The sequence below is a fragment of the Atractosteus spatula genome (genome assembly GCF_055471065.1).
Source record: "Atractosteus spatula isolate fAtrSpa1 chromosome 10 unlocalized genomic scaffold, fAtrSpa1.hap1 SUPER_10_unloc_2, whole genome shotgun sequence".
NCBI classification, from domain to species: Eukaryota; Metazoa; Chordata; class Actinopteri; order Semionotiformes; family Lepisosteidae; genus Atractosteus; species Atractosteus spatula.
In genome coordinates this window covers 1703191-1825086 of record NW_028296622.1, presented here as the reverse complement: position 1 = coordinate 1825086, position 121896 = coordinate 1703191, and the positions used below count along the sequence as shown (strand labels likewise).

At 49.3% G+C, this 121896-nt stretch overlaps 2 protein-coding genes, 1 non-coding gene and 5 pseudogenes across 6 annotated transcripts in view; 5 read left to right on the top strand and 3 right to left on the bottom strand.

The window, feature by feature from the left end:
• Positions 1 to 210: 210 nt before the first annotated feature.
• On the top strand, positions 211 to 9382 carry LOC148812621 (uncharacterized; annotated as a pseudogene). The gene is made up of 3 exons (XR_016086315.1): positions 211 to 276; positions 1870 to 3724; positions 6367 to 9382. The product of XR_016086315.1 is annotated as an uncharacterized LOC148812621 (transcript).
• A 9217-nt stretch (positions 9383 to 18599) lies between these two features.
• On the bottom strand, positions 18600 to 25842 carry LOC148812619 (uncharacterized; annotated as a pseudogene).
• trnae-cuc (transfer RNA glutamic acid (anticodon CUC)) lies at positions 22434 to 22505 on the top strand. Its single transcript has one exon. It is a non-coding gene; the product is annotated as a tRNA-Glu (tRNA).
• Positions 25843 to 26466: 624 nt separating the features above from the next.
• LOC148812618 (epithelial discoidin domain-containing receptor 1-like) lies at positions 26467 to 27070 on the bottom strand. Its single transcript, XM_088908525.1, has 2 exons — positions 26975 to 27070; positions 26467 to 26727 (listed from the first exon to the last, which is right to left on the bottom strand). The coding sequence occupies exons 1-2, from the start codon at positions 27068 to 27070 to the stop codon at positions 26467 to 26469; spliced, it is 357 nt and encodes a 118-aa protein (XP_088764651.1).
• Positions 27071 to 45978: 18908 nt separating this feature from the next.
• Positions 45979 to 74039, top strand: LOC148812617 (uncharacterized). The gene is made up of 16 exons (XM_088908599.1): positions 45979 to 46653; positions 47108 to 47240; positions 48460 to 49371; positions 52463 to 54484; positions 54965 to 55702; positions 58249 to 59160; positions 62162 to 64183; positions 64664 to 65425; positions 66556 to 66677; positions 66964 to 67028; positions 68521 to 68735; positions 69563 to 69810; positions 70068 to 70190; positions 70697 to 70850; positions 71355 to 71399; positions 71492 to 74039. Exons 2-16 carry the CDS (start codon positions 47210 to 47212, stop codon positions 71773 to 71775), a joined length of 8655 nt encoding a protein of 2884 aa, XP_088764725.1. The 5' UTR covers positions 45979 to 46653; positions 47108 to 47209; the 3' UTR covers positions 71776 to 74039.
• LOC148812616 (uncharacterized) lies at positions 72350 to 75360 on the top strand (annotated as a pseudogene). Its single transcript, XR_016086313.1, has 2 exons — positions 72350 to 72353; positions 72490 to 75360. The product of XR_016086313.1 is annotated as an uncharacterized LOC148812616 (transcript).
• A 10568-nt stretch (positions 75361 to 85928) lies between these two features.
• Positions 85929 to 92287, bottom strand: LOC148812615 (uncharacterized; annotated as a pseudogene).
• Positions 92288 to 118984: 26697 nt separating this feature from the next.
• Positions 118985 to 121896, top strand: part of LOC148812614 (GTPase IMAP family member 8-like) — a 7467-nt pseudogene continuing 4555 nt past the window's right edge. Inside the window, exons 1-3 of the transcript XR_016086316.1 lie at positions 118985 to 119138; positions 120142 to 120274; positions 121787 to 121896. The exon at positions 121787 to 121896 is cut by the window's right edge and continues 1026 nt beyond it. The product of XR_016086316.1 is annotated as a GTPase IMAP family member 8-like (transcript). The remainder of the gene's footprint in view (positions 119139 to 120141; positions 120275 to 121786) is intronic.

Genomic DNA, 121896 nt, shown 5'->3' with positions numbered 1-121896 from the left:
GACCCCAGTGTCCCGACTGCTGGTCAGTACAGATTCAGGACACTGTGTGTGAGAGTAGGGGTGTGGACCCCAGTGTCCAAGGATGCTGGCAAGAGTTGATCTGGGTATTCTGGTGTTTTATTTTGCTCTTACTGATGAACCTGTTCAGTTGGTGATTAACTTTATGAATCCACACTAGGTGGCGCCAGAGCAGTGTCACAGCGAGGACAGGAAACCCGCCACCTCACATCAGCAGGAAGAGAAGGAGAGAGAGAGAGATGGCAGCGCTCAGCCCTGGTGAGTTTTCTCTTGTTCTGCCTGTCAGAGTATCGGTAAGGGAGTCACTGAGGGTCTCTTCTCTGTCACAGAGCACAGCAGCAGCTGGAGAAGTGTCTTCCTGTCTGCTGAGAGTGTGTTCTGTCTGTCAGACACACAGGCTCTGAACTAGGAGAGAGACAGGAGCTGATGTACTTTCACTTTCTCTTGTTGGGGATCAGAGATCGGTACTGTCAACTCAAGCTGTTTGGAATTCACTAAATATTTTAATAAGGTGTTTATTTAAGGTAGAATGATTGATGTAAAACCTGACTGTGTGCTGATGGTATTGGATTCACAGTGTTAGTATTCATGATCCTCAGACACGCTCAGATATGAACATTTCCTGTTTGTTGCTCAGGGGCCGTGTTTATTGTACAGCTGATAATACCAGAGAGGAATCAGTACAGATGAACAACAGAGGAATTTATTTGGCCCATAATTAGTAGTGATTCCAGGGTCTCATGCAGCTGTTTCTCCTGTCTTGACTTGGCAGCTTGTTCCCCTCTCCCACCCTTCTCTGTGTACAGTAGAGCCTCCTGTCCTGACTGGGCAGCTTGTTCCCCCCCCTCCCACCCCCCTCTGTGTACAGTAGAGCCTCCCACTCCTGATTTTAAGTCTTAGTGTTGCTTTGAGTTTCAGTGTTAAATTCTGAGGAACTCTGAGGTGTCAATATCTAACTGGTCTTTAATGGTGACTGACTGTCACTGAGGATGTTGAATATTTTTTATATATATATGGTTCACTATCTTCACCCTGTCAGTGTGGGACACTCCCTTCAGACTAAAGGGACTCAGTTCCTCCACCCTGTCAGTTTCACTGTTTTTAAACTAACATCACGCTAGTTCTCTTCAGTGTGGATCACAGTAGATCCACACTGTAGTAGTTTCTAAGCGGTTTGAAACTATACAACACAGAGATTTCCCAGCCAGGTGGCTGAGTCCCAAATATTTTTTATGAAATGTGACATTTTAGACTCACTACTGAAGAATCAGGATGGACTGAATGATTTTACAGTTTTTTACATTTATCTAAAAATAAGGTGGTATAAAGGTTCATTCTGAACACAGGAGTCCCATATATGTCTGAACTGCCATTGGACACTCAGAGTGTTAGTAGGACTCTACAGGGCCCTCTTGAAGTATTGGCACCCTTGGTAAAGATGAGCAAGGAAGACATTGGAAAAATGTCTGTGTTGTTTATCAGATGAGAGAAATCTAACCTTTCAGTGAGGTTAAATTATTCTAAGAAAAAAAATCCTGATGAAAAATAAACATGTGCTATTGAGAGAACAGTTAAAAATAAAACAAATATTTATATATAGATGGTAAGAATACAGAATAAGAATATTTTAAGAATACAGTCTGATTAACATTAACAGAACATTTTTGTATACCACAGAGAATACACAGAAAAATAATCTCAATAATCTGTGATTTTCCTCTCTTACAGGGCAGGGACAATAGGAAAGATATAGAAAAGTTTTTATCGTGAATTTTAAATGGGATGAAGAGTGAAGATATCTGTGATGAGAACTTTATAATGTAAATAATCTGTGATCTTTCTCTCTGACAGGGAGGAGACGGGCTGATTCCCATGCGGCACCACAGCGTCTCTCAGAGATCAGGATCGTGCTGCTGGGGAAGAGATGGTCTGAGAAGAGCTCAGCAGGAAACACCATCCTGGGCAGAGAGGAGTTTGAGACTGAGGGAGAACCTCAGGAGTGTGAGAAGAGACAGGGTGAAGTAGCTGGGAAGCAGATCACTGTGGTCAACACTCCAGGCTGGAATGTGTGGCTGATGAGGAATGATCCTCAGCAGATCAGACAGGAGGTTGTGTGCAGTGTGTCTCTGTGTCCCCCAGGACCCCACGCTCTCCTCCTGGTGATTAATCTCGACTCAAACACAGACTGGAGATCAGTGAAGGAATATCTGGAGCTTCTCAATGAGAGAGTGTGGAGATACACAATAGTGCTGTTCACCTGGGGGGACACACTGACACACACAACCATTGAGCAGCACATTGAGGAAGGAGGAGAGGAGCTCCAGTGGCTGGTGGAGAAGTGTGGGAACAGGTATCATGTTCTCAACAACAAGGATAGGGGCGGCACTCAGGTCACAGAGCTGCTAGAGAAGATAGAGGACATGGTGGCAGGAAACTATGGGCTGTACTTCACCACTGACATAGACCAAGTATACACTGAACTGGAGACATACAATAGAGAGATAGAGGAGCTGAGACAGAGGTTGGAGGAGAGACAGAGAGAGACGGAGGAGCTGAGACAGAGGGAGAAGGAGAGACAGAGACAGACGGAGGAGCTGAGACAGAGGGAGGAGGAGAGACAGAGAGAGACGGAGGAGCTGAGACAGAGGTTGGAGGAGAGACAGAGAGAGACGGAGGAGCTGAGACAGAGGGAGGAGGAGAGCCAGAGAGAGACGGAGGAGCTGAGACAGAGGGAGGAGGAGAGACAGAGAGAGATGGAGGAGCTGAGACAGAGAGAGACGGAGGAGCTGAGACAGAGGGAGGAGGAGAGACAGAGAGAGACGGAGGAGCTGAGACAGAGGGAGGAGGAGAGCCAGAGAGAGACGGAGGAGCTGAGACAGAGGGAGGAGGAGAGACAGAGAGAGATGGAGGAGCTGAGACAGAGAGAGACGGAGGAGCTGAGACAGAGGGAGGAGGAGAGACAGAGAGAGACGGAGGAGCTGAGACAGAGGGAGGAGGAGAGACAGAGAGAGACGGAGGAGCTGAGACAGAGGTTGGAGGAGAGACAGAGAGAGACGGAGGAGCTGAGACAGAGGGAGGAGGAGAGACAGAGAGAGACGGAGGAGCTGAGACAGAGGTTGGAGGAGAGACAGAGAGAGACGGAGGAGCTGAGACAGAGGTTGGAGGAGAGACAGAGAGAGACGGAGGAGCTGAGACAGAGGGAGGAGGAGAGCCAGAGAGAGACGGAGGAGCTGAGACAGAGGGAGGAGAAGAGACAGAGAGAGATGGAGGAGCTGAGACAGAGAGAGACGGAGGAGCTGAGACAGAGGGAGGAAGAGAGACAGAGAGACGGAGGAGCTGAGACAGAGGGAGGAGGAGAGACAGAGAGAGACGGAGGAGCTGAGACAGAGGATTGAGGAGAGACAGAGAGAGACGGAGGAGCTGAGACAGAGGTTGGAGGAGAGACAGAGAGAGACGGAGGAGCTGAGACAGAGGGAGGAGGAGAGACAGAGAGAGACGGAGGAGCTGAGACAGAAGTATGAAAGAAGGGAGAGAGAGAGAGAAGAGGAGCTCAGACAGAGGTTGGAGGAGGAGTGGAGCAGGAGAGAAGAGGAGCTGAAGGAGAAGATGAGAAAGACACTGGAGGAAGAGGAGCTGGAGAAAGAGACAGAGGAGCCCAGACTGCCTGTCAAGAGGAGGAACAGTAAAGATTTTGACCCTCCTGCCAGTGAGTGTGATTGATGTTGTATTACTGAGTCACTGATCTTACTGCTCATCAGACTGAGAGATTCAACCATCTTGTGTCCTGTTAGGAATTAAAATCATACTGTGCTCCGCTCTGTAGTGCGTTACTAACACAATGGCACACAGATCTGTGTCTGTTTAAATCCTCTGTGCTGTAATTGAACTGTTTTCTCTCAGGGAGATTAGATTTAATCCATCACACAACAGCTCAGTCTCTGTAATCTGTTCCTCAAGACTGTCGGACCAACACTCAATCAATCAAGGTTTATTGATCGATGCATGAACAGTACAGCACACAGCGGTGTTGTCAGCATTGAAATCTGCGAGCTCGTTAAAGGCTCGTTAAGAGGGATAGAAGAGTTGGAGGACAGGAATTTATAGGGGTTAACATTGGGATACAACAGATTACACAACTGCAATTCACAGATTGTGTGGAACTAACACAAGGATAGGAGGTATTTAGGTGTCCTGACAGTAGTGGGGTACAGGGTAGGAGGTATTGAGGTGCCCTGACAGTAGTAGGGTACAGGGTAGGAGGTATTTAGGTGTCCTGACAGTGGTAGGGTACAGGGTAGGAGGTATTGAGGTGTCCTGACAGTGGTAGGGTACAGGGTAGGAGGTATTGAGGTGTCCTGACAGTAGTAGGGTACAGGGTAGGAGGTATTGAGGTGTCCTGACAGTAGTAGAGTACAGGGTAGGAGGTGTTTAGCTGTCCTGACAGTAGTAGGGTACAGGGTAGGAGGTATTGAGGTGTCCTGACAGTAGTAGGGTACAGGGTAGGAGGTATTTAGGTGTCCCGACAGTAGTAGGGTACAGGGTAGGAGGTATTGAGGTGTCCTGACAGTAGTAGGGTACAGGGTAGGAGGTATTGAGGTGTCCTGACAGTAGTAGGGTACAGGGCAGGAGGTATTGAGGTGTCCTGACAGTAGTAGGTTACAGGGTAGGAGGTATTGAGTTTTCCTGACAGTGGTAGGGTACAGGGTAGGAGGTATTGAGGTATTTAGGTGTCTTGACAGTAGTAGGGTTCAGGGTAGGAGGTATTGAGGTGTCCTGACAGTAGTAGGGTACAGGGTAGGAGGTATTGAGGTGTCCTGACAGTAGTAGGGTACAGGGTAGGAGGTATTGAGGTGTCCTGACAGTAGTAGGGTACAGGGAAGGAGGTATTTAGTGCTCTTCGTAGGTGTCCTGAGAGTGCCAGTGCCCCCTGTCAGTTCAAGGAGGTAACTGCAGGTGTCTACTGTGGTTGGCTGTTCAGCAGTCTTACTGCCTGGGGGAAGAAGCTGTTCTGACACCTGGTGGTCTTGGTCTGATACTTCAGTACCGTTTTCCAGATGGTAGTAGAGAGAGCAAGTTGTGTTTAGGGTGACTGGGGTCCCTGAGGATGGACCTGGCCTTCTTGAGGCATTAACACAGTAGATATCCTCTGTGTTCAGTAGCGCAGCCGGTAGTGTTCTGAGCCAGTGTCACCACCCTCTGGAGGACCCTGAGCTCGTGGGCGGAGCAGTTACCACACCAGGCAGTGGTGCAGCCAGTTAGGATGCTCTCAGTGGTGCAGCTGTAGAAGCTGTTCAGGATGTGTGAAGGCAGGCTGAACTTCTTCAGTCTGTGGAGAGAGAACAGGCGCTGTCTTGTCTACGGGGTTGGTGTGGTGAGTCCAGGTCAGGTCGTCTGTGATGTTGACACCTAGGAATTTGAGAATCTGGACCACTGTGGACCCACTGATGTGAATGGGTGTTCAGGGTCAGGGTGGAAGATGTATTTGTGTCGACTCTCACTACCTGCGGTCGGCCTGTCAAAGTCCAGGATCCAGTTGCAGAGAGGGGAGCTCAGTCCTGGGTCCCGGAGCTTGGTGATGAGCCTTGAGGGTACGATGGTGTTGAATGCTGAGCTGTTATCAACAACAACATTCTCACATACGTTTCTCTCTCGTCCAGGTGTGAGAGGGCAGTGTGTAGACCAGGGGCGATGGCCTCCTCAGTTGATCTGTTAGTGTCAAAGGCAGCTCTGAAGTCCAGCAGGACAGGAGGGGGTGAAAGAGCCCATCAGCAGATCATTAGAACCCCAGACAAGAGCTGTTTCTGTACATCAGTCTGAAGGACTCGTCACAGCTTGTCTACAGATCAGCGAGTCTGTGACTGAACAGCAGCAGCCTGTTGTAGAATCTGTGTCAAACAGGGTGAGATGGAGAATTACTGAACAGAGTGAAATACCAGCAGGATGATTGCACTGGACTGCACACTCTCCTAGAGTGCTGTTCTTCACTGGGGTGAAGAGATTATCTCTCCTTCTTCAATTAATGTCCTTCTACACTCTGCCCCTGTAACAGTACAGTACTGCAGCATGACTGTTGTTGCTTGAGGCCGGTATATAAACACAGACTTTTCAGATGAAACTTGAGTCACTTTGAAAAAATAGATCTGACACAAGTGAAAATCATGAACATCAGGTAAAACTGTAGTTAGCTGATACTCAAGGTTAATTCCCAGATGTTCATTCTGTAAGATTCCTTCATAATGACTTTTAAGTTTTGTCTCTTGAGCAAACTGAACCCTTCTTATCTGTGGAGAGGTTGGTCTCCTCTCATGTGTCACCTCCCTGATGCTCCTGTCTCTCCTCCTGTTGCAGTGAGTGAAGTCGAACCCAGACTCCAGCCCCACCCCTCTGAGCTGAGACTGGTGCTGCTGGGCAGGACTGGTGCTGGGAAGAGCGCAGCAGGAAACACCATCCTGGGCTCAGAGGAGTTTCCCTCTGAAGCCAGCAGCTCGGCGGTCACTCAGGAGAGCCGGAAGAGGACAGGACAAGTGTCCGGGAGACGGGTGACTGTGGTGGACACTCCAGACTGGCTCCACGACGGACTGTCTGAGGGGGACAGGAGACGGGATGTGGGGCTCTGTGTTAACCTGTCTGCCCCGGGACCCCACGCCTTCCTCCTGGTGACCCCGCTGGGCCGATCCTCAGGGGAGGAGAGGAGGACACTGGAGACAGTCCTGGAGATATTCGGGGAGAGGGCCCTGGGACACACCATGGTCCTGCTCACCCACGCTGATGAGCTGACCAGCAGGACGCTGGAGGAGTCTGTGCACACAGGCAGCAGGGAGCTCCAGTGGCTGCTGGAGAAGTGTGGGAACAGGTATCACGCCCTCAACAACAAGGACAGGGGCGGCACTCAGGTCACAGAGCTGCTGGAGAAGATAGAGGAGCTGGTAGCAGGAAACAAGGGCAGCTACTACAGCACTGAGACGTACCAGGAGGCCGAGTCCCAGATCAGACAGAGGCAACTGCAGATCCTGAGGGACAGAGAGGAGAGCAAACAGAGGGAGGAGGAGAGACTGAGGGAGAAGCACCAGAAGGAGCTGCAGAACCACCTCCGCAGGATGGAGGAGGAGATCCAGACACGAGAGGAGAGGATCAGTGCGCTGGAGGAGCAGATAGCAGAGCTGGAGGAGAGGCTGAGGGAGGAGAGGGATGAGGGGAGGAGGAGAGAGCTGGAGGAGGAGCTGAGGAGAGAGAGAGGGGAGAGAGAGAGGCTGCAGAGAGAGATGGGGGAGTTGAGAGAGGAGCAGGAGAGGGAGAGGAGAGAGAGAGAGGAGACACACAGGAGGGAGATGGAGAAGCTCAGGCAGCACTATGAGGAAAAGGCCAGAGAGGAGGCAGAGAGACACAGAGAGACTCTCCAGCAGGTCAGTGTGTCGACAACACAGTTCACTCCAGCAGGACAGGAGCACAGGAGCTGCAGGAGGGAGATCGAGGAGCTGAGAGAGACAGTAGAGAGATACAGAGAGACAATAGAGAGACAAAACACAGTGATAGACAGACTCACTGTGTGGCATCAGAGACACACAGGAGACACAGGAGAGTGATTGAGGACCACAAGCAGCACATCGAGAAGAAGGTCACAGAAGATGACTGAGACAAGAGCACATACAGCCCGCAGACATACAAAAGCACACACAGCCCACAGACAGGAGAGAGAAACAGAGAGGAGATCGAGGAGCTGAGAGAGAGCTGAAGACACTGAGACAGGAGCGGGAGAGGGAGAGGAGGAGCTCAGGCAGTGTTATCCGAGTGACAGAGAGACACAGAGACACTGCCGCAGGTCAGTCACTGATCCACACAGTCTTTCCCAGCGGGAGAGGAAGACCGGATACTTCCTGGACACAGAGTGAGGACTCTCCACTGAAACACTGATCTCTTGCTCGTAAGAGATCCGACTCACTGAAAACCAGCCCTTAGTGTCCCATGTGAAGAAAACTCATTTTAAATAATGTTCTATTTTGATCATGTTTGTATTTTGGTATTCTTTGTGTATATATATATAAATGTCATGAATACTTTTGGATAAAATTCTGACATTGTATGTGTGTGTAACAGAATATATGTATGTAGCGGCAATGCTTGTTAATAAGACAGAATTAAGTGTTGCTGTGCTTTCCCAAATGAGGCCTCATCTCTCTCTTCATCTCTGTGGTGCAGCCACAGAGAAATTATTCATGCAGGCTGATTTAAGGTTTCCTTTGATATGGTTTCCTAGGACAGCTCCCAAAGGGGGATGCACTTAGCTAAGCCTGGCTATCATGATCAATGGTCATCCATTGGCGCCTATCTGTCTAGGGAGTGCCAGATGGACATCTGGACTGCATTACTAAGTGTCAGGAGTAAGTGACTCATATCTCACCTTGATCAACCAATCAGGGACTGGTAGGGCCGTGTAACCCACGTGGGACTCTGATGCCCATGAAACTTTCAGTCAATGAACGAGCTGAAGTTCCTCCAGGTAAAAACAGGCAACACAGAGGGCCTGAGAGATTCTGTGGACTATTCTAAAGAGAATTCCAAAAGGAGAATTCCAGGGCAGGACGGCCCAGGAGCAGGAGGCTCCCAAGGGCAGGACATTCTCGCAGCGCGCCTCCTGACCATCCTGAGACTCAGCCCGGACAACCACGGAACAGCCAGTGTGTCCGAGTGCCAGAACTTTCCTCTGTTCTAAGAGTCTAGAGCGGAGGTTGCCAGAGAGTAACTAGAGGATCCACCCGAGGTTAGCACCAGCAGCAAGCCTCGTGAACAGGTCAGAACTGTGGACAGCTGAATCATTATTCAGAACTAGCTCTTCATCAGGAACGAACCGGTCCTCTTCCTGACTTGCTGGGATCCACAGTCATCTTTTCTCCTGTGCACAAACTTTGCTAGATAAAGCCAACACTAACTAGCCGGTCAGTGAGCATCAGCAGCGCACCATCGCAAGCTGCACAGCACAGCCTGGCACGGAGCCAGAGAGCGCGGATTGGACAGCAACAGGCTGAAACTGTTTCTTTGTGCCCGCAGGAGATCTGAATCCCCAGAGATTGGATGAGTATTCAACTTCACTGCATTACAGCTCGAGAATTCAATTGTTATCCCAACCAGTTGATATCAATTTAATTCCTAAGAGTTATGTACTTGTTTTGAGTATCTAATGTAGAAGTTATAACCAAGTTCAGTTACGAAACGGTCTAAATGAATGATATACTGAACGTATGTCCTCTTGATATGTGTAACACTTTGTAACTGATTGAATATATATCTTTTGTATTCTGATAACCCTCTCGATAAGATCTGTTAGGTTTATATGCATATTCTATGTATTAATAAATGTATCCTCGTGTATATAGTACCTGTGTGTGTGTGCGTTGTTTGAGTTATATCGCATGATTGGATTCTAAGGCCATCAAAAGAATCATTTTGTGATTTACTGCTACAATTAATAATTGCCCCAGTAAATGCCCAAACCCTACAGAACTGGTGCCTTCAGAGAGCACACTACATGTGTATAATTGTAACAGTGGAACAGTGAGTTTGTATCCAGCTGTGGGTCTGGCGGTGTCCCACCCGGTATAAGAGCACAGTGTCGCTGACCGGGACTCCGAGGTGGGAAAGTGGCCGGTTGTGGCCGAGATGGCGAGCAGCTGTTTCCGGCGGGCGCCAGGCAGGGTGGGCCAGGACAGGCGTGAGGCGGCCGGGCTGTGTCTGCGATCCCAGCGGGGGCGTGTGCCTCCTTCTCACAGCGTGTCTGGTGTGGGTGTTCGAGGGGCTGCTCATGAGGGGTCTTGAGGAAGAGACAGAGGCGCTTCAGCGCGACGGTCAGCCACACTGCGCGCATCAGGCCGGCCGCTCGCTCGGACACACAGACCTTTCTGGAAGAGAAGCGCGTTTTCACCTCCTTCAGCCGGAGTGCAGCTGCAGAAACACACCGCTCGCTTGTGCAGAAGGACGTTGAAGCGCCGCTGGAAAACCGACGTGATGATGAAAGACGTCGTTTCATTATGGCGCCCAGACCCGCTGCCGGCTCGTCCGGCAACTGGGACTTTATATCTCGCAACGGCGACTTACAGTCTCAGAATCACGACTTTATTTGTCTGTTATTCTCCCCAATATAATCCTCTCAGTCTGGTATGAAATACCAGCTCCTGTTAGTCAGCTCTGTTACAACAGACAGGATCCCTTTAGTCCTGCAGGGCTTGATTCTGATTTTTATTCAACTACTTCTCTCATAATCACCTTTGTTTTCCAACAGCGTTTCTGTATCATTCTAAAGAAGCGAACAATAGGTTTCTACTGCTGTACTTCAGCTGGAAGGAGGTAAAAACACACGTTCCTGTTTCTCTTCAATACCTGGTCCTCTAGGCTGGTCCTCTGTCACATCAGCTAAAAAGTCACTTTTTAGGTTGAGTCCTGAAACTGCTGGACGAATCTCTGTTCTCATCACATCGCAGACTGGAACCACAGCACCTCCAGCGAGCATGTCGAAGCCAATACCGCCCTGCTCCTCAGAGAAAGAGTCTCTCTTTTCCCCAGTGACTCACTGTCGGTGCTGCTCTTTCCCTGAATCTGCCTCACTCGTCCCCTGAGCCGAGCGGCGAGGACAAACGACTGAAACTGTGTCACAAGAGTGAGTGTGGAGTCTGCGTGTTCCTGCTGTGGGTCGCTGGTGCTGGTGTCTGTGTGTGTGGAGTCTGCGTGTTCCTGCTGGGGGTCGCTGGTGTCTGTGTGTGTGGAGTCTGGGTGTTCCTGCTGGGAACCCTGGGTCAGTGCCCCGCCGCGGTTTCCCAAGCTTGACCTTATTTTATCATTAATAATTGGTTTTAGTCAGCTTTTTATTAGATTATACAAGCTTTCTTCTTTCCCGCCCTCATGGACGCTGTGTCTCTGCTTCGCCGAGCTGAAGCCACAGGTCAACCGCGGTTTGAACACGTTTCAATCACTCAGTTTGTGTGTTTTAAATATAATGTCGTCTAGAGCAGCAGTTTGTTCTTCACGGACGTAGATATCGGCGTCAAAGGAGTGGAAAAGTGTGCGTTTGCGTCAGTGTCATCAATATCATATGCTATCAGTGTTGTAACGCTAATGTAATATAATACTGCGTCAGTATAATCGGTCTGACAGAGTTTTCGCCAGTCTGGGGCTCTTCAGCACGTTTATACACCTGTTAAACTTGACTGAGTCCAAAGTCGACGCGTTTCTGGACGTTTCTGCGCACCGAGAGGACGTTTGCTGTTCGTGTTGGAGACGGAAGATGTTTCCCGGGCTGTGGCGGTGAGTGGCGACTTGTCCCTCCGTTTCTTCATTGAAATCGTTCAGTCCTCAGGCTGATGAGAAAACAGTCATAGGAGTGAGAACATGTCTGTGGTGAAATTGTGTAAAAGTGTGTCTTTATCATTGAGCTCGACGGGTTTGATTTAAAATTGTGTCAAAAGTGTCGGTTTATCATTGAGCTCGACGGGTTTGAGGTAAAATTGTGTCAAAAGTGTCGGTTTATCATTGAGCTCGACGGGTTTGAGGTAAAATTGTGTCCAAAGTGTCGGGTTATCATTGAGCTCGACGGGTTTGAGGTAACATTGTGTCAAAAGTGTCTGTTTATCATTGAGCTCGACGGGTTTGAGGTAAAATTGTGTAAAAGTGTTTTTTTATCATTGTGCTGGGAGGGTTTGAGGTAAAATTGTCGAAAGTGTCTTTTTATCATTGAGCTCGACGGGTTTGAGGTATAATTGTGTAGAATGTCGGTTTATCATTGTAAAATTGTGTAAACGTGTCTTTATCGTTGAGCTCAGGGGGTTTGAGGTAAAATTGTCAAAAGTGTCTTTTTATCAATTTGCTGGGAGGGTTTGAGGTAAAATTGTCAAGTGTCGGTTTATCATTGTGCTCGACGGGTTTGAGGTAAAATTGTGTCCAAAGTGTCTTTTTATCATTGAGCTCGACGGGTTTGAGGTAAAATTGTGTAAAAGTGTCTTTTTATCATTGAGCTCGACGGGTTTGAGGTAAAATTGTGTCAAAAGTGTATTTTTATCATTGTGCTCGACGGGTTTGAGGTAAAATTGTGTTATATTAATAATTGCTTACACTCATAGTGCTTTTCTGGACACTCCACTCTACACTACACGCTTTACAGAATGAGGACTCCCCTCCACCAACACCGAGGTAATTTATCATTGAGGTTAAAATTGTGTAACAGTGTCTTTTTATCATTGAGGTGAAATTGTGTAAAATTCTTTTATCATTATTTGATAGAGGGTGTTTGAGGTAAAATTGTCTGTTTGATGCGGCGGGGGGGCCGGGCACGGCGAGGTGTGCCGGCGGCCGTGTGGCGTGGCGTGACGCAGTGGGGGTGTGTGTGTAGGTGGGGCTGTGGGGGAGTGTGTGGGGGGGTGTGTGAGGATGGGGGAGTGGGGGTGTGTGTGCAGGTGGGGTTGTGGGGGAGTGGGGGTGTGTGTGCGGGTGGGGCTGTGGCTGAGTGTGTGGGGGTGTTTGTGTGGGTGGGGCTGTGGGGGTGTTTGTGTGGGTGGGGCTGTGGTCCGGCCAAAAACTAAAACTCAGATACAGTCTCCAGACACTCACAATATGTAGATGTTTTCTGAGATGTCTGTTGTGATTGTCTGATTTTTAGTTTTTTCACGTTAATTTTCTAAGGGAGGGTCACAGAGAAGACCCCCTTGCCCCCATCTTGATTAAAATGAAACGCGTGATCATGAAATAGTCATTTTTCACAATCTGGCCGTGCCAGACAGAATCCACGTTCACCGGCCGTGTAATTGTAACGAGTCGCTTGGACTTGCTGATCGTTACTGTAACCAGCTTCTGATGGCTCCTGACGTGGGCGAGAGAATAAAGCCTTGTCTGTTTCTGAAGCCCTTCCTGTGTGTCCTTTCATTTCACATCTATTCCTCTGGGTGACTGGAGGCTGCGCTGTCCTGCTCCCTCTGGTGATCGACGGGTTTTTCACTCGGAGCCGTGTTGAGCGGTATTTCTCGCGTTAGGAAAGTTAGGTGTTGGCATGAACTCTTAGTCATCAATAATATTCAATTTAGCACGGTCATCAATTCTGTTCTACTCTGAGGATGTAGGGGAGGGAAGACGCCCGTGGTCTTGTCCCTGAGAGACTCCAGTGTGCTCAAGAGCTGTTCAGCACAGCTAGAGCCCCACAATTCACACTCGACCATCCCAGATCCCAGATCAGTCCCCTGGTGTGAGATCCTGCTGTGTGATCTGAGCTTCTCTCTGTCACTGTATTAATGTCCAGTGGTTTTAATCAGTGAGCTCTTTCTCTCTGTTTAAACCTGCGGTTTCTCATCGCTGCGTAATGACGCACTGACTGGACCCACAGGGTCACAGCGAGAGAAACACAGCCTGTAGATCACCAGAGGAAGAGCAGAGCAGCACAGTCTCCATCACCTGATTGCTGATTATGCATTATGTCCTGTTTTCATCCAGGTGAGGCTCAGCTATACTCACAACACTGCCTGTAGATACGCGCTTCCATCTTATACTCCCTATTAACCCAGTTCTAAAAGTGTGCCTGTTTACTCCGCTATCGAGCGTCTTCGCAGACAAGCTTGAAACTGTCACTTCTCTCACAGAGCACTGTCTACTGTATAAACGTCCGGTATCATGGTCAGAGGGGGCAAGGAGCACGTGAAAACGTTTCTGAAATAACCACATGTAAGACTTTGGTGCTTAAAATGTTCATGGAGAAATGGAAGACTGGTGTGTATTTTTTCTTTAAAATACCGAGACATAAAATGTTTATGTTCCTAAATTAATATCGTTTATGACCTTCAGATGCGTTATGTTCCTCCTTTTATGCTCAGCTACTAAAATTTCCCTTTAGTGGTAAAATCCCATATAAATATTCAATACTAAGCAGATTAAAATGTGCACAGTAAAGAGATCAAATGATGAAATCTTTCCACGACCGACCAACGCACCACGAGCGCCCCTGTCGGTCATTTCGGCCGCCAATCACGTACCGCGGTATGACGTAATGATTTGCGTGGCTGAATCTGTATATAGCGCCTTTCTGGACACCCCACTCAACGCGCTTTACAGGATACGAGGACTCCCCTCCACCAACACCGAGGTAAGTGTGTCTTTTTTTTTGTAAGTGTGACGGGTTTGAGGTGAAATTGTGTAAAAGTGTCTTTTTATCATTGAGGTTGGAGGGTTTGTGGTGAAATTGTGTAAAAGTGTCTTTTTATCATTGAGCTCGGGGTGTTAAACTTTATTTTATATAGCGCCTTTAAAGGTGGCTTCTCAAAGCGCTTAACAGGATGACAATAACAATAAATAAGAAGAATACACAAGATAAAACAGAATTACAACACACAGAGGAGACTGTGGATGGTGGTACTAAGATAAGCAGAGGGGTGAAGAATGGAACCAGTTCAGTAAAGGCTTTTCTGAAGAAGAGGGAGAGTAGGGCGATAATAGTTCAGACAGGTACTGAGGTGCCAAGCCACGCAGAGCATTACAGGTGAGCTTGAGGATTTTAAAGTCCACACAGAATTTAACTGGATGCCAATGCAGGGACTCCAGGATAGGAGTGATGTGGTCACTTGCACCAGACCTGGTCAGGATTCTGGCTGCTGAGGTTTGGACAGACTGCAGTTTGTTCAGAGTAGATTTTGATACCACATGCAAGTAGAGCATTACAGTAGTCAATTTGAGAGAATACAAATGTGTTGATCAGCTTTTCAGCCACAGTTAGTGATAGCATAGGGCGTAGTCTAGCGATATTTCTACGGTGAAAAAAACATGTTTTGACGATATGCTGCACATGTGGGTCGAATGTTAAGCCAGAATCGAATATAACTCCAAGGTTTTTCAATTTTGATTGAAGCTCAAGTACAGAGCCATCTACAGACAGGGTTACAGGACTGGCTTTACGAAGTTGATGGGGGTGCCAATAAGCATGACTTCAGTCTTGTCGCAGTTAAGATGAAGGACGCTTTGAGTCATTCAACTTTTTACGTCGGAGATGCAATTAGATAGAATAGAGACAGCCACATCAGTGTCAGGTTTGGTATGGATATATAGTTGAGTATCATCAGCGTAAAAATGAAAGCTGAGGCCATGTGATCTTAAAAGCTGACCAAGTAGGAACATGTACAGTAAATGCTGAAGAGCAAGGGGCCCCGTATTGAGCCCTGAGGAACACCACACTTGACAAGACCAATTTCAGACCTGTACCCATTGAGAGAGACAAAGTCACAGCAATCAGTGAGGTAAGATTTGAACCATTTGAGAGCAGTGTCAGAAACTCCAAACACAGTCTCAGGACGGGAAAGTAAGATGTCATGGTCAACAGTGTCAGAAGCAGCACTGAGATCAAGAAGGATGAGTATAGAGAGGGAACCAGAATCAGAAGCTATTAGATGATCGGTGGTGATGTAACTGCAGTGTGACAGCACGTTCTAGACTTTTAGGAAGAAAGGGTCAGTTGGAGATGGGGTGAAAATTAAGATTGTCGAGAGCCATGTTAGGCTTTTTTGGCAAGGGGGTAATGGCAGCAGTTTTGAGGACCGTTGGTATAACACCAGAGCTCATGGATTCATGTATAATATTGAGGACAATGGGACAGAGAGAAGAGAAACAGGACTGGAATAAAGTGGTGGGAATGGGATCTAAAATAGATGTGGTGGGTTTTATGCGTGTAACTAGTTTGTTGAGGGATGCTGAGTCAAGAAGAGAGAAGCTGGAGAGAAGGGAACCAGAGAAGTTGGATGAGGAGGGAGGAGGTTTGGAAATGATATGTGCAGTGGAGAGAATGTGATGTGCGTGTTGAAGATAAAATTGTGCAAGAAATGTTTTATCATTGAGCTCAGGGGGTTTGTGGTAAAGTTGTGTAAAAGTCTTATTATTGTGTACAAGTGTGTTTTTATCATTGAGGTTGGGGGGTTTGTGGTGAAATTGTGTAAAAGTGTCTATCATTGAGCTCGGGGGGGTGGAGGTGAAATTGTGTAAAAGTGTCCTTTTTATCATTGAGCTCAGGGGGTTTGAGGTAAAATTGTGTAAAGGTTTATCATTGTGCTCAAGGGGTTTGTGGTGAAATTGTGTAAAAGTGTCTTTTTATCTTTGAGCTCCCGGTGTTTTAGGTAAAATTGTGTAAAAGTGTCTTTTTATCATTGTGTTCGGGGGTTTTGTGGTGAAATTGTGTAAAAGTGTGTTTTTATTATCGAGCTCGGGGTGTTTTGTGGTGAAATTGTGTAAAAGTGTCTATCGTTGTGCTTGGGGGGTTTGTGGTAAAGTTGTGTAAAAATCTTTATCATTGTGTACAAGTGTGTTTTTATCTTTGAGGTTGGGGGGTTTGAGGTGAAATTGTGTAACAGTGTCTATCATTGAGCTCAGGGGGTTTGAGGTCAAATTGTGAAAGTGTCTTTATCATTGAGCTCAAGGGGGTTGTGGTGAAATTGTGTAGAAGTGTCTTTTTATCTTTGAGCTCAGGGTGTTTGTGGTGAAATTGTGTAAAATTGACTTTTTATCATTGTGCTCGGGGTGTTTGAGGTAAAAGTGTCTATAAATGAGGCAAAATTGTGTTAAAATTTCTTTTTATCATTGTGCTTGTGGTGTTTGTGGTAAAGTTGTGTAAAAGTGTCTTTTTCACTGTGCTCTGGGGGTTTGTGGCGAAATTGTGTGAAAGTGTCTATTATTGGGCTTGGGGTGTTTGAGGTAAAATTGTGTAAAAGTGTCGTTTTATCATTGTGCTTGTGGGGTTGTGGAGATACTGTGGTTTTTGGGTGTAAAAGTCTTATTGTTCACAAGTTGCTGCTGTGATGTGGCCTTTCGCCTGTAGGTGGCGATCTCTCCAGTCATTTTTAAATGTACCAGTCCTGATGGATGACTGTACACATCCTCAGTCAAGGGGAATATCTAATTAGTTACTCTCCAAATAGCATTTTTGTATGAAACATTTAAAGAAATCGACAACCACTTTTTCAAAACGCACAATAACACAGACTGGTATGTTTGACAACGAGTAAATAAGACAAAGGCGAAACGAGAATTCACCATCACTTTCTGCATGTTTACTGTGACCTGTCCTGATCATGAGAAGTCTCAGACGCGTCTCTTCACCAGACAGTTTAATACAGCAGTTCTACATGGGACCGGTGTGAGAGTATGTGGGTAACAGTGATGGCTCTCTCTGCTGTACTGCTGTGGCCCTCCCTCCTGATGACAGAATCGTCTCACACTTCACCTTCACAGACACAAGCTCCTTGTGTTTGTGGTGAAATTGTGGGTCTGTTGGTGTAAGGTTTATTATTGAGCTTGTTGAACTGATCTCGAAGACCACTTTAATTTCAGTTGGCGTCTGACATTTGAGTGAAATTGTAGTTTTGTTGGTTTAAATGTGCTGTTTCTTTGACTAGCCGGCTTGTTTAGCTGATATTTGTATTTCCTCCTCCTGAAGTAAATATTAAGTGTTTTTTTAATGAAATTGTAGGATACCGGTGTGTCGAAGTGGCTCCGGTTTCGCTGCGGCTCATGTCAGATCCAGGGCTGATAGAAACAGTGTGATTAATAAATGAACAAAAAACCGATTCGCACGTTTGCTGCACTTCAGCTGAACAGAGATGACGTTTTCAAACCGTCTATATTGGAGGTTTGCATCACCGCTGCTAAAATCGACAATGTCGTAAAAACGTGTTTTCGAGGTTTGCTTCGGTTCAGTTGACACCTCAAATACAGTAATACGGTATAAAAATAAGTGACAGGAAATACGCTGTGCTGAAGCTCTGTATGATGACGTGTTCTTGCAGGTTTATTTGACTTCAGGTAAAGAGAAATGAAAGTTTTATAAACACTTATTTCAGAGGCGTGTTTCACTCCAGGGGAAGTGAGCAGAAACTAAACCAAAGAATGCAAGAACAGGGCGTACAGATGCGTTATGAAAGGGTGTTCTGGATGTGTGACTCAAAAACAACGATATAAAAACCGAAAACAGGAGATCCGCAGGTTGTCCGTTAAACCTTGAAGTTTATTAAGTAGTGATCAGCAGTAACTTACTGGTTTGCCCCGGTTGTTGTCTTCCAGTTCAGGACTGGTGCTGGAGAATGAGTGTGGTCTGTGGGCTCTGGAGGGAACAGTCACACTGCGGGGACGGGGGTATCCTGTTCCTGCTCTGATGTTCTCTCCTGGAACCTCCATTAACTTTCGATCTCAAGAAAAGAGAGTGATTGATTGGCTTTGAGTGCCTTGTGAAATTCTCAGGGCTCGACCCCGTGTTTCGGCTGCGATGCCGTCAAGCGATCATCTGCTGCGAGTTCCCTTGTGGTGTCCCCATGTGACTGCATGTGCCCGTGTCACTGCTGTGTGTGACAGTGGATTCCTCTCCGTCGCCCCTCAGGCATTCCTGGATCCGGAGCCTCTGTCTCCTGGGTCTCCTCTCCGTGGTGCAGCTGGACTGTAAAGAGTGCGCTGGAGAGGATTGAGCTGCTGCGGTGAAGGAGTGTGAGATGTGCTGAGTGTGAGACTGACGAGCGCAGGCGAGCGCCGGCTCTCACCTTCCTCCCGAACTTCGGTTTGAAACCTCATGAATGCTCTCGGCAAGGTCAGTCGGTCGGTGTCCTTAAGTGTTTTGATCGCCTGTTATTCCTCTCGTCGTCCAGGCAGGGGTGTTGAGTTCCGCCCGTCTTCGGCACGTTCAGAGAGACCGACCCTGTGAGCGCACACGGGGGAGAGAGAGAGAGAGGAGGAGCAGGCCCCACTTCCAGCCTCTCGCTCTTTCACAGCCCCGTACTTGAGGACCAGAGCGTCTCTCGTCAGCAGGGCCTCGCGCCTGCAGGTGACTGAAGTGTGCTTTTATATACAGGTGAGAGAGAGTGCACAAGAATCGTCGGAAGTCAACACCGTTCGTTAGAGATGGATGATGTCCAAGGTCACCCAGAAATAGAGCACGACAGGTCACTCAGAGGATAGGTATTTTTAATTTTTCACCGGCGTATGGATCTACCAAGTACAGAAGCCAGACAAAAAACATTGAAATGCAATTTGAAATTCACACTGACATGTTGAGAACTGTTCTTGAAGCGGCTGTTCCTTAGAAGCGTTTGATCTGTGTTCAGATCTTCTGCTAAGGAGATGTGGTCAGGAAAGGCAGAGACGCCTTCTCTCGTCTGACCGTTGTCTGCAAACCCTGAGGTGTCCTGCGGTCTTTATAATCTATAACCACACTTTCCCCTTTGGACATTAAATCATCTGTCGCAGCAGGATGCCGATTGATTTGAAAGGCAGCTTTATCCAGACAGCATGAGAGAGAGGCCAACATCAGTCTGGCTGGAGGTCTGGTGAAAGGAAAGCTTTGAATTTAGAGAATTTAAAATGATTTTTGTAGATTTTAAAACTAAGGGATTGAGTAGAACTAAGTTATTTTATTTCAGTTTTACTTTTAGGAACAGTTGTTTTACGAAACCCGAACATTATTCTGTGTTTTGGTTTACTCGAGATTTAATGCAAGATGGAGTTGTCGGGCGGTGTGGAACGTGTTCAGTGTCCTGCAGGAGTTGTCGGGCGGTGTGGAACGTGTTCACTGTCCTGCAGTCCAGGCTCTCACTGCGGAGCTCGCCAGTTTGACGTCTTGAGCGATTTTTCTCAGCCTCTCGTTTCTCTCCCTCACGATCCTGCGCTCCTCCGGCAGCAGTTTCTCGTTGTTGGAGATCTTGGCGAGGATCTCGGCGTGCTGTTTCATCTTGCGCAGGTCGGCGATGCGGTCCTCGAAGCCCGGGCGGGCTTCCTCTTCCTCGTTGCGGATGAGCAGCTCGATGTAGGCGGCCGTGGACAGAGCGTTGGGCTTCAGGGCGATCTCCTCCAGCCGCGCCAGGCAGTTGGAGGACAGCCTGATCAGCTGCATGATCTTGTCCTCGATCGTCTGGAAGTCCATTTCGAATTTCTCAAGCATCTCCTTCGTCGACATGAACTTGCCGGAAGCCTTAACAAAGTTGTCCTTGAGTTCTTTGACTGTTTTCATGACCTTGACCACTTCGTACTCCCACATCGTCATCTCGGATATGTGATCGGAGTAGTGGCAGTTACCTGGACAGATCACACAGAATCCAGCGTCATCCATGACGGCGCAGAGATTGATTTCTCCTGGCGTGGGAAGAAAACATCCTGAATGGCACGAAAACAGACAATTGTTGCAGTTTGTTGATAGATGCTTGGTGTTCTTCCGTTTCGGGACGAGCTCTTCGATTTCTGTCTCGAACTTCTTGTTCTGCTCCATGTTGGCCTGCTCATTTTCCAGACAGGCCCTGATCTTCTTCATTTCGCTCAGCTTTGCCAACCCGTTCGAGATCTGAGGCAGCAGCCTCGCCATCGCCATCTCCAGCCTCTCGCGCTCCTCCAGGACTTTCTTCGTCAGCGCCAAGTCCTTCCCCTCCGTCTTCTCCAACGTTTGGAAAAACCTCTTCAGCTGCTTCACGTTGTTCATCCAGACGATTTTCTCCAGCTTGTTGTCGTCCTCTTCCTCGTCGTCGCTCCCGGAGCCCTCCCCGTTGGAATCGGTGTCGGGCCTCTCGTTTTGCGTGTAAAGGGCGGAGTTGTTAAATTCGAAGTGCGTCGCTTTGCCCTTCCGGTTCTTGCGGCAGGGCAGGCCCGCGGCTTCGATGGCGCCCAGGACGGGGATGTCCTTCCCGTCCACAAACGTGACGAGGACGAGGATGTTCTCAGCGATGTCCTTCCCGAAGATGGAGAGGATGGAGTCGAAGACATACTGCTGGATGGAGGTCAGCCGCGCCAGAGACGCCTGGACCACGAAGCACACGGCGTCGATGTGGTCCACGCTGCCGGGGCTGGTAAAGAAGCGCTTCACCTGCTCTGTGATCAGCTTGTCCCGAGAGAGTCCCCGCGTGTCTCCGAACCCCGGGGTGTCGATGACCGTGAGGGAGTAGGGGACGACGAATCCCTTCTGGTTGTGGAGCTCATAGGACGTCACGATGGAGGTCTGACTCTCCGCCTGCGAGCGGTTGGTCTCCTCGTGGATCAGCTTGAATCGAAACCGATCCTCCCACTGCACGCCCAGGATGTAATTGATCATCGCGTTGATGAGGGTGGTCTTCCCTGCCCCCGTGGCCCCCAGAAGGATGATGACCTTATTGTTACCTTCTTCTACTTTCCTGCCGAACGCGAAGCGCTGGAAATGCTGCTCGTCAGTGGGCTCCTGTTCCAGCGACAGCCTGTATAAGGAAGGCTGCCCGCGCTCTATCAAAGTGGAGAAGTTTAGGAAGTGGTCGCTCTGTACTTTAACACGACTGACGTCCCCTGACTTGACTCTGCTGTCCTTCGGGATTGTTATTGGAGTCTCGGAGCTTGGTGGACTCTTGCCTTCTTTGCCACAGTCGGAATAAACCCGGACGATGTAGGAACTTCCTGCCCTCAGGTTCTCCAGAGTGCACACCCTCCCTCTGGCTTTGAGCTTCGTCCATGTTTTGCTGTCTTGCTCGTCCGTTGCCCCCTTGAAGACCTCTCTGTATTCAACTTCGTAGGAAGCAACGCTGACTCTCTGTCCCACAGAGGTGGGCATGTCCCAGGTGACGGTCATGGAGTTTGGTCCTGTTAATTTCTGCTGAGGAGCTCCGGGGGGGCTGAAGGAAGCGTCTTGCAGGATGGAGTTGCGTCGCTGGTACAGCCAACTCCGGGTTTGCAAACCGCCCGGCAGCCGAATCGATACGAAGCGTTCAGGTCCAGCCCCGACACGGTGAACTCTGGCTTGTTGTCATTGGTGTCCACTTCCCCCCAAGCTGAGTCGCCCGGCTTCTGGTACAGAACCCGATACCTCATGATCTCGCCGGCGCCGTACTTCGGCGGGTGGAACGCCAGCTGGACGGAGTCATGCAGAGTTGTCAGCACGGCCGGTACCCCCAGCTGGGAAGGCAGCTCGAAGTGCTTGCTGGCCAGAGCCCCCCTTTCGAAGAGGTAAACGGAAGATCCGATGTTGACCTCATCGTCGATTGACGCCACACAGAACTTCACGTTCGGTCTGCCTTTGTTCTCTCTCTCGAAGTCTAGGAATAGTCTGATGTTCTCCTGCGTCAGGGCTGTGACTTCCCCTGACCTGAACCATTTTCCCCGTCTTCCCTCTGGCTCGAGATCAGGAGCTACCTCTTCCCCCGTCCCTCGTTCGGAGGAGGTCAGATAGCTTTCCAAGATGTTTAGGTATTGCTCCCTTTGCCTCAGCGATGTAAACGCAAAGCACACCACGTACTCGTTCGCCGAATCGAGGGTGACGTGGTCCAGGTCACTGCTGGAGGGGGCCATGGTGACGTCGCTCATAATAACGTGATTCCTGCGGGGAGAGAAGAAATAGAAAAGGTGTTAATGGGGCTTTGCAAGCTTGTCGCGCTACAGGGAGTGATCTTTCAGCTGTGCGGTCAAGTGTCGCTGTAGCGTCCCTGGTGGTCTAGTGGTCAGGATTCGGCGCTCTCACCGCCGCGGCCCGGGTTCGATTCCCGGTCAGGGAATGTCAATACTCTTCTGGGGCGGAGCGGTGGCTCTGTGGCTGAGGATCTGCTCCTGTGGCTGGAAGGTTGCCGGTTCAAATCCCGCAGCCAGCAGAGGAATCCTACTCCGTTGGGCCCCTGAGCAAGGCCCTTCACCCCAACTGCTCCAGGGGCGCTGTCCAATGTCTGACCCTGCACTCTGACCCCCAGCTTCTCTCCCTGTCTGTGTATCTGTCTCATGGAGAACAAGCTGGGGTCTGTGAAAAGACAAATTCCTAATGCAAGAAATTGTATAGGGGCAATAAAGCAACATTATCAACATGATCACATTATTATAAATCATAATCAATGCGACAGATATAAGCGCAAGGCGAGGCATCCTGACCACGAGGATGAGGCTGAAGCCCCAGCACTGATGCAGCCCTCCAGTGAGAGATTTTGGTTCAACAGGCCCGTTGGGTTATTCACAAGCATTTAATCACTGATCACTGATCGAGGGTGTGATGGGACCATCTGAGATTCACATTCCCTGAAGGGCAGACGGGAGATTTGGGCTGCCCGACGCCAGACATAGGAACAGATGACGAGTGACTGCTTGCTGATTCCACTGGGTGAACAGAAGGATTTAATAGCGAGTGATAAGAATGAGGAACTCGGAGCAGTTTCAGTAGGATCGGGATTCAATGCAAGCGTCCAGTTCTCCTGGTCCTTTTGTCACGACTGAAACAACGAGGATGAAAAACAAACGCCGGCCAGAGCAATGGGAACCTGTCGGAGTGTCCACTGTGGGTTAACGCTAGGGGACGACACTGCACCAGACTGGAGCCAGATGGAGTGTCCACTGTGGGTTAACGCTAGGGGACGACACTGCACCAGACTGGAGCCAGATGGAGTGTCCACTGTGGGTTAACGCTAGGGGACGACACTGCACCAGACTGGAGCCAGATGGAGTGTCCACTGTGGGTTAACGCTAGGAGACGACACGCCACCAGACTGGAGCCAGATGGAGTGTCCGCTGTGGGTTAACGCTAGGGGACGACACTGCACCAGACTGGAACCAGATGGAGTGTCCACTGTGGGTTAACGCTAGGGGACGACACTGCACCAGACTGGAGCCAGATGGAGTGTCCACTGTGGGTTAACGCTAGGGGACGACACTGCACCAGACTGGAGCCAGATGGAGTGTCCACTGTGGGTTAACGCTAGGGGACGACACTGCACCAGACTGGAGCCAGATGGAGTGTCCACTGTGGGTTAACGCTAGGGGACGACACGCCACCAGACTGGAGCCAGATGGAGTTTCCACTGTGGGTTAACGCTAGGGGACGACACGACACCAGACTGGAGCCAGATGGAGTGTCCACTGTGGGTTAACGCTAGGGGACGACACTGCACCAGACTGGAGCCAGATGGAGTGTCCACTGTGGGTTAACGCTAGGGGACGACTCTGCACCAGACTGGAGCCAGATGGAGTTTCCACTGTGGGTTAACGCTAGGGGACGACACTGCACCAGACTGGAGCCAGATGGAGTGTCCACTGTGGGTTAACGCTAGGGGACGACACTGCACCACACTGGAGCCAGTTGGAGTGTCCACTGTGGGTTAACGCTAGGGGACGACACTGCACCAGACTGGAGCCAGTCGGAGTTTCCACTGTGGGTTACAGTTAGGGGACGATGCGACACCAGACTGGAGCCAGATGGAGTGTCCACTGTGGGTTAACGCTAGGGGACGACACGTCACCAGACTGGAGCCAGTCGGAGTTTCCACTGTGGGTTACAGTTAGGGGACGACACTGCACCAGACTGGAGCCAGATGGATATGACTGGAAGCTGGGAAGTGACCTTATCATTGACACTCTGTCTCTGGGAACACCAAGGACTGTGAAAGTGGGGGTACAGTGCCTGACGACGCAAGAGGAGCTCAGTTGTGCCGGGCTTCCAGGGAGGGACAAAGTCCTAGGAAGGAGCCAGACTACCAGGCAGCATGGCAACCAATAGGATTCAGTAGCGTTCTGCAGAGTGTGGAGAGGGAGACATTGAAGGAGCTGCGTCTTTGATGTGTAGAGAAAACTTATCAGAATCTAAAGAGGGCTCATACAGCTCAGCTCAGTATAGTTCTCACCTGGAATCTGTCATAGAGCTGAAAGACAGGTCACCTCAGTGTGAATCTCTCAACTGGAATCAGTGTCTCTGTCAGGGTCATACAGCTGGAGACAGGTCACCTCAGTCTGAGTCTCTCACCTGGAATCAGTGTCTCTGTCGGGGTCCTACAGCTGGAGACAGTTCACCTCAGTGTGAGTCTCTCACCTGGAATCAGTGTGTCTGTCAGGGTCATACAGCTGGAGACAGGTCATCTCGGTGTGAATCTCTCACCTGGAATCAGTGTGTCTCTCAGGGTCGTACAGCTGGAGACAGGTCACCTCAGTGTGAGTCTCTCACCTGGAATCAGTGTGTCTCTCAGGGTCGTACAGCTGGAGACAGGTCACCTCAGTGTGAATCTCTCACCTGGAATCAGTGTGTCTGTCAGGGTCATACAGCTGGAGACAGGTCACCTCAGTCTGAGTCTCTCACCTGGAATCAGTGTCTCTGTCAGGGTCCTACAGCTGGAGACAGTTCACCTCAGTGTGAGTCTCTCACCTGGAATCAGTGTGTCTGTCAGGGTCATACAGCTGGAGACAGGTCACCTCAGTCTGAGTCTCTCACCTGGAATCAGTGTGTCTGTCAGGGTCATACAGCTGGAGACAGGTCATCTCGGTGTGAATCTCTCACCTGGAATCAGTGTGTCTCTCAGGGTCGTACAGCTGGAGACAGGTCACCTCAGTGTGAATCTCTCACCTGGAATCAGTGTGTCTGTCAGGGTCATACAGAATCCCCAGCTGGATCAAATGAACGCATGACCCCAAACTGTCTGGATAGCTTCTGTAAAATCGTTTTCTAAACCTTGGAGTTGTACAGTTTTAGACGCTTTGTGATTGTGCTCTCATAAATTCCCATAGGAATTAGAGCCATGATCGGATCAAGGATAGGATCGGAGCCATGCTCCTCGCCAGCTCTCCCTTCTCTGTACCCAGCCAGTGTTGAAGCTGATACCATAGGCACTGCTGTACACAGAGAGGGGCGGGGGTGGGGAACCGATACCCCTTAACTGATGACTTCCAGTCAGCAGCAGGGCTAGTTGATCACTCGGGATGCAGAAAGCAGAACAGGACACCCAGTTATCTGAAAATGTTACTTTATTAAAACTTCTACAAAAAGATTCACGACAAGAACCAGACGAACCCGAGAGCCTTCGACACGCCAGCGCTGCCCAGAGGCAGAGCGAGGACCGCAGACGGGGAACGCACCAACGTCTCCATATATTAGTGTAACAATCTGTCCCGTACGCTATGTACAACATTAGTAGTCAGCGAAGAAGAAGAAAAACACAAAGACATCCAGTGTGTCACATCAGCAGTATCTACAGCGCCCACACCCTGGGGTAGTATTCAGCCCGCTGCCCCGTCCGTCCTCCCCCCTAAACCTCAACGCTGGCCGGCCGAGCCCCCCGTCCCCCAGAACACCCTGGACTGACTCCACCTGCTCCTGTCCTGCTCCGCACAGCGGCGCCCCCTGGACTAACGGCGAAGAAGGAAAAAAACACGTTGTGTCTCTCCTGCACACTGGGGCTCAGAGACGAGGAGCCGGTCCCCCAAAACTATTCTCCTGGTCTAACAGGACCGGACCTGAACTGATGGACCAGCTAGACTGGACTTGAACCACCAGAACAGCTGTCCTCCTGGTCTAACAGGACTGGACAGTGTACTGACCTGGGCCACTCACAGCGAATGGATCAGGAGCAATCGATCACATGGAGATACTGACCAGGGCCAGTCACAGTGAATAGATCAGGAGTGATCGATCACATGGAGATACTGACCAGGGCCAGCCACAGTGAATGGATCAGGAGTGATCGATCACATGGAGATACTGACCAGGGCCAGTCACAGTGAATTGAACGCCACCAGGGGGCGCACAAGAGGCTCAGCCCTCAGGGCCGCCGCCCTCTGAGCCCACAGAGGACCTCCTGCCCCGCGACAGTCCGCAGGCCGGAGCCGCTCCTGCTGCACCATGTTCATGGCGTCCTCCAGCAGGAAGCGGTGGATTGCTGGGAAGGATGGCCGCTCCCTGGACTCCCGGCTCCAGCAGCTCAGCATCAGCTCGTACAGGCCCTGCGGACACACCTCCGGCCGGGACAGGTACACCTGGGGACAGGAGAGAGCAGAGAGACTGGTGAGCCTGCAGGACGGGAGACAGGAGAGAGGAGAGAGACGGGTCAGCCTGCAGGACAGGAGAGAGGAGAGGGACAGGTCAGTCTGTGAGACGGGTACACCTGGAGAGAGAGAGACAGACAGGTCAGTAAGACAGGTACACCTGGAGAGAGAGAGACAGGTCCACCTGGGGAGAGAGAGGTTACAGGTACAGGTAGTGCTGGCCAGGTGTGGCTTTTGCCTGCTTGCCCTGGTCTCTGAAGAACTCTCCAGCGTTCTCGATCACCAGCTCATCTGTCATGGAGGCGTAGGGCTGCTCCTTACACAGCCTCAGCATCTCCCTGAGGGTCACCCCGAACGCCCACACATTGCTGGCTGTGGTGAACTTCCCCTGGGGACACAGACACATGGGGTTCCGAGGTCATTATGAGATTTATCAAACCAAAATTCTAACGATATCCTGCTCTTCACCAACCCTTCAAACATCCTCACCAAGTCTACAGACCTGGAACCAGAGATCTTATTTTTACGAGTCTTGTAGATGGTGAGTTTGGCCTGGCCCAGCAGAAAATTGGCGAGGAGGGTCTGAGTTTTCTGTTTTTTTGTACGACCCACCCCAAACACGAAAATAACATCGTTGAAGGCCAGGCCAAGGTTGGTGAAGAGCTGGATCAGTATGGCAAACATGGCCGACAGGCAGGGGCAGGCGCTGTAGCAGTGGAACACCGTCTCCCTCTGAGCGCAGAAGGGACAGGCGTCAGACACCGCCGGGTCCAGAACCGACACAAATGAGTTGACCCCAAGGATGGTGTGCAGGACCCTCCAGTGCAGATCACCAGCCCTCTTGTTGAGGGGAAATCTGTAGAGGCTACCCCAGGCAGGCCGGACGTCATCCGGCACTCCCAGACGAGCCCTCCAGGGAGTGTCAGGGAGAGCGGACAGCTGGGCCTGGTGCCTAGATGTTACGACTAGTCTGTACACTGATTCTGACCTGGTCTGATGTACACTAGCAGACCAGGGAAAGGAGGCTGTGTGGTTGGAATGCGATGATCCTCAAACAGACCCTGGATCAGCAGCATCTCCTGGAGAGGCAGAGCAGAGCTAAGCTGACTAAGAAACCTGTCTACACACCGCCGCGAGTGTAGTCCCAGCGCATCACATGCCCAATCCACGCTGCGCCAGCAGCCCTGATCCACATCCAGCAGGTGGTGGAGCTGTGTGACGTTGGCGCGGACCAGTCTGCTGGTAAAGTCCAAGGAGCTGCCCGGTTCTATGTCCATTCGTCGATTGTGTATTAATGGTTCTCTGAGTGTCTAGTATAGACTGGGCCGCTCCTCTTCTCTCTGCACGCGCAGATGCCGCCAAGCCTCCAGGAGACTGCGCTGGAAAGGCGGCAGTGGAGACAGGTCAACCCTGCTGGTGTCCATCAGGAAGAGCACACAGTCGAGCCCGAGGTGTCCTGCTCGACGCAGCAGGGTGAAGGTCAGCTCCCTCCAGGACAGCGAGGCCGGGCCGAACAGCAGCTTCTGCACTGCCTGCAGGCGAAAGGCGTCCACCCGGCTCGGGATGTCGATGAGTCCTTGCCCTCCGTCCTCTCTGGGCAGATAGAGGACGCCCCTCCGCAGCCAGTGCAGTCCGTCCCAGAAGAAGTCGAGGAGCGTGGCCTGCAGCTCCTCGACCAGTCCGGCTGGTGGCTCCAGACACACCAAGCGATGCCACAACATCAAAGCCACCAGGATGTTCACAATCAGAAGCCGGCCTCTGTAGGAGATCTGGGGGAGCAGCCAGCGCCAGCGGTCCAGACGACCTTTCACCTTTTCAAGGAGCCCCTCCCAGTTCTTTTTCACGCTGGCCTCATCCCCCAGGTGCAGCCCCAGGTATTTGAGTCCCCCTCTGGTCCAGCTGAGCCTCTCTGGCAAGACTGGGGGACCCATCTCGCTCCACTCCCCCGGGAGTAGGGCGCTACTCTTGGCCCAGTTTACTTTGGCTGATAATAGCCGCTGGAAATCATTCAAAGTTGTCTGTAGCGCCCTGACATCCTGTTCTCCACTGACCACAACCATGATGTCATCAGCATACGCCCAGATTTTGACAGTGGAATTGGGGCAGCCCGGGATGGACAGGCCCCTGATGACCCGGCGCAGCTGATGTAGCAGAGGCTCAATGGCAAGGGAGTAGAGCATTCCTGAGAGTCCACAGCCCTGCCTGACTCCCCTCCGCACTGGAAACGGAGCACTCAGCCCTCCGTTGACCTTTAGCACACTGAAGATGTCACTGTACAGCACCTGAATTATGGCAACAAAGACGGGGCTGAACCCGAAGGACCTCATGGTCCTCCACAAATACTGATGTTCAACCCTATCAAAGGCCTTTTCCTGGTCTAACGAAATGAGACCAGTATCTAAACCCAATAGTCTGGAGGTGGCCAAAACATCTCGAATCAGAAATATGTTATCAAAGATTGACCTTCCGGGCACGCAGTACGATTGGTCGGAGTGCACCACGGACCCCAGCACCACCTTCAGCCTGTTGGCCAGAGCCTTGGACAGGATTTTATAATCCACACACAGCAGGGCAACAGGTCTCCAGTTCTTAATGTCACACAGGTCCCCTTTCTTAGGCAGCAGGGTGACAACAGCTCTCCTGCAACTCAATGGCAGGTCCCCCTGCTCCAGACTTTCCAAATATACATCGAGCAGGTCAGGACCCAGCACGGCCCAGAAGGCACGATAGAATTCGGCTGGCAGGCCACCGAGACCAGGGGTCTTGCCATTGCTCAAGCCACTGAGTGCAGTGGAGAGCTCCTCCAGGGAGAGAGGCCTCTCCAGCCCTGCCCTCTCCTCTTTGGGGACCTGTGGAAGGTCTTCAAGGAACCTACGTTTGCGGACCGAGTCCTCACTAGCCTCGCTGGAGAAGAGCGCTTTGTAGAACTGCACGGTCCTCTCCTGGATCTGCCCGGCCTCGTGCAGCTCCTGCCCTGTCTCCGAGCGCAGGCAGTGGATTTGCCGGCTCTGGCCCGGTTTCTTCTCTAGGCCGAAGAAGTAGCCAGTCGGGGCGTCTACCTGTGATGCACTCTGAACCCTAGAATTTATTAGAGCTCCTTGTACTTTTGTGTCCATAAGGCCAATGAGTGATTCTTTTTGGGTGTGGAGGTAATCAATTAGCCTCCTGTCTGCACAACACTCCAGAGCCTTGTGGAGCTCCAGAATGTCTCTCTCCAGAGCCTTCATGGACTCACGGATACCTCTCGTGACACTTCCAGTGTACTGCTGGCAGAACTGGTGAATCTGCACCTTGCCAATATCCCACCACTGCCTCAGGGAGACAAAGTGGGCTTTCTGACTCCTCCATTGCTGCCAGAAGAACACGAGGCAGTCACAGAAGTGAGCATCGTCAGGCAGTTGGGTATTAAAGTGCCAGTAGGCACTGCGGGACCTCACTGATGGCACAACGACTGTGCAGACAGTGAGACAGTGGTCTGACAGGCCCACTGGACAGCACTGCTTGACGATGCTGTAATGATTTTTACGGCAGTAGAGTCGGTCTAGCCTGGCCAGAGAGAGGGTATTCCCCTTGACCTGGGCCCAGGTGTACTGCCTCGTGTCCCCATGACATCTCCTCCAGATGTCAGTGAGGTCAGACTTGACGAGGATCCTGCGCAGCTCCCTGGCCGACGGGCCATGTGGCTCTGCGTGATTCCTGTCCAGTGTGCTGCTCTCTGTGCAGTTGAAATCACCCCCCAGGAAGACCAGCTCTTCAGGCTGGCAGGTGGCCAGCGCAGTCTCAAGCTCCCTGAAGAGGGTGACCCTCTCCCCGCCGTCGGTGGGTGCGTAAACGTTAATAAAAACAAAGGTTTTCTCCCCGACAACTACTCGCACGAGTAGCAGGCGACCCTTCACCACCTCCTGGACGGCGATGGAGAGGGGCTTGAACCCCACGGAGAACAGCACCGCGACCCCCGCGCTCACAGGGGACCCGTGACTGTACACGATGTCCCCCTGCCACTCCCGCTGCCAGGCGACGATGTTGGAGCTGTCGGTGTGGGTCTCCTGCAGGAAAGTCACCTGCAGGCTCTTTTCTTTGATAATCTCCAACACCGCAGCTCGCTTAAAAGCCCTCCGGCACCCATTGGTGTTCAAACTCCCTATCCTAATGTCGCCCATGTTTGTGGAAAAGAAAAAAAGAAAAAACATAAAACACGAACAGACATGTAGCACACAGACGGATAGTGATGTGACGTGAGGGACAGGACTCATTCGTGCTGAGGCGCGTTTCGCGGTCCTGCCCTGATCTTACCTAAAAGGCTCTTCAGGCGCCATCTCTCCTGATCGCTGAAGTCATTCGCACCCGAGCCCCTCTTCAGATGGCGCGTCGCGGAGAGGACAAAGAGCTCGGTGTCAGGGAAAAAAGTCCTCGCCCACAGTTCCCCTCTTACCTTTAGTCTTCTCTAAGAACTCCCTGATGCTCTGGAAACTGTAGCTCCGCCGGGCCGAGGAGCCCGAGGCGAGGGAGGAGTCGGTGAAGCCGCCCTCGTCGTCGCTCCCGGACTCTGAGGAGCTCAGGGCGGCGGCGGCGGTGGCGGCGAGGACACTCCAGCGCGTCCTCACTCTCCCGGTGTCGGAGTCACACAGAGCTGCCCTCCACCGAGCTCTCTGTGCTGCGCTTCTTCTGCACCGCACTCTGCACAGATTTTTTCGTGCGCTTTCTCTGCGGCGTCTTAAAACCATCGTCTATTTTTTCAGATGATAAATCATTTCCTCCCCACGCCGTGTCTACAGTTTTCGCTGGCGCTTGAGACGCGTTTTCCCCTGTCGGTGTCACTACCTGCTCTCTCTCTCCCTGACTCTCCTGAGCAGCGCTCATCTCTTGCTCTCCGGTGTGGGGGGCTCCCTGCTCTTCTGAGGGCTGCGGTGGTCCACTCTTTACTGTCTGTTCTCCTGCTTGGGACGCCACCGGCTCGGGCTCACCTGCTCCCTCCAGCGATCTCCTCTCCTGCACACCGGCCGTGGGCTCTGACTCCCTGCTGCCTCCCTGCGCTGCTCCGCTCCCCGCTGCCTGACGCTGTCTGCTGGGCTCATGTGCGCCCTGGGGCTGAGGCTCCCTGCCCGTCTCGTCCTCCACCTCCGGGCAGTTCTTCACCACATGCCCCTCGCTCCCGCACCTGAAGCACTTCATCGATTCCGAAGTCACGAATACAACGTAGTCACAGCTGTCAATCCGAAATTTAAGGCCCACATTGATCTCTTCTGTGGGGTTTTTTTAAGATGACGTGCTTCAGCTGCGATGCCCTGCAGCCCAGAGGGACCCTCCTGATCGGCGAGACCACCTGTCCGTACCAGGACAGCTCCCTCTCCAGCAGCTTGTTCCTCATGAACGGAGGCACGTTAGAGAGGGTGATCTTTCGAGCCGGGGCCGCGAGAGGCAGTACCGGGCTAAAGGTGCCGTCCAGGACAACTCCCTTCTCCACCAGGGTGTTTGCCAGATCGGTAGATTGCAGGAAAATGACTATACCTCCACTCAAGCGGGAAGCGGACCTGATGTTCCTGCAGCCCACGACCTCCCCGACCGCAAGAACGCACCTCTCAAGCAGACAGAACTCCACAGGGGAGATTTTCACACCATGGCGTCAAGTTAATTTCTCAAAGGAGAGGTCTGGAGGATCAGAGCCTCCAGAACCGGCCATGACGAGAAAATAAACCCCGCTTTTCCCCATAAAAGACAGAAAAACACAAAACTAGTGAAGAAACACCGCCACACGATCAAACCCACTGAAGCTCCGCCCACTCACTCACTCAGTCTCGCGAGAAACAGAGAGAAACAGGTACAAATTCACACTGAACAACAACACATTGGAGCACACATCCAGCTACACATATCTCGGTCTCACCATCAGCTCTTCCGGGAGTTTTGACCTGGCAGTGAAGGCACTGAGGGAGAAGGCACTCGGCTTTCTACGCAATAAGAAGGAGGCTCTTCAACATCAACCCACCAACAAGAATCTGGCTCCAAATATTTGAAAGTGTAATCCAACCCATTGCCCTATACGGCAGTGAAGTGTGGGGTCCCCTCACAGACCAGGATTACACCCAATGGGACAAACACCCCACAGAAACTGTAGAAACATCCTCCGTGTGCAGAGCAAAACTCCTAACAACGGGTGCATGGCCGAATTAGGCCAGTACCCACTATTGATAAACATACAGAAAAGAATATTAAAGTATTGGCTACACCTAAAAAACAGCGGCCAAAATTCCTACCACCACAAAGCCCTGCTGAGCCAAGAGCTGAGCTTAAAACAGAGCCCCCTGAGCCAGCTGGTCCTGAGGCTCACCGACCTGAGCCACACCGACACTAACCAGCCTCAGGACAGCACTGCTAGAGCACCACAACCCAGACTCAACCACATCACAGCACAGATCAAACAGCAATATCTCACACACTGGGACACACACAAACACAACAAACTGGAATGCTACAGAACCCCAAACAGACAATACACACTAGCTGAATATGTGATCAAAATAAAAAATAAACAGAAACAGACCCTGACGAAGTACAGGCTCAATGACCACAGCCTGGCCATAGAAACTGGGCGACACAGGCAGACCTGGCTGCCCAGAGAGGACAGGCTGTGTTCCCACTGCCAGCGGGGAGAAACGGAGACAGAGGTGCACTTCCTACTGCACTGTGACAGATACTCTGGGATTAGAGAAACATTCTTCCCGAAATTCAGAAATCTAATCTCAGAGTTCCCACACCTGCCAAAACCACAACAGGTCCCAATCCTACTGGGAGAAGGAGGAGGGAACTCAGTTGATCTGGCAGCCCAGTATGTGATCTCCTGTCACAGCCTGAGGAACAGTGAGTCTGTCTCCCAATAATGCTCCAGCCGCCTACAGAATATGTCAATATTTTATAATATGTCTTTGTTGTAAATATCTGTAATGTCTGTAGATTTTATTTTACTTCTATTTTTTGTTTTGTTCCATGTTAATTTTATTATTTTTATTTGCTTTGGCAACACTGATTGTACCCATCGGTCATGCTAATAAAGCCCCTTGAATTGAATTGAGAGAGCGAGAGACCTGAGAGAGAGAGGTTCATACAGACACAGTGGCACAGTACTGTGTTTAGCGTGTTGTCACAGTGGGACAGTACTGTGATCAGAGTGGGGCGCTAGTGTTCAGTGAGAAATCATAGTGGCACAGTACTGTGTTCAGCGTATCAGAGTGGCACAGTACTGTGTTCAGTGTGTCATCCGAGGGGGACAGGACTGTGTTCGGGGTGTGATCCCAGTGGCACAGGACTGTGTTCGGGGTGTCATCTGTGGGGGACAGTACTGTTCACTTTGTGATCACAGTGGGACAGTACTGTGATCAGAGTGGGACGCTAGTGTTCAGTGAGTAATCACAGTGGCATAGTAGTGTTTTTAGTGTGGTATGTGAGAGGCACAGTTCTGTGTTCAGTGTGTGATCAGAGTGGGACAGTAGTGTGTTCAATGAGTAAACACAGTGGGACAGTACTGTGTGATCACAGTGGGACAGTAGTGTGTTTACTGTGTGATCACAGTGGGACAGTAGTGTGTTCACTGTGTGATCAGAGGGGGACAGTAGTGTGTTCAGTGAGTGATCAGAGGGGGACAGTAGTGTGCTCGGTGTGTGATCCCAGTGGCACAGTAGTGTGTTCAGTGAGTGATCACAGTGGGACAGTAGTGTGTTCAGCATGTGATCCCAGTGGCACAGTACTGTGCTCAGTGTGTGATCAGAGTGGCACAGTAGTGTGTTGAGTGAGTAATCACAGTGGCACAGTACTGTGTTCGGTGTGTGATCACAGTGGGGGACAGTACTGTGTTCAGTGTGTGATCACAGTGGGACAGTACAGTGTTCACTGTGTGATCACAGTAGGACAGTAGTGTGTTCAGTGTGTGAACACAGTTGGACAGAACTGTGTTCAGTGAGCAATTACAGTGGCACAGTAGTGTGCTCGGTGTGTGATCAGAGAGGCACAGTAGTGTGCTCGGTGTGTGATCAGAGAGGCACAGTAGTGTGCTCGGTGTGTGATCAGAGTGGGAGAGTACTGTGCTCGGTGTGTGATCAGAGTGGCACAGTAGTGTGTTGAGTGAGTAATCACAGTGGTACAGTAGTGTGTTCACTGTGTGATCACAGTGAGACAGTACTGTGATCAGAGTGGGACGCTAGTGTTCAGTGAGTAATCACAGTGGGACAGTACAGTGTTCAGTGTGTGATCACAGTGGCACAGTATTGTGTTCAGTGTGTCATCAGTGGGGGACAGTACTGTGGTTGGTGTCTGATCACAGTTGGACAGTAGTGTGTTCAGTGTGTGAACACAGTTGGACAGAACTGTGTTCAGTGTGTGAACACAGTTGGACAGTAGTGTGTTCAGTGTGTGAACACAGTTGGACAGAACTGTGTTCAGTGAGCAATTACAGTGTCACAGTACTGTGTTCACTTTGTGATCAGAGTGGCACAGTAGTGTTTTCAGTAAGTAATCCCAGTGCTACAGTACTGTCCTCAGTGTGTGATCAGAGTGGGAGAGTACTGTGCTCAGTGTGTGATCAGAGTGGCACAGTACTGTGCTCAGTGTGTGATCAGAGTGGTACAGTACTGTGCTCAGTGTGTGATCAGAGTGGCACAGTAGTGTGTTGAGTGAGTAATCACAGTTGCACAGTACTGTGTTCAGTGGGTCATCAGAGGGGGACAGTAGTGTGTTCAGTGTGTGATCACAGTAGGACAGTAGTGTGTTCAGTAAGTAATGACAGTGGGACAATACAGTGTTCAGTGTGTGATCAGAGTGGGACAGTACTGTGTTTAGTGTGGCATCTGATAGGCATAGTTCTGTGTTCAGCGTGTGATCACAGTGGCACAGTACTGTGCTCAGTGTGTGATCAGAGTGGTACAGTAGTGTGTTGAGTGAGTTATCACAGTGGCACAGTACTGTGTTCAGTGGGTCATCAGAGGGGGACAGTAGTGTGTTCAGTGTGTGATCACGGTAGGACAGTAGTGTGTTCAGTAAGTAATGACAGTGGGACAATACAGTGTTCAGTGTGTGATCAGAGTGGGACAGTACTGTGTTTAGTGTGGCATCTGATAGGCATAGTTCTGTGTTCAGCGTGTGATCACAGTGGCACAGTACTGTGCTCAGTGTGTGATCTGAGTGGTACAGTAGTGTGTTGAGTGAGTTATCACAGTGGCACAGTACTGTGTTCAGTGGGTCATCAGAGGGGGACAGTAGTGTGTTCAGTGTGTGATCACAGTAGGACAGTAGTGTGTTCAGTAAGTAATGACAGTGGGACAATACAGTGTTCAGTGTGTGATCAGAGTGGTACAGTACTGTGTTTAGTGTGGTATCTGATAGGCATAGTTCTGTGTTCAGCGTGTGATCACAGTGGCACAGTACTGTGCTCTGTGTGTGATCAGAGTGGGACAGTACTGTGCTCAGTGTGTGATCAGAGTGGCACAGTAGTGTGTTGAGTGAGTAATCACAGTGGCACAGTACTGTGTTCAGTGGGTCATCAGAGGGGGACAGTAGTGTGTTCAGTGTGTGATCACAGCGGCACAGTACTTTGTCTAGTGTGTGATCATAGAGGGGCGCTAGTGTTGGGTGAGAAATAATAAATAATAACGTAAATAATAACAACGTAACGTGGTTTTCGGCACGTCTACCTAGGCTGCAGCTACTCCTGCATTATGTTTCATGTAAAAGTCTTAGCTTAGATTTTGTTTGCAAAAGACAAGCAAAATCTTTAAATGCAAATAACAAAAACTAGACACAACCGCAGTCCATATGAGGCCCCCTGCTACACTTGCACTGTTAATTCATTAAAGCCCATATTATCTGTGCTTTCCCTCACGATAAACAACCACCTGAATTGACACATCTCTTCTTGCCGAGTCCTTCGCACAACAAACGAAATTCCTCACCGGTCAGAGACAACAATTCTAGTGGAGCATATCCTGTCTTTGACAGGACTTGTTGTGTTTTTAGAGAAACCAACAAGGTCAGTTCTATTCCTTGTGTTTATCACCGTCGGAAATTACTCTCCAGTCAGCTGATTTGTACACCGTGTGCAGTTCTTGTGTGAAGGAGATTGTTACTGGTCTTAGTAGTGTTATTACTATTAGTAGTAGTATTAGTATTATTACTAGTATTATCATTATCAGTAGTATTAATAGAGTATTATGAGTAGTAGTAGTAGTATTGTTAGTGTTATTATTAGTAGTATTATTAGCGTTGTCAGTAGTAGTAGTAGCAGTCGTATTATTAGTATTATTAGTGTTATCAGTAGTATTATTCGTGTTAGTAGTACTATTGTTAGCAGTGGTAGTATTAGTGTTAGTAGTAGTACTATTGTTAGCAGTGGTAGTATTAGTGTTAGCAGCAGTATTAGTAGTGTTAGTAGTAGTAGTATTGTTAGAAGTAGTAGTATTAGTGTTAGTAGTAGTACTATTGTTATCAGTAGTATTATTAGTGTTAGTAGTACTATTGTTATCAGTAGTATTATTAGTGTTAGTAGTAGTACTGTTGTTATCAGTAGTATTATTAGTGTTAGTAGTACTATTGTTATCAGTAGTATTATTAGTGTTAGTAGTAGTACTATTGTTATCAGTGGTAGTATAAGTGTTAGTAGTAGTACTATTGTTATCAGTAGTATTATTAGTGTTAGTAGTAGTACTATTGTTATCAGTAGTAGTATCGCTGGTTCCTCCCGGGGAGCAGCGGCCTGTTTTTTCCCAGAAACAAACACAGTTCTCTGAAACCTCGACCGCCACACGGCAGCAGTGAATCGGCGGAAATTCGCACAACCGCTGAGGGTGCCGGCCGTCCCTGCGCGTGCTGTACTCCGACGCGGTGAGTACCGGCTCGGCGCATCTCGACTCTGTGGTGCCGTGTGTGGGTGCAGGTATGTCTTCTGCCTGCTTTTCAATGTTCTTTTTTAAGTGTGACACTTAAACAGCCCCACTGGAGCCCAGCAGGGGTGAGCCTGGCCAGTACCTGGAGGGGAGACTGCTGGGAAAACACTGAGGCTGCTGCTGGGAGAGGTGTGAGTGGGGCCAGCAGGGGGCGCTCTCACCCTGCGGTCTGTGTGGGTCCTGATGCCCCAGTATAGCGACGGGGACACTGGACTGTAAACAGGCGCCAACCTGCGGATTAGACGTCAAGCCGAGGTCCTGACTCTCTGTGGTCATTAACAATCCCAGGGTGTCTCTCGAGTAGACTAGGGGTGTCACCCTGGTGTCCTGGCCAAATTACCCCCCTGGTGTTTACCCATCATGGCCTCCTAATAACCCCCCTCTCTGAACTGGCTTCATCACTCTGCTCTCCTCCCCACTGAGAGCTGGTGTGTGGGGAGAGGACTGGGGTGTCATCCAGGTGGGGCTGCACACTGGTGGCGGTAGTGGGATCCCCATGACCTGTAAAGAGCTGCACACTGGTGGCGGTTGTGGGATTCCCAGGACCTGTAAAGAGCTCCGAGTGGAGTGTCCAGGAAAGAGCTATAGAAGTGTATTATTATTATTGATATCATCCAGCCCAAACCCCAGCGAGCGTGACTCCTTGACCCTGACCTCTCTCCCCCAGGTGCAGAAGCGCCCCCCGGCGGCCGAGCCCCGCGGCTCCGCTCAGCGGCTGCTCCTGCTGCTGGTGGCCGCGCTGTGTCTCCAGATCTACGCCTCCGAGGAGCCCGGGTCCGAACCGGCGCTGCCGCCCAGAGAGGGGAGTCCAGGACTCGTGGGCGGAGACGCCCGTGGCGCCTTATCGCTCTGTTTGTTTATTGATTGATTTCCTGCGTGGCTTATTTATTTATCTATCTTATTGACGGAGAGACTCGTGCGTCTTATTGATGGAGAGTATTTCAGTGAGAGCGGAGGTGGTGCTACTCTTCCTTCACTGTGAGGAACTGGAATGGTTCTCCATGATTTGTCGTTGTATAATCGATCGATGACAGCGAGTGAAATGATCGTGGGGTGGGGGTGTTTCACTCCCTTCTCCCACCCCCACAAAAACAACACCACCCATGCTCCCCGGTGAGAGACGGAGCCCTGGACTTCCGATTCCTGTTGCTCTCTTGTGTGGGAATGGCAGGCGAGCCCCAGGCGTGGACGTGTTTCTGCGTCGCTCAAGCAGACTCCCACGGAGACACCTGTGAGGTCGCGGGTCGTCTTTATTTTTAACCTTCTTACTTCATTGTGAGTAGGGGGGGACAGTTTCTCCTCTGAAGCCGACTGAGGTCTTTGTTTGTTTTCTAAGTATTTCAACAGCAGAGATGCCCCTTAAAAAAAAGAGATTTTATTTCAATAAAAAAGGAAATTCATCCTTAAAAGCAGGACAGGAGGGAGTGTTTCGCCACAGTAACGCCCAGAGGACTATGACAGACCGCCCCTTGGTCCGACCCCACCGGATCGCTCTCCTTCCTGCGCCTGGCCGTGGCCTGGGGTTCCTCGTGAGGGAGGGAGCCCCCGGTCACTGTATGTTCTGTGAACAGATGAATAAAGACGGAGAAGCAGCGGTGTGGTTTGTGTTTGTTCTGGGGAGGGATTGACGCTGCAGAAGAGCCGACTGAGAGTCTGCGTTGGAGGAGGCGGTGGAAGAGAGGAGATTGTCCTCAAACTGTACTCGTCCCTCAGTCAAGGGGGGGGGAGGTCGGGGTCAATCAGCGCTCAGGCATCTGCGGTTAAGAGGGGGTCTGTACGCAGAGAGGGATGGGGGTGGGGAACAAGCTGCCCAGCCTTGTTGTTGAAGCCGATACCCCGGCTTCTCTCCAGACACAGCTGGGTGAGCTCCTCCAGTCAGGACAGGAGGCGCTACTGTACACAGAGAGGGGTGGGAGGGGGGAACAAGCCGATACCCTGGCTTCTCTCCAGACACAGCTGGGTGAGCTCCTCCAGTCAGGACAGGGGGCTCTACTGTACACAGAGAGGGGTGGGAGGGGGGAACAAGCCGATACCCTGGCTTCTCTCCAGACACAGCTGGGTGAGCTCCTCCAGTCAGGACAGGGGGCTCTACTGTACACAGAGAGGGGCGGGAGGAGGGAACAAGCCGATACCCTGGCTTCTCTCCAGACAGAGCTGGGGGAGGGGCGAACAAGCCGATGAGCTGCTCAGGTCCGTTATCTACTGTCTGACTCCTGTCTGCTCTCCTGCTCTCTCTGGCCTGCTGTTTCTCCGATCTGTCTCTCTCCTGAAGTAGTTCAGCTCCGGCCTCTGACTTCTGGTGCATTGTCTCCCCCTGGCGGCACCTCATTGACTTCATAGATCCAGACGGGTGTGGACCCCAGTGTCCCGACTGCTGGTCAGTACAGATCAGGACACTGTGTGTGAGAGTAGGGGTGTGGACCCCAGTGTCCCGACTGCTGGTCAGTACAGATCAGGACACTGTGTGTGAGAGTAGGGGTGTGGACCCCAGTGTCCTGACTGCTGGTCAGTACAGATCAGGACACTGTGTGTGAAAGTAGGGGTGTGACCCCAGTGTCCAGACTGCTGGTCAGTACAGATCAGGACACCGTGTGTGAGAGTAGAGGTGTGGACCCCAGTGTCCCGACTGCTGGTCAGTACAGATCAGGACACCGTGTGTGAGAGTAGGGGTGTGGACCCCAGTGTCCTGACTGCTGGTCAGTACAGATCAGGACACTGTGTGTGAGAGTAGGGGTGTGGACCCCAGTGTCCTGACTGCTGGTCAGTACAGATCCTGGACACTGTGTGTGAGAGTAGGGGTGTGGACCTCAGTGTCCAAGGATGCTGGTAAGAGTTGATCTGGGTATTCTGGTGTTTTATTTTGCTCTTACTGATGAACCTGTTCAGTTGGTGATTAACTTTATGAATCCACTAGGTGGCACCAGAGCAGCGTCACAACGAGGACAGGAAACCCGCCACCTCACATCAGCAGGAAGAGAAGGAGAGAGAGAGAGATGGCAGCGTGTAGGAGCTCAGCGCTCAGCCCTTGTCATTGTGCTTGGGGTGTTTGAGGTAAAATTGTGTAAAAGTTTTTTTATCATTGTGCTCGGGGGGTTTGTGGTGAAATTGTCTAAAAGCGTCCATCATTGAGCTCAGGGGGTTTGTGGAGAAATTGTGTAAAAGTGTCATTTTATCATTGTGCTCGGGGGGGTTTGTGGTGAAATTGTGTAAGTGTGTCTTTTTATCATTGAGCTTGTGGAGTTTGTGGTAAAATTGTGTAAAAGTGACTTTTCATCATTGAGCTTGGGGGGTTTGTGGTGAAATTGTGTAAAAGTGTCTTTATCATTGAGCTCGGAGGGGTTGTGGTGAAATTGTGTAAAAGTCTTTTTCTCATTGTGTTTGTGGGGTTGTGGTGAAATGGTGGTTTTTGGGTGTTTATTGTTCACATGCTGCTGCTGTGATGTGGCCTTTCACCTGTAGATGCTCCTCTCTCCCGTCATGTTTAAATGTACCAGTCCTGATGGATGACTGTACACATAGATAGATACTTTATTGATCCCGTGAGGGAAATCATCCTCAGTCAATGGGAACATCTATTTAAGTAGTGACTCTCCAGATAGCATTTTTGTATGAAACGTTTAAAGAAATCGACAACCACTTTTCAAAACGCACAATAACACAGACTGGCATGTTTGACAACGAGTAAAAAAGAGAAAGGCGAAACAAGAATTCACCATCACTTTCTGCATGTTTACTGTGACCTGTCCTGATCATGAGAAGTCTCAGACGCGTCTCTTCACCAGACAGTTTAATAGAGCAGTTCTACATGGGACCGGTGTGAGAGTATGTGGGTAACAGTGATGGCTCTCTCTGCTGTACTGCTGTGGCTGTCACGGACGTCCAAAGGGACTAACCGTGGGGAGCAGGAGAGCGGAAAAAGACCCATGTGCGTAGCGGCGAGACGGGAAAAAGGCCCGGGCTCATAGTGCAAAGAGTTCAGGAATGCCGTATAGAAACCTATGCCCTCAGGGAGCGGACGTGGGGCGCCCTGGTGCTAGGCGGGTCTCAGGACATCCGAACGTCAATGCTGAGCGAGGACAGAGTGCAAGACCCGGAAATATATAGCCCAAGGGAAAGAGAGGGACAGGAAGGACAGCAGACCGGAAACTAGGGACAGGACAGAGAAGGAGCGCCCTCTGGCTGCAGAGGGCGTGACAGTACCCCCCCCTTCATGGGCGGCTCCTGACGCCCATACAAAAAAATGAGCTGCCCAGCACTGGGGGGAGGAAAAACCTCATTTAACTGAAAGGAAACCTCCGGGAATCCACGGCTGAGAGCTACCCCTTCCTCCGGGGTATAAACCTTTATTGGGTGGAGGAAGGGGGGGTAGAGAAGAGCTCCGGAGACTAAAAACAAAAAAGTACACAAGCACAAACACAACCGAGAAAAACCTGGGAAAGACCAGGGAGACAAACCACACAAAACAGATAGGAACAAAAAACAGGTAGGAACCAAAGTTCCGAGACACAGGGAGCCGGGGGGAACAAAAAGGAGGGGAAACCAGGAAGAAAAAAAAAATCAAAACAAAAAGCAAAAAAAACAAGAAAAAACAGCAAAAAACCCCAGGGAAAAATACCGCAGACTGGGCAAAAGGCACGTTCACATTCTAACGCTGATATCGGAGTGGACAACCTGAGGAAAGCCAGACCGAAGTCCGCTCACAGACACAGATGCCCGGAGTGATATCCAGCGAAAAGAATGGAGGAACGGCAGAAAGCTTACCATTCTATCACTGATATCGGAGAGAGCAAGACCAGGAAGAGCCAGGCACGAGAACCCGCTCCAGACACAGAAGCTCGGAGTGATATCCAGTAATAAGAATAGGAAAACCAGATCAACATTCAATCACTGATATCGGAGTGATCTACCCGAGGAAAGCCAGGTGCAGGACCCGCTCACAGGCACGGAAGATCGGAGTGATATCCAGCGATTAGAATAGAGGAACTGAAAAAAAAAACAGCCCAGAGAACAAGAAAAAAAAAACTGCGGCAAGACAAAAAGCGCCGCTCGCGGGGTCAGTAGGTGGCTCAGCATTCTGTCACGGACGTCCAAAGGGACTAACCGTGGGGAGCAGGAGAGCGGAAAAAGACCCATGTGCGTAGCGGCGAGACGGGAAAAAGGCCCGGGCTCATAGTGCAAAGAGTTCAGGAATGCCGTATAGAAACCTATGCCCTCAGGGAGCGGACGTGGGGCGCCCTGGTGCTAGGCGGGTCTCAGGACATCCGAACGTCAATGCTGAGCGAGGACAGAGTGCAAGACCCGGAAATATATAGCCCAAGGGAAAGAGAGGGACAGGAAGGACAGCAGACCGGAAACTAGGGACAGGACAGAGAAGGAGCGCCCTCTGGCTGCAGAGGGCGTGACAGTGGCCCTCCCTCCTGATGACAGAATCGTCTCACACTTCACCTTCACAGACACAAGCTCCATGTGTTTGTGGTGAAATTGTGGGTCTGTTGGTGTGAAAGTGTCTTTATTATTGAGCTTGTTGAACTGATCTCGAAGGCTACTTTAATTTCAGTTGGCGTCTGACATTTTGAGTGAAATTGTAGTTTTGTTGGTTTAAATGTGTTTGTTAAAGTCGAGGTGCGTCGCTTTGCCCTTCCGGTTCTTGCGGCTGGGCAGGCCCGCGGCTTCGATGTCGCCCAGGATGGGGATGTCCTTCCCGTCCACAAACGTGACGAGGATGTTCTCGGCGATGTCCTTCCCGAAGATGGAGAGGATGTAGGAATATCAGTGCGAGTCATGAGTTCATAACAGGAAGAGAGTCCTCTCGGATTCACTGCCTGTCCCTTCTGATCCAGGATGATCCACACTTTCTCCAGCAGTGTGATAAGACTTCGATATGAAGTCAATATTCTAAAATACAGGAAACGGGGATCCTGAACACGCAGAGGAACCCAGATGTCCGCACGGCACGATAGTCACAGCGGACTCTAAACACAGTGAGCAGCATCACACCTGATCCATCACGAGCCCATAATCATGACGATGGTGTCAAAACAGCAGCCAGGTCCTCTCAGAAGATCAGACAGTTGTATTCAACAGTTTGTACCACCTGCGATACTGAGACAGACTCACGCCTGTAACTCTGGATACCTGAGACTGGGGACTCACTGTCTGGGGGAGATGAGCCTGATGAAGTTAGCAGAACCAAAGTAAGTGTTTGTACCTCCAGGAAAGGTGTTTACTTCCACACCTGTGTCACCTTTGTGTTGTTTGTAGCTGTAGGATACCCATCACAACAAGCTACTGTATAAACACAATTGTAGCTGCTGTAACATCGAATCATGATATACTGTAGATAAGATTTTATTGTCCCTTGAGGGAATTTTGTATGGACACCCAGCACTCCTGTACATTAAAACAGAATGGTAAGAAAAAAAGAAAATAAAAACATTTTTCTATTACAAGAAACAAGAAAAACATCGCACATCACTCCATTGTACATCTGCAGTATAACACATTACAATATGTACCATTTATAACACGTCACAAAATATATCCCACTCACTCATGTTTATTAAAATGCAGATTATATTATATCGAAATTTATTTCATTTAAGTTTGTTTGCTGATAATTGTTTGCTCTCAATACAATACAAAATAAACCACACATTCATATTCAATAACTGCTACACACGCACAGTTAAATCAGTCTCCGTATCGACACACCTGTCAGCTCTCCTACCGTCTTATCTCTACTATAGGAGTCCCATACAGACACACCTGTCAGCTCTCCTTCCGTCTCATCTCTACTATAGGAGTCCCATATAGACACACCTGTCAGCTCTCCTACCGTCTTATCTCTACTATAGGAGTCCCGTATGGACACACCTGTCAGCTCTCCTACCGTCTTATCTCTACTATAGGAGTCCCGTATAGACACACCTGTCAGCTCCCCTACCGTCTTATCTCTACTATAGGAGTACCGTACAGACACACCTGTCAGCTCTCCTACCGTCTTATCTCTACTGTAGGAGTCCTGTACAGACACACCTGTCAGCTCTCCTTCCGTCTTATCTCTACTATAGGAGTCCCGTATAGACACACCTGTCAGCTCCCCTACCGTCTTATCTCTACTATAGGAGTCCCGTATAGACACACCTGTCAGCTCTCCTACCGTCTTATCTCCACTATAGGAGTCCCGTATAGACACACCTGTCAGCTCTCCTTCCGTCTTATCTCTACTGTAGGAGTCCTGTACAGACACACCTGTCAGCTCTCCTTCCGTCTTATCTCTACTATAGGAGTCCCGTACAGACACACCTGTCAGCTCCCCTACCGTCTTATCTCTACTATAGGAGTACCGTACAGACACACCTGTCAGCTCTCCTACCGTCTTATCTCTACTATAGGAGTCCCGTATGGACACACCTGTCAGCTCTCCTACCGTCTTATCTCTACTATAGGAGTCCCGTATAGACACACCTGTCAGCTCCCCTACCGTCTTATCTCTACTATAGGAGTACCGTACAGACACACCTGTCAGCTCTCCTACCGTCTTATCTCTACTGTAGGAGTCCTGTACAGACACACCTGTCAGCTCTCCTTCCGTCTTATCTCTACTATAGGAGTCCCGTACAGACACACCTGTCAGCTCTCCTACCGTATTATCTCTACTATAGGAGTCCCATACAGACACACCTGTCAGCTCTCCTTCCGTCTTATCTCTACTATAGGAGTCCCGTATAGACACACCTGTCAGCTCCCCTACCGTCTTATCTCTACTATAGGAGTCCCGTATAGACACACCTGTCAGCTCTCCTTCCGTCTTATCTCTACTATAGGAGTCCCGTACAGACACCTGTCAGCTCTCCTACCGTCTTATCTCTACTATAGGAGTCCCGTATAGACACACCTGTCAGCTCTCCTACCGTCTCATCTCTACTATAGGAGTCCCGTATAGACACACCTGTCAGCTCCCCTACCGTCTTATCTCTACTATAGGAGTCCCGTATAGACACACCTGTCAGCTCTCCTACCGTATTATCTCTACTATAGGAGTCCCGTATAGACACACCTGTCAGCTCTCCTACCGTCTCATCTCTACTATAGGAGTCCCCGCATTTATTGGAGCCTCGATCACCGCCAGTACACGGCAGCCCCACAGAGGAAACTCTTCAGAGTGGTCTGGGCACGTACACTCGTGGAACCCGCCCGTCCTCACCGTGGACGTACAGGGTTTCCCTGCGAGAGCCGGGCGAGGCGGGTCCTGGACGCGCGGATCTCTCAGGCTGCGGAGGCGCCTATTCTCGCAGTATTACGGCTCTCGCTCCCAGCGGCGCCTCCAGTTCCTCCGCATTCCCGAGTCCCGGTTCCTCCGGTTCCGCTCCTTTCCTGTAAACTGCGCTCGGACCTGCGGACCGGAGCCTGCAGTCCTGCTGGAGCGGGTCAGAGCGCCGGCCCGGCCGCTCCGACTGTCAGGAGAAACTTCTGAACTCTTCTCTCTTCTCACGGTGTGTCGGTTTAGCGAGAAATGTTGGATTTTTGGTCCTGAAATCGGGAATTTGCTCGCAAGTCACGCTTTCAGGATATAGGATCGTACACCGGAGCCTGTTTAAAACATCTCCGTTTCTTTTAAACCGTTTATACATCCCCGAACAATTTCTCTCTCCTGATCCGTGTGGTCTGGAATACAGCTTTGTGGAGAAACTCTCGAAAAACAGCACGATTGACTGTTTGTACACACGGAGTTTGTTTATATATATATACTTCCTCATTTCTGCGCAGGTAAATTAACAGCCCTGAAGTGAGATGGAAGATGAATATTAATATTCATCTCGTATAGCGCCTTTAAAAGAGGCTTTTTATCGTGCTCTGCAGAAGAAGACTCCGCACCGAGAGGAAACAGCAGATTGACACAGGACCCGTGAAATTAAAGCTCTTTTATTGAGGAAGGTTTACAGTCTGGATGTGAAAGACCTCAGGGAAGGAGACTCTGCTGTCCTTGGTGATGTTTTTACCTGTTTCTCTAAATCCTAAATACTACTCGTTTATTTTAAATTGTTTTTGCACGTTTGATCCCCAAAGAGTACTGTATGTGTTTAATGCACATGTGAAGTATTAGCTCTTCTAAATACGGGCACATTTCAGAAAACACTGACTCAGTGCTGCAGGTTCGCAGGGGAAGTGAGTTTAAAACGGAGTCTTTTTCAGTCCATTCACAGTTAATCATTGTATTGAAGTGCGATTTGTCTCAGTTACTTTTAAAATTTCTGGATTTCCTGAGCCTTTCACCTGCAGCAGCTGATGGATTGACAGAGCAAGCCTTTTATTGGAACAACACGAGTCACATGAGAGTTTACACGTGAAAAGTATTTTCATGTTGAATGTTTCCAGAGTGAAGAGATGCGTTATGAATTTTCCTGCCGGTTTATTAAATTTCATTTGTACCGATCCACCAGGTGGCGCCAGAGCAGAGTCTTCATTGCTCAGGTGAGCTCACCTTTACCTGAAGAGAACAGGAAGTCCTTCTCCCTCAGATCAGCAGGAAGAGAAGGAGAGAGATGGCGTCTGAGAGCTCAGCGCTCAGCCCTGGTGAGTTTTCTCTTGTTCTGCCTGTCAGAGTGCCGGTAAGGGGGAGTCACTGAGGGTCTCTTCTCTGTCACAGAGCACAGCAGCAGCTGGAGAAGTGTCTTCCTGTCTGCTGAGAGTGTGTTCTGTCGGACACACGGGGTCTGAACTAGGAGAGAGAGACAGGAGCTGGTTTACTTTCACTTTCTCTTGTCGGGGATCAGAGATCAGTACTGTTTCTACTGTCCTGGCTTGGCAGCTTGTTCCCCCCTCCCACCCCCCCTCTGTGTACAGTAGAGACTCCCACTCCTGATTTTAAGTCTTAATGTTGCTTTGAGTTTTAGTGTTAATTCTGAGGAACTCTGAGGTCTCAATATCTAACTGGTCTTTAATAATGACTAACTGTCACTGAGGATGTTGAATATTTTGTATATATGTGGTTCCCTATCTTCACCCTGTCAGTGTGGGACACTCCCTTCAGACTAAAGAGACTCAGTTCCTCCAGCTTGTCAGTTTCACTGTTTTTAAACTAACATCATGCTAGTTCTCTTCGGTGTGCATCACAGTAGTTGGTTTCTAAGCGGTTTGAAACTATACAACACACAGATTCCCAAACATTTCTTTATGAAATGTGACATTTTAGACTCACTACTGAAGAATCAGGATGGACTGAATGACTTCACAGTTTTGACATGTATTTTTAAAATAAGGTGGTATAAAGGTTCATACTGAACACAGGAGTCCCATATGTGTCTGAACTGCCACTGGACACTCAGAGTGTTAGTGGGACTCTCCAGGGCCCTCCAGAAGTATTGGCGCCCTTGGTAAAGATGAGCAAGTAAGACATTGGAAAAAATGTCTGTGTTTATCAGATGAGAGAAATCTGAACTTTCAGTGAGGTTAAATTATTCTAAGAAACAAAATCCTGATGAAAAATAAACATGTACTATTGAGAGAACAGTTAAAAATATATATATATTTTATATAAATTGTAAGAATACAGAATAACAATGTTGTAAGAATAGTGTCTGATTACCTAACATTAACAGAACATTTTTGTATACCACAGAGAATACACAGAAAAATAATCTCAATAATCTGTGATTTTCCTCTCTCACAGGGCAGGGACAATAGAAAAGATATAGAGACGTTTTTATCGTGAATTTGAAATCTGATGAATAGTGAAGATATCTGTGATGAGAACTTTATCATGTAAATAATCTGTGATCTTTCACTTTGACAGGGGAGGAACAGGCTGATTCCCATGAGGCACCACAGCATCTCTCGGAGATCAGGATCGTGCTGCTGGGCCAGAGATGGTCTGAGAAGAGCTCAGCAGGAAACACCATCCTGGGCAGAGAGGAGTTTGAGACACGGGGAGGAACTGAGGAGTGTGTGAAGAGACAGGGAGAAGTAGCTGGGAGGCAGATCACTGTGGTCGACACTCCAGGGTACTCCTCTTTTCCATGGATAATAAGGACTGATCCACAGCATGTCAGACGGGAGGTTGTGCGCAGTGTGTCTCTGTGTCCCCCAGGACCCCACGCTCTCCTCCTGGTGATTAATGTGAACTCATACACAGACTGGAGATCAGTAAAGGAACATCTGGAGCTTCTCAGTGAGAGAGTCTGGAGAAACACAATAGTGCTGTTCACCTGGGGGGACACACTGAGAGACACAACCATTGAGCAGCACATTGAGAGAGAAGGGAAGAAGCTCCAGTATCTGGTGGAGAATTGTGGGAACAGGTATCATGTTCTCAACAACAAGAACAGGGACGACCACACTCAGGTCACAGAGCTGCTGGAGAAGATAGAGGACATGGTGGCAGGAAACTGTGGGCTGTACTTCACTATTGACATCGACCAAGTATACACTGAACTGGAGACATACAATAGAGAGATAGAGAAGCTGAGACAGAGGTTGGAGGAGAGGCAGAGAGAGACAGAGGAGCTGAGACAGAAGTATGAAAGAAGGGAGAGAGAGAGAGAAGAGGCGCTCAGACAGAGGTTGGAGGAGGAGTGGAGCAGGAGAGAAGAGGAGCTGAAGGTGAAGATGAGAAAGACACTGGAGGAAGAGGAGCTGGAGAAAGAGACAGAGGAGCCCAGACTGCCTGTCAAGAAGAGGAACAGTATAGACCTCATCCCTCTCAACAGTGAGTGTGGTTGATGCTGTATTACTGAATCACTGATCTTACTGGTCATCAGACTGAGAGATTCAACCATCTTGTGTCCCGTTAGGAATTAAAATCATACTGTGCTCCGCTCTGTACTGTATTACTAACACAGTGGCACACAGATCTGTGTCTGTTTAAATCCTCTGTGCTGTAATTGAACTGTTTTCTCTCAGGGAGATTAGATTTAATCCATCACACAGCATCTCAGTCTCTGTAATCTGTTCCTCAAGACTGTCTGACCAACACTCAATCAATCAAGGTTTATTGATCGATGCACGAACAGTACAGCACACAGCAGTGTTGTCAGCATTGAAATCTGCGAGCTCGTTAAAGGCTCGTTAAGAGGGATAGAAGAGTTGGAGGACAGGAATTTATAGGGGTTAACATTGGGATACAACAGATTACACAACTGCAATTTACAGATTGTGTGGAACTAACACAAGGATAGGAGGTATTGAGGTGTCCTGGCAGTGGTAGGGTACAGGATAGGAGGTATTTAGGTGTGCTGACAGTTGTAGGGTACAGGGTAGGAGGTATTGAGGTGTCCTGACAGTAGTAGGGTACAGGGTAGGAGGTATTTAGGTGTGCTGACAGTTGTAGGGTACAGGGTAGGAGGTATTGAGGTATTTAGGTGTCCTGACAGTAGTGGGGTACAGGGTAGGAGGTATTGAGGTGTCCTGACAGTAGTGGGGTACAGGGTAGGAGGTATTTAGGTGTCCTGACAGTAGTAGGGTACAGGGTAGGAGGTATTGAGGTGTCCTGACAGTAGTAGGGTACAGGGTAGGAGGTATTGAGGTGTCCTGACAGTGGTAGGGTACAGGGTAGGAGGTATTGAGGTGTCCTGACAGTAGTAGGGTACAGGGTAGGAGGTATTTAGGTGTCCTGACAGTCGTAGGGTACAGGGTAGGAGGTATTTAGATGTCCTGACAGTAGTAGGGTACAGGGTAGGAGGTATTGAGGTGTCCTGACAGTAGTAGGGTACAGGGTAGGAGGTATTGAGGTGTCCTGACAGTAGTAGGGTACAGGGTAGGAGGTATTTAGGTGTCCTGACAGTAGTGGGGTACAGGGTAGGAGGTATTGAGGTGTCCTGACAGTAGTAGGGTACAGGGTAAGAGGTATTTAGGTGTCCTGACAGTCGTAGGGTACAGGGTAGGAGGTATTTAGATGTCCTGACAGTAGTGGGGTACAGGGTAGGAGGTATTGAGGTGTCCTGACAGTAGTGGGGTACAGGGTAGGAGGTATTTAGGTGTCCTGACAGTAGTAGGGTACAGGGTAGGAGGTATTGAGGTGTCCTGACAGTAGTAGGGTACAGGGTAGGAGGTATTGAGGTGTCCTGACAGTAGTAGGGTTCAGGGTAGGAGGTATTGAGGTGTCCTGACAGTAGTAGGGTACAGGGTAGGAGGTATTGAGGTGTCCTGACAGTAGTAGGGTTCAGGGTAGGAGGTATTGAGGTGTCCTGACAGTAGTAGGGTTCAGGGTAGGAGGTATTAAGGTATTGAGGTGTCCTGACAGTAGTAGGGTACAGGGTAGGAGGTATTTAGGTGTCCTGACAGTAGTAGGGTACAGGGTAGGAGGTATTTAGGTGTCCTGACAGTAGTAGGGTACAGGGTAGGAGGTATTTAGTGCTCTTCGTAGGTGTCCTGAGAGTGCCAGTGCCCCCTGTCAGTTCAAGGAGGTAACTGCAGGTGTCTGCTGTGGTTGGCTGTTCAGTAGTCTCACTGCCTGGGGGAAGAAGCTGTTCTGGAGGACGCTGAGCTCGTGGGCGGAGCAGTTACCACACCAGGCAGTGGTGCAGCCGGTTAGGATGCTCTCAGTGGTGCAGCTGTAGAAGCTGGTCAGGATGTGTGAAGGCAGGCTGAACTTCTTCAGTCTGGGGAGAGAGAACAGGCGCTGTCTTGTCTACGGGGTTGGTGTGGTGGGTCCAGATCAGGTCACTTGTGATGTTGACACCTAGGAATTTGACAATCTGGACCACTGCGGACCCACTGATGTGAATGGGTGCCTGGTCTCTTCCTGTGGTCCACCATCAGCTTCTTAGTTCTGCTGGTGTTCAGAGAGAGGCTGCTGTCCTGACACCATGCTGTCAGCGTTTCTACCTCCTCCCTGTAGGCGGACTCATAACCGTTCATGATCAAGCTGGTGATTGTTGTATCGTCCGCAAACTTGATGATGGAGTTTGTCTTGTTTCTGGAGATGCAGTCGTGGGTGAAAAGGGAGCAGAGGAGAGGGCTGCGTTTGCAGCGCTGGGGAACGCCGATGTTCAGAGTCAGGGTGGAGGATTTACTTGTGCCGACTCTGGGCATGATGCGCAAGAATAATTCCCAGATGTAAATTTCTTTCATAATGGCCAGCAGCCCTATCACCCTGCAACTCCCAGCTCGCAGCCCCACTGGAGCCCAGCAGGGGTGAGCCTGGCCAGTACCTGGAGGGGAGACTCCTGGGAAAACACTAAGGCTACTGCTGGGAGAGGTGTGTGTGGGACCAGCAGGGGGCGGTCTCAGCCTGCGGTCTGTGTGGGTCCTGGTGCCCCAGTATAGTGACGGGGACACTGGACTGTAAACAGGCGCCGTCAGATGAGACGTCAAACCGAGGTCCTGACTCTCTGTGGTCATGAACAATCCCAGGGTGTCTCTCGAGAAGAGTAGGGGTGTTACCCTGGTGTCCTGGCTAAATCTCCCATTGGCCCTTACCAGTCATGGCCTCCTAATAACCCCCCTCTCTGAACTGGCTTCATCACTCTGCTCTCCTCCCCACTGAGAGCTGGTGTGTGGGGAGAGGACTGGAGCATCATCCAGGTGGGGCTGCACACTGGTGGTGGTAGTGGGATCCCCATGACCTGTAAAGAGCTGCACACTGGTGGCGGTAGTGGGATCCCCAGGACCTGTAAAGCGCTTTGAGTGGAGTGTCCAGAAAAGCACTATAGAAGTGTAAGCAATTATTATTATAATGACTTTTAAGTTACGTTTGTCAAGAAATAACCTGAGCAAATTGTACTCCTCTTACCTGTGGAGAGGTTGGTTTCCTCTCATGTGTCACATCCCTGATGCTCCTGTCTCTCCTCCTGTTGCAGCGAGTGAAGGGGACCCTGCAGTCAAACCCAGACTCCAGCCCCGCCCCTCTGAGCTGAGACTGGTGCTGCTGGGCAGGACTGGTGCTGGGAAGAGCGCAGCAGGAAACACCATCCTGGGCAGCACACAGTTCCCCTCCCGGCCCAGCCTGTCCGCGGTCACCCAGGACTGCGAGAGACGCAGGGGGGAGGCTGCTGGGAGGCAGCTCTCTGTCATCGACACGCCAGACCTCCTGGACAGCAGGGGGCGCCAGAGAGACGTGTGTCTGGAGGTCCGGAGGTGCCTGCTGCTGTCCTCCCCAGGACCCCACGCTTTCCTGCTGGTGCTGCGGGCCAGACGCTTCACGGACGAGGAGAAGGGAGCCCTGCTGACCGTGACCGAGGTGTTCGGGGAGGCTGTCCTGAATCACACTGTCGTCCTCTTCACCCACGGGGACAGTCTGGGACAGGAGACAGTGCAGCAGTACATTGACACACAGGGGAGAGACCTGCAGCAGCTCTTAGAGAGCTGTGGGAACAGGTATCATGTTCTCAACAATATGGACACGGGCGACCGCACTCAGGTCACACAGCTGCTGGACAAGATCGAGGACATGGTGGCAGGAAACAGTCTGGACTTCTTTGTGGACCAGGATGCAGAGGAGAGGCTGAGAGAAAGAGAGAACAGATATAGAGAGGTGGAGGTGGAGGGCACGAAGGAGAGGGAGGAGTTTCTGAAGAAAGTGCAGGAGCTGAGAGAGGAGTACGAGGCAGAACTGCGTCAGAAGACGGAGGAGCTGAGACGCAGGAGTGAGGAAGAGCAGAGGAGGAGAGCGGAGCAGCTGAAGGAGGAGCACAAGGAGCAGCAGAGGCACCAGCTGGAGGAGCTGAGACGCAGGCAGGGAGAGGAGCAGCGCAGGCAGCTGGAGGCTCTCAGGAGAGAGCAGGAGGAGACACTGCGCAGGAAGGAGCAGGAGCTGGAGCTGCAGTACCAGGAGCAGAGGCAGAGGCTGGAGCAGGAGCAGCGCGAGAAGACGGAGGAGATCAAGCTCCGCTACAGGACGCAGCACCAGGAGCTCCTGCGCAGGTATGAGGAGGAGCAGCGCAGCAGAGCTGAGCAGATGGAGCTCAGATACCAGGAGCAGCACAGGAGGGTGCAGGAGACCATCCTGAAACTCACTGAGGAGCAGCTGAGGAAGGTGGAGGAGACCAGGACCCAGTGTGCAGAGAGACTGAGGGAGAGGATGGAGGCCGTGAAGAGGGAGCTTGAAGAAGAGCAGGAGAGGAAGATAGAGGAGCTGAGGCAGCAGCACAGAGGCCAAGACCGCGGGGAGGCCCAGCAGAGGTGTGAAGCAGAGCTGTGGAGGAAGGTGGACGAGATCAAGCAGCTGTATGAAGAGAGACTGCAGGGGAGAGTTCAGGAGCTGGAGCAGCAGCAGCAGAGGGAGATGGAGGAGAAGAGGAAGGAGCAGGAGGAGGAGCAGAGGGAGAGAGAGGAGGGGCTGAGGAGGCAGCTGGAGGAGGATCGCAAGCAGAGGGAGCAGGAGCTGGAGCTGAGGAAGGCTGAGGAGCTCAGGAGAGTGAAGGAGCTGGAGCAGAGATACGCACTGGAGGAGCAGAGCAGACTGGCAGAGCTCAGACTCCACTACGAGGAGAGGATGAGAGAGCAGGGCAGGCAGGAGCTGCAGAGGCAGACGGAGGAGCTGAAACTGAGGCAGCAGCAGAGGGAGGCAGAGCTGAGGCAGGAACTGGAAGATGAGCAAAGGAAGAGGGCGGAGGAGCTGAGGCAGCAGTTGGAGAGGGAGCACCGTCAGAGAGAGCAGGAGCTGGAGGAGAGATACAAGGAGCAGCAGCGAGAGGCGCAGGAGGAGAGGAGCAGGACGGAGGAGCTGAGGAGGCAGTGGGAGGAAGGGCTGAGAGAGGAGTACGACAGGAGGCTGCAGAGAAAGGAGGCGGAGATCCAGGAGAGGTGGGAAGGGGAGCTGCAGAGGAGAGTGAAGGAGCTGCAGGAGTCCTCCCAGCCTCAGAGCCTGGAGCCGGGTCAGAGTAAGTACCCCAGCAGGAAGGCAGGAGGTAGATGCCCAGTTTAAGAGGTAAAACTGCAAATTCCAGAGAATTGTGTAGTTTGGACTGCATACATGCAATCGTGTCAAGATTGAAGAGAGGTCTTGCATCTTGTGATTTTTATTTTGTCTCTATGCAGTGGTTCTTATTTGAATTTCTTTCTTCTTCACTTTGCTTTCTTTTTTGTCATAACATTTCTCTTCATCTTGGTTTATGTCTTTTAAACTCCAAAAGCTGTAGTTTTTGATGTTTTTGATAACATAAGGGAACTTTAACCTTCTACACTCAGATCCCAGAATCTGCTTGTTTTATTGACATGTTTGTTTCAATTAAGCACACAGCAGAGTTTCATCCCCTTTAAGTACTAGAGTGGCAGAACAGCTGAAAAAATGATTTAGTTCTTGTGCCCTGAAACACTACAAGCTCTAACACTGATGTTGTCTTGTTTGGTTGCTGATCCAGTGAGAAGCCCAGGAGAAACTCCCCGTCCAGAGATCCCAGCAGCTGCTCGTCTGTCGAAGCTTAACATTGTGCTTCTGGGGTGTGAAAAGGCTGGGAAGAGCTCAGCAGGAAACACCATCCTGGGCAGAGAGGAGTTTGATGCTGAGGGAGGAACTGAGGAGTGTGAGAAGAGACAGGGTGAAGTAGCTGGGAGGAAGATCACTGTGGTCGACACTCCAGGGTGGGAGTGGGATAATATAAACTCCACCTCAGAGCAGGTCAAACAAGAGACTGTGTACAGCGTGTCTCTGTGCCCCCCAGGACCCCACGCTCTCCTCCTGGTGATCCCTCTCATCACACTGAGAGAGAAACAGAGGAGATCAGTGAAGGAGCATCTGGAGCTTCTCAATGAGAGAGTCTGGAGACACACAATACTGCTGTTCACCTGGGGGGATGAGCTGACAGACACAACCATTGAGCAGCACATTGAGAGAGGAGGAGAGGAGCTCCAGTGGCTGGTGGAGAAGTGTGGGAACAGGTATCATGTTCTCAACAACAAGAACAGGGACGACCACACTCAGGTCACAGAGCTGCTGGAGAAGATAGAGGACATGGTGGCAGAAATGAGTGTCTTTCCTTACATGATGGACAGAAAACTTCTGCAGAAGATAAAGAAGAGGAAGTCGGCCAAGAAAGTGGTCGATGTAGAAGAGGAGGAAGAGAGAGGAGCTGGAAGAGTGCCTGGCAGGAGGAGACACAGTGGACGCGCGGATCTCTCAGGCTGCGGAGGCGCCTATTCTCGCAGTATTACGGCTCTCGCTCCCAGCGGCGCCTCCAGTTCCTCCGCATTCCCGAGTCCCGGTTCCTCCGGTTCCGCTCCTTTCCTGTAAACTGCGCTCGGACCTGCGGACCGGAGCCTGCAGTCCTGCTGGAGCGGGTCAGAGCGCCGGCCCGGCCGCTCCGACTGTCAGGAGAAACTTCTGAACTCTTCTCTCTTCTCACGGTGTGTCGGTTTAGCGAGAAATGTTGGATTTTTGGTCCTGAAATCGGGAATTTGCTCGCAAGTCACGCTTTCAGGATATAGGATCGTACACCGGAGCCTGTTTAAAACATCTCCGTTTCTTTTAAACCGTTTATACATCCCCGAACAATTTCTCTCTCCTGATCCGTGTGGTCTGGAATACAGCTTTGTGGAGAAACTCTCGAAAAACAGCACGATTGACTGTTTGTACACACGGAGTTTGTTTATATATATATACTTCCTCATTTCTGCGCAGGTAAATTAACAGCCCTGAAGTGAGATGGAAGATGGACATTAATATTCATCTCGTATAGCGCCTTTAAAAGAGGCTTTTTATTGTGCTCTGCAGAGGAAGACTCCGCAGCGAGAGGAAACAGCAGATTGACACAGGACCCGTGAAATTAAAGCTCTTTTACTGAAGCAGGTTTAGAGTCTGGATGTGAAAGACCTCAGGGAAGGAGACTCTCTGAGATCCTTGGTGATGTTTTTACCTGTTTCTCTAAATCCTAAATACTACTCGTTTATTTTAAATTGTTTTTGCACGTTTGATCCCCAAAGAGTACTGTATGTGTTTAATGCACATGTGAAGTATTAGCTCTTCTAAATACGGGCACATTTCAGAAAACACTGACTCAGTGCTGCAGGTTCGCAGGGGAAGTGAGTTTAAAACGGAGTCTTTTTCAGTCCATTCACAGTTAATCATTGTATTGAAGTGCGATTTGTCTCAGTTACTTTTAAAATTTCTGGATTTCCTGAGCCTTTCACCTGCAGCAGCTGATGGATTGACAGAGCAAGCCTTTTATTGGAACAACACGAGTCACATGAGAGTTTACACGTGAAAAGTATTTTCATGTTGAATGTTTCCAGAGTGAAGAGATGCGTTATGAATTTTCCTGCCGGTTTATTAAATTTCATTTGTACCGATCCACCAGGTGGCGCCAGAGCAGAGTCTTCATTGCTCAGGTGAGCTCACCTTTACCTGAAGAGAACAGGAAGTCCTTCTCCCTCAGATCAGCAGGAAGAGAAGGAGAGAGATGGCGTCTGAGAGCTCAGCGCTCAGCCCTGGTGAGTTTTCTCTTGTTCTGCCTGTCAGAGTGCCGGTAAGGGGGAGTCACTGAGGGTCTCTTCTCTGTCACAGAGCACAGCAGCAGCTGGAGAAGTGTCTTCCTGTCTGCTGAGAGTGTGTTCTGTCGGACACACGGGGTCTGAACTAGGAGAGAGAGACAGGAGCTGGTTTACTTTCACTTTCTCTTGTCGGGGATCAGAGATCAGTACTGTTTCTACTGTCCTGGCTTGGCAGCTTGTTCCCCCCTCCCACCCCCCCTCTGTGTACAGTAGAGACTCCCACTCCTGATTTTAAGTCTTAATGTTGCTTTGAGTTTTAGTGTTAATTCTGAGGAACTCTGAGGTCTCAATATCTAACTGGTCTTTAATAATGACTAACTGTCACTGAGGATGTTGAATATTTTGTATATATGTGGTTCCCTATCTTCACCCTGTCAGTGTGGGACACTCCCTTCAGACTAAAGAGACTCAGTTCCTCCAGCTTGTCAGTTTCACTGTTTTTAAACTAACATCATGCTAGTTCTCTTCGGTGTGCATCACAGTAGTTGGTTTCTAAGCGGTTTGAAACTATACAACACACAGATTCCCAAACATTTCTTTATGAAATGTGACATTTTAGACTCACTACTGAAGAATCAGGATGGACTGAATGACTTCACAGTTTTGACATGTATTTTTAAAATAAGGTGGTATAAAGGTTCATACTGAACACAGGAGTCCCATATGTGTCTGAACTGCCACTGGACACTCAGAGTGTTAGTGGGACTCTCCAGGGCCCTCCAGAAGTATTGGCGCCCTTGGTAAAGATGAGCAAGGAAGACATTGGAAAAAATGTCTGTGTTTATCAGATGAGAGAAATCTGAACTTTCAGTGAGGTTAAATTATTCTAAGAAACAAAATCCTGATGAAAAATAAACATGTACTATTGAGAGAACAGTTAAAAATATATATATATTTTATATAAATTGTAAGAATACAGAATAACAATGTTGTAAGAATAGTGTCTGATTACCTAACATTAACAGAACATTTTTGTATACCACAGAGAATACACAGAAAAATAATCTCAATAATCTGTGATTTTCCTCTCTCACAGGGCAGGGACAATAGAAAAGATATAGAGACGTTTTTATCGTGAATTTGAAATCTGATGAATAGTGAAGATATCTGTGATGAGAACTTTATCATGTAAATAATCTGTGATCTTTCACTTTGACAGGGGAGGAACAGGCTGATTCCCATGAGGCACCACAGCATCTCTCGGAGATCAGGATCGTGCTGCTGGGCCAGAGATGGTCTGAGAAGAGCTCAGCAGGAAACACCATCCTGGGCAGAGAGGAGTTTGAGACACGGGGAGGAACTGAGGAGTGTGTGAAGAGACAGGGAGAAGTAGCTGGGAGGCAGATCACTGTGGTCGACACTCCAGGGTACTCCTCTTTTCCATGGATAATAAGGACTGATCCACAGCATGTCAGACGGGAGGTTGTGCGCAGTGTGTCTCTGTGTCCCCCAGGACCCCACGCTCTCCTCCTGGTGATTAATGTGAACTCATACACAGACTGGAGATCAGTAAAGGAACATCTGGAGCTTCTCAGTGAGAGAGTCTGGAGAAACACAATAGTGCTGTTCACCTGGGGGGACACACTGAGAGACACAACCATTGAGCAGCACATTGAGAGAGAAGGGAAGAAGCTCCAGTATCTGGTGGAGAATTGTGGGAACAGGTATCATGTTCTCAACAACAAGAACAGGGACGACCACACTCAGGTCACAGAGCTGCTGGAGAAGATAGAGGACATGGTGGCAGGAAACTGTGGGCTGTACTTCACTATTGACATCGACCAAGTATACACTGAACTGGAGACATACAATAGAGAGATAGAGAAGCTGAGACAGAGGTTGGAGGAGAGGCAGAGAGAGACAGAGGAGCTGAGACAGAAGTATGAAAGAAGGGAGAGAGAGAGAGAAGAGGCGCTCAGACAGAGGTTGGAGGAGGAGTGGAGCAGGAGAGAAGAGGAGCTGAAGGTGAAGATGAGAAAGACACTGGAGGAAGAGGAGCTGGAGAAAGAGACAGAGGAGCCCAGACTGCCTGTCAAGAGGAGGAACAGTATAGACCTCATCCCTCTCAACAGTGAGTGTGGTTGATGCTGTATTACTGAATCACTGATCTTACTGGTCATCAGACTGAGAGATTCAACCATCTTGTGTCCCGTTAGGAATTAAAATCATACTGTGCTCCGCTCTGTACTGTATTACTAACACAGTGGCACACAGATCTGTGTCTGTTTAAATCCTCTGTGCTGTAATTGAACTGTTTTCTCTCAGGGAGATTAGATTTAATCCATCACACAGCATCTCAGTCTCTGTAATCTGTTCCTCAAGACTGTCTGACCAACACTCAATCAATCAAGGTTTATTGATCGATGCACGAACAGTACAGCACACAGCAGTGTTGTCAGCATTGAAATCTGCGAGCTCGTTAAAGGCTCGTTAAGAGGGATAGAAGAGTTGGAGGACAGGAATTTATAGGGGTTAACATTGGGATACAACAGATTACACAACTGCAATTTACAGATTGTGTGGAACTAACACAAGGATAGGAGGTATTGAGGTGTCCTGGCAGTGGTAGGGTACAGGATAGGAGGTATTTAGGTGTGCTGACAGTTGTAGGGTACAGGGTAGGAGGTATTGAGGTGTCCTGACAGTAGTAGGGTACAGGGTAGGAGGTATTGAGGTGTCCTGACAGTAGTAGGGTACAGGGTAGGAGGTATTTAGGTGTGCTGACAGTTGTAGGGTACAGGGTAGGAGGTATTGAGGTATTTAGGTGTCCTGACAGTAGTGGGGTACAGGGTAGGAGGTATTGAGGTGTCCTGACAGTAGTGGGGTACAGGGTAGGAGGTATTTAGGTGTCCTGACAGTAGTAGGGTACAGGGTAGGAGGTATTGAGGTGTCCTGACAGTAGTAGGGTACAGGGTAGGAGGTATTGAGGTGTCCTGACAGTGGTAGGGTACAGGGTAGGAGGTATTGAGGTGTCCTGACAGTAGTAGGGTACAGGGTAGGAGGTATTTAGGTGTCCTGACAGTCGTAGGGTACAGGGTAGGAGGTATTTAGATGTCCTGACAGTAGTAGGGTACAGGGTAGGAGGTATTGAGGTGTCCTGACAGTAGTAGGGTACAGGGTAGGAGGTATTGAGGTGTCCTGACAGTAGTAGGGTACAGGGTAGGAGGTATTTAGGTGTCCTGACAGTAGTGGGGTACAGGGTAGGAGGTATTGAGGTGTCCTGACAGTAGTAGGGTACAGGGTAAGAGGTATTTAGGTGTCCTGACAGTCGTAGGGTACAGGGTAGGAGGTATTTAGATGTCCTGACAGTAGTAGGGTACAGGGTAGGAGGTATTGAGGTGTCCTGACAGTAGTAGGGTACAGGGTAGGAGGTATTGAGGTGTCCTGACAGTAGTAGGGTACAGGGTAGGAGGTATTGAGGTGTCCTGACAGTAGTAGGGTTCAGGGTAGGAGGTATTGAGGTGTCCTGACAGTAGTAGGGTACAGGGTAGGAGGTATTGAGGTGTCCTGACAGTAGTAGGGTTCAGGGTAGGAGGTATTGAGGTGTCCTGACAGTAGTAGGGTTCAGGGTAGGAGGTATTAAGGTATCCTGACAGTAGTAGGGTACAGGGTAGGAGGTATTTAGTGCTCTTCGTAGGTGTCCTGAGAGTGCCAGTGCCCCCTGTCAGTTCAAGGAGGTAACTGCAGGTGTCTGCTGTGGTTGGCTGTTCAGTAGTCTCACTGCCTGGGGGAAGAAGCTGTTCTGGAGGACGCTGAGCTCGTGGGCGGAGCAGTTACCACACCAGGCAGTGGTGCAGCCGGTTAGGATGCTCTCAGTGGTGCAGCTGTAGAAGCTGGTCAGGATGTGTGAAGGCAGGCTGAACTTCTTCAGTCTGGGGAGAGAGAACAGGCGCTGTCTTGTCTACGGGGTTGGTGTGGTGGGTCCAGATCAGGTCACTTGTGATGTTGACACCTAGGAATTTGACAATCTGGACCACTGCGGACCCACTGATGTGAATGGGTGCCTGGTCTCTTCCTGTGGTCCACCATCAGCTTCTTAGTTCTGCTGGTGTTCAGAGAGAGGCTGCTGTCCTGACACCATGCTGTCAGCGTTTCTACCTCCTCCCTGTAGGCGGACTCATAACCGTTCATGATCAAGCTGGTGATTGTTGTATCGTCCGCAAACTTGATGATGGAGTTTGTCTTGTTTCTGGAGATGCAGTCGTGGGTGAAAAGGGAGCAGAGGAGAGGGCTGCGTTTGCAGCGCTGGGGAACGCCGATGTTCAGAGTCAGGGTGGAGGATTTACTTGTGCCGACTCTGGGCATGATGCGCAAGAATAATTCCCAGATGTAAATTTCTTTCATAATGGCCAGCAGCCCTATCACCCTGCAACTCCCAGCTCGCAGCCCCACTGGAGCCCAGCAGGGGTGAGCCTGGCCAGTACCTGGAGGGGAGACTCCTGGGAAAACACTAAGGCTACTGCTGGGAGAGGTGTGTGTGGGACCAGCAGGGGGCGGTCTCAGCCTGCGGTCTGTGTGGGTCCTGGTGCCCCAGTATAGTGACGGGGACACTGGACTGTAAACAGGCGCCGTCAGATGAGACGTCAAACCGAGGTCCTGACTCTCTGTGGTCATGAACAATCCCAGGGTGTCTCTCGAGAAGAGTAGGGGTGTTACCCTGGTGTCCTGGCTAAATCTCCCATTGGCCCTTACCAGTCATGGCCTCCTAATAACCCCCCTCTCTGAACTGGCTTCATCACTCTGCTCTCCTCCCCACTGAGAGCTGGTGTGTGGGGAGAGGACTGGAGCATCATCCAGGTGGGGCTGCACACTGGTGGTGGTAGTGGGATCCCCATGACCTGTAAAGAGCTGCACACTGGTGGCGGTAGTGGGATCCCCAGGACCTGTAAAGCGCTTTGAGTGGAGTGTCCAGAAAAGCACTATAGAAGTGTAAGCAATTATTATTATAATGACTTTTAAGTTACGTTTGTCAAGAAATAACCTGAGCAAATTGTACTCCTCTTACCTGTGGAGAGGTTGGTTTCCTCTCATGTGTCACATCCCTGATGCTCCTGTCTCTCCTCCTGTTGCAGCGAGTGAAGGGGACCCTGCAGTCAAACCCAGACTCCAGCCCCGCCCCTCTGAGCTGAGACTGGTGCTGCTGGGCAGGACTGGTGCTGGGAAGAGCGCAGCAGGAAACACCATCCTGGGCAGCACACAGTTCCCCTCCCGGCCCAGCCTGTCCGCGGTCACCCAGGACTGCGAGAGACGCAGGGGGGAGGCTGCTGGGAGGCAGCTCTCTGTCATCGACACGCCAGACCTCCTGGACAGCAGGGGGCGCCAGAGAGACGTGTGTCTGGAGGTCCGGAGGTGCCTGCTGCTGTCCTCCCCAGGACCCCACGCTTTCCTGCTGGTGCTGCGGGCCAGACGCTTCACGGACGAGGAGAAGGGAGCCCTGCTGACCGTGACCGAGGTGTTCGGGGAGGCTGTCCTGAATCACACTGTCGTCCTCTTCACCCACGGGGACAGTCTGGGACAGGAGACAGTGCAGCAGTACATTGACACACAGGGGAGAGACCTGCAGCAGCTCTTAGAGAGCTGTGGGAACAGGTATCATGTTCTCAACAATATGGACACGGGCGACCGCACTCAGGTCACACAGCTGCTGGACAAGATCGAGGACATGGTGGCAGGAAACAGTCTGGACTTCTTTGTGGACCAGGATGCAGAGGAGAGGCTGAGAGAAAGAGAGAACAGATATAGAGAGGTGGAGGTGGAGGGCACGAAGGAGAGGGAGGAGTTTCTGAAGAAAGTGCAGGAGCTGAGAGAGGAGTACGAGGCAGAACTGCGTCAGAAGACGGAGGAGCTGAGACGCAGGAGTGAGGAAGAGCAGAGGAGGAGAGCGGAGCAGCTGAAGGAGGAGCACAAGGAGCAGCAGAGGCACCAGCTGGAGGAGCTGAGACGCAGGCAGGGAGAGGAGCAGCGCAGGCAGCTGGAGGCTCTCAGGAGAGAGCAGGAGGAGACACTGCGCAGGAAGGAGCAGGAGCTGGAGCTGCAGTACCAGGAGCAGAGGCAGAGGCTGGAGCAGGAGCAGCGCGAGAAGACGGAGGAGATCAAGCTCCGCTACAGGACGCAGCACCAGGAGCTCCTGCGCAGGTATGAGGAGGAGCAGCGCAGCAGAGCTGAGCAGATGGAGCTCAGATACCAGGAGCAGCACAGGAGGGTGCAGGAGACCATCCTGAAACTCACTGAGGAGCAGCTGAGGAAGGTGGAGGAGACCAGGACCCAGTGTGCAGAGAGACTGAGGGAGAGGATGGAGGCCGTGAAGAGGGAGCTTGAAGAAGAGCAGGAGAGGAAGATAGAGGAGCTGAGGCAGCAGCACAGAGGCCAAGACCGCGGGGAGGCCCAGCAGAGGTGTGAAGCAGAGCTGTGGAGGAAGGTGGACGAGATCAAGCAGCTGTATGAAGAGAGACTGCAGGGGAGAGTTCAGGAGCTGGAGCAGCAGCAGCAGAGGGAGATGGAGGAGAAGAGGAAGGAGCAGGAGGAGGAGCAGAGGGAGAGAGAGGAGGGGCTGAGGAGGCAGCTGGAGGAGGATCGCAAGCAGAGGGAGCAGGAGCTGGAGCTGAGGAAGGCTGAGGAGCTCAGGAGAGTGAAGGAGCTGGAGCAGAGATACGCACTGGAGGAGCAGAGCAGACTGGCAGAGCTCAGACTCCACTACGAGGAGAGGATGAGAGAGCAGGGCAGGCAGGAGCTGCAGAGGCAGACGGAGGAGCTGAAACTGAGGCAGCAGCAGAGGGAGGCAGAGCTGAGGCAGGAACTGGAAGATGAGCAAAGGAAGAGGGCGGAGGAGCTGAGGCAGCAGTTGGAGAGGGAGCACCGTCAGAGAGAGCAGGAGCTGGAGGAGAGATACAAGGAGCAGCAGCGAGAGGCGCAGGAGGAGAGGAGCAGGACGGAGGAGCTGAGGAGGCAGTGGGAGGAAGGGCTGAGAGAGGAGTACGACAGGAGGCTGCAGAGAAAGGAGGCGGAGATCCAGGAGAGGTGGGAAGGGGAGCTGCAGAGGAGAGTGAAGGAGCTGCAGGAGTCCTCCCAGCCTCAGAGCCTGGAGCCGGGTCAGAGTAAGTACCCCAGCAGGAAGGCAGGAGGTAGATGCCCAGTTTAAGAGGTAAAACTGCAAATTCCAGAGAATTGTGTAGTTTGGACTGCATACATGCAATCGTGTCAAGATTGAAGAGAGGTCTTGCATCTTGTGATTTTTATTTTGTCTCTATGCAGTGGTTCTTATTTGAATTTCTTTCTTCTTCACTTTGCTTTCTTTTTTGTCATAACATTTCTCTTCATCTTGGTTTATGTCTTTTAAACTCCAAAAGCTGTAGTTTTTGATGTTTTTGATAACATAAGGGAACTTTAACCTTCTACACTCAGATCCCAGAATCTGCTTGTTTTATTGACATGTTTGTTTCAATTAAGCACACAGCAGAGTTTCATCCCCTTTAAGTACTAGAGTGGCAGAACAGCTGAAAAAATGATTTAGTTCTTGTGCCCTGAAACACTACAAGCTCTAACACTGATGTTGTCTTGTTTGGTTGCTGATCCAGTGAGAAGCCCAGGAGAAACTCCCCGTCCAGAGATCCCAGCAGCTGCTCGTCTGTCGAAGCTTAACATTGTGCTTCTGGGGTGTGAAAAGGCTGGGAAGAGCTCAGCAGGAAACACCATCCTGGGCAGAGAGGAGTTTGATGCTGAGGGAGGAACTGAGGAGTGTGAGAAGAGACAGGGTGAAGTAGCTGGGAGGAAGATCACTGTGGTCGACACTCCAGGGTGGGAGTGGGATAATATAAACTCCACCTCAGAGCAGGTCAAACAAGAGACTGTGTACAGCGTGTCTCTGTGCCCCCCAGGACCCCACGCTCTCCTCCTGGTGATCCCTCTCATCACACTGAGAGAGAAACAGAGGAGATCAGTGAAGGAGCATCTGGAGCTTCTCAATGAGAGAGTCTGGAGACACACAATACTGCTGTTCACCTGGGGGGATGAGCTGACAGACACAACCATTGAGCAGCACATTGAGAGAGGAGGAGAGGAGCTCCAGTGGCTGGTGGAGAAGTGTGGGAACAGGTATCATGTTCTCAACAACAAGAACAGGGGTGACCGCACTCAGGTCACAGAGCTGCTGGAGAAGATAGAGGACATGGTGGCAGAAATGAGTGTCTTTCCTTACATGATGGACAGAAAACTTCTGCAGAAGATAAAGAAGAGGAAGTCGGCCAAGAAAGTGGTCGATGTAGAAGAGGAGGAAGAGAGAGGAGCTGGAAGAGTGCCTGGCAGGAGGAGACACAGTAAAGAGATGGAGCCCCCAAACTGTAAGTCCTGATCACACCGAAAGTCTCTCTCCTACATCACTGACCCTCTGTCTGTATGACACACTGACACACGGCTCTCTCTCCTACATCACTGACCCTCTGTATGGCACACTGATACACAGCTCTCTCTCCTATATTACTGATCCTCTGTCTGTACGACACACTGACACACAGCTCTCTCTCCTACATCACTGACCCTCTGTCTGTACGGCACACTGACACACAGCTCTCTCTCCTACATCACTGACCCTCTGTCTGTACGACACACTGACACACAGCTCTCTCTACTACATCACTGACCCTCTGTCTGTACGGCACACTGACACACAGCTCTCTCTCCTACATCACTGATCCTCTCTGTACGACACACTGACACACAGCTCTCTCTCCTACATCACTGACCCTCTGTCTGTACAGCACACTGACACACAGCTCTCTCTCCTACATCACTGACCCTCTGTCTGTACAGCACACTGACACACAGCTCTCTCTCTCCTACATCACTGACCCTCTGTCTGTACGGCACACTGACACACAGCTCTCTCTCTCCTACATCACTGACCCTCTGTCTGTACGGCACACTGACACACAGCTCTCTCTCCTACGTCACTGACCCTCTGTCTGTACGACACACTGAAACACAGCTCTCTCTTCAACATCACTGACCCTCTCTCTGTACGGCACACTGACACAGCTCTCTCTCCTACATCACTGACCCTCTCTCTCAAGGTCCTGTAAGAATATTAGTGCGAGTCTTGAGTTCACAGCAGGAAGAGAGTTCGCTCGGATTCACTGACTGTCCCTTCTGATCCAGGATGATCCACACTTTCTCTAGGAGTGTGAATTGACTTTGATATGAAGTAAATATTCTAAAATACAGGAAACAGGGATCCTGAACACGCAGAGGAACCCAGATGTCTGCACAGCATGAGAATCACAGCAGACTCTAAACACAGTGAGCAGCATCACACCAGATCCATCACGAGCCCATTATCATGATGATGGTGTCAAAACAGCAGTCAGGTCGTCTCAGAAGATCAGACAGCTGTATTCAACACTATGTACCACCTGAGATACTGAGACAGACTCACGCCTGTCACTCTGTGATGCCCAGCTCTTTCTTTCAACAGATCCAGCAGCTGAGGAATATTCACCTGGGGCACCTGAGACTGAGGGCTCACTGTCTGGGATACCTGAGACTGGGGGCTCACTGTCTGGGGGAGATGAGCCTGATGAAGTTAGCAGAACCAAAGTAAGTGTTTGTACCTCCAGGAAAAGTCTTTACCTCCACACCTGTGACATCTCATCTCCCACACTGGAGACACACCTGAGTCTTTACCTCCACACCTATGAGATCTCATCTCCCACACTGGAGACACACCTGCCTGTATCTTTACCTCCACACCTGTGACATCTCATCTCCCACACTGGAGAAACACCTGAGTCTTTACCTCCACACGTATGAGATCTCCTCTCCCCCACTGGAGACACACCTGAGTCTTTACCTCCACACATGTGACATCTCAATTCGTTTTCAGGTCCCAGGGAATGTGACTGAATTCACTCCTGAAATAAAATTTCAGAACAGGAAGGAAACCTACAGGTACCTGATATTTTGGTCTTTTTTGCCGTCCTTTGCTTAACAAGCAAAAATGAGATTAAAACATAGGAAGTCCTGAACATCACTAAAAGGCATAATTTGAGGCCGAAAGACCTTCAGGACAAACAGAATTCCAGAACACACTGCTCGATGCTACATACAGACCCCTTGTTTGTCTCGTTATTTTAAATGCACAGTTTCCTGTGCTCCCAGTGAGGAGCTGCCAGATGTCATATCTGCTCACTTGCACGATAGCGGTCTAGGCAAACTCCATTTCCCACAAGGCCACTGGTCTACTTCCTGTGCCACTCCTCCCTCTGACTCGCTAAGCTGCCCGTCAATCATAATGTCATCCCGGTCCAGCCAAGTATCTTGCGGTATCTCAGCGGAAGCGCTCAGTTGCCATGGCAGTGGACTCGCAGTTTATCTGTATGAATAAAAGTCAGCAGAAGGGATTTTCACAGTCACCTCTTTTTCCAGAGACTCGCTCTCCTGCAACCTGACAGCTTCACGGAGAAATGACACTAAAATAGATACATTGCTTCAGTCTCACCCATTACTACGGTCTCCTGTGTACTTTCACACCAGACTGAAACTTAAACACCCGGAGCACTCATATCATGTATCATTAGTCCTTAAAACAATAACGAGAGGAATTTAGTAGCTTCTTCTTAGCTAAGGAAGAGGTGTTAGTGGGGCCAGCAGGGGGCACTCTCACCCTGCGGTCCATGTGGGTCCTAATGCCCCAGTATAGTGACAGGGACACTGTACTGTAAACGGGCGCTGTCCTTCGGATGAGACGTAAAACCGAGGTCCTGACTCTCTGTGGTCATTAAAAATCCCAGGGCGTTTCTCGAAAAGAGTAGGGGTGTAACCCCGGCGTCCTGGCCAAATTTCCCATTGGCCCTTACCAATCATGGCCTCCTAATAATTCCCATGAATCTATGAATTGGCTACAGTACTTCACTCTGCTCTCCTCCCCACTGAGAGCTGGTGTGTGGTGAGCGTTCTGGCGCACTATGGCTGCCGTCGCATCATCCAGGTGGGGCTGCACATTGGTGGTGGTGGAGGGGATCCCCATTACCTGTAAAGCGCTTTGAGTGGAGTGTCCAGAAAAGCGCTAGATAAGTGTAAGCAATAATAATAATAAAAATAATAAGGATAAACATGCCAAGTTATTGAATATTCAGTTTTCTCACCAAGTCTTATTGTTAACAAAACACAATGGCCAGTTACCTGACAATATTTGTTGTCATTAGACAGGAAGGAGAGGTTGTCTCTCTTAGACTGCAGTATGGAAGTGTGGAACCTCTATATTTCTGTGTCTCCAGTGTCAGTGCTGTGTCTTTGTCACACAGTCCTGCCCCAGTTCTCTCTTTGTGTCACTGTACTGCAAGTGGAGAATTTCTTTATTTTGTCTCCAGTGTCAATGCCCTGATGTCTGTGGTGTCCCCTGTCTCTGTGGAGTGTGTTGACAGTGTGCTGTCCTGTGCAGGTATCTCTGCCCGTCCGCGGGTCAGTTCTGGTGCCGTGTCACTGGGCTGGTGTTTGTGATGGCGTCGGGGGGCGAACTGGAGTATCAGACCACACACTGGGACATGGGGCTCCTGTCCCCCACTGGCCAGCATCCTGCAGGACCCCTGTTTGACATACACTGCCCCCAGGAGGCGCTGACGGAACTGCAGCTACCTCACTGCGAGATCGATGGCCGTGAGTCTCAGACGATGTTAACAGTTTCTGCATCGACAGTGAGTACAGCTTCAGCACAGCTATAGCAGGAGACTCTACCCTCTACCACGGAGTCTGGTGACAATTTGCCCTCTGTGTAACAGTGTGAATGAAGATGAGGTTGCTTCTGGGATATGCTGGACTCATCCTTCTCTCCAGCCTCTGGAATCTGTTCCAATCCATTACTGAACCTCAATCCCAGGGCTTCGTTACTGGCCCTTAATTAATCTCAGTTAAAGGCTTCATTACTTTAATTCAGTTATTCATGGCCACCGAAGGCCATGTCACATCGTTAACAGAAATAATCAGTGATCTTCAGCCCTAAGTGTCGTGTCATGTCACTAGGTTGAAAGATGAGCTGGAATGGAAGTCAATGAGGAGCAGAGCTGGCTCTTGTGAGCCTCTCCATTCCGGCAGTCCTCTACTGTGGACGTGACTGATTGTTGAATCACACTGGAGCCAACGTCCTCAGGTTTAACCAAGACAAGCTCCTCCAGCATTGAGTTGATGGTCTCTGGTTTACAAACCCATCTCGCTGACTCGGCACTTGAGGCCTAACTGGCAAATACTAACCAAGTCGGAACCGAAGGTGGTCCAACTCCACAAAGGTGCTGCACCCACTGCTCTGAGCCCAAAGTCTTATCGCTGAGAGGGATGAGTCCTTGGAACAAACAGGGAACAGCTAGGGTGGAGTCTAGGGGTGTAACTGAATCGTGGGGCTCTCCTACTGGACTGGAAGCTGTGAAGATGTGAGCAGTCTTACAACAAACAGCCAAAGGAATCATGACTGACTCAGTGTCTTCCGGCAGGCAGGAGTGACTTCCTGTCGGTGGCCCATGTGAGCTGTGGTAATCTTGAGGTGCTGTCGCCTCTGGAGGTGACACAGACCCACGTGAGGGTGTCCATCGCCGGCCTGTCCCTGTGGGGCCTCGTGAAGAGCCTGTGGGACTCCAGCATCCTGGGACAGGTGCTGCTGTTCCTGCAGCCAGGGGATGGCGTGGACCTGCTACCCAAGCTGAACGTGTTTGTGCTCCCTGGGAACGTACTTCTCAGCCAGGTACAGGGGGCGTCCTGTCTCTCTGCCTGTCTACCTCTCCAGCACTTGTCTCTATTTGTCTTTCTCTCCCAACACTTCCCGTCTCTATGCCTGTCTACCTCTCCAGCACTTCCTGTCTCTCCAGCACTTCCTGTCTCTCTGTCTGTCTCTCCAGCACTTCCTGTCTCTGTCCGTCTGTTTCTCCAGCACGACGTCGTGGCATGTTTCTGTTCCCCCGTTCCCAGCAGTGTCACCCTGTCCTCTCCTCTCCTCCACAGGTCACCGAGCAGCAGGACTGCAGCAGCACCCACATTAAGACGAGCTCAAGGTGTAAACTGACACCGCAGGCGACGTACAGAGTGTCCAGCAGCAGCATGGAGATTAAGATAATCCAGCCTGAGGTAATGGTTGTCCTGTGATACAGACAGAGATCACTGGCCTTTATGACCCAAACTGCTGAGAGAGCATGAGGGAGAGACTGAAAGATCTAGAGAGAGAGAAGCAGGAAAGACTCGGGTCATGAAAGGGTGATCTGAGTATCATCAGTATCATCAAAACCATGAAACAGGTGGACCCATCCAGCAGATACACAGAGAAAGGAAGGGGCCCGAGTACTGACCCGTGAAGAACACCAGGGGGGGAGAAGGCCAGAGCCTCACCAGGACACTTGGAAAGAGCAGTTCAAGGGACAAGAAGAGAACCAGCCAAGAGCAGCACCTGAAATACCCAGGACAGGAAGAGGATGTGGCCAGTCAGAGGTCAAGGAGAATTGGGATAGTGGAGAGAGAAGCAGAAAGCAGAGTCACAGAGTCTGTAGAGGGAGTCCAGCTGACTTCATGCTCAAAAAGGATTTGCCTGTGTGACAGACTGCTAGCTCTTTAACACAGCGTTACTGTTGTTCTTCCAGTCCGAGTGCTTTTACTGCAGTTATGACCCGAATTTCCACCCCACGTTCGAGGTGTTCCTGGCCCACGGTGCGATAAGACTGGACCTGGTGTTGCTGAAAGGCGCCACAAAGGATGGAGAAAAGAGGGTGTGGAGCCGCATTGTGCAGCTGCCAGGTAACAGATCTACTGAGAACATGGTGGGTTAGAGGTCAGTATGGCCTGCTAGTGAGTGTGACAATCATGCCAGGCAATAGCTGACTTGAGATGCATCTTGTGTGTCCTGTGGGTGATCAATGTCTTTACGGGAGACTGTGTCCTGTGGGTGCTGTGCTGGTCAGGGTGAACAGTGTCTTTACGGGAGACTTTGTGTCCTGTGGGTGAACAGTGTCTTTACGGGAGACTGTGTGTCCTGTGGGTGTTGCGCTGGTCAGGGTGAACAGTGTCTTTACGGGAGACTGTGTCCTGTGGGGGTTTTGTTGTTCAGGGTGAACAGTGTATTTACGGGAGACTGTGTTCTGTGGGTGTTGTGCTGTTCAGGGTGAACAGTGTCTTTACGGGAGACTGTGTCCTGTGGGTGTTGTGCTGGTCAGGGTGAACAGTGTCTTTACGAGAGACTGTGTCCTGTGGGTGCTGTGCTGATCAGGGTGAACATGGCTCTGTCTCTTTCTCTCTCTGCAGTCCGTGCTGTTCGGACCAGGACCCCAATGACTTCTGCCCCTCAGAGTGAGTCCCTCTGTCCTCTTTGAGTATCTAGAGCTGGTTCCTCAGCCCTTGTGTAGTAGCAGCCAGTAGAAGGGTGTCTGTGTTTGTTTCAGGAATCGCGCTCACCAGCAGCGAAGGGTGGGAAGGAGCCTTGAATAAAGTGATCGAGGAGCTGGAAGCAGACGAGTACAAGAAGCTGAACAACATTCTGCACCAGGAGGGGATGCCCCGGGGTAGACTTGAAGACACCGAGAAGCAGGACCTGGCCCACAGGATCGTCTCCCACTTCGGAATGGAGGCGTCTGTTCATGTCATTCAGGAAGCCATGGCCAAAATTCCTCGGAACGACGCAGCGATACAGGAATTACTGAAGCCCTTTGTGGAGCAGCTGAGATAGAGAAGGAGCGTAAGGACACCCTGTAGGACTACAGTGTTTCACCATGAGGGAGTCACTCCTGAGCGACACACAGTCGTCCTCTCTCGGCTCACAGCAACGCTCCTGAGCCACACAGAGAGCGTGAGGAAGGTGACACAGGCTCCTCTGAGCCTGCACTGGTCCAGCCCATGAACACAGCAGAGCTCCCACACGGTAGCCTGATGCCCTCAGAGCTCGGAGCTCAGCAAGGCTGGGAGACTGTAAAGAAACCAGGACGCTGCTGCTGTGTGTGGAGGTTGTGGACCAGCAGGTGGCGATGTTCCCTCTGGAGCTCTGTGACCCAGGACAGTGACCAGGGACACTGTGCTGTTGGAGGTGCTGCACTTCAGATGAAACTTCTGTAGCACCAAGGCGTATCATAAACATTTCCCAATAATCTCTGCCCTTGAGTGAACAACAGTCCAGCCCCTGGGAGTCTGTCCGAGGTGGGTTTCTGTGATGAGCACCAGGTCCTGACCCATAACACAAACCAGGGGGTCCATTTTGACATCTCCCATGACAGGAAATACTCATGTGGACCCATGCTGGTGGGGCGATGGGTCTCCTCTGGAGTTGAGCTCTAGCTGAGGGTAACCGATCAAACATCTGAAAGATGAACAGCCAATGAGGAGCCTGAAGAGCTACACCTGATGATGTCGCAGCCAATCAGCAGATGTGATCACTGGATTTGAAAAGGTACCGAACCTCCGCAGAGACTGAGGGAGAAGCACCAGAAGGAGCTGCAGAACCACCTCTGCAGGATGGAGGAGGAGATCCAGACACGAGAGGAGAAGATCAGAGCGCTGGAGGAGCAGATAGCAGAGCTGGAGGAGGCTGAGGGAGGAGAGGGATGAGGGGAGGAGGAGAGAGCTGGAGGAGGAGCTGAGGAGAGATAGAGGGGAGAGAGAGAGGCTGCAGAGAGAGATGGGGGAGGTGAGAGAGGAGCAGGAGAGGGAGAGGAGAGAGAGAGAGGAGACACACAGAAGGGAGATGGAGGAGCTCAGGCAGCACTATGAGGAAAAGGCCAGAGAGGAGGCAGAGAGACACAGAGAGACTCTCCAGCAGGTCAGTGTGTCGACAACACAGTTCACTCCAGCAGGACAGGAGCACAGGAGCTGCAGGAGGGAGATCGAGGAGCTGAGAGAGACAGTAGAGAGATACAGAGAGACAATAGAGAGACAAAACACAGTGATAGACAGACTCACTGTGTGGCATCAGAGACACACAGGAGATACAGGAGAGTGATTGAGGACCACAAGCAGCACATCGAGAAGAAGGTCACAGAAGATGACTGAGACAAGAGCACACACAGCCCACAGACACACAAGAGCGCACACAGCCCGCAGACACAGAAGAGCGCACACAGCCCCCACAGACACACGAGAGCGCACACAGCCCGCAGACACACAAGAGCGCACACAGCCCCCGCTGACGCACTAGAGCGCACACAGCCCGCAGACACACGAGAGCGCACACAGCCCGCAGACACACGAGAGCGCACACAGCCCCCGCTGACGCACGAGAGCGCACACAGCCCGCAGACACACGAGAGCGCACACAGCCCGCAGACACACGAGAGCGCACACAGCCCGCAGACACACGAGAGCGCACACAGCCCGCAGACACACGAGAGCACACACAGCCCGCAGACACACGAGAGCAGCCACGGCCTGCAGACACACAATAACACACACGGCTCGCAGACATACGAGAGCGCACACGGCCCGCAGACACACAAGAGCACACAAAGCCCGCACAGACACACAAGAGCGCACACAGTAGGAACAACGTAGTCTCACACACAACCTGAAGGCACTCAAGAATACATAACCCTCAGACACAATGAGCAGACACACACAGCCCACAAACAGGAGAGAGAAACAGACAGGAGATCGAGGAGCTGAGAGAGAGCTGAAGACACTGAGACAGGAGCAGGAGAGGGAGAGGAGGAGCTCAGGCAGTGTTATCCGAGTGACAGAGAGACACAGAGACACTGCCGCAGGTCAGTCACTGATCCACACAGTCTTTCCCAGCGGGAGAGGAAGACCGGATACTTCCTGGACACAGAGTGAGGACTCTCCACTGAAACACTGATCTCTTCCTCGTAAGAGATCCGACTCACTGAAAACCTGCCCTTAGTGTCCCATGTGAAGAAAAACTAATTTTAAATAATGTTCTATTTTGATCATGTTTGTATTTTGGTATTCTTTGTGTATATATATATAAATGTCATGAATACTTTTGGATATAATTCTGACATTGTATATGTGTGTGTAACAGAATATATGTATGTAGCGGCAATGCTTGTTAATAAGACAGAATTAAGTGTTGAGGTGCTTTCCCAAATGAGGCCTCATCTCTCTGTTCATCTCTGTTGTGCAGCCACAGAGAAGCTATTCATGTAGACTGATTTAAAAATGTTTTCTTTTGATAAGGGACAGCTCCCAAAGTGGGATGCACTTAGCTAAGCCTGGCTATCATGATCAATGGTCATCCATTGGCGCCTATCTGTCTAGGGAGTGCCAGATGAACATCTGGACTACATTCCTAAGTGTCAGGAGTAAGTGACTCATATCTCACCTTGATCAACCAATCAGGGACTGGTAGGGCTGAGTAGCCCACGTGGGACTCTGATGCCCATGGAACTTTCAGCCAATCGACGAGCTGAAGTTCCTCCAGGTAAAAACAGGCAACACAGAGATTCAGTAAGATTCTGGAGAGATTCTGGAGAGGATTCTGTGGACTTTTCTAAAGGGAATTCAAAGGAGAATTCCAGGGCAGGACAGCCCAGGAGCAGAAGGCTCCCAAGGGCAGGACATTCTCGCAGCGCGCCTCCTGACCATCCTGAGACTCAGCCCGGACAACCACGGAACGGCCAGTGTGTCCGAGTGCCAGAACTTTCCTTTGTTCTAAGAGTCTAGAGCGGAGGTTGCCAGAGAGTAACCAGAGGATCCACCCGAGGTTAGCACCAGCAGCAGGCCTCGTGAACAGGTCGGAACTGTGGACAGCTGAATCACTATTCAGAACTAGCTCTTCATCAGGAACGAACCGGTCCTCTTCCTGACTTGCTGGGATCCACAGTCATCTTTTCTCCTGTGCACAAACTTTGCTAGATAAAGCCAACACTAACTAGCCGGTCAGTGAGTATCAGCAGCGCACCATCGCAAGCTGCACAGCACAGCCTGGCACGGAGCCAGAGAGCGCGGATTGGACAGCAACAGGCTGAAACTGTTTCTTTGTGCCCGCAGGAGATCTGAATCCCCAGAGATTGGATGAGTATTTAACTTCACTGCATTACAGCTCGAGAATTCAATTGTTATCCCAACCAGTTGATATCAATTTAATTCCTAAGAGTTATGTACTTGTTTTGAGTAGAAGTTATAACCAAGTTCAGTTACGAAACGGTCTAAATGAATGATATACTGAACGTATGTCCTCTTGATATGTGTAACACTTTGTAACTGATTGAATATATATCTTTTGTATTCTGATAACCCTCTCGATAAGATCTGTTAGGTTTATATGCATATTCTATGTATTAATAAATGTATCCTCGTGTATATAGTACCTGTGTGTGTGTGCGTTGTTTGAGTTATATCGCATGGTTGGATTCTAAGGCCATCAAAAGAATCATTTTGTGATTTACTGCTACAATTAATAATTGCCCCAGTAAATGCCCAAACCCTACAGAACTGGTGCCTTCAGAGAGCACACTACATGTGTATAATTGTAACAGTGGGACAGTGAGTTTGTATCCAGCTGTGGGTCTGGCGGTGTCACACCCGGTAGAAGAGCACAGTGTCGCTGGCCGGGACTCCGAGGTGGGAAAGTGGCCGGTTGTGGCCGAGATGGCGAGCAGCTGTTTCCGGCGGGCGCCAGGCAGGGTGGGCCAGGACAGGCGTGAGGCGGCCGGGCTGTGTCTGCGATCCCAGCGGGGGCGTGTGCCTCCTTCTCACAGCGTGTCTGGTGTGGGTGTTCGAGGGGCTGCTCATGAGGGGTCTTGAGGAAGACACAGAGGCGCTTCAGCGCGACGGTCAGCCACACTGCGCGCATCAGGCCGGCCGATCGCTCGGACACACAGACCTTTCTGGAAGAGAAGCGCGTTTTCACCTCCTTCAGCCGGAGTGCAGCTGCAGAAACACACCACTCGCTTGTGCAGAAGGACGTTAAAGCGCCGCTGGAAAACCGACGTGATGATGAAAGACGTCGTTTCATGACGGCGCCCAGACCCGCTGCCGGCTCATCCGGCAACTGGGACTTTATATCTCGCAACGGCGACTTACAGTCTCAGAATCGCGACTTTATTTCTGGTCATTGGGACTTTATATCTCGCAACTGCGACTTACAATCTCGGAATCGCGACTTTATTTCTGGTCATTGGGACTTTATATCTCGCAACGGCGACTTACAATCTCAGAATCACGACTTTATTTCTGGTCATTGGGACTTTATATCTCGCAACGGCGACTTACAGTCTCAGAATCACGACTTTATTTCTGGTCATTGGGACTTTATATCTCGCACTTCCGAGTCAGAAAAGTCATAATTTCGAGATCTAAAGCCGAAACGGCGAGAAACCGCGGCGCGGTTTTTTTTCTTTCCACTCCCTGGCGGACACGGCTTCCACAGAGGAGGGAGAGAAATGGACTTTAATGTTTTTCTATCGACTTTATTCTCCTGAGCCGATCATCAAAGAGCAGAACTGGCGCCAAAACCCGCTTCCGGCTCGTCCTCCGGATGCCGCTGCGGTGCCGGTTGCTAAGCGACGCTCCGAGCCCGAGCGCTCGAGCTCCTCTCGGGGCGGTTTTATTCCCAGCTGAGGAGCCGCTCCTGTCCTGGAAATCCCGGGAAGGACTGGGACTCCCCTCCTGTGGGCTGGGAGGCTCTTCCCGGGTGTCCTGGTGTCCTGGGAAAAGGCCCCCTGTGCTGCGGGCGTCTCCGAGAGAAACGGGCTGTTTGTGTGGGAAGATGCTCTTTCCTCAGGAGGGGAAGAGCCGAGCGGGAAGGAAAGTTCTGGAAGTGCGTCTCCGGCTGCTCCAGTCCCAGTGACGGCGACACCGGGACAGGACAGGAGGGACGAGCGGGTCCTCTTTCCCACACGGGGGATTAGTGGGGTTTGTTAGGACACAGGACAGAGAGAGAGAGAAAAGGACACCAGTGGGAGAGAGTCCTGAAGCTCTCAGGTCTGGTCTTGATCCAGGTTGGTCCCAGTCCCAGTTTACACTGGTTTACAATGTGGGACTTCTGCCCTGACACGACCCAACAGGTGTGTCTCCACAGGAGACGGGAGTCCTGTAACGTGTAACCCTACAATATTTGATCTCCTGACTGTCTGTTATTCTCCCCAGTATAATCCTCTCAGTCTGGTATGAAATACCAGCTCCTGTCAGTCAGCTCTGTTACAACAGACAGGATCCCTTTAGTCCTGCAGGGCTTGATTCTGATTTTTATTCAACTACTTCTCTCATAATCACCTTTGTTTTCCAACAGCGTTTCTGTATCATTCTAAAGACGCGAACAATAGGTTTCTACTGCTGTACTTCAGCTGGAAGGAGGTAAAAACACACGTTCCTGTTTCTCTTCAATACCTGGTCCTCTAGGCTGGTCCTCTGTCACATCAGCTAAAAAGTCACTTTTTAGGTTGAGTCCTGAAACTGCTGGACGAATCTCTGTTCTCATCACATCGCAAACTGGAACCACAGCACCTCCAGCGAGCATGTCGAAACCAATACCGCCCTGCTCCTCAGAGAAAGAGTCTCTCTTTTCCCCAGTGACTCACTGTCGGTGCTGCTCTTTCCCTCAATCTGTCCTCACTCGTCCCCTGAGCCGAGCGGCGAGGACAAGCGAGTGAAACTGTGTCAGAGGAGCGAGTGTGGAGTCTGCGTGTTCCTGCTGTGGGTCGCTGGCGCTGGTGTCTGTGTGTGTGGATTCTGCGTGTTCCTGCTGGGGGTCGCTGGTGCTGGTGTCTTTGTGTGTGGAGTCTGCGTGTTCCTGCTGGGGGTCGCTGGTGTCTGTGTGTGTGGAGTCTGTGTGTTCCTGCTGTGGGTCACTGGTGCTGGTGTCTGTGTGTGTGGAGTCTGCGTGTTCCTGCTGGGGGTCTCTGGCGCTGGTGTCTGTGTGTGTGGAGTCTGCGTGTTCCTGCTGGGGGTCGCAGGCGCTGGTGTCTGTGTGTGGAGTCTGCGTGTTCCTGCTGGGGGTCGCTGGTGTCTGTGTGTTCCTGCTGGGGGGTCTCTGGCGCTGGTGTCTGTGTGTGTGGAGTCTGCGTGTTCCTGCTGGGGGTCGCTGGTGCTGGTGTCTGTGTGTGTGGAGTCTGCGTGTTCCTGCTGGGGGTTGCTGGTGCTGGTGTCTGTGTGTGTGGAGTCTGCGTGTTCCTGCTGGGGGTGGCTGGTGCTGGTGTCTGTGTGTGTGGAGTCTGCGTGTTCCTGCTGGGGGTCGCTGGTGCTGATGTCTGTGTGTGTGGAGTCTGCGTGTTCCTGCTGGGGGTCGCTGGTGCTGGTGTCTGTGTGTGTGGAGTCTGCGTGTTCCTGTTGGGGGTCACTGGTGCTGGTGTCTGTGTGGAGTCTGCATGTTCCTGCTGGGGGGGGGGGGGGGGTTGCTGGCGCTGGTGTCTATGCCTTCCTGGCAGTTCGAGAGCAACAGCGCAGCCTGACCATCCTGCTGTCTCGACTCTGTCGGTAACGAACCAGGGAGCAAAGAGCTGGATTGGCCAGATTTAATCTGGGTCAGAACCGGGTCACTGTTGCTGAAAGCGCACACAGTAGGTGGCCAGAGACGGGGGGGTCAGGTGTCATTTTTCTGAGGGGGGATATGGGGTTCCGCCACCTGCAGCCCTTCACCCCGCTGCTGCGCCACACTGGGAATGACACCCAAAGGGTTCAACTCGCTCGTTAATTAGTCGGTGGTTAATTGATCCCGGCTTCATCAGCAGTTTCCTGAGAGGAGCCAGGGTATCGGCTTGTTCCCCCCTCCCACCTCTCTGTGTGTACAGTAGAGCCTCTTGGGCAGCTTGTGAACCCTGGGTCGGTCACTCAGAGGGCTTATAACAGCCCTGCCCGGGGAGGAGGGCTCCCGAGAGCGTCACTCGCGTGTCCCTTAAGCCCATTAGAGGAGAGGGCTGAGGCGGGACGTCACTCCACCGTGGTGGAAGCCCATTGGCTGAGAGGGGACAGGGGGGCGGTCCCTGCGAGAACTCGGGGCAGGTGCGCGTCTCGTTTGAAGTTTGAATTCCTAACGGTCGCGCTTCCCGCCTTTCCCGCCGTGAGGGCTCCTGCCCCGCCGCGGTTTCCCGAGTTTGACCTTATTTTATCATTAATAATTGGTTTTAGTCAGCTCTTTATTAGAATATACAAGCTTTCTGCTTTCCCGCCCTCATGGACGCCGTGTCTCTGCGTCGCCGAGCTGAAGCCACAGGTCAACCGCGGTTTGAACACGTTTCAATCACTCAATTCGTGTGTTTTAAATATAATGTCGTCTAGAGCAGCAGTTTGTTCTTCACGGACGTAGATATCGGCGTCAAAGGAGTGGAAAAGTGTGCGTTTGCGTCAGTGTCATCAATATCATATGCTATCAGTGTTGTAACGCTAATGTAATATAATACTGCGTCAGTATAATCGGTCTGACAGAGTTTTCGCCAGTCTGGGGCTCTTCAGCACGTTTATACACCTGTTAAACTTGACTGAGTCCAAAGTCAACGCGTTTCTGGACGTTTCTGCGCACCGAGAGGACGTTTGCTGTTCGTGTTGGAGACGGAAGATGTTTCCCGGGCTGTGGCGGTGAGTGGCGACTTGTCCCTCCGTTTCTTCATTGAAATCGTTCAGTCCTCAGGCTGATGAGAAAATAGTCATAGGAGTGAGAAAATGTCTGTGGTGAAATTGTGTAAAAGTGTGTCTTTATCATTGAGCTCGACGGGTTTGAGGTAAAATTGTGTCAAAAGTGTCTGTTTATCATTGAGCTCGACGGTTTTGAGGTAAAATTGTGTCAAAAGTGTCGGTTTATCATTGAGCTCAGGGGGTTTGAGGTAAAATTATGTCAAAAGTGTATTTTTATTATTGTGCTCGACGGGTTTGAGGTAAAATTATGTCAAAAGTGTGTTTGTATCATTGAGCTCGACGAGTTTGAGGTAAAATTGTGTCAAAAGTGTCTGTTTATCATTGAGCTCGAAAGGTTTGAGGTAAAATTGTGTAAAATGTCGGTTTATCATTGTAAAATTGTGTAAACGTGACTTTATCATTGAGCTCAGGGGGTTTGAGGTCAAATTGTGTAAAAAGTGTTTATCATTGTAAAATTGTGTAAAAGTGTGTATCATGTAGCTCGGGGAGGTTGTTGATGAAATTGTTTAAAAGTGTCTGTTTATCATTGAGCTCAACGGGTTTGAGGTAAAATTGTGTAAAAGTGTCTATCATTGAGCTGGGGGGGTTTGAGGTAAAATTGTGTAATACTAATAATTGCTTACACTCATATAGTGCTTTTCTGGACACTCCACTCTACGCTACACGCTTTACAGAATGAGGACTCCCCTCCACCAACACCGAGGTAATTTATCATTGAGGTTAAAATTGTGTAACAGTGTCTTTTTATCATTGAGCTCGACATGTTTGTGGTGAAATTGTGTAAAAGTGTCTTTATTATTGAGCTTGATGGGTTTGAGGTAAAATTGTGTAAAAAGTCTTTATCATTGAGCTCGGGGTGTTTGGAATAAAATTGTGTAATATTAATAATTGCTTACACTTATATAGCGCTTTTCTGGACACTCCACTCAACGCGCTTTACAGATTGAGGACTCCCCTCCACCTCCAGGTAAGTGGTGATATAAGTGTTTGTTTTTATCATTCAGCTCGTGGCGTTTCAGGTAAAATTGTGTAAAAGTGTCTATCATTGAGCACGGGGGGTTTGAGGTGAAATTGTATAAAAGTCTTTGTCTTTGTAAAATTGTGTAAAAGTGTCTTTATCATTGAGCTCAGGGGGTTTGAGGTAAATTTGTGTAAAAGTGTCTTATTGTAATAGTGTCTTTTTATCTTTGAGCTCCCGGTGTTTTAGGTAAAATTGTGTAAAAGTGTCTTTTTATCATTGTGCTCAGGGGTTTTGTGGTGAAATTGTGTAAAAGTGTCTATCAATGAGCTCGGGGGGTTTGTGGTAAAGTTGTGTAAAAGTGTCTTTTTCACTGTGCTCTGGGGGTTTGTGGTGAAATTGTGTAAAAGTGTCTTTATCATTGTGCTCCGGGGGTTTGTGGTGAAATTATGTAAAAGTGTCTTTTTATTAATGAGCTTTGGGGGGTTTATGGTGAAATTGTGTAAAAGTGTCTAACATTGAGGTGAAATTGTGTAAAAGTGTCTGTTTATCATTGTGCTCAGGGGTTTGTGGTGAAATTGTGTAAAAGTGTATTTTTATCATTGTGCTCGGGGGGGGGGGTTGTGGTGAAATTGTGAAAAAGTGTCTATCATTGAGCTCGGGGGGTTTGTGATGAAATTGTTTAAAAGTGTCTATCATTGAGCTCGTGGGGTTTGAGGTAAAATTGTGTAATATTAATAATTTCTTACACTAATATAGTGCTTTTCTGGACACTCCACTGTACGCGCTTTACAGAATGAGGACTCCCCTCCACCACCACCAAGGTAAGTGGTGATATAAGAGTGTCTTTATCATTGAGGTTAAAATTGTGTAAAAGTGTCTTTATCATTGAGCTCAGGGGGTTTCAGGTAAATTTGTGTAAAAGTCTCGGTTTATCATTGAGCTCGACGGGTTTGAGATAAAATTGTGTAAAAGTGTCTTTTTATCTTTGAGCTCGTTGGGTTTCAGGTAAAATTGTGTAAATTTTCTTTTTATCATTGTGCTGGGTGGTTTTGAGGTTAAATTGTGTAAAAAGTGTATTTTTATCTTTGTGCTTGACGGGTTTGAGGTAAAATTGTGTCAAAAGTGTCTTTATCATCGTGCTCGGGGGGTTTGTGATAAAGTTGTGTAAAAGTCTTTTTATCATTGTGTACAAGTGTGTTTTTATCATTGTGCTCGGGGGGTTTGTGGTGAAATTGTGTAAAAGTGTCTATCTTTGAGCTTGCGGTGTTTGAGGTGAAATCGTGTAAAAGTGTCTTTATCATTGAGTTCGAGGGGTTTGTGGTGAAATTGTGAAAGTGTCTTTTTCACTGTGCTCTGGGGGTTTGTGGTGAAATTGTGTAAAAGTCTTTATTATTGAGCTCAGGGTGTTCGTGGTGAAATTGTGTAAAAGTGTCTGTTTATCATTGTGCTCGGGGGGTTTGTGGTAAAGTTGCTTAAAAGTCTTTTTATCTTTTAAGCAACTTTACAAGTTGTACAAGTGTGTTTTTATCATTGAGGTTGGGGGGTTTGAGGTGAAATTGTGTAAAAGTGTCTTTTTTCATTGTGGTCGGGGGGGTTGTGGTGAAATTGTGAAAAAGTGTCTATCATTGAGCTCAGGGGCTTTGTGGTGAAATTGTGTAAAAGTGTCTTTTTATCATTGAGCTCGGGGGCTGTGTGGTGAAATTGTGTAAAAGTGTCTTTATCATTGAGCTCGGGGGCTGTGTGGTGAAATTGTGTAAAAGTGTCTTTTTATCATTGAGCTCGGGGGCTGTGTGGTGAAATTGTGTAAAAGTGTCTTTATCATTGAGCTCGGGGGCTGTGTGGTGAAATTGTGTAAAAGTGTCTTTTTATCATTGAGCTCGGGGGGTTTGAGGTGAAATTGTGTAAAAGTGTTGGTTTATCATTGAGGTCAAATTGTGTAAAAGTGTCTTTTAATCATTGAGCTCGGGGGGTTTGTGGTGAAATTGTGTAAAATTGTCTATCATTGAGCTCGTGGGATTTGTGGTGAAATTGTGTAAAAGTGTCTTTATCGTTGATGAAAAATTGTGTAAAAGTGTCTTTATTATTGTGCTCGGTGTGTTTGAGGTAAAATTGTGTAAAAGTATCTGTTTATCATTGAGGTAAAATTGTGTAAAATACTTTTTATCGTTGAGCTCGGGAGGGTGTGAGGTGAAATTGTGTAAAATTAATAATTGCTTACACTTACATAGCGCTTTTCTGGACACTCCACTCAACGTGCTTTACAGATTGAGGACTCCCCTCCACCACCACCAAGGTAAGTGGTGATATTAAAGTGTCTTTTTATCATTGACCTCGGGGTGTTTGAGGTAAAATTGTGTAAAAGTGTCTGTTTATAATTGAGCTCGATGGGTTTGAGGTAAAATTGTGTAAAAGTGTCTTTATCATTGTGCTCGGGGCGGTTTGTCGTAAAATTGTGTAAAAATGTATTTTTATCATTGAGCTTGTGGGGGTTTGTGGTGAGGTTGTGTAAAAGTGTCTTTTTATCATTGTGCTTATGGGGTTGTGGAGATATTGTGGTTTTGGGGTGTAAAAGTCTTATTGTTCACACGTTGCTGCTGTGATGTGGCCTTTCGCCTGTAGGTGGCGCTCTCTCCAGTCATTTTTAAATGTACCAGTCCTGATGGATGACTGTACACATCCTCAGTCAAGGGGAATAACTAATTAGTTACTCTCCAAATAGCATTTTTGTATGAAACATTTAAAGAAATCGACAACCACTTTTTCAAAACGCACAATAACACAGACTGGTATGTTTGACAACGAGTAAATAAGAGAAAGGCGAAACGAGAATTCACCATCACTTTCTGCATGTTTACTGTGACCTGTCCTGATCATGAGAAGTCTCAGACGTGTCTCTTCACCAGACAGTTTAATACAGCAGTTCTACATGGGACCGGTGTGAGAGTATGTGGGTAACAGTGATGGCTCTCTCTGCTGTACTGCTGTGGCCCTCCCTCCTGATGACAGAATCGTCTCACACTTCACCTTCACAGACACAAGCTCCATGTGTTTGTGGTGAAATTGTGGGTCTGTTGGTGTAAAGGTTTATTATTGAGCTTGTTGAACTGATCTCGAAGACCACTTTAATTTCAGTTGGCGTCTGACATTTTGAGTGAAATTGTAGTTTTGTTGGTTTAAATGTGCTGTTTCTTTGACTAGCTGGCTTGTTTAGCTGATATTTGTATTTCCTCCTCCTGAAGTAAATATTAAGTGTTTTTTTTTAAAGAAATTGTAGGATACCGGTGTGTCGAAGTGGCTCCGGTTTCACTCCGGCTCATGTCAGATCCAGGGCTGATAGAAACAGTTTGATCAATAAATGAACTAAAAACCGATTTGCACGTTTGCTGCACTTCCGCTGAACAGAGACGACGTTTTCAAACCGTCTATATTGGAGGTTTGCATCACCGTTGCTAAAATCGACAAACAATGTCGTAAAAACGTGTTTTCGAGGTTTGCTTCGGTTCAGATGACACCTCAAATACAGTAATACGGTATAAAAATAAGTGACAGGAAATACGCTGTGCTGAAGCTCTGTATGATGATGTGTTTTTGCAGGTTTATTTGACTTCAGGTAAAGAGAAATGAAAGTTTTATAAACACTTATTTCGGAGGCGTGTTTCACTCCAGGGGAAGTGAGCAGAAACTAAACCAAAGAAATGTGAGAACAGGGTATACAGATGCATTATGAAAGGGTGTTCTGGATGTTTGACTCAAAAACAACGATATAAAAACTGAAAACAGGAGATCTGCAGGTTGTCTGTTAAACCTTGAAGTTTATTAAGTAGTGATCAGCAGTAACTTACTGGTTTGCCCCGGTTCTTGTCTTCCAGTTCAGGACTTGTGCTGGGGAATGAGTGTGGTCTGTGGGCTCTGGCGGGAACAGTCACACTGCGGGGACGGGGGTATCCTGTTCCTGCTCTGATGTTCTCTCCTGGAACCTCCATTAACTTTCGATCTCAAGAAAAGAGAGTGATTGATTGGCTTGAGTGCCTTGTGAAATTCTCGGGGCTCGACCCCGTGTTTCGGCTGCGATGCCGTCAAGCGATCATCTGCTGTGGTGTCCCCATGTGACTGAGTGTGCCTGTGTCACTGCTGTGTGTGACAGTGGATTCCTCTCCGTCGCCCCTCAGGCATTCCTGGATCCGGAGCCTCTGTCTCCTGGGTCTCCTCTCCGTGGTGCAGCTGGACTGTAAAGAGTGCGCTGGAGAGGATTGAGCTGCTGCGGTGAAGGAGTGTGAGATGTGCTGAGTGTGAGACTGACGAGCGCAGGCGAGCGGCGGCTCTCACCTTCCTCCCGAACTTCGGTTTGAAACCTCATGAACGCTCTCGGCAAGGTCAGTCGGTCGGTGTCCTTAAATGTTTTGATTGCCTGTTATTCCTCTCGTCGTCCAGGCAGGGGTGTTGAGTTCCGCCCGTCTTCGGCACGTTCAGAGAGACCGACCCTGTGAGCGCACACGGGGGAGAGAGAGAGGAGGAGCAGGCCCCACTTTCAGCCTCTCGCTCTTTCACAACCCGTACCTGAGGACCAGAGCGTCTCTCTTCAGCAGTGCCTCGCGCCTGCAGGTGACTGAAGTGTGCTTTTATATACAGGTGAGAGAGAGTGCACAAGAATCGTCAGAAGTCAACACCGTTCGTTAGAGATGGATGATGTCCAAGGTCACCCAGAAATAGAGCACGACAGGTCACTCAGAGGAAAGCTATTTTTCATTTTTCACCGGCCTATGGATCTACCAAGTACAGAAGCCAGACAAAAAACATTGAAATTCCATTTGAAATTCACACTGACGTGTTGAGAACTGTTCCTGAGAAGCGTTTGATCTATGTTCAGATCTTCTGCTAAGGAGATGTGGTCAGGAAGGGCGCTGCCTTCTGTCGTCTGACCGTTGTGTCTGCAAACCCTGAGGTGTCCTGCGGTCTTTATAATCTATAACCACATTTTCCCCTGTGGACATTAAATCATCTCAGTCGCAGCAGGATGCCGATTGATTTGAAAGGCAGCTTTATCCCGACAGCATGAGAGAGAGGCCAACATCAGTCTGGCTGGAGGTCTGGTGAAAGGAAAGCTTTGAATTTAGAGAATTTAAAATGATTTTTGTAGATTTTAAAACTAAGGGATTGAGTAGAACTAAGTCATTATTTTATTTCAGTTGAACTATTAGGAACAGTTATTTTACGAAACCCGAACATTATTCTGTGTTTTGGTTTACTCGAGATTTAACACAAGATGGAGTTTCCTGCAGGAGTTCTCGGGCGGTGTGGAACGTGTTCAGTGTCCTGCAGGAGTTCTCGGGCGGTGTGGAACGTGTTCACTGTCCTGCAGTCCAGGCTCTCACTGCGATTTTTCTCAGCCTCTGGTTTCTCTCCCTCACGATCCTGCGCTCCTCCGGCAGCAGTTTCTCGTTGTTGGAGATCTTGGCAAGGATCTCGGCGTGCTGTTTCATCTTGCGCAGGTTGGCGATGCGGTCCTCGAAGCCCGGGCGGGCTTCCTCTTCCTCGTTGCGGATGAGCAGCTCGATGTAGGCGGCCGTGGACAGAGCGTTGGGCTTCAGGGCGATCTCCTCCAGCCGCGCCAGGCAGTTGGAGGACAGCCTGATCAGCTGCATGATCTTGTCCTCGATCGTCTGGAAGTCCATTTCGAATTTCTCAAGCATCTCCTTCGTCGACATGAACTTGCCGGAAGCCTTAACAAAGTTGTCCTTGAGTTCTTTGACTGTTTTCATGACCTTGACCACTTCGTACTCCCACATCGTCATCTCGGATATGTGGTCGGAGTAGTGGCAGTTACCTGGACAGATCACACAGAATCCAGCGTCATCCATGACGGCGCAGAGATTGATTTCTCCTGGCGTGGGAAGAAAACATCCTGAATGGCACGAAAACAGACAGTTGTTGCAGTTTGTTGATAGATGCTTGGTGTTCTTCCGTTTCGGGACGAGCTCCTCGATTTCTGTCTCGGAGTTCTTGTTCTGCTCCATGTTGGCCTGCTCATTTTCCAGACAGGCCCTGATCTTCTTCATTTCGCTCAGCTTTGCCAACCCGTTCGAGATCTGAGGCAGCAGGCTCGCCATCGCCATCTCCAGCCTCTCGCGCTCCTCCAGGAATTTCTTCGTCAGTGCCAAGTCCTTCCCCTCCGTCTTCTCCAACGTTTGGAAAAACCTCTTCAGCTGCTTCACGTTGTTCGTCCAGACGATTTTCTCCAGCTTGTTGTCGTCCTCTTCCTCGTCGTCACTCCCGGAGCCCTCCCCGTTGGAATCGGTGTCGGGCCTCTCGTTTTGCGTGTAAAGGGCGGAGTTGTTAAATTCGAAGTGCGTCGCTTTGCCCTTCCGGTTCTTGCGGCAGGGCAGGCCCGCGGCTTCGATGGCGCCCAGGACGGGGATGTCCTTCCCGTCCACAAACGTGACGAGGACGAGGATGTTCTCGGCGATATCCTTCCCGAAGATGGAGAGGATGGAGTCGAAGACGTACTGCTGGATGGAGGTCAGCCGCGCCAGAGACGCCTGGACCACGAAGCACACGGCGTCGATGTGGTCCACACTGCCGGGGCTGGTAAAGAAGCGCTTCACCTGCTCTGTGATCAGCTTGTCCCGAGAGAGTCCCCGCGTGTCTCCGAACCCCGGGGTGTCGATGACCGTGAGGGAGTAGGGGACGACGAATCCCTTCTGGTTGTGGAGCTCGTAGGACATCACGATGGAGGTCTGACTCTCTGCCTGCGAGCGCTTGGTCTCCTCGTGGATCAGCTTGAATCGAAACCGATCCTCCCACTGCACGCCCAGTATGTAATTGATCATCGCGTTGATGAGGGTGGTCTTCCCTGCCCCCGTGGCCCCCAGAAGGATGATGACCTTATTGTTCCCTTCTTCTACTTTCCTGCCGAACGTGAAGCGCTGGAAATGCTGCTCGTTGGTGGGCTCCTGTTCCAGCGACAGCCTGTATAAGGAAGGCTGCCCGTGCTCTATCAAAGTGGAGAAGTTTAGGAAGTGGTCGCTCTGTACTTTAACACGACTGACGTCCCCTGACTTGACTCTGCTGTCCTTCGGAATTGTTATTGGAGTCTTGGGGCTCGGTGGACTCTTGCCTTCTTTGCCACATTCGGAATAAACCCAGAAGATGTAGGAACTTCCTGCCCTCAGGTACTCCAGAGTGCACACCCTCCCTCTGGCTTTGAGCTTCGTCCATGTTTTGCTGTCTTGCTCGTCCGTTGCCCCCTTGAAGACCTCTCTGTATTCAACTTCGTAGGAAGTAACGCTGACTCCCTGTCCCACAGAGGTGGGCATGTCCCAGGTGACGGTCATGGAGTTTGGTCCTGTTGATTTCTGCTGAGGAGCTCCGGGGTGGGCTGAAGGAAGCGTCTTGCAGGAAGGAGTTGCGTCGCTGGCACAGCTGACTCCGGGTTTGCAAACCGCCCGGCAGCCGAATCGATATGATGCATTCAGGTCCAGCCCCGACACGGTGAACTCTGGCTTGTTGTCATCAGTGTCCACTTCCCCTCAAGCTGAGTCGCCCGGCTTCTGGTACAGAACCCGATACCTCACAATCTTGCCAGCACCGTACTTCAGCGGGCGGAACGCCAGCTGGACGGAGTCGTGCAGAGTTGTCAGCACGGCCGGTACCCCCAGCTGGGAAGGCAGCTCGAAGCGCTTGCTGGCTAGAGCCCCCCTTTCGAAGAGGTAAACAGAAGATCCAATGTTGACCTCGTCGTCGATTGACGCCACACAGATCTTGTTCGGTCTGCCTTTGTTCTCTCTCTCGAAGTCTAGGAATAGTCTGATGTTCTCCCACGTCAGGGCTGTGACTTCCCCTGACCTGAACCATTTTCCCCGTCTTCCCTCTGGCTCGAGATCAGGAGCTACCTCTTCCCCCGTCCCTCGTTCGGAGGAGTTCAGATAGCTTTCCAAGATGGTTAGGTATTGCAGTGTTCAGTGTGTAATCACAGTGGCACAGTACCATGTTTAGTGAGTGATCACAGTGCGACAGTACTGTGTTCAGTGTGTCATCAGTGGGGGACAGTACTGTGTTCAGTGTGTTAACTATAAGGGGACAGTACTGTGTTAAGTGAGTAATCACAGTGGCATAGTAGTGTTTTTAGTGTGGCATCTGAGAGGCACAGTACTGTGTTCGGTGTGTGATCAGAGTGGGACAGTACTGTGTTCGGTGTGTGATCCCAGGGGGACAGTACTGTGTTCACTGTGTGATCCCAGGGGGACAGTACTGTGTTCACTGTGTGATCCCAGGGGGACAGTACTGTGTTCACTGTGTGATCACAGTGGGACAGTACTGTGATCACAGTGGGACAGTACTGTGTTCAGTGTGTTGTCACAGTGGGACAGTACTGTGTTCAGTGTGTTGTCACAGTGGGACAGTACTGTGTTCAGTGTGTTGTCACAGTGGGCCGGTCTTGTGTTCAGAGTGGTACAGTACTGTGTTCAGTGTGTCATCAGAGGTGGACAGTACTGTGTTGAGTGTGTGATCCCAGTGGCATAGTAGTGTGTTTGGTGAGTAATCACAGTGGGACACTACTGTGTTCACTGTGTGATCACAGTGGGACACTACTGTGTTCACTGTGTGATCACAGTGGGACACTACTGTGTTCACAGTGGGACACTACTGTGTTCAGTGTGTCATCAAATAAGACAGTACTGTGTTCAGTGTGTCATCAAATAAGGCAGTACTGTGTTCAGTGTGAGATCACTGTGGGACAGTACTGTGTTCAGTGTGTGACCCAGTGGCACAGTATTGTGTTGAGTGTGTGATCCCAGTGGCATAGTAGTGTGTTTGGTGAGTAATCACAGTAGGACAGTACTTTGTTCAGTGTGTAACTACAGTAGGACAGTACTGTGATCAGCGTGTGATGCTAGTGTTCAGTGTATCATCAGAGGGGGACAGTACTGTGTTCGGCGTGTGATCCCAGTGGCACAGTACTGTGTTCAGAGTGGGACGCTAGTGCTCAGTGAGTGATCACAGTGGGACAGTACTGTGCTCAGTGAGTGATCACAGGGGGACAGTACAGTGTTCAGTGTGTGAGGCCACATCCTCCCCTGCTGCCGGTGTGTCAAAATGGGCCGACCCCCTACCGAGGGCAGGCCTGTTCTTTTATAGAAGGGTTTCCAGCTGATGCTCGTCTCTCTCGGCTGCAGTTTCAATCTCGAGAGCGAAACCAGTTTAAATGTCTCATTCCCCCCCTCCCCCCCAGTAGAAAGGACCACACCATTTGCTGTGAACTGTGAAGTTCTTGGGATTGTGTTCAAGATCTACTCCAAAAAATGGGCTGAGAACTGAACAGGGAAGAATTCTGAATTCCCCTTTCCCTCAGACTATAGTACCTGCTCCTCACGTGGACAGAAGACTCCAGTTCACAGGGCCGTTACCCAGTCACCACATCAGCACACTCCACTGTTCATTCCAGACTTGAGTACCCAGCACTTTCACCGACTGCGTCTTTTCTTTATAAAGGCCTGAAAAACACAGCCCAAAACCTTCAGCTGCTTTCGAAGGGCAAACGTTTGCAGAGAGCTTTGCTGGAGACAAACCAGTCAGATTTTTTTGCTTCGTTATCTAAGCTAGGTCGCTTAAAACCAAGGCCTTTCCTACAGCTGACTTGCTCAAGACTGAATATTTTCATCGTGTTTTCCAGTCATGTCGATGCATCAAACAGTGGAATGAGCATTTCCTTGGCCTCAAGGGTCTTCCTGGGTTCAGTATTACTATACGATCTGGGCACACCAGACCACAGATGCTGAAGCACGAGTGGAACACCGTACAGCTCTCAGGCTGGTCTATTCCTACAACAACATGGCAAACACAGCACAGCAATTATTTACCAGGTTGTTAAAACAGAAGAGCAGGAACTATCACTACATGGCATAATAAAAATATGCACCACTATAATTGCACTTTTTTCACAATGTTAAGAGGACAGAATTATTTCCCATTTTTAATAACGTGCAAGTACTGGAAAATGGCTACTGTACTGCCCATCTATAAAAAACTGAAATCAAGTAAATATAGACCAATAAGTCTGAGTTCTATTACATTTCCATAGCTATAATCAATGATCAGATCTAGAGGATCACCTATATGGAAATACGAACCTAGGGGAGAGTCAACATGGATGAAGAAAAGGTAGACTTTGCTTAATTAAGTTATAAGGGGTCTGTGAACTAGTATCAGATGCACACAGAGAGCGTTTGATAGTGTACTTACTAGGCCTTCTGAAAATATGAATGTGATCAGAGTGGCACAGTACAGTGTTCAGTGAGTGATCACAGTGGGACAGTACTGTGTTCAGTGTGTAACTACAGTAGGACAGGACTGTGTTCAGTGTGTGATCTTTTGTGCACCGATATATTACTGAGCAGAAATGATGGGCAAATTCATGACACATTTTAAAATCGGCTATCAAAATGACTGATCAACAGGGTACCTTCGGTGGAAGTGGCAGACTACTAATGTGTGGAAACTGTTAGATACAACACAAACTTTACACCCACAGTGTAAGAACTGCACCTGGCTGCACGTGCTGTCTTGTGGGATACTCTTCCGTTCCTTCTGTAGAACCTGGACAGGTATATGCCTGTTCAATGGTCTCTAAGTCAGAAAGTCTCAGAACAAGTGTTCAACGGGTCTCAGCTCTGGAGAGTAAAAAGCACAGCAAGTGGCACAGTACCACTGAGGATGTGTTGTCCCGAAGGAAAGTTGGCAAATAAGGTGTAGCACAGTGGGAGGGCTGGGAACTGCGCAGTGCAGTCAGGTCAACATCAGTCACTACATGTTGGGTTCAGTAGGAGCTGGCCTCTCCTGCCAAGGCCCTTACACTCAGGTCTCATCATCGAGCTTGGCTCTTGTGTTTATATTTTGCATTGTACATTTAATCCCATATTAATAAATCAAAATCTGCTAAAAATGACATTGCTGGGTGTGAAGACCCAAGATGACAAGCGACCACCTGCAGGCATCGTCCGGTCTCCAACATGCCGATGGAAGCAGGGCTTTGGTCACTTGACAAATGGAGAATATTTGTTTCCTTTTTTGATCTTCACCAGCCTTGACAACAAACGTGCAAAACCACCTCATCACTCGAGCCAAAATAAATAAAGATATAATTATTTATAGGGGCATGCTAACTCTAATCAATCTCAACATTTAGATTTTTAAATGATGTCTTTCTTCTTTCAAACCCAAACTGTACAGTCTTCTTTCTTCCACTGGTCTTTCCTCCAGAAAATAATGATCCTCACGCTTACTGTATAGAGCGCTTTTCTGGACACTCCACTCAAAGCGCTCGACAGGTCAGGGGGATCCCCTGCACCCCTCCCCAGTGTGCAGCCCCACCTGGATGAGCTATCAGTGTGGAGGAGAACCGATTAATGAAGTTTTGGCCCAAACATCAGGAACAGCCTACTCTCTGGGCTTTATAATGACCAGATAGAATCGGGACCTTGGTTTTACGTCTCGCCCGAAGGACACTGCCTTTTTACAGAATAGCGTCCCCGTCACTATACTGGAGTGTTAATATGAGCACCTCCTATTGGTCCCACTAACACCTCTTCCAGCAGCAGCCTTACTTTCTCAAGACAGCTGTGTTCTCACACTCTGCAACTGTGCCAAGCGATGCCCCTCTCCTGCAGCTGCCAACGCCCTGTTCCAGCTGGCCAAGCCTGTTCCCCATTCCCACCGATCCGAGCCAGTGACCTGCCACCCCGCTCTCCTGTCCTGCACCTGCGACAGCCCTCAGCACAGACCATGCTGTACTTTCTCCAGCCTCCCTAGCTTACCGAGTCTCACTGGCCTGGGAATCAATCCCATCCCAGCTCGTGAGAACTCCTCCCTGGATCTCCCTCTCTCCCTCCCTGCAGACTAGAGCCCAACCCAGAGACCAAAAGCCTCTTAATTAGCCCGGAGGAGTGGCTAATTCCACTCAGAGCCTCTGTCCCAACTCCTTTCCCTCCCATGGAGTTTCCCTCCCTGTGACCACTAATTACTCAGCCAGACCAGCTGTGCCTCAGCCTTCTGCTGGCTTTTCAAATGACCAGGTGGCTTTCTCACAAAGCCCCTCTCACTAACCTCACAGGGTGATTTAGTGCCTCTGTCAAAGTCTCAGTCCCTCCAGTGCTTAACAGTCAGTCATGAAGGATCAATTAATCAACATGACACCAAAAAAACTGTACATTTCTTTAAAAAAAATATACATCATGTTTCTTCTGGTGCTCAGTACATAATACTCCCTTTTGCCATAAGTCTCAAGGCCAAAATGCTACAAATTTTTAATGCAATAAAAAAAAATCTGATTTAGTTTTCAGACATGAAAACGAAACTGCACATAGAAATGGTTGACTTGTATGTTAGGACGTGTACATTTTTCTATTTGTACACAAGGTTTAAATGCAGCACTTGAAAGTTTATGGAATTAGTCAATAACTGCTGAAATTAAAACAAAAACATAATCAACCCAGTCATCCGTGGTCACTAATAATATCTGTTCTGCTGTGATTCTGTTCTGTAACAGCAGACTTTGACTGTGTGTTCCAAAGTCAAATCAAACCTCTCAAAACGTGATTATCAAGAAGACCACACAAAGGGCCAACCCATGTATGTTATGTTTGAGAGTTAAGGCTGAGATTCGGACAAATGTGTGTTTATATATATAAGCTTGATATTGCTAAGCATGATTCTAGTGATGAGGATCGTTGTGTGAGCATTCAACATTATTTATTGGCACCTGATGTTAATACTGTACAGTGGAAGAGGATAGAGGGGAAAAAAAGAGAAACTCTGTGGAGATGTGAACAGCGTCTAAATGGAAACTGCAACCTCCAGTGACAGGCAGTGCTCCCAGGTGGTGATTCACCAGCCCCAGAATCCTTGACCACCAAGAAACACTTCAGTGGCTGCAGGGAAGCAGAACAGCAAGGAGCTCCGGCAGAAAACATCTCTCTCGCAGCATCTTATCAACATCACGGGGGGACTTTCAGCTTAATGCATTTACAATTGCATTTGCACTACAATTGCAGTAGTATTTATTAATTAACCATACTATTTTTAACCATACTGTTTTTGCACTGTTCCAAGAATTACCCTGCACAGTTTTTGTCCAGTTATATTTTCTGTTTGTGGAATTTTGCACAGTTTTGATCACTTGATTATGTTATTTATGTTATGTTATTACACCTTACTGTTATTGCTATTGTGTTACTGTCTATTGTCTTATCTTCTGTCCTATTTATATACTGCACCTGAGTGACTCATGAGAAACACTTTTCATTATACTATGCACCTGTGTAAGTTTAATGACAAAGTTGAATTGAATTGGATTTGTAAACTTGCTCAGGTATAACCAATCACCTTACAGATCACACAACAAACTAATTGGCTCCCAGCTGTGATCAGCTGTGGTGATTTTGATTAGTTCAGAATAGAAGCAGCTGTTTCTAGAGGATTCCACTGCTTGGAAGTGCATTTCAAAGCAAAGACTCCACTATGGGCAGGAAGGTGCTTCCGAAAGAGCTTCGAGATGAAGTTGTGGAAAGACACAAGTCAGGAGACGGGTATAAAAAGAGATCAAGGTGACCCATGGAGCACAGTCAAGAGCATCATTAAGAAGTGGAAGGCGTGTGGCACCACCCAGAACTTCCCTAGATCAGGCCGACCCCCCAAACTGGAGGACCGAGCAAGAAGGAGACGGACCAGAGAGGCTACCAAGAGGCTGGTGGCAACCTTGAACGAGCTGTAGGCCTCTATGGCCAAGACTAGTCATTGTGATAGACAAGCAATAGGTTTATTCCCTGCTGAAAAGAGAAGAAAGGCACACCTGAAGAAGGCTCCACAGCCGAAACGTTGCGTTGTCTTTCTTCTCTTTTCAGGAGGGAATAAACCTACTACTTGTTCCTTTGCAGCCTATGCGTGCTGACGCAGCTCCCCACCTGAACTACTGGTGTGCATGTGACAACAATATCACAAGCGCTCCACGAATCTGGCCCGTACGGGAAGGTGGCAAGAAGCCATCGAGCCTCATTTGTTTTCCTAAGAAGCGCCTTAAAGATTCTGTGGCCAAGTGGCAAAAGGTGCTGTGGTCAGATGAGACCAAAATCAAATTTTGGGTGGAACGCGAATCTGTACGTCTGGCAAAAACCCAATACACCTTCCCTTCCAAAGAACACCATTCCTACAGTAGAGCACGGGGGTGACGGCATCCTGTTGTGTAATTACAACAATTCTGTAAGGAGGAACGGGCAAATATTCCTCCCTCTAGGTGTGCAAAGCTGGCAGAGATGTATCCAAACAGACTCAAAGCTGTAATTCAAGCAAAAGGTGCTTCCTGCAAGTATTAACTCAGGGGGGTGTTCTCTTATCCAACCCAGTTATTCCACTTTTTAATTTTTTTTCCAGAAATTTTGCTTTCTTTTTTCACTTGGATGTTGCAAAGTACAATTTGTAAATAAAACTGGAAAAAGTCTGGTTTTATTGGTCGTCTTTCTGGATTTTAGGGCAATAAAAGGTGAACATTTTGAAGGGAGTGGTGACTTTCTGGACCCACTGCATATGATAATTAGAGTACAAATGCAATGACTCTGTGTTAAAGAAGTGGAACTTATAGTAATTGGTTAAGACAAACATGCATCCCTCCTTAATCTTAAAAATGTGCTGTTCTGATATTAACAAAGCTGCAGCACAGTGCTTGTAACTGTCCCACGAAAAAATATTCTAGTGTTCTGAACCTGTTCTGCTGTGTTTTCACTGTTGCTCCACAGCATTTCCATTAATAAGGTGGCACTCATGAAGATTAATCAGATAGAGGTAAGGGGGCTTAGTGGGATGAGCTATTACAGAAACACATAGTGAAGGTTGCCAAGCTTGTGTTTTTGCTACGAGAAAAGAAAAAAAACATACTAACGTAAACACTCCGACCAAATTTATTCACCAAAAACTGCAAGATCGGACATTTAAAAAAGCTCAGCTGTCTCCTCTATGAACAGTTTGGTAGAAACACTCATAGATGTGGGATCTTATCCTTTGCTTCTGGTGTTTCTGATAGATGGCGATTTAGAACCCTTGACAAACACATTCAAGTAAGCCTCAAGATGTGGACCGTATAGAAGCCGTGTTCAAAGAGTGCCTGACAACCTATGAATCCCTTCTGTTAGAGATCCTGGCGATGGGAAACCCTGCTGACATCCCTAAATCCACACTTATTTTTCACGGGGACAGGCAAGATGTCGATAATCCATTGAGCAAAAGCTGTGAACAGCACGCCTTTCTGATACGAGACTGTGCGCCGTCAACAGACGACAATTTCACTAACATCAGACTCGTCCGTTTGTCTCTGGAACCGTACTCACTCGCGCGTGACCCATCAGAGCAATTAATGCTCTTGTGTTCGGCAATCGATAAAGATGGTTCTGCACACTTACTGCACGAGACCAGACGCTGTCCACCCCACAGATTTAACTTTCAGCCTTTGATCTGGACAGAGACGTGAGCCGTCTTTTCCAGGAAGATAAAGTTCGGGAAATACATTGGGCATGCTTCCTCGATGCGGTTGTGACAGCACTAACCCGTTCGCTTCAGCAGCAGATGGAAACCACAGAGCAGACTGGTCGCTATGTCTGGCCTTGGGAGGTCAGGGGACACTGAAACCAGTGCTTTTGTAGAGTGACAGTACGCTTGACCATCTGGGAGAAAAACATATGGGCTAATTCAAATCTACAAATCAGTTATGCATTGCTCATTAAAGAAAGTGTAATCTTCCTCTAAAAGGGCTTCATGACGGTTCCAAAGTTCTACTTTTTACTGGATAAAGTGGTTCCATGTTGTTTCTGTTGTTGTTAATGAAACCATGTTGTCATTACTTTCAAAACAACAAGCAAAATTAATAAAGCAGAACTGTTAATTGAATCACAAAACCTGTTTTGTTTACACCACGCAATTGCTAGAATACAGACACCGACGTCGTTCATGACAAACAAGATTTAACAGTTAATTTCTATTCATGTATTTTGGCTCTCAATATTGTCTGCAGTGAACTCACTTTTTGTTGTTGTTGTTACTTCTCGGAGCTTGTCCTGTGGCAGTATCAAAGGTAAAAAGCAGATCTACGCTGCAAGTAGTGCACCATCTTCCATCCAGAATTAAAATACTTCCTGAAGCCTGGTCTTCCTCATTTTCTCCTTTGTGTCTGCCCATGCTTAAGTCCTGTAAACTTCGACTACTGCAGTGTCCCCATCGAAGAGGAAGCTGGAAACAGCCATGCTGTTCAATTGCTTTTGCATCTGAAACTGCTGTGTAACAATCTGTTTTCAGTGTTTACACACCTATTTCTATTCCAAACAGCCTCTTGACTTCACTCTTCTGTTCTTTTACCTGTCCTATACCTGCGCACAAAGCTGCATGACAGTAGGATTGTTGTCCCCACCCAGAGCCCACACTGGGGTATTCAGCAGTCCTGCAGAAGTACAGGATCTGATCTCCTTTCATAAATAAAAGAGTTTTGCTCCTAATAAAAAGCTATTTTACTGACGCCATATTTGACTTCAAAGATGAGCCAATAAAAGTAAATAAAAAAGAATCACAAGTACAATATAATAAAACCTCATCTGAGTTCTGATTAGGCCAAGGCTTGAGCAGCTGACCGGCAACATAATTGTGCATTTACTAAAATACATTTAACAGGCACGGCAAATTTCTCCTGAATCTCTCGTCGTACTGCTGTTGTTCGGACGGACAAAATACAGCCTGCACCCACTATCCAAAATCAGTCGGTCATATAATCTACAGAGCGTAGTCAGCTACACACATTATATCACTTAAAATACACCAAATTAAAAGTAAAAATGGAGCAATAACACAGTTAAAAAATACTAAAGTGTGACAAAGTTAGGCGAGCCAGAATGCTCCCTCTCAGTTTAACATATGCTTGCACAAACTCGGGGCTGTAGAACTAAGCACAGAGGTGTTTTCAGGGTCATGAGAAAAACCTAAACATATGTACCTTACCTTGGTGCCTCAAGTTGTTTCACAGAAGACTGACGAAGCTTCTGAAACATTTTCTTCAACTTTTCGCAAATTGTAAAAGTCATCCTGAATGCAGTTTAGATTTTCCCCAAACACCCAGAACCAAGAAATAAGCCTTAGAAGGCACACAGGACGTCTGCTTTTGACAGCTCGTCCACACTACACAACTACCAAACTCGGGCACCAATCTATCCACAGGCTCTTAGCATAATCAATACGTCAGCAGGCCCAGAGCGACACTGGAAGATAGAACCCTCTGAAAGAAAAAAGGGGGACGTGAAGAATTGATCCGAAATTCACAATGTCAGTTAGGAATCGGTCACAAAACGTGTTCAGACAGGTTTGCACAGTTTTTCTGAACGCAAATGTCATTACATGCAGCACTTGGTGCCGTCTCACTGAACGTGAGGACAAGATGATCTCGGCATTATCAGGCAAACAAGAATAAAAAGAAATGACCTAAACAGCCATCTAAAGGAACAAGTAAACATTTCTTCCAGCTGAAAAGAGAAGAAAACAAACAACGTCTCGGCTGTGGAGCATTCTTCGGGTGTTACTTCTCTTTTCAGCTGGAATAAACCTTTACTTGGTCCTCTGCAGCCTACGCACCCTCACACAGCTCCCTACTGGAACTACTTCAGCCATCTCAAGTAGTTGTATACACCCTAGAAACCAAAACAAAAACACCTACTGTAGGTCTCCTGCCGCATCCAAACTGTCTTATTCCGAATTCAGACTCTCAAGTTTAGACACCGAAAGCAAAGGCAGATGCAGATAAAATATGAGTTCAGGCGTCTGGTCACCAACGAAAGGCTGCAAGTTCCCAGACAAGTCTGGGAAAGAACGCAGCCGAAAGAACTGGACAACAAACTGAAGGACCTCAACTGGATGGCCGTACACAAGAGACTGGCTACCAGAGAGGTCCTCTACAGACACTCGATCTCCAGGAATCCGCATTCCCCCCGGGAAACGTGTGTAACATTGCCATAGCCAAAATGTAAATGTTGTGGCTCTCTGAAGGCACCAGTTCTGTAGGGTTTGGGCATTTACTGTGACAATTATTAATTGTAGCAGTAAATCACAAAGTTGATTCTTTTGATGGCTTTAGAACCCAACCATGCGACATAACTCAAACAACGCACACACACAGGTACTAATACACGAGGATACATTTATTAATACATAAAATATGCGTATAAAACTAACAGATCTTATCGAGAGGGTTATCAGAATACAAAAGGTATATATTCATTCAGTTACGAAGAGTTACACATCAAGAGGACATACGTTCAGTATATCATTCATTTAGACCGTTTCGTAAATGAACCTGGTTATAACTTCTACATTAGATACTCAAAACAAGTACATAACTCTTAGGAATTAAATTGATATCAACTGGTTGGGATAACAATTGAATTCTCGAGCTGTAATGCATTGAAGTTGAATACTCATCCAATCTCTGGGGATTCAGATCTCCTGCAGGCACAAAGAATCAGCTGCAGGCTTGTTGCTGTCCAATCCGCGCTCTCTGGCTCCGTGCCAGGCTGTGCTGTGCAGCTTGTGACGGTGTGCTGCTGATGCTCACTGACCGGCTAGTTAGTGTTGGCTTTAACTAGCAAAGTTTGTGCTCAGGAGAAAAGATGACTGTGGGTCCCGGCAAGTCAGGAAGAGGACCAGTTTGTTCCTGGTGAAGAGCTAGTTCTGAATAGTGATTCAGCTGTCCACAGTTCATGAGGCTTGCTGCTGATGCTAACCTCGGCTGAGTCTCAGGATGGTCAGGAGGCGCGCTGCGAGAATGTCCTGCCCTTGGGAACTGTTCTGCTCCTGGGCCGTCCTGCCCTGGAGTTATTCTTTTTGGAATTGTTCTTCAGGCTCTCTGTGTTGCCTGTTTTTACCTGGAGGAACTTCAGCTCGTTCATTGGCTGAAAATTTCGTGGGCATCAGAGACCCACATGGGTTACTTGGCCCTACCAGTTCCTGCTTGGTTGATCAAGGTGAGATATGAGTCACTTACTCCTGACACTTAGGAATGCAGTCCAGATGTCCATCTGACACTCCCTAGACAGATAGGTGCTATTGGATGACCATTGATCATGATAGCCAGGCTTAGCTAAGTGCATCCCCATTTGGGAGCTGTCCCTTATCAAAAGAAAACATCTTTAAATCAGCCTGCATGAATAGCTTCTCTGTGGCTGCACCACAGAGATGAAGAGAGAGATGAGGCCTCATTTGGGAAAGCACCGCAACACTTAATTCTGTCTTATTAACAAGCATTGCCGCTATATACATATATTCTGTTACACACACATACAATGTCAGAATTATATCCAAAAGTATTCATGACATTTATATATATATACAAAGAATAGCAAAATACAAACATGATCAAAATAGAACATTATTTAAAATGAGTTTTTCTTCACATGGGACACTAACGGCTGGTTTTCAGTGAGTCGGATCTCTTACGAGGAAGAGATCAGTGTTTCAGTTTGATCAACGCCTATTCAGGTTGCCTCGTCGACAACCTGAATAGCTTATTCAGAAGCAGCGCTGGACCGGGAACGAACCAGCTTCTTCCCGGGCAAAAGAGTGACTTGCGAGGACCCGCGGTCACACTCTGTACATAGAGACTTTCTACTAGCCAGCCGGACTGCTGGTAGATCCCCTCGGAGCAACGACTGCCCTGCGCGCCGCAGTCAGATTCCTCCACCCGTCCTACTCCGAGCTGCACCTCGACTGGTTGGCCGGGAGCCAGAGGACGCCGGGACAACGCCCATTGGACAACCGCTGGAACAGAGGCTGCAACAGAGCCTGTCAGCTGGTTTGGTGTTCGTGCCGGGAAATTCCAAATCCAAACACAGTGGATAAGTAAACCCCATGTTCTACATTGCGTCTCGAGAATTTAATTGTACCTCAACACAAGTTGTTATCAATTTAATTCATGAGTAATGTATTTACTTCCGAGTTTAGAGTAAGTGGGTAATAACACTGATCAGCGATTTGGTAACCGAACGATATATATTGACATATATTCTCTGTTGTGTATCTCTTTGTGTTTGCATCTCTTTGAGATTATATACCTTGAATATTGATAACCCTTACAGTAAGGTCTGCCTCTCATATCCAGGCAGACTAGTATATGTTTGGTGCACAGTTTATATTAATAAATGTATCTCGTGTATTAAACCCGTGTGTGTGCATTGTTAGTTGTTCTGACGATTGATTTTCTAAAAGCCCCAACGAACAACCTCGTGATTACTGCTACAATTAATAATTGTCTCAGTAAAACCATCAAACTACTACAGTGGTATTATTATTATCAGTAGTAGCAGCAGTAGTATTATTAGTATTATTGTTATCAGTAGTAGTAGTAGTGCTGTTAGTAGTATTATTAGTGTTATTAGTAGTACTGGCGGTACCTCCCCGGGGTTGTTGTTGTTGTTGTTGTTGTTGGTAGTAGTAGTATTATTAGTGTTGTCAGCAGTAGTAGTAGTAGTAGCAGTTGTATTATTAGTACTATTGTTATCAGTAGTATTATTATTATCAGTAGTTCCTCCCGGGAATTATTATTATTGGGAGACAGACTCACTGTCTGTTCCTCAGGCTGGGACAGGAGATCACACACTGTATTATTATTATTGAGAGACAGGCTCACTGTCTGTTCCTCAGGCTGTGACAGGAGATCACACACTGTATTATTATTATTATTGAGAGACAGGCTCACTGTCTGTTCCTCAGGCTGTGACAGGAGATCACACACTGTATTATTATTATTATTGAGAGACGGGCTCACTGTCTGCTCCTCAGGCTGGGACAGGAGATCACACACTGTATTATTATTATTGAGAGACGGGCTCACTGTCTGTTCCTCAGGCTGGGACAGGAGATCACACACTGTATTATTATTATTGAGAGACAGGCTCACTGTCTGTTCCTCAGGCTGGGACAGGAGGTCACACACTGTATTATTATTATTGAGAGACAGGCTCACTGTCTGTTCCTCAGGCTGGGACAGGAGATCACACACTGTATTATTATTATTGAGAGACAGACTCACTGTCTGTTCCTCAGGCTGGGACAGGAGATCACACACTGTATTATTATTATTGAGAGACAGGCTCACTGTCTGTTCCTCAGGCTGGGACAGGAGATGACACACTGTATTATTATTATTGAGAGACAGGCTCACTGTTCCTCAGGCTGGGACAGGAGATCACACACTGGGCTGCCAGTTCAACAGAGTTCCCTCTTCCCTCTCCCAGTAGGATTGGGACCCGTTGTGATTCTGGCAGGTGTGGGAACTCTGGGACTATATTTCTGAATTTAGGGAAGAATGTTTCTTTAATCCCTAATTAGGATCTAATTTCTCTAATCTTATACTCCATCTCCCTCACACACACGCACGCACGCACACAGACAGTGGAAACAGCCCCTCATGTTCAGGAAGGAAGACGGGATGAGAGATTAGAATTATCTCGTTACTTCTCTCTTCTTCGAAACCGTGGGCACAGAGAACCCATGAGGACGGGGGGGGGCTCTACCGTACACAGAGGGTGGTGGGGGTGGGGAACAAGCTGCCCAGCCCTGTTTTTGAAGCTGATACCCTGGCGTCTCTCCAGACACAGCTGGGTGAGCTCCTCCTGTCAGGACAGGAGGCTCTACTGTACACAGAGAGGGGTGGGAGGGGGGAACAAGCCGATACCCTGGCGTCTCTCCAGACACAGCTGGGTGAGCTCCTCCAGTCAGGACAGGAAGCTCTACTGTACACAGAGAGGGGTGGGAGGGGGGAACAAGCCGCCCAGCCCTGTTGTTGAAGCCAAGTCTTCTCCAGGCGGTTGAACCCGTCATGTGGAACAGTGTGCACGTGACCCAGCACCACTTGAGTCCCTCGATCTGGGAGGGCGCCGCCCGAGACTTCGGGAAGCCCAGCCCTGCGGTGAGCCAGGGGAAAGAGGTGATCGGATCAGATCCGCTGGGGGCGGTGGGGAGATGCAGATAGGCTTCAGGCGAAGAGATTAGCTCTGAGCACCGGGGGGAGGGGGAGGGGGAGGGGGAGAGTGCTTAATCTTAATTTCCAGCAGCTGTATCACTCTGTAACTCCCAGCTGGCAGCCCCACTGGAGCCCAGCAGGGGTGAGCCTGGCCAGTACCTGGAGGGGAGACTCCTGGAAAAACACTGAGGCTGCTGCTGGGAGAGGTGTGAGTGGGGCCAGTAGGGGGAGCTCTCACCCTGCGGTCTGTGTGGGTCCTGATGCCCCAGTATAGTGACGGGGACACTATACTGTAAACAGGCGCTGTCCTGCGGATGAGACGTCAAACCGAGGTCCTGACTCTCTGTGGTCATTAACAATCCCAGGGTGTCTCTCGAGAAGAGTAGGGTGTTACCCCAGTGTCCTGGTCAAATTACCCCCCTGGTCTTTACCCATCATGGCCTACTAATAACCCCCCCTCTCTGAACTGGCTCCATCACTCTGCTCTCCTCCCCACTGAGAGCTGGTGTGTGGGGAGAGGACTGGAGCATCACCCAGGTGGGGCTGCACACTGGTGGCGGTAGTGGGATCCCCATGACGTGTAAAGAGCTGCACACTGGTGGCGGTAGTGGGATCCCCATGACCTGTAAAGAACTGCACACTGGTGGCGGTTGTGGGATTCCCAGGACCTGTAAAGAGCTCTGAGTGGAGTGTCCAGAAAAGAGCTATAGAAGTGTAAGGAGTTATTATTAATATCATCCAGCCTGAACCCCAGTGAGCGTGACCCCGTGACCCTGACCTCTCTCCTCTCCCCCAGGTGCAGAACCACCCCCCGGCGGCCGAACCCCGCGGCTCCGCTCAGCGGCTGCTCCTGCTGCTGGTGGCCGCGCTGTGTCTCCAGATCTACGCCTCCGAGGAGCCCGGGTGTGAACCGGCGCTGCCCGCCGCCAGCTGCCCCCCTGAGGGGCAGGGGCGGGGGGGGCAGGAGGAAGGGCGGGGGCTGCTGTTGCCCCTCCCACCCCCACCGCCATCGCCCCTCCTGGCTGCGGAGGAAGAGGGGGTGGCAGCTGAGGCGATGATGACCGGGGAGGTGCTGCTCCTGGTCGGCGTCTCTCAGTACCTCAGCAGCAGCTCCGACCTGTGACCTGTGACCTGTAACCCCCCCGCCCCCACTTCTGGGTGAAGTCCGACCGTGACGGGAGAGGCCCTCGAGTCCGGCCCGATACCGATACCCATACGGGCCAGCCCGACCCGAACCCGAGCTCGGACCCGGACCGCTGCCGCCCGGGGAGGGGAGTCCGGGACTCGTGAGCGGAGACGCCCGTGGCGCCTTATCGCTCTGTTTGTTTATTGATTGATTTCCTGCGTGGCTTATTTATTTATCTATCTTATTGACGGAGAGACTCGTGCGTCTTATTGATGGAGAGTATTTCAGTGAGAGCGGAGGAGGTGCTACTCTTCCTTCACCGTGAGGAACTGGAACGGTTCTCCATGATTTGTCGTTGTATAATCGATCGGTCGATGACAGTGAGCGAAATGATCGTGGGGAGGGGAACGACGCGTGTTTCACTCCCTTCTCCCACCCCCACCCACAAAAACAACACCACCCACGCTCCCCGGCGAGAGACGGAGCTCTGGACTTCCGGTTCCTGTTGCTCTCTTGTGTGGGAATGGCAGGCGAGCCCCAGGCGTGGACGTGTTTCTGCGGCGCTCAAGCAGACTCCCACGGAGACGCCTGTGAGGTCGCGGGTCGTCTTTATTCTTAACCTTCTTGCGTTCATCGTGAGTGAGGAGGGAGGGGGACAGGGGGTGGTTTTTCCTCTGAAGCTGACTGAGGTCTTTGGTTGTGTTTCTAAGTCTTTATTTCAACAGCAGAGATGCCCCCAGAAAAACGCTTTAAAAAAAAAGAGAATTTATTTCAATGAAAAAGGAAATTCGAACTTAAAAGCAGGACAGGAGGGAGTATTTCGCCACAGTAACGGCCAGAGGACTAAGACAGACCGCCCCTTGGTCCGAAATCCCCAGACCCCACCGGATCGCTCTCCTTTCTCCGCCTGGCCGTGGCCTGGGGTTCCTCGTGAGGGAGGGAGCCCCCGGTCGCTGTATGTTCTGTGAACAGATGAATAAAAATGGAGAAGCAGCGGTGTGGTTTGTGTTTGTTCTGGGGGAGGGATTGACGCTGCAGGAGGTCGGGGTCAATCTGCGCTCAGGCATCTGTGGTTAAGAGGGGGTCTGTACGCAGAGAGGGGTAGGGGTGGGGAACAAGCTGCCCAGCCTTGTTGTTGAAGCTGATACCCCGGCTTCTCTCCAGACACAGCTGGGTGAGCTCCTCCAGTCAGGACAGGAGGCTCTACTGTACACAGAGAGGGGCGGGAGGGGGGAACAAGCCGATACCCTGGCTTCTCTCCAGACCCAGCTGGGTGAGCTCCTCCAGTCAGGACAGGAGGCTCTACTGTACACAGAGAGGGGTGGGAGGGGGGAACAAGCTGATACCCTGGCTTCTCTCCAGACACAGCTGGGTGAGCTCCTCCAGTCAGGACAGGAGGCTCTACTGTACACAGAGAGGGGTGGGAGGGGGGAACAAGCCGATACCCTGGCTTCTTTCCAGACAGAGCTGGGGGAGGGGGCGAACAAGCCGATGAGCTGCTCAGGTCTGTTATCTACTGTCTGACTCCTGTCTGCTCTCCTGCTCTCTCCGGGAAAACAGCAGGTGCTTTTTGGCCTATCTGTCTCTCTCCTGAAGCAGTTCAGCTCCGGCCTTCTGGTGCATTGTCTCCCCCTGGCGGGGACAGTGCTGTACTGTGGCGCCTCATTGACTTCATCGATCCAGACGGGTGTGGACCCCAGTGTACCGACTGCTGGTCAGTACAGATCCAGGACACCGTGTGTGAGAGTAGGGGTGTGCACCCCAGTGTCCCGACTGCTGGTCAGTACAGATCAGGACACCGTGTGTGAGAGTAGGGGTGTGGACCCCAGTGTCCCGACTGCTGGTCAGTACAGATCCTGGACACTGTGTGTGAGAGTAGGGGTGTGGACCCCAGTGTCCTGACTGCTGGTCAGTACAGATCAGGACACTGTGTGTGAGAGTAGGGGTGTGGACCTCAGTGTCCTGACTTCTAGTCAGTACAGATCCTGGACACTGTGTGTGAGAGTAGGGGTGTGGACCCCAGTGTCCAGACTACTGGTCAGTACAGATCAGGACACTGTGTGTGAGAGTAGGGGTGTGGACCCCAGTGTCCTGACTGCTGGTCAGTACAGATCAGGACACTGTGTGTGAGAGTAGGGGTGTGGACCTCAGTGTCCTGACTGCTGGTCAGTACAGATCCTGGACACTGTGTGTGAGAGTAGGGGTGTGGACCTCAGTGTCCAAGGATGCTGGTAAGAGTTGATCTGGGTATTCTGGTGTTTTATTTTGCTCTTACTGATGAACCTGTTCAGTTGGTGATTAACTTTATGAATCCACTAGGTGGCGCGCCAGAGCAGCGTCACAGCGAGGACAGGAAACCCGCCACCTCACATCAGCAGGAAGAGAAGGAGAGAGAGAGAGATGGCAGTGTGTAGGAGCTCAGCGCTCAGCCCTTGTCATTGTGCTCGGGGTGTTTGAGGTAAAATTGTGTAAAAGTTTTTTATCATTGTGCTCGGGGGGTTTGTGGTGAAATTGTCTAAAAGCGTCTGTTTATCATTGAGGTAAAATTGTGTAAAAGTGTCTTTTTATCTTTGAGCTCACGGCGTTTGAGGTCAAATTGTGTAAAAGTGTCTTATCATTGTGCTCAGGGGGTTTGTGGAGAAATTGTGTAAGTGTGTCTTTTTATCATTGAGCTTGTGGAGTTTTTGCTAAAATTGTGTAAAAGTGACTTTTCATCATTGAGCTTGGGGGGTTTGTGGTGAAATTGTGTAAGTGTGTCTTTTTATCATTGAGCTTGTGGAGTTTGTGGTAAAATTGTGTAAAAGTGACTTTTCATCATTGAGCTTGGGGGGTTTGTGGTGAAATTGTGTAAAAGTGTCTTTATCATTGTGCTCGGAGGGGTTGTGGTGAAATTGTGTAAAAGTCTTTTTCTCATTGTGTTTGTGGGGTTGTGGTGAAATGGTGGTTTTTGGGTGTTTATTGTTCACATGCTGCTGCTGTGATGTGGCCTTTCGCCTGTAGGTGGCGCTCTCTCCAGTCATTTTTAAATGTACCAGTCCTGATGGATGACTGTACACATCCTCAGTCAAGGGGAATATCTAATTAGTTACTCTCCAGATAGCATTTTTGTATGAAACGTTTAAAGAAATCGACAACCACTTTTCAAAACGCACAATAACACAGACTGGCATGTTTGACAACGAGTAAATAAGACAAAGGTGAAACGAGAATTCACCATCACTTTCTGCATGTTTACTGTGACCTGTCCTGATCATGAGAAGTCTCAGACGTGTCTCTTCACCAGACAGTTTAATACAGCAGTTCTACATGGGACCGGTGTGACAGTATGTGGGTAACAGTGATGGCTCTCTCTGCTGTACTGCTGTGGCCCTCCCTCCTGATGACAGAATCGTCTCACACTTCACCTTCACAGACACAAGCTCCATGTGTTTGTGGTGAAATTGTGGGTCTGTTGGTGTGAAAGTGTCTTTATTATTGAGCTTGTTGAACTGATCTCGAAGACCACTTTAATTTCAGTTGGCGTCTGACATTTTGAGTGAAATTGTAGTTTTGTTGGTTTAAATGTGTTTGTTAAAGTCGAAGTGCGTCGCTTTGCCCTTCCGGTTCTTGCGGCAGGGCAGGCCCGCGGCTTCGATGTCGCCCAGGACAGGGATGTCCTTCCCGTCCACAAACGTGACGCGGACGAGGATGTTCTCGGCGATGTCCTTCCCGAAGATGGAGAGGATGTAGGAATATCAGTGCGAGTCATGAGTTCACAACAGGCAGAGAGTTCTCTCGGATACACTGCCTGGCCCTTCTGATCCAGGATGATCTACACTTTCTCCAACAGTGTGATAAGACTTCGATATGAAGTCAATATTCTAAAATACAGGAAATGGGGATCCTGAACACGCAGAGGAACCCAGATGTCCGCACGGCGTGATAGTCACAGCGGACTCTAAACACAGTGAGCAGCATCACACCTGATCCATCACGAGCCCATAATCATGACGATGGTGTCAAAACAGCAGCCAGGTCCTCTCAGAAGATCAGACAGTTGTATTCAACAGTTTGTACCACCTGCGATACTGAGACAGACTCACGCCTGTAACTCTGGATACCTGAGACTGGGGACTCACTGTCTGGGGGAGATGAGCCTGATGAAGTTAGCAGAACCAAAGTAAGTGTTTATACCTGCAGGAAAGGTCTTTACCTCCACAGCTGTGACACCTGTTTGTTGTGTTTGTAGCTGAAGGATACCCATCACCACAAGCACACAGTATAAACACAATTGTAACTGCTGTAACATCTATTCATGAAATACTGTAGATAAGATTTTATTGTCTCTTGAGGGAATTTTGTATGGACACCCAGCACTCCTGTACATTAAAACAGAATGGTAAGAAAAAAAGAAAATAAAAACATTTTTCTATTACAATTAACAAGAAAAACATTGCACATCATTCTATTGTACATCTACAGTATAACACATCACAGTATGTACCATTTATAACACGTCACAAAACATATCCCACTCACTCATGTTTATTAAAATGCAGATTATATTATATCGAACTTTATTTCATTTAAGTTTGTTTACTGATATAATTCTTTGCTCTCAATACAATACAAAATAAACCACACATTCATATTCAATAACTGCTCCACACGCACAGTTAAAACAGTCTCCGTATCGACACACCTGTCAGCTCTCCTACGTCTTATCTCTACTGTAGGAGTCCCATACAGATACACCTGTCAGCTCCCCTACCGTCTTATCTCTACTATAGAAGTCCCGTATAGACACACCTGTCAGCTCTCCTACCGTCTCATCTCGACTATAGGAGTACCGTACAGACACCTGTCAACTCTCCTACCGTATTATCTCTACTATAGGAGTCCCGTATAGACACACCTGTCAGCTCTCCTACCGTATTATCTCTACTATAGGAGTCCCGTATAGACACACCTGTCAGCTCTCCTACCGTATTATCTCTACTATAAGAGTCCCGTATAGACACACCTGTCAGCTCTCCTACCGTCTTATCTCCACTATAGGAGTCCCATATAGACACACCTGTCAGCTCTCCTACCGTATTATCTCTACTATAGGAGTCCCGTATAGACACACCTGTCAGCTCTCCTACCGTATTATCTCTACTATAGGAGTCCCGTATAGACACACCTGTCAGCTCTCCTACCGTCTTATCTCTACTATAGGAGTCCCATATAGACACACCTGTCAGCTCTCCTACCGTCTTATCTCTACTATAGGAGTCCCATATAGACACACCTGTCAGCTCTCCTACCGTCTTATCTCCACTATAGGAGACCCATATAGACACACCTGTCAGCTCTCCTACCGTCTTATCTCTACTATAGGAGTCCCGTATAGACACACCTGTCAGCTCTCCTACCGTCTTATCTCTACTATAGGAGTACCGTACAGACACCTGTCAGCTCTCCTACCGTCTTATCTCTACTATAGGAGTCCCGTATAGACACACCTGTCAGCTCTCCTACCGTCTTATCTCTACTATAGGAGTACTGTACAGACACCTGTCAGCTCTCCTACCGTCTTATCTCTACTATAGGAGTCCCATATAGACACACCTGTCAGCTCTCCTACCGTCTTATCTCCACTATAGGAGTCCCATATAGACACACCTGTCAGCTCTCCTACCATCTTATCTCCACTATAGGAGTCCCATATAGACACACCTGTCAGCTCTCCTACCATCTTATCTCCACTATAGGAGTCCCATATAGACACACCTGTCAGCTCTCCTACCGTCTTATCTCCACTATAGGAGTCCCATATAGACACACCTGTCAGCTCTCCTACCGTCTTATCTCTACTATAGGAGTCCCGTATAGACACACCTGTCAGCTCCCCTACCGTATTATCTCTACTATAGGAGTACCGTACAGACACCTGTCAGCTCTCCTACCGTCTTATCTCTACTATAGGAGTACCGTACAGACACCTGTCAGCTCTCCTACCGTCTTATCTCTACTATAGGAGTCCCGTATAGACACACCTGTCAGCTCCCCTACCGTCTTATCTCCACTATAGGAGTCCCGTATAGACACACCTGTCAGCTCTCCTACCGTCTTATCTCTACTATAGGAGTCCCGTACAGACACACCTGTCAGCTCTCCTACCGTCTTATCTCTACTATAGGAGTACCGTACAGACACCTGTCAGCTCTCCTACCGTCTTATCTCTACTATAGGAGTCCCGTATAGACACACCTGTCAGCTCTCCTACCGTATTATCTCTACTATAGGAGTCCCGTATAGACACACCTGTCAGCTCTCCTACCGTCTTATCTCTACTATAGGAGTACCGTACAGACAAACCTGTCAGCTCTCCTACCGTCTTATCTCTACTATAGGAGTCCCGTACAGACACACCTGTCAGCTCTCCTACCGTCTTATCTCTACTATAGGAGTCCCGTATAGACACACCTGTCAGCTCTCCTACCGTATTATCTCTACTATAGGAGTCCCGTATAGACACACCTGTCAGCTCTCCTACCGTCTTATCTCTACTATAGGAGTCCCATATAGACACACCTGTCAGCTCTACTACCATCTTATCTCCACTATAGGAGTCCCATATAGACACACCTGTCAGCTCTCCTTCCGTCTTATCTCTACTATAGGAGTCCCGTATAGACACACCTGTCAGCTCTCCTACCGTCTCATCTCTACTATAGGAGTCCCATATAGACACACCTGTCAGCTCTCCTACCGTATTATCTCTACTATAGGAGTACCGTACAGACACCTGTCAGCTCTCCTACCGTCTTATCTCTACTATAGGACTCCCATATAGACACACCTGTCAGCTCTACTACCATCTTATCTCCACTATAGGAGTCCCATATAGACACACCTGTCAGCTCTCCTACCGTCTCATCTCTACTATAGGAGTCCCACACAGACACACCTGTCAGCTCTCCTACCGTCTCATCTCCACTATAGGAGTCCCATATAGACACACCTGTCAGCTCTCCTACCATCTTATCTCCACTATAGGAGTCCCATATAGACACACCTGTCAGCTCTCCTACCATCTTATCTCTACTATAGGAGTCCCGTATAGACACACCTGTCAGCTCTCCTTCCGTCTTATCTCTACTATAGGAGTCCCGTATAGACACACCTGTCAGCTCCCCTACCGTCTTATCTCTACTATAGGAGTCCCATATAGACACACCTGTCAGCTCTCCTACCGTCTTATCTCTACTATAGGAGTCCCGTACAGACACCTGTCAGCTCTCCTACCGTCTTATCTCTACTATAGGAGTCCCGTATAGACACACCTGTCAGCTCTCCTACCGTATTATCTCTACTATAGGAGTCCCGTATAGACACACCTGTCAGCTCTCCTACCGTCTTATCTCTACTATAGGAGTACCGTACAGACAAACCTGTCAGCTCTCCTACCGTCTTATCTCTACTATAGGAGTCCCGTACAGACACACCTGTCAGCTCTCCTACCGTCTTATCTCTACTATAGGAGTCCCGTATAGACACACCTGTCAGCTCTCCTACCGTCTTATCTCTACTATAGGAGTCCCGTATAGACACACCTGTCAGCTCCCCTACCGTCTTATCTCTACTATAGGAGTCCCGTATAGACACACCTGTCAGCTCCCCTACCGTCTTATCTCTACTATAGGAGTACCGTACAGACACACCTGTCAGCTCTCCTACCGTCTTATCTCTACTATAGGAGTCCCGTATAGACACACCTGTCAGCTCTCCTACCGTCTTATCTCTACTATAGGAGTACCGTACAGACACCTGTCAGCTCTCCTACCGTCTTATCTCTACTATAGGAGTACCGTACAGACACCTGTCAGCTCTCCTACCGTCTCATCTCTACTATAGGAGTCCCGTATAGACACACCTGTCAGCTCTCCTACCGTCTTATCTCTACTATAGGAGTACCGTACAGACACCTGTCAGCTCTCCTACCGTCTTATCTCTACTATAGGAGTCCCGTATAGACACACCTGTCAGCTCTCCTTCCGTCTTATCTCTACTATAGGAGTCCCGTATAGACACACCTGTCAGCTTCCCTACCGTATTATCTGTACTATAGGAGTCCCGTATAGACACACCTGTCAGCTCTCCTACCGTCTTATCTCTACTATAGGAGTCCAGTATAGACACACCTGTCAGCTCTCCTACCGTATTATCTCTACTATAGGAGTCCCATATAGACACACCTGTCAGCTCCCCTACCGTCTTATCTCCACTATAGGAGTCCCGTATAGACACACCTGTCAGCTCTCCTTCCGTCTTATCTCTTCTATAGGAGTCCCGTACAGACACACCTGTCAGCTCTCCTACTGTCTTATCTCTACTATAGGAGTCCCGTATAGACACACCTGTCAGCTCTCCTACCGTCTTATCTCTACTATAGGAGTCCCGTATAGACACACCTGTCAGCTCCCCTACCGTCTTATCTCTACTATAGGAGTCCCATATAGACACACCTGTCAGCTCTCCTACCGTCTTATCTCTACTATAGGAGTCCCGTATAGACACACCTGTCAGCTCCCCTACCGTCTTATCTCTACTATAGGAGTACCGTACAGACACACCTGTCAGCTCTTCTACCGTCTTATCTCCACTATAGGAGTCCCGTATAGACACACCTGTCAGCTCTCCTTCCGTCTTATCTCTACTATAGGAGTCCCGTACAGACACACCTGTCAGCTCTCCTACTGTCTTATCTCTACTATAGGAGTCCCGTATAGACACACCTGTCAGCTCCCCTACCGTCTTATCTCTACTATAGGAGTCCCGTACAGACACACCTGTCAGCTCTCCTACCGTCTTATCTCTACTATAGGAGTCCCGTATAGACACACCTGTCAGCTCTCCTACCGTCTTATCTCTGCTATAGGAGTACCGTACAGACACCTGTCAGCTCCCCTACCGTATTATCTCTACTATAGGAGTCCCGTACAGACACACCTGTCAGCTCTCCTACCGTCTTATCTCTACTATAGGAGTCCCGTACAGACACACCTGTCAGCTCTCCTACCGTCTTATCTCTACTATAGGAGTCCCGTATAGACACACCTGTCAGCTCTACTACCGTCTTATCTCTACTATAGGAGTACCGTACAGACACCTGTCAGCTCTCCTACCGTCTCATCTCTACTATAGGAGTCCCGTATAGACACACCTGTCAGCTCTCCTACCGTCTTATCTCTACTATAGGAGTCCCGTACAGACACACCTGTCAGCTCTCCTACCGTCTTATCTCTACTATAGGAGTCCCGTACAGACACACCTGTCAGCTCCCCTACCGTCTTATCTCTACTATAGGAGTCCCGTACAGACACACCTGTCAGCTCTCCTACCGTCTTATCTCTACTATAGGAGTCCCGTATAGACACACCTGTCAGCTCTCCTACCGTCTTATCTCTACTATAGGAGTCCCGTACAGACACACCTGTCAGCTCTCCTACCGTCTTATCTCTACTATAGGAGTCCCATATAGACACACCTGTCAGCTCTCCTACCGTCTTATCTCCACTATAGGAGTACCATACAGACACCTGTCAGCTCTCCTACCGTCTCATCTCTACTATAGGAGTCCCGTATAGACACACCTGTCAGCTCTCCTACCGTCTTATCTCTACTATAGGAGTCCCGTACAGACACACCTGTCAGCTCTCCTACCGTCTTATCTCTACTATAGGAGTCCCGTATAGACACACCTGTCAGCTCTCCTACCGTCTTATCTCTACTATAGGAGTACCGTACAGACACCTGTCAGCTCTCCTACCATCTCATCTCTACTATAGGAGTCCCGTATAGACACACCTGTCAGCTCTCCTACCGTCTTATCTCTACTATAGGAGTCCCGTATAGACACACCTGTCAGCTCTCCTACCGTCTTATCTCGACTATAGGAGTACCGTACAGACACACCTGTCAGCTCTCCTACCGTCTTATCTCTACTATAGGAGTCCCATATAGACACACCTGTCAGCTCCCCTACCGTCTTATCTCTACTATAGGAGTCCCGTACAGACACACCTGTCAGCTCTCCTACCGTCTTATCTCCACTATAGGAGTCCCGTATAGACACACCTGTCAGCTCTCCTACCGTCTTATCTCTACTATAGGAGTCCCGTATAGACACACCTGTCAGCTCCCCTACCGTCTTATCTCTACTATAGGAGTCCCGTATAGACACACCTGTCAGCTCCCCTACCGTATTATCTCTACTATAGGAGTCCCGTATAGACACACCTGTGAGCTCTCCTACCGTATTATCTCTACTATAGGAGTACCGTACAGACACCTGTCAGCTCTCCTACCGTCTTATCTCTACTATAGGAGTACCATACAGACACACCTGTCAGCTCCCCTACCGTATTATCTCTACTATAGGAGTCCCGTACAGACACCTGTCAGCTCCCCTACCGTCTCATCTCTACTATAGGAGTCCCGTACAGACACACCTGTCAGCTCTCCTACTGTCTTATCTCTACTATAGGAGTCTCGTATAGACACACCTGTCAGCTCTTCTACCGTCTTATCTCTACTATAGGAGTCCCATATAGACACACCTGTCAGCTCTCCTACCGTATTATTTCGACTATAGGAGTCCCGTATAGACACACCTGTCAGCTCTCCTACCGTCTTATCTCTACTATAGGAGTCCCGTATAGACACACCTGTCAGCTCTCCTACCGTCTTATCTCCACTATAGGAGTCCCGTATAGACACACCTGTCAGCTCTCCTTCCGTCTTATCTCTACTATAGGAGTCCCGTACAGACACACCTGTCAGCTCTCCTACTGTCTTATCTCTACTATAGGAGTCCCGTATAGACACACCTGTCAGCTCCCCTACCGTCTTATCTCTACTATAGGAGTCCCGTACAGACACACCTGTCAGCTCTCCTACCGTCTTATCTCTACTATAGGAGTCCCGTATAGACACACCTGTCAGCTCTCCTACCGTCTTATCTCTGCTATAGGAGTACCGTACAGACACCTGTCAGCTCCCCTACCGTATTATCTCTACTATAGGAGTCCCGTACAGACACACCTGTCAGCTCTCCTACCGTCTTATCTCTACTATAGGAGTCCCGTACAGACACACCTGTCAGCTCTCCTACCGTCTTATCTCTACTATAGGAGTCCCGTATAGACACACCTGTCAGCTCTACTACCGTCTTATCTCTACTATAGGAGTACCGTACAGACACCTGTCAGCTCTCCTACCGTCTCATCTCTACTATAGGAGTCCCGTATAGACACACCTGTCAGCTCTCCTACCGTCTTATCTCTACTATAGGAGTCCCGTACAGACACACCTGTCAGCTCTCCTACCGTCTTATCTCTACTATAGGAGTCCCGTACAGACACACCTGTCAGCTCCCCTACCGTCTTATCTCTACTATAGGAGTCCCGTACAGACACACCTGTCAGCTCTACTACCGTCTTATCTCTACTATAGGAGTCCCGTACAGACACACCTGTCAGCTCTCCTACCGTCTTATCTCTACTATAGGAGTCCCATATAGACACACCTGTCAGCTCTCCTACCGTCTTATCTCCACTATAGGAGTACCATACAGACACCTGTCAGCTCTCCTACCGTCTCATCTCTACTATAGGAGTCCCGTATAGACACACCTGTCAGCTCTCCTACCGTCTTATCTCTACTATAGGAGTCCCGTACAGACACACCTGTCAGCTCTCCTACCGTCTTATCTCTACTATAGGAGTCCCGTATAGACACACCTGTCAGCTCTCCTACCGTCTTATCTCTACTATAGGAGTACCGTACAGACACCTGTCAGCTCTCCTACCATCTCATCTCTACTATAGGAGTCCCGTATAGACACACCTGTCAGCTCTCCTACCGTCTTATCTCTACTATAGGAGTCCCATATAGACACACCTGTCAGCTCTCCTACCGTATTATCTCGACTATAGGAGTCCCGTATAGACACACCTGTCAGCTCTCCTACCGTCTTATCTCTACTATAGGAGTCCCGTATAGACACACCTGTCAGCTCTCCTTCCGTATTATCTCTACTATAGGAGTCCCGTATAGACACACCTGTCAGCTCCCCTACCGTCTCATCTCTACTATAGGAGTCCCATACAGACACACCTGTCAGCTCTCCTACCGTCTTATCTCTACTATAGGAGTCCCGTATAGACACACCTGTCAGCTCTCCTACCGTCTTATCTCTACTATAGGAGTCCCGTATAGACACACCTGTCAGCTCCCCTACCGTCTTATCTCTACTATAGGAGTCCCGTATAGACACACCTGTCAGCTCTACTACCGTCTTATCTCTACTATAGGAGTCCCGTACAGACACACCTGTCAGCTCTCCTACCGTCTTATCTCTACTATAGGAGTCCCATATAGACACACCTGTCAGCTCTCCTACCGTCTTATCTCCACTATAGGAGTACCATACAGACACCTGTCAGCTCTCCTACCGTCTCATCTCTACTATAGGAGTCCCGTATAGACACACCTGTCAGCTCTCCTACCGTCTTATCTCTACTATAGGAGTCCCGTACAGACACACCTGTCAGCTCTCCTACCGTCTTATCTCTACTATAGGAGTCCCGTATAGACACACCTGTCAGCTCTCCTACCGTCTTATCTCTACTATAGGAGTACCGTACAGACACCTGTCAGCTCTCCTACCATCTCATCTCTACTATAGGAGTCCCGTATAGACACACCTGTCAGCTCTCCTACCGTCTTATCTCTACTATAGGAGTCCCGTATAGACACACCTGTCAGCTCTCCTACCGTCTTATCTCGACTATAGGAGTACCGTACAGACACACCTGTCAGCTCTCCTACCGTCTTATCTCTACTATAGGAGTCCCATATAGACACACCTGTCAGCTCCCCTACCGTCTTATCTCTAATATAGGAGTCCCGTACAGACACACCTGTCAGCTCTCCTACCGTCTTATCTCCACTATAGGAGTCCCGTACAGACACCTGTCAGCTCTCCTACCGTCTTATCTCTACTATAGGAGTCCCGTATAGACACACCTGTCAGCTCCCCTACCGTCTTATCTCTACTATAGGAGTCCCGTATAGACACACCTGTCAGCTCCCCTACCGTATTATCTCTACTATAGGAGTCCCGTATAGACACACCTGTCAGCTCTCCTACCGTATTATCTCTACTATAGGAGTACCGTACAGACACCTGTCAGCTCTCCTACCGTCTTATCTCTACTATAGGAGTACCATACAGACACACCTGTCAGCTCCCCTACCGTATTATCTCTACTATAGGAGTCCCGTACAGACACACCTGTCAGCTCTCCTACTGTCTTATCTCTACTATAGGAGTCTCGTATAGACACACCTGTCAGCTCTCCTACCGTCTTATCTCTACTATAGGAGTCCCATATAGACACACCTGTCAGCTCTCCTACCGTATTATCTCGACTATAGGAGTCCCGTATAGACACACCTGTCAGCTCTCCTACCGTCTTATCTCTACTATAGGAGTCCCGTATAGACACACCTGTCAGCTCTCCTTCCGTATTATCTCTACTATAGGAGTCCCGTATAGACACACCTGTCAGCTTCCCTACCGTCTCATCTCTACTATAGGAGTCCCATACAGACACACCTGTCAGCTCTCCTACCGTCTTATCTCTACTATAGGAGTCCCGTATAGACACACCTGTCAGCTCTCCTACCGTCTTATCTCTACTATAGGAGTCCCGTATAGACACACCTGTCAGCTCCCCTACCGTCTTATCTCTACTATAGGAGTCCCGTATAGACACACCTGTCAGCTCTCCTACCGTATTATCTCTACTATAGGAGTCCCGTATAGACACACCTGTCAGCTCCCCTACCGTCTCATCTCTACTATAGGAGTCCCACACAGACACACCTGTCAGCTCTCCTACCGTCTTATCTCTACTATAGGAGTCCCGTATAGACACACCTGTCAGCTCTCCTTCCGTATTATCTCTACTATAGGAGTCCCGTATAGACACACCTGTCAGCTCTCCTTCCGTCTTATCTCTACTATAGAAGTCCCATACAGACACACCTGTCAGCTCTCCTACCGTCTTATCTCTACTATAGGAGTCCCGTATAGACACACCTGTCAGCTCTCCTACCGTCTTATCTCTACTATAGGAGTCCCGTATAGACACACCTGTCAGCTCTCCTACCGTCTCATCTCTACTATAGGAGTCCCGTATAGACACACCTGTCAGCTCTCCTACCGTCTTATCTCCACTATAGGAGTCCCGTATAGACACACCTGTCAGCTCTCCTACCGTCTTATCTCCACTATAGGAGTCCCGTATAGACACACCTGTCAGCTCCCCTACCGTCTTATCTCTACTATAGGAGTCCCGTATAGACACACCTGTCAGCTCTCCTTCCGTCTTATCTCTACTATAGGAGTCCCGTATAGACACACCTGTCAGCTCTCCTACCGTATTATCTCTACTATAGGAGTCCCGTATAGACACACCTGTCAGCTCCCCTACCGTCTCATCTCTACTATAGGAGTCCCACACAGACACACCTGTCAGCTCTCCTACCGTCTTATCTCTACTATAGGAGTCCCGTATAGACACACCTGTCAGCTCTCCTTCCGTATTATCTCTACTATAGGAGTCCCGTATAGACACACCTGTCAGCTCTCCTTCCGTCTTATCTCTACTATAGAAGTCCCATACAGACACACCTGTCAGCTCTCCTACCGTCTTATCTCTACTATAGGAGTCCCGTATAGACACACCTGTCAGCTCTCCTACCGTCTCATCTCTACTATAGGAGTCCCGTACAGACACACCTGTCAGCTCTCCTACCGTCTTATCTCTACTATAGGAGTCCCGTATAGACACACCTGTCAGCTCTCCTACCGTATTATCTCTACTATAGGAGTCCCGTATAGACACACCTGTCAGCTCCCCTACCGTCTTATCTCTACTATAGGAGTCCCGTACAGACACACCTGTCAGCTCTCCTTCCGTCTTATCTCTACTATAGGAGTCCCCGCATTTATTGGAGCCTCGATCACCGCCATTACAGGGCAGCCCCACAGAGGAAACTCTTACAGTGGTCTGGGCACGTACACTCGTGGAACCCGCCCGTCCTCTCCGTGGACGTACAGGGTTTCCCTGCGAGAGCCGGGCGAGGCGGGTCCTGGACGCGCGAATCTCTCAGGCTGCGGAGGCGCCTATTCTCGCAGTATTACGGCTCTCGCTCCCAGCGGCGCCTCCAGTTCCTCCGCATTCCCGAGTCCCGGTTCCTCCGGTTCCGCTCCTTTCCTGTAAACTGCGCTCGGACCTGCGGACCGGAGCCTGCAGTCCTGCTGGAGCGGGTCAGAGCGCCGGCCCGGCCGCACCGAAGGTGAGGAGAAACTTCTGAACTCTTCTCTCTTCTCACGGTGTGTCGGTTTAGCGAGAAATGTTGGATTTTCGGTCCTGAAATCGGGAAATTGCTCGCAAGTCACGCTTTCAGGATATAGAATCAGCTCCTGAAAGCTCATCGTACACCGGAGCCTGTTTAAAACATCCGTTTCTTTTAAACCGTTTATACATCCCCGAACAATTTCTCTCTCCTGATCCGTGTGGTCTGGAATACAGCTTTGTGGAGAAACTCTCGAAAAACAGCACGATTGACTCTTTGTACACACGGAGTTTGTTTATATATATATACTTCCTCATTTCTGCGCAGGTAAATTAACAACCCTGAAGTGAGATGGAAGATGCACATTAATATTCATCTCGTATAGCGCCTTTAAAAGAGGCTTTTTATCGTGCTCTGCAGAGGAAGACTCCGCACCGAGAGGAAACAGCAGATTGACACAGGACCCGTGAAATTAAAGCTCTTTTACTGAAGCAGGTTTAGAGTCTGGATGTGAAAGACCTCAGGGAAGGAGACTCTCTGAGATCCTTGGTGATGTTTTTACCTGTTTCTCTAAATCCTAAATACTACTCGTTTATTTTAAATTGTTTTTGCACGTTTGTTCCCCAAAGAGTACTGTATGTGTTTAATGCACATGTGAAGTATTAGCTCTTCTAAATACGGGCACATTTCAGAAAACACTGACTCAGTGCTGCAGGTTCACAGGGGAAGTGAGTTTAAAACGGAGTCTTTTTCAGTCCATTCACAGTTAATCATTGTATTGAAGTGCGATTTGTCTCAGTTGCTTTTAAAATTTCTGGATTTCCTGAGCCTTTCACCTGCAGCAGCTGATGGATTGACAGAGCCTGCCTGTTACTGGAAAACCACGAGTCGCATGAGAGTTTACACGTGAAAAGTATTTTCATGTTGAATGTTTCCAGAGTGAAGAGATGCGTTATGAATTTTCCTGGCGGTTTATTAAGTTTCATTTGCACTGATCCACCAGGTGGCGCCAGAGCAGAGTCTTCATCCTTCAGGTGAGCTCACCTTTACCTGAAGAGAACAGGAAGTCCTTCTCCCTCAGTTCAGCAGGAAGAGAAGGAGAGAGATGGCGTCTGAGAGCTCAGCGCTCAGCCCTGGTGAGTTTTCTCTTGTTCTACCTGTCAGAGTGTCAGTAAGGGAGTCACTGAGGGTCTCTTCTCTGTCACAGAGCACAGCAGCAGCTGGAGAAGTGTCTTCCTGTCTGCTGAGAGTGTGTTCTGTCTGTCAGACACACAGGGTCTGAACTAGGAGAGAGACAGGAGCTGGTTTACTTTCACTTTCTCTTGTTGGGGATCAGAGATCGGTACTGTCAACTCAAGCTGTTTGGAATGTACTGAATATTTTAATAAGGTGTTTATTTAAGGTAAAATGATTGATGTAAAACCTGACTGTGTGCTGATGGTATTGGATTCACACTGTTAGTGTTCATGATGCTCAGAAACGCTCAGATATGATCGTTTCCTGTTTGTTGCTCAGAGGCCGTGTTTATTGTACAGCTGATAATACCAGAGAGGAATCAGTACAGATGAACAGCAGAGGAATTTATTTGGCCCATAATTAGTAGTGATTCCAGGTTCTCGTGCAGCTGTTTCTCCTGTCCTGACTGGGCAGCTTGTTCCCCCCTCCCACCCCCCTCTGTGTACAGTAGAGCCTCCCACTCCTGATTTTAAGTCTTAGTGGTGCTTTGAGTTTCAGTGTTAATTCTGAGGAACTCTGAGGTGTCAATATCTAACTGGTCTTTAACGATGACTGTCACTGAGGATGTTGAATATTTTGTATATATGTGGTTCCCTATCTTCACCCTGTCAGTGTGGGACACTCCCTTCAGACTAAAGAGACTCAGTTCCTTCAGGTTGTCAGTTTCACTGTTTTTAAACTAACATCATGCTAATTCTCTTCAGTGTGGATCACAGTAGATAGTTTCTAAGTGGTTTGAAACTATACAACACACAGATTTCCCAGCCAGGTGGCTGAGTCCCAAACATGTCTTTATGTAATGTGACATTTTAGACTCACTACTGAAGAATCAGGATGGACTGAATGATTTTACAATTTTTACATGTATTTTTAAAATAAGGTGGTATAAAGGTTCATTCTGAACACAGGAGTCCCATATGTGTCTGAACTGCCACCGGACACTCAGAGTGTTAGTGGGACTCTACAGGGCCCTCCAGAAGTATTGGCGCCCTTGGTAAAGATGATCAAGGAAGACATTGGAAAAAATGTCTGTTGTTTATCAGATGAGAGAAATCTAACCTTTCAGTGAGGTTAAATTATTCTAAGAAAAAAAATCCTGATGAAAAATAAACATGTACTATTGAGAGAACATTTAAAAATAAAAAAATATATTTTATATAAATTGTAAGAATACAGAATAACAATGTTGTAAGAATACAGTTTGATTAACTAACATTAATAGAAGATTTTTGTATACCACAGAGAATACACAGAAATATAATCTCCATCTGTGATTTTCCTCTCTCACAGGGCAGGGACAATAGGAAAGATATAGAGGAGTTTTATCGTAAATTTTAAATGGGATGAGTGGTGAAGATATCTGTGATGAGAACTTTATCATGTAAATAATCTGTGATCTTTCTCTCTGACAGGGGAGGAACAGGCTGATTCCCATGAGGCACCACAGCGTCTCTCAGAGATCAGGATCGTGCTGCTGGGGGGGGGACGGTCTGGGAAGAGCTCAGCAGGAAACACCATCCTG

Bases quoted from the DNA above. Each gene is read 5' to 3' on its own strand.
- LOC148812617 (XM_088908599.1), top strand. From the start codon at position 47,210: ATGGCGTCTGAGAGCTCAGCGCTCAGCCCTG. The intron at 49,372-52,462 runs GTGAGTGTGGTT...CTCCTGTTGCAG, and splicing joins AGACCTCATCCCTCTCAACA to CGAGTGAAGGGGACCCTGCA. The intron at 68,736-69,562 runs GTGAGTCTCAGA...GTCTTCCGGCAG, and splicing joins TCACTGCGAGATCGATGGCC to GCAGGAGTGACTTCCTGTCG.
- LOC148812618 (XM_088908525.1), bottom strand. From the start codon at position 27,070: ATGCTGAGGCTGTGTAAGGAGCAGCCCTACGCCTCCATGACAGATGAG. The intron at 26,728-26,974 runs GCAAAAGCCACA...TCCTGTCCCCAG, and splicing joins TCAGAGACCAGGGCAAGCAG to GTGTACCTGTCCCGGCCGGA.